The sequence below is a fragment of the Pan paniscus genome, chromosome Y, assembly GCF_029289425.2.
Source record: "Pan paniscus chromosome Y, NHGRI_mPanPan1-v2.0_pri, whole genome shotgun sequence".
NCBI classification, from domain to species: domain Eukaryota; kingdom Metazoa; phylum Chordata; class Mammalia; order Primates; family Hominidae; genus Pan; species Pan paniscus.
The window spans coordinates 9,283,661-9,427,839 of record NC_073273.2 but is presented as its reverse complement, the minus strand read 5'-3'; the positions used below and the strand labels follow the sequence as shown (position 1 = coordinate 9,427,839).

Genomic DNA, 144,179 nt, shown 5'->3' with positions numbered 1-144,179 from the left:
AAGAAAACACCACTCTATTAAATCATTATGTTGAACTATTAGCCCAGTAGAGGAGGGCAAGGAAGCAAAAACTAGAAGCTGAAAAGGCTGAAATGGCTGTACTCTAGATAGGTGGGCAGTCTGGATTCTTTCCTCTATGAATTCCAGTCCTAGTGAAGCCTCATGTGTCAAACTCCTGGAACTGCAGAGATTGGAATCTCCCCACAGCATAGAAAACAAGTTAGACAGTGCATAGGTCAGAATGCCTAAAGTAGATCTTAAATAATTAATGTTACCCAAAGGTTTCAGAAGTCATTTAAAGTTTTCAAAGAATCTCTCCTAATTTGAACTTTTTGAGGTTGAATACGTTGTTTATCAACCACCATTCCTAAATATCAAACAGGAGGGGTCTGTTGAATTTTATTCTGAGTGATGTGCAATCCAGCCTCCGTAACACAATGGCTCAAAATTTGATAACAGTCAATTAATTCTTTATGAAGGGGGGTAGCAACTAAAATATCATCAATATAATGAAGAATATAGGTCTGGGGAATTGGGCTCAAACTGGTGAAAGCACTTGTCTAACATAAAGCTGGCAGATTGTAGGGCTATTCAGCATTCCCTGAGGAAGTGCTTTCATTGATAATGAGCTGCAGGCTCCTGATTATTGATAGATGGTAAAGTACAAGCAAATTTTTCACAATTCAATTCATGTAAAGCAATATAAAAAATGATCTTTAAGATCAAATGAGAGATCAAAACTTAGATATTAAAGCAGAGGCAGGCATGCCAGGTTGGATGACTCCCATAGGTTTAATTACAGTATTAGTGGCCCTTAAATCAGTTACCATCTGCCACTTTCCTGATTTCTTTTTTTACTAGAAACACAGTAGAATTCCAGGGGAAAAGTGAAAGTTCTGCATTACCAAGTTGTAACTGTTCAGAAACTAATTGAGTTAAACCCTCCAGTTTTCTTTAGAAGCCACTGCAGGTGTTTAATCCTCACAGGTGTGTCAGATTAAACTTTAATATATGCAGGCAACATCTCATGATCCAGTAAATTTTGTCATTGGATGGAATGCATGGCCATCTTACACTCATGGTTCACATTTTCAAAAGCTAACATACAAAGGAGAACACCTTGAACATGATAATTAGAGACAGATTTTTCAACAGCATCTTGTAATTTAGCTAAAAAATCAGGGTATAATTCAGTGTGAACTTGTTTAACAGTAGTAAAAGAAGCAGGAGCTTGGCCTAGGGTGCGTAATTTATCCCAAGCTCTCATACGCACCTTTGTTACTTGTTCTGTGGTAAGAGCATCAAAGTTTAATTGGGCATAAGTATCAGAGAAATTATCAGACCCTGTGAGCTGAGCCTGAGTAGTTAGAATGCCATTAGTCAAATTTAGCTGAGCCTGCAAATAGGCCTTCTCTGACCACCAGGTACAAAACTGTAAATGCTGAGATGAGTTAGAACAGCTATTGCCAAAAGGTCCCAGTCTAAAGGAAGGAAAATGACCTCTGTACAAAAGTTTGTAATACCATTTTAACATAAGGAGAAGTAGGGCCATACTGAGTACAAGCATCCTTAAATTCTTTTAAAAAGATAAGATTGAGAGGTACACAATGATGCAGACCGGTTGAGGAACTGAAATGACAGGAGGGTGAGGGGATGCGATGGATGGGGGAGTGCCTGGAGCATTAAAGGTAAATTGTAGTTTGGTTCCAGAGCCATTAGCTGACACCAGAGGTTTGAAGAGAGAAGAATTACCATACATATGGAAATGGGCTGTATGAGTTGGGGCCACGGGAGTTACAAGTACTGGCTTTTCATGAAAAGAAATAAGGTCAGCAGGGGGTAACATTAAGCCAAAGTTACTGGAGTTAGACATTGAATTTTCAGCATCGTTAGGTGGGGGGAGGAGTAGGTGAAGGGAGAGGCTGATCAGATAACAAAGGCGGTATGGGAAAGGAAAGTTGAGGAGGTATTAGGACAGCATGTACCAAGGCCCAATCACCCCACACAGCGATGGGAACATAATTCCCTGTCGAGACCAGTTCCCAGAATATTGAACCAACATGATCCCATAATTTTACATATAAGGTTCCTTTTTCAGGAAACCAAGGACAGTATTTTTCCACTGCCCTGAATACAGTCACCATATTTTCCATGGTTACTTAGACCCTTCCCTGTTTTAACAGGTCTACATCTAAGTTTCCTTTTTCAGGAAACCAAGGACAGTATTTTCCCACTCTCTTGAATAGAGTAATCATATTTTTCCATGGGCACTCAAACCCTTTCCTCTTTTAACTGGAGTTTAATATAGAAGAGATAAGTATAATTTTTAGACTCTGTGTGACCCATAGTTAACCCAGACAAATTCACAGACTACTCACAAATCATCAGGGAGTTGAACAAGTGTTTCTGCGGACCAAACCGATGATGTTTCCCCACACCTACCTACCAAAGGGAATTGGATTCCCACATGCACTTAGGAAAAAGAAAAAACCACATTGGTGCACCAGATATCAGGGGAACCAGCCCCCAATATTTCAATATAGGCTCTTTTCTATTTTCCCTAAGTGCAGGCATGTCTGAGAAATAAAGGGAAAGAGTACAAAAGAGAGAAATTTTAAAGCCGGTTGTCTAGGGAAGACATCACATGTCAGCAGGTTCCATGATGCCCCCTGAGCTGCAAAACCAGAAAGTTTTTAATTAGCAAATTTCAAAGGGGTGGGAGTGTACAAATTGGGTGTGGGTCATAGAGATCACATGCTTCAAAGGCAATAAAACATCACAAGGCAAATGGGTGGGGCAGGGTCACAAGGCCAGGGTGAAACTAGAATTGCTGATGGAGTTTCATGTCCCACGGTGCATGCATTGTCATTGACAAATGTTTTAACAGAAACAGGGTTCAAGAGCAGAGAACCAGTCTGACTAGAATTCACCAGGCTGGAATTTCCTAATCCTAGCAAGCCTGTGGGCACTGCCAGAGATTAGGGCATGTTTCATCCCTATCTACAACTGCATAAGGCAGACACTCCCAGAGTGGCTGTTTTAGAGGCTCCCCTCCCCCCAGGAGTGTATTCTTTTCCCAGGGCTGTTAATTATTAGTATTCCTTACTGAGGAAAGAATTCAGCAATATTTCTCTTACCCATTTTCAGTAATAAGAGAAATATGACTCTGTCCTGCCTGGTTCCCAGGCAGTCAGACCTAATGATTATCTCCATTGTTCCCTGAACATTGGTGTTATCCTGTTCTTTTTTCAAGGTGCCAAGATTTCATATTGTTCAAACACACATGCTTTATGAACAAGTTTTGCAGTTAACACAATCATCACAGGGTCCTGGGGTGACACACATCCTCAGCTTACGAAGATACTGGGATTAAGAGATTAAGGTAAAGACAGGCATAGGAAATTATAAGAGTATTGATTGGGGAAGTGATAAATGTCCATGAAATCTTCACAATTTATGTTCTTCTGCCATGGCTTCAGCCAGCCCCTCTTTTCGGGTTCCCTGACTTCCCACAACAGTGATTTGAATTTTGTGTCTTAACACTATCCTCAGAAGAAATCATAACATATTTCTAGACTTATCGTCTAGCTTATGTGACTCTCCTCTCCTGTCTGAACCCTGCTTCCTGTGAAGAGTGTAGCATTTTTAAGCACTGCATCCAAATGACATAACCCTCTTGCCTAACCTTTTCAATAGTAGGTTTTGTGACATATTTCTGTGCCATCATTTAGGTGGCATGACTCTCCTTTCCTGCCTGGACAATCTCCATAGGAGGCATTATGCCATAGAGCTGGGTTAACACCCCATATTTGTGAGATTTCTGTTCGTGTTTTGCCTACAAAGAGAATATTGGAATATTTCTGGCTTAGGATTTAGGTGACATGGTTTTCCTGCCTGTTTAATAACCACAAAGGGGATGGTAACATATACTTAGGCACAGCTAAAAGGCATAATAATGACTCTCATAGGTGGACCAAGCCAATAGGAGAAATTTTGACTCTTCTAGGTTCATGTACCTGAGTGATTTCCAGGATCTTCTTCTGTAAAATGTCACAGAAGATTACAAAACTCACGCATATCTTATAACACCCTTGGGTTGTATAGAGAGTGTCGTAACAGGGCCTAGCACACAGAAGGGATTCTGGGTCTCCAATGCACACCCAACTGACAGTAAGGACTTTCACTATTACAGATGGATGGAGGCAACTGTCCTACATGAAAACACATGTGTGGTATTTTATTCCATCATAATTGTGATATAAATCTTTGTCAGGTATCTGTGTGATTTTACTCTTCTGGCTCGTTCCAGCCAACATATGGGATTTTGACATCTATCTAAGCCAATTTTAAAGTGCTGTGACTCTTCTGCCTGGATCATGCTCAGTAAGAATGGTGACATCACTGGATCCAGCTCCCAGGTGACTTTACATTAGTGTCTGCACCATGCCCAGAAACATCTTAACGACATCACTGTGTCCATCACTTAGGAGATGTAACTCTCCTCTCTTGAATGAGCCCTGCACACAGGGATGGATGATGACACATTCCTAGGCCAGGCACACCATTGATGATACTATTTTGCCAGGGCCATTCCTCAAAGAGGACATTTTGCCATATCACAGGGCCTATCATGTAGGTTATAGGACCTGCCCACTTGAAGAGTGACATACTGCTAGGCCAGGCACAAAGGTGATGATGCTCTTTTGCCAGAGCCATGCTTTAGGGAAGACTTTTTGACATATCTCTGTGGCTATCACCTAATTAATGTGACTTCCTGCTTGGTCCTGCCCACATAGGGCATTGTGACATAAGGGTGGAATCTGGACCTAGGTGATGTATCTCCCTTGCCTGGGTCCTTTTCTAAGGGTGACATGTGAATACATCAGGACCAAGAATCAGGTGATGTGTTTCCTCAGCCTGGTGTCTGCCCACATATTAAATTATGACATATACCTAAGGAAACAACTGGGTTATATGACTCTCTTTTTCTGCTTGAGCCCAGCTTACTGGTGACACTGAGACACATCTCTGAGCCCATGACCTAAGTCATTTGACTCTTCCTCTGTCTGTGCTTCTCTGATGGGAATATTGTGACATATTAATGAGTCCAGCACTTAGGTAATGTGACTTTTGTTTTCTTGCTGAACAATGCCCACAAACAGGACTTTTCCCATGCTTCAGGGCCCAGCACCCAGATTATGTCACTCTTCTGCCTAGGTCATGCATAAATGGAAACATTATAGCATATTGCTCAGCCCAGCACTCCAATGATGTAACTCTCCTCCTTCTGCCAGAGCTCCAGAAGGTATTTTGACATATTATTGGCCCATTCTTTAGGTGTTTTGACCTCATCACTTTTCTGGGTTTCTTCCACAGGAGGTTGTATCATATTGGTGGCTCCAGCCCCCAGTTCATGTGACCCTCTTTGCTAGGCCCTGCCTAGAGATGACATTGTGACATGTTGTGTGGCACATCACCTAAGTGATTTTAACTTTTTGCCTAATTTTCTTGCCCACAAATGGGATTAGGATATATACCTTGCTTCAGTTCAAAGGTAAGATGATCAAGCTTATATTGGGATTCAGCCAACAGGGGATATCTTGCCTCAAGCAACTATGTTTATGTCAATAGTTAAGGTCCTTCATTGCATACTTGTGCAGAACTCACTGAAATTTACAATACTAAATCATATCAGAGAAACTTCTTGGCTGGTATAGAGAGTTTGATAATAGGGCCCAGCAAAAAGTTAAGATTGTGACTCTTGACTACATATTCTCAATTTACAAAGCCCATTGTTGAGGTCCTCAGTCTAACAAGTAAATACAGCAGAAAGTTGGAATTGTGACATTCATAAGTGAATGTGGCCACATATAGGATGGTGATTCATTTTTGGCTCCAGGTAACAGGCATAATTGTGGTCTCATTCCTGAGTCCAGTGTATAGGAAATCTGTATTCTGTCATGCCTGGGTTTATGGCTATATATAAGATCATGAGTTCATATAAACATGTAAGCCTCAATTATTGCATCATATTTCTATGTCCCCATTATAGGTGATGTATCTCTGCTCTCTGGAATGGGCCATACACAAAGGATGGATAATGACATATTGCAAGGCCAGGCACACAGTTGAGGGTACTATTTTGCCAAAGTCATGTTCAAGGGAGGGCACTGTGATTTATATCCAGGCCTGTCACCTGGGTTATATGGCTCTCCTGCTTGGGCCTTGCCAACCTGGAGTAATATATTTCTAGGCCAGGAACACAGTTGATGGTACTCTTTTGCCAGGACTATACTTCATAGAGGACATTGTGACATATCTTGGGGTCTACCGCCTAGATGAAGTGGCTCCCTCCTTCAGACCTACCCAAATAAAACATTGTGGAATAAGCAGAAAATCTACACCTAGATGATGTAACTCTTTGCTGGGTGCTGTCCTAAGAGAGCCTTGTGACATATCTCAGGACCCAGCACCCAAGTGATGTGGCTCCCTTACCTGGTTTCTGTCTATGTGTTACATTGTGACATATTTCTAGGGAAGCACGCAGATTATATGACTCTCCTCATCTACCTGAGCCTCGCCTACTGGAGATATTGGACATATCTCTGAGCCCATGACCTAAGTGATATGATGTTCTTTGTCTGCCTGGACCTTCACAATAGAAGGATTTTGGCACATTGCTGAGCCCAGCACTCAGGATAGGTGACTCACCTCTTTTTCCTAATCCATGCCCACAAAATAACGAATTTTGACTTATTGCATGGCCCAGCACCCAGATGATGTTACTCTTTAGCGTGGGTTCTGCATAAAGAAAAATTGATGGCATATTGCATATTGCTGGGCCCAGCACCCTTACAATGTGTCTCTCCTGCCTATACTGGAGCCACCGAAGGTTTTTGTTTGTTTGTTTGTTTGTTTGTCTTGACATATCTTGGGCCCACTATGTAGGTGTTTTGGCTCTCATAACTTGGCTGGATTTTTTCCACAAGTGGGACGGTATCATACTGCTGGGTTGAGTACCCAGCTAATGTGACCCAATTTCTCATACCCTGCCTAGAGAAGGCATTGTGACACAGCATCACAAGGCACTGTGACACAGCATCTAAGTGATGTTACCCTCCTGCCTAGTTTTATGCCCACAAATAGGATTATGACATATACCTTGCTTCAATTCACAGGCATGATGATCAAACTTATATTTGGATTCAGCCAATAGGAGATATTTTGCCTCTCATTGCTAAGCTTAGGGCAATAGATAAACTCTGGGGTTGCATATATATTCAAAGCTGACAGAAGCTTACAACACTAACTTATATTGTATAACCTCTTTGTTGGTAGGGAGTTTCACAACAGGACCCCACAAAAAGGTTAGATTGGGACTTTCAGTTATGCACCCAGGTGAAATTACAAGTTTTCACCATCCCACATTTACAAAGCCCACTTTTGAAGTCCTGAGTGTAACAAGGAAATACAGCAGAGGTGGAATTGTGACTTTTATATGTTGATCTGGCCACATGTGGAAAGACGACTCATTTCTGGACCCAGCCCACAGACATAATAATGGGTCTTCTCCCTTAACCCTGACTATAGGAGAGATGTTGACTATCAAACTTAGGCTTAGGACAATATGTAAGATTGTAAGTCCATATGAGCACCTAGGCCTCAGAGAGGTTTACAATCTTCATGGAGGTTTTTTTCCTTTTTTCCTTTTTTTTTTCTTTTTTCTTTTTTTTCTTGAGATGAACTCTCACTCTGTCACCCAGGCTGGAGTGCAGTGATGTGATCTCAGCTTACTGTGACATCTTTCCTATGAGTTCAAGCGATTCTTTTGCCTCAGCTTCCAAAGTAGCTGGGATTAAAGGTGCCTGCCACCACGTCTGGCCAATTTTTTGTATTTTTAGTAGATACGGGGTTTCACCATCTTGGTCAGATGGGTCTTGAACTCCTGACCTCGTGATCTACCCACCTCAGCCTCCCAAAGTGCTGGGATTACAGGCATGAGCCACCATACCTTGCCTCTTCCTGCAGGTTTTATAAAGCCCTGAGATGTTGTACAGAGTTTCATATATTGACCCAGCTCACATGTTTCTAATATACACCCTCACCTAAAAGTTAAAAGTATCAACCTCAAAAATCATGAGATTGTGTCATGTCACTGGGCCTAATATCGAGGTGTTGTGAGATTGTGGCTGAATTTTTTTTTCCATGGGCACATTCTTACATATCACTTGGTCATAATAATAATAATGTTACTCTTTTGCAGGAGCCTTGTCAACAGGGGATATTATCACATATCGCTGGGCCTATCAGCTAGATGATATGCCTCTCCAGCCCGTGCTCAACCCCCTGAGGACATTCAGAAATATCGCTGAAACTAGCATCTAGGAAATGTAATTCTCTTCCCCTGCCTGAGTACTGCTTGTCAAAGGAATTGTGACATATGGTTGATTACAAAACCTAGGTGGTATTTCTCTCTTCTCCATTCAAGGGTTTATTTCCGTGCTGCATTCTGTTTCATTACTTTAGTGTTCTACTTTTATACCAGTACCAAAATTCTTTGGTTACTGTAGGTTTTTGTGTGTGTTTGAAAATTGTTAAATGTAAGGCTTCAAATATTTTTCTTCTTTTTCAAGATTGTCAGGCTTTTTATAGCCCTTTGAGATGTTACAGGTTTTTTTTTCTATTTTTGAAAAATATAATTAAAATTAAAAAGAGGTGTGTTGAGTATTGGGTCACTAAGCAGCATGGACATCTTCACAATATTATGTCTTCCAACCCTTGAAATAAAGCCTACTCAAAGTTGTGTTGTTGACTGACGATGGTGGCTTGTGCCTGTAATCCCAGTACTTTGGGAGTCCGAAGAGGGTGCATGGAGAAGTCAGGAGAGTGAGAAAATTCTTAGCAAAATGGCAAAACCCAATCTCTACTAAAATACAAAAAACTTATCTGGGCCTGGTGGTACATGTCTGTAGTTCCAGCTACTTGAGAGGCTGAAGCAGAAGAATCCTTTGTCCCCAGAAACTGGAGGTTGCAGCGAACCAAGATTGTGCCACTGCACTCCAGCCTAGTGACAGAGTGATACTCCATCAAAAAAGAAATTAAAAAAAGAAGAAAAAAAACTGTGTATTTTAATATTTTTATTTTTTGAATTGTTCAGCTTTTCTTCTTTTACTAATTTCTAGTTTCATTCCATTTGGGCTGTAAATAATTGTAAAATTTCAATTAAAAAATCGTAAAGGCTTCTTTTCTGGTGTTACAGGTTGTCTGTGTAGAAAAATGTTTTATAAGCTATGGAAAAGAATGTGTATTCTGTTGTCTGTATACATTTATTAAGTGTAATGATTGTATAGTGCATTCAATTATTTTGTTTCCTTATTGATATTCTGTCTTGTTTATTTTTTACTGAAAGTGAGATATTGATGTATGCATCCATTATTATATTGCTGTCTATTTTTGCATCAATTCTGTCAATGTTTGCTTCATGTGTTTGGGAAAAGTTTCATATATTTGCAGGTTGTCTGTTAATGAAACCTTTTACTATAATTGAATGTACTACTTTGTTTCTTGTGAAATTTGACTAAAAGTAACTTTTGTTAAATATTACAGTTGTCAACTTAATATATTTTTGCCTCTTCTCTTCTCATTTGGTGAACATTTGCATGGAATGTATTTTTCATCCTGGCATTTTCAGTTTATGTTTATATTGGCTCTGAAGTGAGTCTCTGGAAGCCATGACACAGTTAGATCTTGATATAGATCTTGATGTAGTTAGATTTTTTTTTGTTTGTTTTGAAGGATACAGTATTCTTGCTTAGACTCTTTTTCCTGTGTTTTGACTATGTCATTCTCCTCTCTTCTTGCCTGAAATATTTATGTTCATAAATTTTCTGGTAATCTTGCAGAACCATGCATACAAATAACATATCTCTTTGCTTCGTGCATTTCAGATTCTCTTCAAGTCTTTGACTTACAAAAACTGGTTATGTTTTGTCTTGTTAGAAATCTCTTTTTGTTAAACTTAGTTAAAATTTTCTAAGATTCTTGATTTTCTTATCTTTTTACTAATGTTGAAGTGCATATTACTTTTTGGACTTATATGCCAAAATTTTTATTTCTTTCTGTGCTTTCCATTTTTTGTTGGCTTCATTTTTGTTCTTTTATTTTGTTTTCTTTATTTCCACTTTACTCACTGAGCATCTTTGAGATGATAATTTTGATTGTTAAGGTAATTTATTTTTTCTTTTCAAAAATAGATCTAGAATTTAAATCAAATTTTCTCGGGTAATTTTTCCATCTTCGTTTCATAATAATTGATTCCTGAATGTTTATTTTTAGTTTTGGTTTAATCATATTATCTGACGATTTGTATGTCTTGTAATCTTAGGTTACAATTTGTATAACAAAAAGCTACATGTCAAAATCTTTACTAAGTGTCCTTTGTCTTAAAAACATGTTGCCAATTTTTAGACTAGAGATTCTTGGAGTCTCTCAGTCTGTTCTAGGAATGTTTTCTCTGTGCTTGAGTGTTTTTTAGTTAAAAAAGTTTCCCTATGTTTTTTCTTTTAAAATTTTTTTATATTTATTTATTTATTTATTTTATAATACAACAGCATTTTTCTCTTTTTTTATTATACTTTAAGTTTTAGGGTACATGTGTACAACATGCAGGTTAGTTACATATGTATATGTGTGCCATGCTGGTGTGCTGCATCCATTATCTCGTCATTTAACATTAGGTATATCTATCTCCTAATGCTATCCCTCCCCCCTCGCCCCACCCCACAACAGGCCATGGTGTGTGATGTTCCCCTTCCTGCGTCCATGTGTTCTCATTGTTCAATTCCCACCTATGAGTGAGAACTTGCGGTGTTTGGTTCAGTTCCCATCTATGAGTGAGAACTTGAGATAGTTTGCTGAGAATGATGGTTTCCAGTTTCATCCAAGTGCCTGCAAAGGACATGAACTCATCCTGTTTTATGGCTGCATAGTATTCCATGGTGTATATGTGCCACATTTTCTTAATCCAGTCTATCATTGTTGGACATTTGGGTTGGTTCCAAGTCTTTGCTATTGTGAATAGTGCCTCAATAAGCATATGTGTGCATGTCTTTATAGCAGCATGATTTATACTCCTTTGGGTATATACGCAGTAATGGGATGGCTGGGTCAAATGGTATTTCTAGTTCTAGTTCCCTGAGGAATCACCACACTGACTTCCACAATGGTTGAACTACATTATGTCCCACCAACAGTGTAAAAGTGTTCCTATTTCTCCACAACCTCTCCAGCATCTGTTGTTTCCTGACTTTTTAATGATCGCCGTTCTAACTGGTGTGAGATGGTATCTCATTGTGGTTTTGATTTGCATTTCTCTGATGGCCAGTGATGATGAACATTTTTTCATGTGTTTTTTTGGCTGCATAAATGTCTTCTTTTGAGAAGTGTCTGTTCATATCCTTTGCCCACATTTTGATGGGGTTGTTTGTTTTTTTCTTGTAAATTTGTTTGAGCTCATTGTAGATTCTGGATATTAGTCCTTTGTCAGATGAGTAGATTGCAAAAATTGTCTCCCATTCTGTAGGTTGTCTGTTCTCTCTGACAGTAGTTTCTTTTGCTGTGCAGAAGCTCTTCAGTTTAATTAGATCCCATTTGTCAATTTTGGCTTTTGTTGCCATTGCTTTTGGTGTTTTAGACATGAAGTCCTTGCCCTTGCCTACGTCCTGAATGGTATTGCCTAGGTTTTCTTCTAGGGATTTTATGGTTTTCAGTCTAACATTTAAGTCTTTAATCCATCTTAAATTAATTTTTGTATAAGGTGTAAGGAAGGAATCCAGTTTCAGCTTTCTACATATGGCTAGCCAGTTTTCCCAGCACCATTTATTGAATGCGGAATCCTTTCCCCATTTCTTGTCTTTGTCAGGTTTGTCAAAGATCAGATAGTTGTGGATGTGTGGTATTATTTCTGAGGGCTCCGATCTGTTCCAATGGCCTAGATCTCTGTTTTGGTACCAGTACCATGCTGCTTTGGTTACTGTAGCCTTGTAGTATAGTTTGAAGACAGGTAGCATGACGTCTCCAGCTTTGTTCTTTTGGCTTAGGATTGAATGGGCAATGCAGTCTCTTTTATGGTTCCATATGAACTTTAAAGTAGTTTTTTCCAATTCTGTGCAGAAAGTCATTGGTAGCTTCATGGGGATGGCATTGAATCTACAAATTACCTTGGGCAGTATGGCCATTGTCACGATATTGATTCTTCCTATCCATGAGCATGGAATGTTCTTCCATTTGTTTGTGTCCTCTTTTATTTCACTGAGCAGTGGTTTGTAGTTCTACTTGAAGACGTCCTTCACATCCCTTGTAAGTGGGATTCCTAGGTATTTTATTCTCTTTGAAGCAATTGTGAATGGGAGTTCACTCATGATTTGGCTCTCTGTTTGTCTCTTATTGGTGTATAAGAATGCTTGTGATTTTTGCACATTTCTTTTGTATCCTGAGACTTTGCTGAAGTTGCTGATCAGCATAAGGAGATTTTGGGCTGAGATAATGGGGTTTTCTAGATATACAATCATGTCATCTGCACACAGGGACAATTTGACTTCCTCTTTTCCTAATTGAAAATCCTTTATTTTCTTCTTCTGCCTGATTGCCCTGGCCAGAACTTCCCAAACTATGTTGCATAGAAGTGGTGAGAGAGGGCATCCCTTTCTTGTGCCAGCTTTCAAAGGGAATGCTTCCAGTTTTTGCCCATTGAGTATAATATTGGCTGTGGGTTTTTCATAATTAGCTCTTACTATTTTTAGATACGTCCTGTCAATACCTAATTTATTGAGAGTTTTTAGCATGAAGTGCTGTTGAATTTTGTCAAAGACCTTTTCTGCATCTATTGAGATAATCATGTGGTTTTTGCCTTTGTTTCTTTTCTGTTTATATGCCGGATTACGTGTATTGATTTTCATATGTTGAAACAGCCTTGCATCCCAGGGATGAAACCCACTTGATCATTGTGGATAAGCTTTTTGATGTGCTGTTGGATACGGTTTGCCAGTATTTTATTGAGGATTTTTGCATAGATATTCATCAGGGATATTGTTCTAAAATTCTCTTTTGGTTGTGTCTCTGCCAGGCTTTGGTGTCAGGGTGCGGTTGGCCTCATAAAATGAGTTAGGGAGGATTTCCTCTTTTTCTATTGATTGGAGTAGTTTCAGAAGGAATGGTACCAGCTCCTCCTTGAACCTCTGGTAGAATTCGGCTGTGAATCCATCTGGTCCTGGACTTTTTTTGTTGGTAAGCTGTTAATTATTGCCTCAAATTCAGAGCCTATTATTGGTCTATTCAGAGATTCAACTTCTTCCTGGTTTAGTCTTGGGAGGGTGTATGTGTCAAGGAATTTATCCATTTCTTCTAGATTTTCTAGTTTATTTGCCTAGAGGTGTTTGTAGTATTCTCTGAAGGTAGTTTGTATTTCTGTGGGATCAGTTGTGATATCCCCTTTATCATTTTTTATTGCATCTATTTGATTCTTCTCTCTTTTCTTCTTTATTAGTCTTGCTAGAGGTCTATCAGTTTTGTTGATCTTTTCAGAAAACCAGCTCCTGGAGCCATTGGTTTTTTGAAAGGCTTTTTATGTCTCTATCTCCTTCAATTCTGCTCTGACCTTAGTTATTTCTTGCCTTCTGCTAGCTTTTGAATGTGTTTGCTCTTGCTTCTCTAGTTCTTTTAATTGTGATGTTAGGGTGTCAATTTTGGATCTTTACTGCTTTCTCTTGTGGGCATATAGTGCTATAAATATCCATCTACACACTGCTTTAAATGTGTCTCAGAGATTCTGGTATGTTGTGTGTTTGTTCTCATTAGTCTCAAAGTACATCTTTATTTCTGCCTTCATTTCGTTATGTACCCAGTAGTCATTCAGGAGCAGGTTGTTCAGTTTCCATGTAATTGAGAGGTTTTGAGTGAGTTTCTTAATCCTGAGTTCTAGTTTGATTGCACTGTGGTCTGAGAGACATTTTGTTATAATTTCTGTTTTTTTACATTTGCTGAGGTGTGCTTTACTTCCAACTATACGGTTGATTTTGGAATGGTTGGGGTGTGGTTCTGAGAAGAACGTATATTCTGCTGATTTGGGGTGGAGAGTTCTGTAGACATCTATTAGGTCCGCTTGGTGCAGAGCTGAATTCAATTCCTACAATAATAACAGGAGACTTTAACACCCCACTGTCAACATTAGGCAGATCAATGAGACAGAAAGTTAACAAGGATACCTTCAATTTCTTTAATGATTTTATGGAATTGCTATTTTACATTCTCCTGTCTTTATCTCTGCATGTTCAATTGGAAAATCCTCAGTGAATACTTTTCAGTATGATAGAGAAAATATTGTGCAATTAATTGCTGATAGATACACAGTGAAGTAATTTCTGGTTTTCATTTGGTGCTCTCACACTGAGGATAGAAATGTCTTGGTTGTAATCTTACATGATGAGGAGTTCTACTATGCTGTTTTCTTTTGCTCTGTGGTCTACTCTCACAGTTGTTTGAACTTGCCACTGAAAAAAGTGGAAAATTGTTTCCCTCACGTCTACTCATCTCCCTTTCATAGGTTTTCTGGTGGTGCATTGTCTAGATGGCTTAGTAGCTCATGATCACAGAGGTCATATTGGACAAGAGAAAGCTTTGTTGCTCCAGGACTAAGTGAAGGTGTTTACCACCTAGTGCCTAAGGTTTCTCCAGAGCCGCGATGGAGCTTAAAAACCATTACTGAAACCAGAAAGTGATGGCAGACATTGAGGGCTGCCCAGAGTAGAAAGCAAAATGCTCCCTTTTGCTTTACAAGTGGTCACTGCTTATTTGGTCATTAATGTTGCTTCTGACCATGACGTGTTTCTTGTTCATCTTTCTTGGTATTCCACTGAAGGTGCATCTAAGGAAACGAGCCCTGTGTGATAGTGGTAAAGAGAACAACTGCATCCTTCTGTAGCTGATGCCTTGTTGAGCTTTGAAGCACATTGAGAAGAATCTGAAATCCTTCCTCATTATGGGGTAAGTTGTGTCAAATTTGACTCCCATGTAAATGGCAGCAGGTTCACGATGTCAAAGAAGAAACTCAGAATCAGTAAATGGGATATGGAGTTTTACTGGCGACTTACATAGAGGGGAGAAAGTCCAGTGTCAGTGGGCTTAGCAGGATAACCACGCCCACTTGGAAACAGCATGCAGTGTGCATAGCATATTTATTAAGCACATTTTTTCTGAACAATCTTTTATCTGTTGTCCTTCATTTAACAAAAAATAAGGGCCTCAGTCCCCTGTGTGGCCTGTTCCATACCACAGCATGGGAGAGAGCAAAGGCTCAGACTTTCCTCATAGATAAAGAGTAATCTCCAGGTTGGCCACTACTAGATTTTTTTTTTTTTTTTTTGAAATGAAGTTTCACTCTTGTTGCCCAGGCTGGAGGGTGTTTGCACAATCTCAGCTCACCGAAACCTCCGCCTCACAGGTTCAAGTGATTCCTCTGCCTCAGCCTTCTGAGTAGCTAGGATGACGAGCATTTGCCGTGATACCTGGCTAATTTTGTATTTTTAGTAGAGAGCAGGATTCTTCACGTTGATAAGGTGGTTCTTGAACTCCTGACCTCAGATGATCCATCTGATTTGGCCTCCCAAACTGCTGGGAGTACAGGCCTGACCCACTGCAGCTGGTCAGACCACTAGTAGATTTTTAGCTTGAAACTCTGAACACTCAGAAACATTTTTTATATAAGATCAGTCTTCAGGTATGTGCAAGACAAGTTACCACTGTCAGTTGCATCCATCATACAGGCTAGTCCAGGCAGTGGAGGTTCTTCTTCCTGAGAATCTAGATTCAAACTTTTTTTTTCCTTTTTCTGAAATCCTTGGATTAACAGGAGTTTATCTAAAAAGCCTGATGTGTGTGCACATTGCTGGTATGGTTTTCTAAGTAAATGAGATGGCTTCTTACTTGGTAGGGTTTGTTCCTGTTACAGGTGTGTTCAGGCTGCTGAGGTGCCCATTCTCAAGATTTTCACTGGACATTCTGGGGTCCCAGTTCAAGTATTTTCCAACGTGAGTCAAGGTGAACCAGAGCCTGAAATTTTGGTTCAGTGTGGCCAGGCTGAGGCTGCACTTTCAAAGGGAGAAATGTCAGGTTTGTGTCTTATTTTCCTTGTCATTTTAACATATCTTTTGGAATGGAGACCAGAAAAGAATCTGGATATCTGACAGCCCTCCTCCTAGATCTGGTACTATCTATACATGACTCTTAAGTGTCAAAGTAGTTTGAGAGATCTCTCTTCCTGGAATAGCCTGAGTAGCCTAAAGAACAATGATCCTTGATGCTTGGCTCATGTGGTCTTCAGAGGAATTTCAAAAACCATAGAATTTGGAGGGTAGAGAAAGAGCTGTTACAAGTGATATGTTGCAGATGAAATAATTGGAGGCACGAAGTAAATGGGACCTGCTTGGAATGGTACACACACTGCCTGAGTGCAGTTGAACAGTCAAGCCAGTTCTCTGATTTGGGCCTACACTCACAATGAAGAGGAATATTTTTCCTCAAGGGAAGCCCAGGGGGGTCTGAGGATTATGGGTGCCAGTGAAGAAAAAATGTGATGCCTCAGCCTAGTGATTTTGCTGTTCCTGGCTTGTGACTTTGGGGATTCAATTTTCTCATTAGAGACATGGGCAATGGAAGTCACTCAGTGACTGGCTGCTCATCCAAGTTTTACCAGGCCACTGCCCAGTGTGCACCCTAGAGTTCCAGGTACAGCTTGTGGTTCAAAAGGCTGGGGGATCTCTTGGGTGAGTTGAGGGCTTTGAGGGGGTTCTCCCACTCAGGGACCACTCATACCTACCCTTGTGTGCCCATCTGACAGCTCAGCATGTCTGCTGTATGCCACCCTTACTTTCTGCTCTGGCCAAGCCCATGTCTCCCCGGATTGGCTAGGGGCACTTGCTCACTAAGTCCCAGGTGACCTGTCCATCCTTCCTCCAATGCACATCTTCAGGCAGGTGTCACCCAAATTTCCTCCTAGAATGTGATCTCTGTGGGTTAGAGCAGCACATTCTGCTACAGCTTATTGACGAGTTAATAAATCACTGAATTTGCCAAGAAGAATGTGGTCCTTGACACTCTTGATCTCCTTCTAGGGGGGCTGCACTGGTGGTTGCCATCCTGATTTCTTTGTGGAAATACCTAGTGGGTGAGGAAGGACTCAAGGACCGGGAACATGACAGAGCACCTAGGCTGACCTACCACGTGGCCCTCTGAGGTCACTGCTGGCAGGAGTGTTTCATGGAGCTCCAGGCCCCTATTCTAAGATGCTTGCCCATAGCCCCTTCCGTGACTTCCAAGAAAGGTCTACTCTTTTAGCAAGCTGCACCCACTGGTCTCTAGGAGACAAGTATTCATTTACCTTTATGTAAGTCACCTTCTGCTTCATTTCTATTAAATGTTCTCCTGGAAAAAAATACCTAAGGAATGCTGGGTCTGTGCTGGAGCTTCTCTAAGTGCCAAAATCAGTAAGACGGTCTCAAAGATATAATTAATAGCACTTTCTACACAATATCTCAGGTTTACTTTTGACCAATAACGTGTAAAACTAATACTATCCTTTCATTCTTCATATTACTTTATTTAGGTCATCATACAAACATTTCATTTTCTTGACATTTTTATGCCAATTATTGTATTTTCTCTACTTTGTTCTAATTGTTACCATTTTAGATGCAAAATTTTAGTAATATAATATGCTGCATAAAGGCTAATAGGTGATCACAACTTATTTAAAATGTAATTAGATTTCTTAAGTAAATAATTTCAGAAAACTGAGTTTATATTATTTGTATGAATTATTTTACATCTTATCCTCTATCTTAAGAAAATTTTAGCTACATATGCAATTCGAAATTGGCAGCTTTTTTAAATAGGCAACTTTAAAACATTTCATTGAATATGTTTGGTAATACAATTCTAAAATATTTTATTTTAGAAACCAACACACTTGACAGTTGATATTCATATTACCTATGAAAGTAACGTTATGAACATGCTTTTATAGTTTCCCAAAAGAAGAAAAAAATCTATTCTGGTCTTCAGTGGTAAAACTTAAAGATTATGGAAATGAGATTAAATTTATTGACTAAAATACTTACAAAAACTGAGATTCATTAACTTGTTCTTTATTGTTTACTATATGATAATTAACAGATTATGAGATGTTCAAAATTTGCTTCATTATAGAAATAAAGCCAAACATCTCTTTGAAAGAATCATTACAATTAAACAGAAGAAACCTATCATTTATATTATTTTAAAAATCACCGGAGGAGCCAAGATGGCCGAATAGGAACAGCTCCGGTCTACAGCTCCCAGTGTGAGCGAAGCAGAAGATGGTGATTTCTGCATTTCCATCTGAGGTACCCAGTTCATCTCACTACGGAGTGCCAGACAGTGGGCACAGGTCAGTGGGTGCGCGCACCATGTGCGAGCCGAAGCAGAGCGAGGCATTGCCTCACTTGGGAAGCACAAGGGGTCAGGGAGTTCCCTTTCTGAGTCAAAGAAAGGGGTGATGGATGCACCTGGAAAATCGAGTTACTCCCACCAGAATACTGCTCTTTTCTGACCAGCTTAAAAAACGGCACACCACGAGATTATATCCCACACCTGGCTCAGAGGGTCCTACGCCCACGGAGTCTTGCGGATTGCTAGCACAGCAGTCTGAGATCAAACTGCAAGGTGGCAGCGAGGCTGGGGGAGGGGCGCCCAACATTGCCCAGGCTTGCTTAGGTAAACTGGGTGGAGCCCACCACAGCTCAAGGAGGCCTGCCTGCCTCTGTAGGCTCCACCTCTGGGGGCAGGGCACAGACAAACAAAAAGACAGCAGTAACCTCTGCAGACTTAAATGTCCCTGTCTGACAGCTTTGAAGAGAGCAGTGGTTCTCCCAGCAAGCAGCTGGAGATCTGAGAAGGGGCAGACTGCCTCCTCAAGTGGGTCCCTGACCCCTGACCCCTGAGCAGCCTAACTGGGAGGCACCCCCCAGCAGGGGCACACTGACACCTCACACGGCAGGGTATTCCAACAGAACTGCAGCTGAGGGTCCTGTCTGTTAGAAAGAAAACTAACAAACAGAAAGGACATCCACACCAAAAACCCATCTGTACATCACCATCATCAAAGACCAAAAGTAGATTAAACCACAAAGATGGGGAAAAAACAGAACAGAAAAACTGGAAACTCTAAAAAGCAGAGTGCCTCTCCTCCTCCAAAGGAACGCAGTTCCTCACCAGCAACGGAACAAAGCTGGATGGAGAATGACTTTGACGAGCTGAGAGAAGAAGGCTTCAGACGATCAAATTAATCTGAGCTACAGGAGGACATTCAAACCAAAGGCAAAGAAGTTGAAAACTTGAAAAAAATTTAGAAGAATGTATAACTAGAATAACCAATACAGAGAAGTGCTTAAAGGAGCTGATGGAGCTGAAAACCAAGGCTCGAGAACTACGTGAAGAATGCAGAAGCCTCAGGAGCCAATGCGATCAACTGGAAGAAAGGGTATCAGTGATGGAAGATGAAATGACTGAAATGAAGCGAGAATGGAAGTTTAGAGAAAAAAGAATAAAAAGAAATGAACAAAGCCTCCAAGAAATATGGGACTATGTGAAAAGACCAAATCTATGTCTGATTGGTGTACCTGAAAGTGACAGGGAGAATGGAACCAAGTTGGAAAACACTCTGCAGGATATTATTCAGGAGAACTTCCCCAATCTAGCAAGGCAGGCCAATGATCAGATTCACGAAATACAGAGAACACCACAAAGATACTCCTCAAGAAGAGCAAGACACATAATTTTCAGATTCACCAAAGTTGAAACAAAGGAAAAAATGTTAAGGGCAGACAGAGAGAAAGGTCGGGTTACCCTCAAAGGGAAGCCCATCAGACCAAGAGCGGATCTCTCAGAAGAAAGCCTACAAGCCAGAAGACAGTGAGGGCCAATATTCAACATTCTTAAAGAAAAGAATTTTCAAACCAGAATTTCATATCCAGACAAACTAAGCTTCATAAGCGAAGGAGAAATAAAATACTTTACAGACAAGCAAATGCTGAGAGATTTTGTCACCACCAGGCCTGCCCTAAAAGAGCTCCTGAAGGAAGCGCTAAACATTCAAAGGAACAACCAGAACCAGCCACTGGAAAATCATGTCAAAATGTAAAGACCGTCAAGACTAGGAAGAAACTGTATCGACTAACGAGCAAAATAACCAGCTAACATCATAATGACAGGATCAAATTCACACATAACAATATTAACTTTAAATGTAAATGGACTAAATGCTCCAATTAAAAGACACAGCCTGGCAAATTGGATAAAGAGTCAAGACCCATCAGTGTGCTGTATTCAGGAAACCCATCTCACATGCAGAGACACACATAGGCTCAAAATTAAAGGATGGAGGAAGATCTACCAAGCAAATGGAAAACAAAAAAAGGCAGGGGTTGCAATCCTAGTCTCTGATAAAACAGACTTTAAACCAACAAAGATCAAAAGAGACAAAGAAGGCCATTACATAATGGTAAAGGGATCAATTCAACAAGAAGAGCTAACTATCCTAAATATATATGCACCCAATACAGGAGCACCCAGATTCATAAAGCAAGTCCTGAGTGACCTACAAAGAGACTTAGACTCCCACACAATAATAATGGGAGACTTTTACACCCCACTGTCAACATTAGACAGATCAACGAGACAGAAGGTTAACAAGGATACCCAGGAATTGAACTCGGCTCTGCACCAAGCAGACCTAATAGACATGTGCAGAACTCTCCACCCCAAATCAACAGAATATACATTTTTTTCAGCACCACACCACACCTATTCCAAAATTGACCACATACTTGGAAGTAAAGCTCTCCTCAGCAAATGTAAAAGAACAGAAATTATAACAAACTGTCTCTCAGACCACAGTGCAATCAAACTAGAACTCAGGATTAAGAATCTCACTCAAAACCACTCAACTACATGGAAACTGAACAACCTGCTCCTGAATGACTACTGGGTACATAACGAAATGAAGGCAGAAATAAAGATGTTCTTTGAAACCAACGGGAACAAAGACACAACATACCAGAATCTCTGGGATGCATTCAAAGCAGTGTGTAGAGGGAAATTTGTAGCACTAAATGTCCACAAGAGAAAGCAGGAAAGATCCAAAATTGACACCCTAACATCACAATTAAAAGAACTAGAAAAGCAAGAGCAAACACATTCAAAAGCTAGCAGAAGGCAAGAAGTAACTAAAATCAGAGCAGAACTGAAGGAAATAGAGACACAAAAAACCCTTCAAAAAATTAATGAATCCAGGAGCTGATTTTTTGAAAGGATCAACAAAATGAGAGACCACTAGCAAGACTAATAAAGAAAAAGAGAGAGAAGAATCAAATAGATGCAATAAAAAATGATAAAGGGGATATCACCACCGATCCCACAGAAATACAAACTACCATCAGAGAATACTACAAACACCTCTACGCAAATAAACTAGAAAATCTAGAAGAAATGGATAAATTCCTCAACACATACACTCTCCCAAGACTAAACCAGGAAGAAGTTGAATCTCTGAATAGACCAATAACAGGATCTGAAATTGTGGCAATTATCAGTAGCTTACTGACCAAAAAAAGTCCAGGACCAGATGGATTCACAGCCGAATTCTACCAGAGGTACAAGGATAAGCTAGTACCATTCCATCTTAAACTATTCCAATCAATAGAAAAAGTCGGAATCCCCCCTAACTCATTTTATGAGGCCAGCATCATCCTGATACCAAAGCCTGGTAGAGATACAACAAAAAAGAGAATTTTAGACCAATACCCTAGATGAACACTGATGCAAAAATCCTCAATAAAATAATGGCAAAACGAATCCAGCAGTACATCAAAAAGCTTATCCACCATGATCAAGTGGGCTTCATCCCTGGGATGCAAGCCTGGTTGAACATATGCAAATGAATGAATGTAATCCAGCATATAAACAGAACCAAAGACAAAAACCACATGATTATCTCAATAGATGCAGAAAAGGCCTTTGACAAAATTCAACAACGCTTCATGCTAAAAATTCTCAATACATTAGGTATTGATGGGATGTATCTCAAAATAATGACAGCTATCTATGACAAACCCACAGCCAATATCATACTGAATGGGCAAAAACTGGAAGCACTCCCTTTGAAAACTGGCACAAGAGAGGGATGCCCTCTCTCACCACTCCTATTCAACATAGTGTTGGAAGTTCTGGCCAGGGCAATTAGGCAGGAGAAGGAAATAAAGGGTATTCAATTAGGACAAGATGAAGTCAAATTGTCCCTGTTTGCAGATGACATGATTGTATATTTAGAAAACCCATTGTCTGAGCCCAAAATCTCCTTAAGCTGATAAGCAACTTCAGCAAAGTCTCAGGACACAAAATCAATGTACAAAAATCAAGCATTCTTATACACCAATAACAGACAAACAGAGGTCCAAATCATGAGTGAACTCCCATTCACAATTGCTTCAAAGAGAATAAAATACCTAGGAATCCAACTTACAAGGGATGCGAAGGACCTCTTCAAGTAGAACTACAAATCACTGTTCAATGAAGTAAAAGAGGACACAAACAAATGGAAGAACATTCCATGCTCATGGGTAGGAAGAATCAATATCGTGAAAATGGTCATACTGCCAAAGGTAATTTATAGATTCAATGCTATCCCCATCAAGCTACCAATGACTTTCTTCACAGAATTGGAAAAAAAACTACTTTAAAGTTCATACAGAACCAAAAAGGAGCCCGCATCGCCAAGTCAATCCTAAGCCAAAAGAACAAAGCCAGAGGCATCATGCTACCTGACTTCAAACTATACTACAAAAAAGCATGGTACCGGTACCAAAACAGAGACATAGATCAATGGAACAGAACAGAGCCCTCAGAAATAGTGCAGCATATCTGCAACCATCTGATCTTTGACAAATCTGACAAAAACAAGCAATGGGTAAAGGATTCCCTATTTAATAAATGGTGTTGGGAAAATTGGCTAGCCATATGTAGAAAGCCGAAACTGGATCCCTTCCTTACACTTTATACAAAAATTAATTCAAGATGCATTAAAGACTTAAACGTTAGACCTAGAACCATAAAAATCCTACGGGAAAACCTAGGCAATACCATTCAGAACATAGGCATGGGCAAGGACATCATGTCTAAAACACCAAAAGCAATGACAATAAAAGCCAAAATTGACAAATGGGATCTCATTAAACTTAAGAGCTTCTGCACAGCAAAAGAAACTACTGTCAGAGTGAACAGGCAACCTACAAAATGGAAGCAAATGTTCACAACCTACTCATCTGACAAAGGGCTAATATCCAGAATCTACAATGAACTCTAACAAATTTACAAGAAAAAAACAAACAACCTGAATCAAAAAGTGGGCAAAGGATATGAACAGACACTTCTCAAAAGAAGACATTTATGCAGCCAAAAAACACATGAAAAAATGCTCATCATCACTGGCCATCAGAGAAATGCAAATCAAAACCACAATGAGATACCATCTCACACCGGTTAGAATGGCAATCATTAAAAAGTCAGGAAACAACAGGTGCTGGAGAGGATGTGGAGAAATAGGAACACTTTTACACTGTTGGCGGGACTGTAAACTAGTTCAACCATTGTGGAAGTCAGTGTGGCGATTCCTCAGGGATCTAGAACTAGAAATACCATTTGACCCAGCCATCCCATTACTGGTTATATACCCAAATAATTATGAATCATGCTACTATAAAGACACATGCACACATATGTTTATTCAGGCAGTATTCACAATAGCACAGACTTGGAACCAACCCAAATGTCCAACAATGAGGGACTGTATTAAGAAAATGTGGCACATATACACCATGGAATACTATGCAGCCATAAAAAATGATGAGTTCATGTCCGTTGCAGGGACATGGATGAAACTGGAAACCATCATTCTCAGCAAACTATCACAAGGACAAAAAAACAAACACCACATGTTCTCACTCATAGGTGGGAATTGAACAATGAAAACACATGGACGCAGGAAGGGGAACATCACACTCTGGAGACTGTTGTGGGTTGGGGGGAGGCGGGGGGGAGGGAAAAAAAGAAAAAAAGAGAAAAAAATAAATAATAAAAAAAAGAAAAATTTTGGAAGCATTACACTTAACAATTTCCAAATACAAAATAAACCTAAAGTAATCAAAGCACTTTGGTACCAGTATAAAAGTAGAAAGAGAAATTAATGAAGCTGAATGCAGCACAGAAATAAACTTTTGAATAGAGAGGAGAGACATACCACCTAGATTTTTCTTTCAACTATATGTCATAATTCCTTTGGTAAGCAGGACCCACGCAGGAGAGGAGAGTTACACCATTTAGATGCTAATTTCTGTGATATTTCAAATTTTTTCTGGATGCAGAGAACAATCTGGAGAGACACATAACCTAGCTGATAGGCCAAGAGATATGTGATATTATACCCTCCTGACAGAGCTCAAGCAGAAGAATCACATTATTTTGATTCTAACCCAGTGATAAGTAACAATGCACCCATGGAAAGAAATTTGAGCCAAAAAGTCTCAACACCTGGGTACTAGACCCAGGGATAGGACACAATCTCATCATCTTTGAGGGTGACAACTTTAACTTTTAGCTAAACTTGTATATTAGAGTGACAATCTCACATGTTTGCTGGGACAGTGCATGACCCTCTGCAACATCCAAGTGATTTATAAAACCTGCATAAGAGTTGCAAAGCTCTCTGAGGCCTATGTGGTGGTATGGACTCACAGTCTTACATATTAACCTAAACCCAGGTTTGATAGTCAAGATCTCTCCTTTAGGCAGGGTTAAGGAAGAAGACCCATTATTATTCCTGTGGGCTGGGTCTAGAAATGAGTGACCATCCCACTTGGGGCCAGGACCACATATAAATTCCAACTTTGTGCTGCATTCCCTTATTAGACTCATGATCTCAACAGTGGCATTGTAAATGTGGGATGGTGATAACTTTTAATTTCACCTGGGTATGTAACATAGAGTCCCAATCTGAATGTTTGGCTGGGCCCTGTTATGAAATTTTATATCAACAAAGAGTTTACATACTACAGGTTAGTGTTGGAAGCTTCTGTGAGGTTGTTACATATTTGCAACCGAGGACATTATCTATTGCCCCAAGCCTAACAGTGAAAGGCAAAATATCTTCTATTGGCTGAATCCCAATATAAGTTTGAACATCATGTCTGTGAACTGAAGCAGGGTATATGTTATAATCCCATATGTGGACAAAAAGCTAGGCAGGAGGGTAACATCACTTAGATGTTGTGCCAAGCAATATGTCACAATGTCTTCTCTAGGCAGAGCATAGGAAATTTGGTCATATTAACTGCATGCTGGACCCAGCAATATGACAACATCCCACATGTGGAAAAAACCCAGCCAAGTTATGAGAACCAAAACACCTGCATGAAGAGACCAAGATATGTCAAAATAAATTAGGTGGCTGCAGCACAGGAGGAAAGTCACATAACAATGGTCCTGGGCCGAGCAATATGCAATATTCCATAAGTTCCTCTATAGGCAGAAGCAAGGCAGAAGAGTAACATCATCTAGGTGCCGGGCCCTGCTGTAGGCCAAAATTCCTGTTTTGCAGGAATGGCTTGGGAAAATGAGGAGAGTCACATAACCTGAGTGCTGGGCTCAGTAATGTGCCAAAATCCTCCTATTGTGAAGGACCAGGTTGAAAAAGAGAGTCACATCATTTAGGTCATGGGCTCAGAGATATGTCCCAATGTCCCTAGTAGTCAGGGCTTAGGCAGACAAGGAGAGTCATATCACCTATGTGCTTCCCTAGAAATATGTCACAGGGTAAAATATGGGCAGAACTTATGCAGAAGAGCCACAACCCCAGAGTGCTGGGTTCTGAGATATTTCACAATGTTCTCTTAGGACAGCACCCAGCAAAGATAGTTAGGTGTGGGTTCTCTGTTTATGCCACAATGCTCCGTGTGGCCTCCATGTACACAGGGCCCAAGGAGGGAGTCACTTCACCTAGATGATAGGCCCAGAGATATGTCACAATGACCTCTATGAAGCATAGCCCTGGCAAAAGTGTACCATCACCTGTGTGTATGGCCTAAAATATATCATTGTCAAGGTTGGCAGGGCCCAAGCAGAAAAGCCACATAACCCAAAGATAGACCCAGAGACATGTCACAATATCCTTTTGTGGACATGTCTCAGGCAAAAGAGTACCCTTCCCTGTGTCCATGGCCTTGTAATGTGTCACTATCTTTCCTTTGTTCAGGGCTCATTTTAGAGAAGAGAGTTACATAACTTATGAGATGGACACAGAAATATGTTACAATATGTTATTATTCAAGTGGGCGGATCCCGGGAGAGGAGCCATATCATCTACATAATAGGCCTTGTGGTATGTCAAAATTCCCTCTTTTGGGCATGGCCCTGGAAAAAAACTCATCACTTCTGTGCCTGGCCTAGGAATAAGTCACTATTCTGCCCTGTGTGCAGGGTCCATACAAAAGAGGAGAGTATTGTCTTCTAAGTGATAGGCACAGAGATATGTCACAAGAATATGACATCACCTGGGTGGGGATTCAGTGATGTCACAATCTTACTGAGAGCAGGGTCTCAGTACAATAGTGTGTACAATAGTCACATTACTTCAAGTTTGACTCAGGTAGATATCAAAATTCCATATGTAGGCTGGAAACTGTCTGAAGAGTGAAATCACACAGGTGCTTGGCAAGATTTTATGCCAAAATAACGATGGAATTAAATTCTAGGGATGAGATGTAAAATAACACACGTGTCCTGTTTACCTGTAGGAGAGCTGCTTTCATCCATCTGTTATGATGATAGTCCTTACTGTCAACTGAGGGTGCATACAAGATTCACAATTTTCTCTGTGGGCTAGGACCTGTTATGACACTCTTTATACAAACCAAAGGTGGGATAACATGTGTGGGTGTTGTCATGATCTGTGACCTTTTTACCAGAAGGTAAAGCTGAACAACACTCATGTCCCAAAAATAGTTATTAGAGTCAAAATTTCTCCTATTGTTTCAGTTCACATATGAGAGTCATTATCATGCCTGTTAGCTGTGCCTAGGTACAGGTCACAATCCTCTCTCTGGTTATTAAACAGTCAGGACAAACACCTCACCTAAATCCTGAGCCAGAAACATTTCAATATTTTCTTTAAAGGTAAGACCCTAACAGAAACTTCACAAAACTTGGGTGCTAGGCAAAGCTCTATGGCAAAATGGCCCTTGAGGAAAAAGTCCAGGCAGGAGAGGAGAGTCATATAACATAAATGATTGACCCAATGATATGTCACAATGCCTCCTTTTGAAAGGCCCAGGCCAAAGAGTCATGTCATTTGGATGCAATGTTTAGAAATTCTACAGTCTTCACTGGAAGCAGGGTTCAGGCAGGAGAGGAGAGTCACATAACCTGGATGATGGGTACAGATATATGTTACAATCCCTTCTGAGGTCACTTTTAGACAGGGGAATCAAATCACCAAGGTTCTTGGCCTAGGTTTATGTCAAAATGTAATCCGTGGGCTATAAGTAGGCATGGTTATTAAATCACATAGGAGCCGGACAATGGCATATGTCACAAAAACAACTGTGGAAAGGTTAAGAAATGAAAGTCACCACCCTGCATGTGTCCTGGCTCCAGGTACAATTGTCATTATTAGGGTTTTGGTCTGGTCTCAGGTATATGGCCCACTATCACCTCTGGCAGGGAGAAGAAAGGAAAGTCACATCATCTGTGTGGGTGCTGGTCCAGTGAAATGTCACAATCCTACCTGTGGGCAGGACTGTGGGAGAAGAGTCTCTTCACCTGGATGCTGGTTTCAGTGATATATGCAAATCCCCCTTGTGGTCAAGGCTTAGGAAGAACAGTAGACAAACTTCACCTTGGTAATTGGCATGAAAATGTGTCACAAGGGCCACTATGTGAAGAACCAAGGCAGAAGTGTCACCTAATCTTGGTGCTGCATTCAGCAATATGTCACAATCTCTTTGGTGTTCAGGGCCCAGGCAAGAGAGAAGAAACATTACCCAGGTGCTGAGCCATGGGATATGTTAAAAAGCCCCCACAAAAAAGAGTCACATCACCTGGGTGCAGTGCCCAGTTATGTTTCACAATGCATTGCGAGTTCAGGGCCAAGGTAATAGAAGGAAGTTACATCACTTATGCAATGCACCTAGGCAGGCAGATCACGAGGTCAGGAGATCGAGACCATCCTGGCTAACACAGTGAAACCCCGTCTCCATTAAAATACAAAACAAAACAAAAAAATAGCCAGGTGTGGTTGTGGGCACCTGTAGTCCCAGCTACTTGGGAGGCTGAGGCAGGAGAATGACGTGAACCTGGGAGGCAGAGCTTTCAGTGAGCTGAGATCGCTCCACCATGCTCCAGCCTGGGCAGCAGAGCGAGACTCCATCTCAAAAACAAATAAGCAAAACATAAAAGAAAACAAAAAAGCCACAGTACTCTTCTTAGGCAGGGGTCAGGATAAGATCTCACATCAGCTGTGTGATGGTCGCAGTGACATGTAAAAGTGCCTTTGTCACATGGCCAAAGAAAGTGTTATCCATTGCATAAGTGTGTGCTGCATGTGTGTCACAATTTCAACCGTGCCCTGGATGTAGAAAGTCAGAACACTCAGATATTGACAAAAGTCCACACTTCTTATCAGTTGGGTCTAAGTACAAGAGTCATAATCTCAACAATGAGCAAGATCCATGTATAAGAGCCCCAGTCCCACTTGAAGACTCACAGCACCACAGTTCACTGAATCATGGTTCAAAAGTCACCAAACAACCTGTGGATCAGATTCATGTATGGAAGTAACAATTCCAAGCTTCCATTGATTATATGTGTGAGATTTAGTACCTCATATGTAGATGCTGTTAATGTGTGAGAGTAACAATCATGTCAGCTGGGTGTGAATCCAAGAGTCACAGTAACACCTGGTTTCTGGGGACTGTTATCACACCCTTTGTACCACTCAGGCTTTATGTGATATGCCTAAATAACATACTTTCCTGTGAATTATTACAGGTGGGTGATCTTGGACTTTACCTTTGTTGATAAGACTGGCTATGAGAGTTGAAACACCTCCCATGGCTGTGTCTAGTTATAAGAGTTATTATTGGGCATATGATCTGAATCCAGGTGTATGTCCCAATTTCACCTTTGGACAGAGACAAGACAGAAGAGTCTCATCATCTGGGTTCTGATCCAGGGACTCAGTGGTATGTCACAATTTCTGTAGAGAGCAGGATCCAGACAGGAGAGGAGATTCACATTACCTAATGCAATATCTAGAGCTATGTCCCAGTATTCCCAGTGGACAGGGAACTGGCAGGAGAGACACATGACCTAGCTGATAGAACTAAAGATATGTGACAATATCTGCTGTTTGGCAGGGTCCAAGCAGAAGAGTGACATTATTATAAATCTAACCCAGAGATATTTCACAATGCACCCATGGAAAAGAATTTAAGCCAAAAGTTCTCAACACCTAGAGGTACTAGGCCTAGTGATATGACACAATCTCTTCATGTATTAGGGTGACACCTTTGACTGTTAGCTAGGTGTGTGCATATAAGAGTCACAACGTCACGTGTGTTCCGGGTCATCATATGACACACTCTACCATATCTGAAGGCTTTATGCAACATGCATGAGTCTTGCAATCTACTATGAGAACCACATGCTGATATTAACTTACAATTTTACATATTGCTTTAAATCCAGTTATGATAGTCCACATCTCTCTTATTAGCTGGATTTAGACAGGGGACCCATTATTATGCCCCTGATCTGGGTCCAGAAATAAGTCACCATCTCACCTGTAACAACATCCACATATGAAACTCACGATTCCATCTTTTTACTTTATTTACATTTTAAACTCAGGGCTTCAGCAGTGGGATTTGTAAACATGAGATGGGGACAACATTGCTCCACCTGCATGTGTAATCAAGAATCATGATTTTAAGCATCTCCTGGGCCCTTTTATAAAGCTCTGTGTACCACACAAGGATTTTATACAATATGAGTCAGTGTTTTACACTTCTGTTAGCTTTGTTCAAATTTGCAACTCTTAACTTTACCTATTACTCTAAGTGTAGAAATGAGAGGCAAAATATCTGCTATTGGTGGAATTCCAATTTCAGTTTGATAGTCACACTTCTGAATTGAAGCAATGTAAATTTCATAATCTCATTTGTAGAAAAAAATTAGCAGGAGAGTAGCACAACTTACATTCTGTGCCAAGCAATAAGTCACAATGCCCTCTCTACACAGGGTCTGAAATGCGGGTTACAATATCTGGGTGCTGAACCCAGCAACATGACACAATCCCAAACGTGGATAAATCAAACCCAGACAAATGATGAGAGCAAATCACCGACAGAATTGGCCCAAGATATGTAAAAATACTTTCTGTTGCTCCAGCAGAGGCAGGAGAGTTACATCATCAGAGTGTGTGTCCTAGCAATATGCCATAATTATATCATTATGCAGAACCCAGTCAGAAAAGGAACACCATCTCAGTGCTGGGCCCAGCAATAGGTCAAAATTCCTTTTTATGGTCATGGTTCGGGAAAAAAAAGAAGAGTCATATTACATAATTCTTGGGCTTAGCAATAGGTCACATTAACCAATTGTAAAAAAATAATAATAATAATAAAAAAATAAAACCTGCAGAAGAAAAGAGTCACATTACATAAGACACAGGCTCAGATATATGGTCCAATGTCTCAGGTAGGTAGGACTCAGGCATAAGAGAAGAGTCATATCACGTAGATGCTTCCCTAGGTTTATGAAATAATCTAACGTGTTAGGTGAAACCATGCAGAAGAGTCACATCACTTTGATGCCGGTCTAGAGATATGTCACAAGCCTCCCTTAAGACAGGACCCTAGCTAGAGAATTACAACAAATGAGTTCAGGTTCTACCCTTATGTTCAATGTGGGCAGAACCCAAGCAGGGAGTCACATTATCTAGCTGATAGGTGCAGAACTCTGTCACAATGTCCTCCTTAAGTTATGGTCCTAGTGAAAGGGCACCATCACCTGTGTGACTGGCCTAGCAATATGTCACTATTCGAGTGAGCAGGACCCAAGCAGGAGAGCAAATTCACCTAGGTGATAGGTCCAGAGATTTGTCAAATGTCATCTTAAGGACAGGGCCCTCGCAAAAGAGTGCTGTCACCTCTTTGCCTGACACAGCCATATGTTACTATCCCCCACTGTGTGCAGAGTCCATTCTAGTGGGTAGAGTTACGTCACCTAAGTGGTTGACACAGTGATAAGTGCCAGTGATATCTGTGCACATGACTCAGGCAAAAATGTAACATGACCTGAGTGCTGGATCCAGTGATATGTCACAATTCTTACTGAGAGCAGGGATTGAGCAAAAACATCACATCACCTAGAGGTTGGCCCAGGTAGATTTCACAATAACATATTGATCTGGAACAAGCCTGAAGAGTCAAATCACACAGGTGCTTGGCCGGCAAGCACAAGATTTATATCACAGACACAGTGACAGAAAATTACCAGGATGTGATTTAAAATACCACACATGTCCTATTTTCATGAGTGACATTTGACTTCAGATATGTGAGAGAGTGACAGTCCTTACTGTCAGCTGGGTGTGCATATGAGACTCACACTTTCACCCTCCTACTGGGTTCCATTATATATACACTCTCTGTACAAGCCAAGGGCTGTTAAAGTCTTCTTTGTCCTTTTTTAAAAGAAAGTGATTTATTCACTCCTGTTTCTGAACGAACTTATGAAACTTAAAATTACTCCAATTTCTGGGGTCCACATATGAGGGTTATTATCATGCCTGTGAGTTGTGCCTAGGTATGTGTAACAATTTAATCAGTGGTAATGAAATAGGCACAACAGCCAAGTACAACAAATGCTGGGCCAGAAATATTCCAATATTCTCCTTGTTGGCAAGTTTCTGTCAGCAAAGTTGCATAACTTGGGAGTTACACCCAGATGTATGGCACAATGCCCCTTGTTGGCAGTGTCCAGACACAAAAAGAGACTCATATCACTTAAATGCTAGGCCCAGAGATATGACACAATGTCGCATGTTGAAAGGACCAGGCAAAAGAGTCAGATCACTTGGATGCAGTGCTTAGAAATGGTACAATCCCCATTGGAAGCAGTATCCAGGCAGGAAAGGAGAATCAGATAACTAGATGATGGGTCCAGAGCCATGTTACAATCCTTCTTGAGGATATCGTAAATATAGGAGAGTCAAATCACCAAGGTGCTCAGCCAAGGTATATATTCAAATCTAATTTGTGGGCCACACGTAGGCAGGATTATTTAGTCTCTTGGGAACTGGGAAATGGTTTATGTCACAATGACACAGGTGGAAAGTTTCAGGAATGAGAATCACCCTCTTGTATATGACCTGGCTTAAGGTTTAAGAGTCATGATTAGTACTCTTATTTGGCCTCAGGTATATGGCACAATATCATCTGTGGGCAGACAGCAAGCAAAAATATCACATCACCTGGGTGGGTGCTGATCCAGTGAGATGTCACAATCTTTCTTGTGTCCAGGACTCTGGAAGAAGAGTCACTTCACCTGGATACTGGTTTTAGTGATATATCAAAATTCCTTGTGTGAGCAGGCCTTAAGAAGTTGAGGAGACTTATTTCACCTAGGCAATTGGCTGTATATATGTGTCTCAATGGCTGCTGGTGCAAAACCAAGGTATGAAACAGACCTCACTTTGGTGCTGGGTTTATTAATATATCACAATCTCCCCTGCTGTCAGGGTGAGGCAAGAGAGGAGAAACATGACCTATGTGCTGAGCCAAGTGATACTTTACAAAGCTTCCTGTTGACAGATCCCAAAATGGAGAGTCACATCACCTGGATACAGTACCCAGTTTTGTGTCACAATGCACCCTAAGTGGAGGGCCAAGGAAGTAGAAGTGACATCACTTGCATGATAGACCTAGATATGAGCCACAATGCCTTTTATAGGCAGAGATAAGGCAAATAATTTACCTCACCTGGGTGCTGGTCCCAGTGATAAGTAAATGTACAATTTGTAGGCAGGTCCAGGCACCTTTGCTTAGTTGTATGTTCCACATATGTCACAAGTTCATCCGTCCTCATGGCCAAAAAAGGAGAGTTAAATTATTCAGGAGTGGGGATAACTTTTATGTCCTAATCACACACTAGGAAATATTCAGAAATACATTTGCCATTCCCACACAAGTCTTGGCTTTGCGTGTGTGAGTCAACACATCCAGTGGCTTGGATCAAAACAGAGGAGCCACAATCTCAACAATGCACAAGATCCATGTATAAGATGCCAATTCCACTTGAAGATTGTGTTCTAAGAGGAGAGTCACAGCTTCACAGGTCTGCTGATTCGTGCATCACAAAAGGATCCTTGGGTCAGATTTATTTATGAGAGAAAAAATTTCAAACTTCGACTGCTTTTTTTCACGAGATCTACGTTATTTGTAGGCCCTATTCCTGTGAGAGAATGACAATCAGGTCATCTGGGTGTGCATCCAATAGTGACAATAGCATCTGATTTTTGTTCCCTGCTATGACACTCTTTGTACCACTCACGCTTTACATGATATGCCTGAGTGTTATAATCCTCTGTGAAATGTACACAATTAGGAGACTGATTACTTTACTTATGGCCATAAGACTGGCTATGAGAATCAAAATGTCTCCCTTTCTGGGTCGAGGTATGATAGTTATATTTGTGCATGGTAGCTGAATGCAGCTATATGTCACAATTTCACCTGTGGGCAGAAATATCACAGGAGAGTCTCAATACATGGATGCCAAGCTCAGGAAACATTATAATCTCCTTTGCAAGCAGGGCCAAGTCAGAAAAGTCACATCACCTGGGTACAGCCACAAGTAATATGGTCCCATGTGCACTGTAGACAGGGTTGAAGAAAAAGAGGATAGTAACACCATCTTGGTGCTGGGCTCAGCAATATGTAACAATCCCCTGTTTTGGCCAACTTCAGAATACAGAGAAGAGTTGCACCGCCTAGGTTTTCCACTCATCGGTATGTCACAATTCCTTTAGTGGGTAGGACATAGGCAGGAGAGAAGAGTGACATTTCCTAGATGTTACCCCGATGATGTCACAATGTTCCCTGGGGGCAAAGCAGAGGCAAAATAGAAAAATCACCTATCAGATAGGCTCAGAGATATGTGATATTATCCCTACTTGGCAGGACCCCAGCAGAAGAGTCACATTATTATGATTCTGTCCCAATGATATGTCACAATGCACACATGGAAAACAATTGAAGCCAAAGTTTTAACACCTGGGTACTAGGCCTAATGATATGACAAAATCTCCTCATATTTTAGGGTGACACCTTGAAGAGTGATCTTGGTGTGTATATGAGTCACATTGTCATGTGTGTGCTGCATCATTGTGTGATGCCCTCTACAACATCAGAGGGCCTTACATAGTATGCATGAGAGTTGCAAACTACCCTGAGGCCCACACACTCATATAGACTCTCAAACTTATATAGTGCCTTAAACTCAGGTGTGATAGTCAACATCTCTCATTTAGGCTGAACTCAGGAATGAGGCTTATTTTTATGCTTTGAGCTGGCTCTGAAAATGAGAGACGATCGAACCAGTGGCCAGATCCACAAATAAGAGTCACAATTCCATATTTGAAGTGTTTTTACCTGTTGAACTCAGTTCCTCAACAATGGGCTTTGTAAAAGTGGGATGGTGACAACTTTTACTTTCACCTGGGTGTTTAATTGAGAGTTACAATCTTAACTTTTTGCTAGGCCTTGTTATGAAACTCTCTGTACCACCAAAGGAGTTTGTACAATACTAATTAGTGTTGTAAACTACTCTTGAGTTTGGTACAAATATGCAAACCAGGATTTTACCTATTGCTCTAAGCCTTGTGATTAGAGGCAAAATATCTTCTATTGGTTGAATCCCAATATAAGTTTGACCATCATGCCTGCGAAGTGGAGCGAAGTATATGTCATAATCTCATTTGTGGACAAAAAAATTAGCAAAAATAATAACATCACTTAGGTTCTGTGGTAAGCAATTTGTCACAATGCCTTCCCTAGGAAGAATATAGGGGGAGGGTCATATTGACTGGGAGCTGGGCCCAACAATATTACACAATTTTTCTTGAGAAAATGATTAACCAAGGGATGAGAGCCAAAACACCTAGAGAATAAGCTGAAGACCTGTAAAAATTGTGTCTGTGGCTCTGGAACCAGCAGGACAGTAGCATCATCAGGGTTCTGGGGCCACCATTCTGCAATAATTCTCATTTTATTCAGGACAGTAGCAGAAGAGTAACATCACCTGAGTGCAATAGGTCAAAATTGCTCCTTGTGTGCATGGTTCAGAATAAAGAGTAGAATCATATGACCTAAATGCTGGTCTCAGCAATATGTTCACAACCACCACCACCCCCACCATTTTGAAGGGTGACAGGAGAAGAGAGTCATATCACTTAGGTCATGGGGTCATAGATAGGTCCCAAAGTCCTCAGTAGGCAGAACTAAGAAAGAAAAGGAGAGTAGTATCTCCTATGTGCTTCTTTATGTATAAGTCACAATCTAACACATGGGCAGAAACCAGGCAGAAGAGCCAGATTACCTAGGTGCTGGGTGCTAAGATATGTCACAGGTCCCCCTTAGAAGAGAAACAAAGTGAAAGAGTTACATCACCTTGGTGCAGGTTTCACTTTCATATCACAGTGCTCTCTGTGGGTGAGGCCAAAACATTGAGTCACATCAGCTAGATGATAGGGCCAGAGATATGTCACAATGTCCTTTTTGAAGCATAGCCCTGGGGAAAGAGTACCATCATCTGTGTGCCTGGCCTAGAAATATGTCACTCTCCAGGTTGGCAGGGACCAAGTAGAAGAGTGGCATAACCTAAGTGATACTACCAGAGATATGTCACAATGCCCTCCTTTGGGCATGGCTCTGGCAAAAAAAATATCCCCACCTGTGTGCCTGGCTTTGCAATATGTCACTATCCTTCCTTTGTGCAAGACCTATACCAGAAAGGAGAGTTACATCACCCAATGTGGTTGACCTAAAAGCTAAACCCAAAAATATGTCAAAATTCCTCTTGTTGAGAAGGTTCAGAAGAGAGTGTCATGTCATTTGGATGCAATGTTTAGAAATGCTACAATTACTAAAGTAAGCTGGGTACATGCCAAAAAGGAGGGTCATATACCCCAGATAATGGGTCCAGAAATACGTGGCTAGTCCCCCTGAAAACATTGGTAAGGTAGCACTGTCAAATCACCAATGTCCGTGACCCAAGTTTTGTCAAAATCTCATTTGTGGGACGTACCTAGGTGGAATTGTTAAATTTCACAGGCACTAGACAAAGGTGTACATACAATTACACTTGTGGAAAGGTTTGAAAATAAGGCTCACCATCCTATACATGTCCTGGCTCCAGACATATGAGTTTTTATTAGTCTTTTATTATGGTCTCAGGTATATGACACAATATCTCCTGTAGTCAGAGAGAAGGCGAGAAAGTCACACCACCTATGTGGGTGCAGTTCCAGTGAGATGTGACAATCCACCTGGTGGGCAGGACCCTGGAAGAAGAGTCACATCACCTGGAAGTTCCTTTTAGTGACATATGAAAAACCCGCCTGTGAGGGTTTCAAACTCAGAACCTCAACAGTGGGTTTTCTAAATGTGGGATGGTTGCAACTTCTAATTTCACCTGGAGGTGTAGTAGAGACTTCCAATCTGAACTTTTTGCTGGCTCATGTTATGAAAATTTCTACCACAAAAGAGTTTATACAATGTAATTTAGTGGTGTAAGCTTCCTTGAGCTTGGTATAAACATGCAACCCAGGACCTTACCTATTTCCACAAGCCTAACAATGAAAGGCAAAATATTTTCTATGGGCTGAATCCCAATATAAGTTTGATCATCATGGCTGTGAACTGAAGCAGTTATATATTATAATTACATACATGTGAAAAACACTAGGCAGGAGGGTAATGACATTTTGATGCTGTGCCAGGAAATACTTCACAATGTCTTCTCTAGGCAGGGTATAGGAAATTGAGTCACATTAGCTGAATGCTGGACCCAGCAATATGATACAATCCTGCATATGGGAAAAGACTCAGCCAAGTTATGAGAGCCAAAATACCAGCACAGTATGCCCAAGATACATCAACATATCTTAGTAGCTCCAGCACAAGCAGGAAAGTCACATCATAAGGGTACTGGGACCAGCAATATGTAATATATCATAATTAGCTCTTTATGCAGATTCCAGGTAGATGGTTAACATCATCTGGGTGCTGGGCAATGCAATAAGTCAAACTTTCTTTCCTGTGGGCATGGTTTGGGTAAAAGGAGAGAGTCACATATCCTAAGTACTGGGCTCAGCCATGTGCCAAAATCCTCCTATTGTGAATGATCGGGCAGAAAAGGAGAGTCACATCACTTAGGTCATGGGTTCAGAAATATGTCCTAATGTCCCCAGTAGGCAGGGCTCATGTAGAAGAGGAGAGGCCCATCACCTACGTGCTTCCCTAGGAATATGTCACTTTGTGACTTGTGGGCAAAAACCAGGCAGAATAGCCACATCACTTGGGTGGTGGGTCCCGAGATACATCAAAGGCTGTCTTAATGCAGCACCCAGCCAAGAGAGAAACATCATACTAGGTGCATGTTTTCTGATTATGCCACAATGCTCCATATGTGTAGGGCTGAAGGAGGGGATCATTTCACCTAGGTGATAGGCCCAGAGATATGTCACCATGTCCACTATGAGGCAGAGCCCTGGCAAAAGAATACCATCACCTGTGTGCCTTGCCTAGAAATCTGTAACTCTCAAGTTTGGAAGGGCCCACGCAGTAAAGCCACATAACTTAGATGATAGGCCCAGAGATATGTAACAATGCCCTCCTTTGGGGATCCTCTGCAAAGGAATATCCTTGCCTGTGTGACTGTTCTTGCAGTGTGTCACTATCCTTCTGTTGTACAGTGCCCATTTCAGAGAGAAGACTTACATCAACTATGAAGTGCACACAGAAATATGTCACAATAATTTTAATGAGCCTGGCACAGGAAACTATGTAACATCACCAGGGTGCTAGATCCAGTGATATCTCACAATCTTTACTGAGAGATATGGCCAGTCAGGAGAGTCATATCACCTCGATGTTGGCCTCGGTAGGAATCATAATCCCATATATGGGCTGGAACAAGTCTGGTGAGTCAAATTACACAAGTGCCTGGCAAACATTTATATCACAATCACACTGTCATAAAATTCCAAAGATGAGATTTACAATACCACACATGTCCTGTTTTCATGTGTGACAGTTGCCTTCATCCATGTGAGATGATAACAGTCCTTACCTTCAGCTGGGTGGGTATACAAGACTCAAAATTTCACCTGGGTGCTTAGCTCCAATTTGACTCTGACTGTATAGTCCAAAGACTTTGTAAAATGTATGTGAGTGTTGTAATACTTTGTGACCTTTGTACAAGGAGGAGATCCAGGACATCACACGTGTCCCTAAACTTAGTTATAAGGGTGAAAATATTCTCTATTTTCTGAGTCCACATATGAGAGTCATTATCATGCCTGTGAGCCATGCCTAGGTATATGTTACAATTCCCTCTGGGGTTATGAAGCAGGCAGAACAACCACATCACCTAAATGCTGGGCTAGAATTATTTCAAAAATTTTTTTGTACTCTGTGCCCTATCAGAAATCTCACAAAACTTGTGTGATAGATCCAGCTGTGTGGCACAATGTCCCTTGTGGGCAGTGTCCAGGCAGGAGAGGAGAGTAATATCACCTAAATGATGGGCACAAAAATATGTCAAAATGCCTATTGTTGACAGGGCCCAGGCAAGGGGTCATATCATTTGGATGCAGTGTTTAGACGAGCTACAATTACCAAAGGAAGCAGGGTACAGGCAAAAGAGGAGAGTCATGTAGATGAAGCATCCAAGAATCAGTTACAATCTTCCCTGAGGACATTTCTAAGGTGCCTCAGTCAAACCACCAAAGTGCTTGGCCAATGTGTTTGTCAAAATCCCATTTATGGGCTATACTTTGGCAGAATTATTAAATAACTCAGTAGTTGGGCAAAGGTATATGTCACAATTACACCTGTGGAAAGTCTTAATACTAAGAGCCACCATCCTGCACAAGTCCTAGGCTCCAGGCATATTAATTGTTATTAGGTTTCTGTTATAATCATTGCTTTATGGCACAATACCACTTGTGGCAAGAGAAAAAAAAAAGCAAGCTTCATCACCTACGTGGGTGCAGTTCCAGTGAGATGTCACAATCCACCTTGTGGGAAGGACCTGGTGGAAGGGTCACAACACCTGGATGCTAATTTCACTGACATATCAAAACCCCTTCTCTTGGCAGGACTTTGGTAAGAGAGGAGCCTCACTTCACCAAGGCCATTGGCCTAGATATATGTCACAATGTCTGTTCTGTGCAGTACAGAAGCCAGAGAGTGGCGTCACATTAGTGCTGGGCCCAGCTTTATGTCACAATCTCCCTGTGGTCAAGGTACAGGCAAAAGCCAAGAAACACCACCTAGGTTCTGATCCAAGTGACATGTTACAATGCTTCCTGTTAGCAGAACCCAAAAAGAAGAATTACATCAACTGGGAGCAGTATATGGTTATGTGTCACAATGCACTGTAAGTGAAGGGCCAAAGCAGTAGCAGGGAGCCGTGACACTTATGTGATGGATCTAGATATAAAACACAATTTTTTTGTAGGTAGTTTTATGAGTTTTATGCAGATAATGCACATCACCTGGGTGATGGTCCCAATGATATATAACAGTTCCCATTGTAGGCAGAGCCATGAAACAAGTGATCTATTGCTTAGTCGCTTGTTCCACATATGGCCCGATTTATTCCATGGTCTGGGCCTAGAAAAGAGTCATATTAGTCATGTGTTGGGAAAGTTATCTTGTTCCAGTCACACTATCAGAAAGGTTCAGAAATAAATTTCACATCCCACACAAGTCCTGGTTTTGTTTATGTGAGTCAACTGTTTCTATGCATTGGGTTGAAGTAGAAGAGTCACAGTCTCAGCCTGGAGCCAGATCCATGTATAAGATCCCCAATCCCACTTGAATACTGTGTTCCAGCAGGAGAGTCAGAGCACCACAGTGTGCTGAATCATGGTTCAAATGTTACAAAACCACCAGTGAATCAGATTCCTGAATGAGAGTAATTATTTCAACCTTCAACTGCTTTTTATGTGTGAGATTTAGTACCTCATTCCTAGGCCCTGTTCTGTGTGAGAATGACAATCATGCCAGCTACGTGTGCATACAAGAGTCCCATCTGCCCCTTGTTTCTGTTCTCTGTTTGACACTTTTTGTCATTAAGACTTCATATGATATATCTGAGTGTTATAATCCTTCATGAAGTTTATAAAAGTGAAAAATCCAGGACTTTACCCATGGCTCTGAGACTGGCTCTGAGAGTCAAAATATCTCTACTGTCTGAGTCCAAGTATGAGGGTTATTATTTTGTGCACGTGTGCTTAACTAAGATATATGTTAAAATTTCACCTGAGAGCAGGGAAAAGGCAGGAGAGACATCACCTGGGTGCTGAGCTGCTGATACATTATAATCTCATTAATAGGGTGGGCCTATTTAGAAGAGTCACATCACCTGGGTATAGCCTCAAATAATATGTCCCCAAGCCCACTATAGAAAGGGAAGAAGAAAAAGAGGAGTTACTCCACATAGGTGCTGTGCTCTGCAGTGAGTAATAATCCCCTTTCTTGGCAGGGCCTAGCGTATGAAGAAGAGTCACATCACATAGTTTCTGCAATAAGCAGTACATCAAAACTTTTTTGGTGAGCAGGACACAGGCAGGGGAGGAAATCACATAACCTAGATGTTAAGCCAAACGATATTTCACAATGTGTTCTGATAGCAGTGCACAGGGAGGGGAGAAAAATCACCTAGCTTATAGGCCCAGAGATATGAGATAATTTGCCCTGTTGGCAGGGCCCAGGCAGAACAGTCACATTATTATAATTCTAACCCAGTGATATGTCACAATGCACCCAATAGAAAAAAATGTAATCCAAAAACTCACAACACCTGGTTACTAGGCCTAGTAATATGCCAAATCTTTTTGTCTTTGATGTTGACACTATTGAATGTGAACTGGGTTTGTATATGAGAGTCACAATTTTCCATGTTTCCTGGGCTGTTGTATGACACTCTACAACCTTTTAAGGGTTTATACAGCATGTGTGAGAGTGGCAAACCACTCTGACCCCTACATGGTAGTATAGATTCACGATCTTAACATATTGCCCTAAACCCAAGTTTTATAGTCAACATCTGTTCTGCAGGCTGGGTTAAGGAATGAGATCCATTGTCATGCCTGTGAGCTAGATGTAAAAATGAGTCGCTATCCCATCTGTGGTCAGATCCACATAGGAAGGTCAAAATTCCAACTTTCTACTGTATTTACTTTTTAGACTCAGGACCTTAACAGTGGGCTTTGGCCATGTGGGATGGAAACATTTACTTTCACTTGGGTGCATAATCAAGAATCCCAATCTGAACATTTTGCTGGTTCTTGTCTTGAAACTCTCTGTACCACCCAAGGAGGTTATACATTACGAGTTAGTGCTGTAAAGCTCTGTGAGCTTCATACAAATATGCAACCCAGGGCCTTACCCATTGCCCTAAGCCTAGTGATGAGAGGCAAAATATCTCCTATTGGCTGAATCCAATATAAGTCTGATCACCATGCCTGTGATCTCAACTAAGGTATATGTCAGAGTCCCATTTGTGGGCAAAATCTATGCAGGAGGGTAACATCTCTTTGGTGCTGTGCCAAGCAACTTGTCACTATGTCCTCCCTTGGCAGGGTATAGGAATTAGAGTCACATTAAATTGGTGCTGGACTGAGCAAAACAAAACCATCCTACCTGTGGAAGAAACCCAGGCAAAAGATATCAGAACACCCACATGATGGGCCCAGGATGTGTCAAAATACCTTCTGTGGCTCCAGGACAGTCATGAGTCGTGAGATAATGTCCTGCTCTCAACAGGAAATTATCAGAGTTTTGGCCCCAGCAATATGCCATACTTCTATCTGTATGCAGGACCCAGGCAAAAGAGGAACATCGCCTGGGTGCTGGGCCTTGCAATAGGCCAAAAATTCGGGTGGTGAGAATGGTTCCAGAAAATAAGGAGTGACAAATAACCTGACTTCTGACCTCTACGATATGTCACAATCCCTTCTTGTAAAGACCAGGCAGAAGCTGAAAGTCACTTCACTTCAGTCTTGGGCTCAGAGATACATCCCAGTGTCCTCATTATGAAGGGCCCACAAAGAAAAGTCATATCAACTAGGTGCTTCCCTAGTTATATGTCACAATCTAACATGTGGGCAGAAACCAGGCAGCAGAGCCACACCACCTGGGTACAGCCACAAGTAATATGTCACTATGCCCAATGTAGACAGTTTGCATTAAAAAAAGAAAATCACACCACCTGGGTGCTGGGCTCAGCAATATGTAATAATTTCCTTTCTTGGTAGAGTTCAGGACAAAGAGAACATTAATGTCACCTAGGTTTTGCACCCAGTGCTTTGTCACAATTTCTTCAGTGGGCAGGATCTGGCCAGGAGAGCAGAGACACATTACCTAGATGCTGTATCTAACAATATGACACAGCTGGATATGGGAAGGCCATTGGCAAGAGAGATATATTACCTAGTCAATAGGCCCAGAGATATGTGAAAATATCCACTGTTTACAGTTCCCAGTCAGAAAAGTCACATTATTATGATTCTGAACCATTTCTGAACCATGTAGCATTATGGCTCTGAACCATTTCTGAACCTTGTAACATTATTATGATTCTGAACCATTTCTGAACCATGTAAGAATGCCCTTCTGGAAAAGAATTTATTTTTATTGTTTTTATTTTTATTATTATACTTTAAGTTCTAGGGTACATGTGCACAATGTGCAGGTTAGTTACATATGTCTACATGTGCCATGTTGGTGTGCTGCACCCATTAACTCATCATTTGCATTAGGTATATCTCCTAATGCTATGCCTCCCCTCTCCCCCTACTCTATGACAGGCCCCAGTGTGTGATGTTCCCCACCCTGTGTCCAAGTGTTCTCATTGTTCAATTCCCACCTATGAGTGAAAACATGCTGTGTCTGCTTTTCTGTCCTTGTGATAGTTTGCTGAGAATGATGGTTTCCAGCTTCATCCATGTCCCTACAAAGGACATGAACTCATCCTTTTTAATGTCAGCATAGTATTCCATGGCATATATGTGCCACATTTTCTTAATCCAGCCTGTCATTGATGGACATTTGGTTGGTTCCAAGTCTTTGCTATTATCGCTAGTGCCACACTAAACATATCTGTGCATGTGTCTTTATAGCAGCATGATTTATAATCCTTTGGGTATATGCCCAGTAACGGAATGGCTGAGTCACATGGCATTTCTTGTTCTACAACCTTGAGGTATTGCCAAACTGTCTTCCACAATGGTTGAACTAGTTTATGTCCCACCAACAGTGTAAGAAACTCTGATGACAGTTTCTTTTGCTGTGCAGAAGCTCTTTCATTTAATTAGCTCCTATTTGTCAATTTTGGCTTTTGTTGCCATTACTGTTGGTGTTTTAGTCATGAATCCTTGCCCATGCCTATGGCTTGAATGGTATTGCCTAAGTTTTCTTCTAGGGTTTTTATGGTTTTAGGTCTAACATTTAAGTCTTTAATCCATCTTGAATTAATTTTTGTATAAGGTGTAAAGAAGAGATCCAGTTTCAGCTTTCTACATATGGTTAGCCAGTTTTCCCAGCACCATTTATTAAATAGGTAATCCTTTCCCCATATCCTGTTTTTGTTAGGTTTGTCAGAGATCTGATGGTTGCTGATGTGTGGCATTATTTTTGAGGGCCCTATTCTGTTCCATTGGTCTATATCTCTGTTTTTGTACCAGTACCAAGCTGTTTTGGTTGCTGTAGCCTTATAGTATAATTTGAAGTCAGGTAGCATGATGCTTCCAGCTTTGTTCTTTTGGCTTAGGATTGACTTGGAAATGCGGGATCTTTTTTGGTTCCATATGAACTTTAAAGTAGGTTTTTCCAGTTCTGTGAAGAAAGTCATTGGTAGCTTGATGGAGATGGCATTGAATCTATAAGTCACCTTGGGCAGTATGGCCATTTTTCACAATATTGATTCTTCCTATCCATGAGCATGGAATATTCTTCCATTTGTTCATGTCTTCTTTCATTTCGTTTAGCAGTGGTTTGTAGTTCTCCTTGAAGAGGTCCTTCACATCCCGTGTAAGTTGGATTCCTGGGCATTTTATTCTCTTTGAAGCAATTGTGAATGGGAGTTCACTCGTGATTTGGCTCTCTGTTTGTCTGTTATTGGTGTATAGGTCTGCTTGTGATTTTTGCACATTGCTTCTGTATCTTGAGACTTTACTGAAGTTGCTTATCAGCTTAAGGAGATTTTGGGCTGAGACGATGGGGTTTTCTAAATATACAATCATGCCATCTGCAAACAGGGACAATTTGAGTTCCTCTTTTACTAATTGAATACCTTTATTTATTTCTCTTGCCTGATTGCCCTGGCCAGAACTTCCAACATTATGTTGAATGGGGGTGGTGAGAGAGGCCATCCCTGTCTTGTGCCAGTTTTCAAAGGGAATGCATCCATTTTTTGCCCATTCAGTATGATATTAGCTGTGGGTTTGTCATAAATAGCTCTTACTATTTTGAGATATGTCCCATCAATACCTAATTTATTGAGAGTTTTTAGCATGAAGTGCTGTTCTGTTTATATGATGGATAATGTTTATTTATTTGTATATATTGAACCAGCCTTGCTTCCAAAGGATGAAGCCGATTTGATCATGATGGATAAACTTTTTGATGTGCTGCAGTATTTTATTGAGGATTTTTGCATCGATGTTTATCAGGGATATTGGTCTAAAATTCTTTTTTGTTTTTCTGTCTTTGCCAGGCTTTGATATCAGTATGTTGTTGGCCTCATAAAATGAATTAGGGAGGATTCCCTCTTTTTCTGTTGATTGGAATAGTTTCAGAAGGAATTGTATCAGCTTTTCTTTGTACCTATGGTAGAATTTGGCTGTGAATCCATCTGGTCCTGGACTTTTTTTGGTTGATAGGCTATTGATTATTGCCTCAATTTCAGAGTCTGTTATTGTTCTATTCAGAGATTCAACTCCTCCCTGGTTTAGTCTTGGGAGGGAGTGTATGTCAAGGAATTTATCCATTTTTTCTAGATTTTCTAGTTTATTTGCCTAGAGGTGTTTCTAGTAGTCTCTGATGGTAGTTTCTATTTCTGTGGGATCAGTCATGATCTCCCCTTTGTCATTTTTATTGTGTCTCTTTGATTCTTCTCTCTTTTCTTCGTTATTAGTCTTGCTGGCAGTCTATCAATTTTGTTGATCTTTCCAAAGAACCAGCTCCTGGATTCATTGATTTTTTGAAGGGTTTTTTTGTGTCTCTAACTCCTTCAATTCTGCTCTGATCTTAGTTATTTCTTACCTACTGCTAACTTTTGAATGTGTTTGCTTTTGCTTCTCTAGTTCTTTTAACTGTGATGTTAGGCTGTCGATTTTTTATCTTTTCTGCTTTCTCTTGTGGGCATTTAGTGCTATAAATTTCCCTCTACACACTGCCTTAAATATATCCCCAAGATTCTGGTATGTTGTGTCTTTGTTCTCACTGGTTTCAAAGAACATTTCATTTCTGCCTTCATTTCGTTATGTACCCAGTAGTCATTCAGGTTGTTCAGTTTCCATGTAGTTGAGCGGTTTTGAGTGAGTTTCTTAATCTTGAGTTCTTGCTTGATTGCACAGTGGTCTGAGAGACAGTTGGTTATAATTTGTGTTCTTTTACATTTACTGAGGAGTGCTTTACTTAAAACTGTGTGGTCAATTTTGGATTAAGTTTGATGTGGTGCTGAGAAGAATATATATCTGTTGATTTGGAGTGGAGAGTTCTGTCGATGTCATTAGGTCCACTTGGTGCAGAGCTAAGTTCTATTCCTAGATATCCTTTTAACTTTCTGTCTTGATCTGTTTAATGTTGATAGTGGGGTGTTAAGGTCTCCCATTACTACTGTGTGGGAGTCTAAGTCTGTTTGTAGGTCTCTAAGGACTTGCTTTATGAATCTGACTGCTCCTGTATTTGATGCATATATATTTAGTAAAGTTAGCTATTCTTATTGAATTGATCCCTTTACCATTATGTATTGGTCGTCTTTGTCTCTTTTGATCTTTGTTGGTTTAAAGTCTGTTTTATCAGAAACTAGGATTGCAACCCCTGTTTTTGTTTTTGTTTTCTTTTTCTTTTTTTTCATTTGCTTGGTACATCTTTCTCCATCCCTTTATTTTGAGCCTATGTGTGTCACTGCAGGTCAGATGGGTCTCCTGAATACAGCACATTGATGGGTCTTGACTCTTTATCCAATTTGCCAGTCTGTGTCTTTTAATTGGAACATTTACCCCATTTACACTTAAGGTTAATATTGTTATGTGTGAATTTGATCCTGTCATTATGATGTTAGCTTCTTATTTTGCTCATTAGTCGATGCAGTTTCTTTGTAGCATTGATGGTCTTTACAATTTGACATGTTTTTGCAGTGGCTTGTACCAGTTGTTCCTTTCCATGCTTAGTGCTTCCTTCAGGAACTCTTGTAAGGCAGACCTGATGGTGACAAAATTTCTCAGCATTTGTTTGTCTGTAAAGGATTTCATTTCTCCTTCACTTATGAAGCTTTATTTGGCTGGATATGAAATTCTGGGTTGAATATTATTTTCCTTAAGGATGTTGAATATTGGCCCCCACTATCTTCTGGCTTGTAGAGTTTCTGCCAATAGATCCACTGTTAGTCGGATGGGCTTGCCTTTCTGGGTAACCTGACATTTCCTTTGGCTCCCTTAACATTTTTTCCTTCATTTCAACTCTGGTGAATCTGACAATTATTTGTCTTGTTGTTGCTCTCCTCGAGGAGTATCTTTTAGGCATTCTCTGTATTTTTTTGAATTTGAATGTTGGTCTGCCTCACTACGTTGGGGAAATTCTCCTGGATAATATCCTGCAGAGTGTTTTCCAACTTGGCTCCATTCTCCCCATCTCTTTCAGGTACACCAATCAGATGTATATTTGGTCTTTTCATGTAGTGCCATATTTCTTGGAGGCTTTGTTCATTTCTTTTTACTCTTTTTTCTCTAAACACCTCTTCTTGCTTTATTTCATTCATTTGATCTTCAATCACTGATATCCTTTCTTCCACTTGACAGAATCAGCTACTGAAGCTTGTGCATGCGTCACATAGTTTTCATGTCATGGTTTTCAGCTCCATCAGGTCATTTAGGGACGTCTCTGCACTGTTTATTTTAGTAGACACACATCTAATCTTTTTTTCAAAGTTTTTAGCTTCTTTGTGATGGGTTTGAACATCCTCCTTTAGCTCAGAGAAATTTGTTATTACCAATCATCTGAAGCCTTCTTCTCTTAACTCGTCAAAGTCATTCTCCATCCAGCTTTGTTCCATTGCTGGTGAGGAACTGCATTCCTTTGGAGGAGAACAGGCACTCTGATTTCTAGAATTTTCAGCTATTCTGCTCTGGTGTCTCCCCATCTTTGTGGTTTTATCTACTTTTGTTCTTCGATGCTGATGTATAGATGGGGTTTTTTTGTGGATGTCCTTTCTGTTTGTTAGTTTTCCTTCTAACAATTAGGACCTTCAGCTGCAGGACTGTTGGAGTTTGCTGGAGGTCCACTCCACACCCTGTTTGCCTTGGTATCACCAGCAGAAGCTGCAGAACAGCAAATATTGCTGAACAGCAAGTATTGCTGCCTGATCATTCCTCTGGAAGCCTCATCTCAGAGGGGCACCCAGTTGTGTGAGGTGTTAGGTGGCCCCTACTGGGAGGTGTCTTCCAGTTAGGCTACTCGGGGTTCAGGTACCAGTCTGTTCATTCTCAAATCTCAAACTCTGTGCTGGGAGAACCACTACTCTCTTCAAAGCTGTCAGACAGCAATGTTTAAGTCTGCAGAAGTTTCTGCTACCTTTTGTTCATCTATGCCCTGCCCCCAGAGGTGAAGTCTACATAGGCAGGCAGGCCTCCTTGAGATGCGGTGGGATCCACCCAGTCCAAGCTTCCTGGCCACTTTGTTTACCTAGTGAATCCTCAGTAATGGCAGATCACCCTCCCCCAGCATTGCTACCACCTTGCAGCTCAATCTCAGACTGCTATGCTAGCAGTGAGTGAGGGTCCATGGGCAGGGGACCCTCTGAGCCAGGCACGGGATATAATCCCCTGGTGTGCCATTTGCTAAGGCCAGTGGAAAAACGTAGTTTTAGGGTGGGCATGACCCAATTTTCTGGGTACCATCAGTCACGGCTTCCCTTTGCTGGGAAAGGGAATTCCCCAATCCCTTGCACTTCCCAGGTGAGGCAATGCCCCTCCCTGCTCTGTGAGCTGCACCCACTGTCTGACAAGCCCCAGTGAGATGAACCTAGTACCTCAGTTGGAAATGCAGAAGTCACCCACCTTCTGCATTCCTCACACTGGTAGCTGCAGACTGGAGCTGTTCCTATTCTGCCATCTTGGAAGCTCCTCCCTGGAAAAGAATTTAAACCAAAAAGTCTCAACACTGGGGTGCCAGGTGAAGGATATGACAGAATCTCCTCAACTATAAGGGTGACACCATTAACTATTACCTAGTTGTGTATATGTCAGTCACAAACTCACATGGGTGCTGGCCATAGTATGACACTCTATACAACATCTGAGAACTTTATATAACATGCATGAGAGTTGAAACCTCACTGAGGCCTACATGCTTATATGGACTCACGATCTTACATATTGCACTAAATTCAGATATGACAGTCAACATCTCTCTTATATGCTGGCTTCAAGGATGACAGCATTATTGGGTTTGTGAGCTGGGTCCAGAACTGAGTGACCATCCCACCTGTGGCCAGATTCTTTGATAAAAATTACAACATCAATTTTGTGCTGTGTTTGCTTATTAGATTGAGGACCTCAACAATGAATGTTGTAAATGCAGGATGGTAATAACTTTTACTTTCACATGAATGTGTTGTGTAAAATCAAGATACTAACATTTTTCTGGACCCTGTTATAAAATTCTCTACCACCTAAAAAGTTTTTGTGAGATGAGTTATTGTTGTAAAATTCTGTGAGCTTGTTCACATATGCAATTAAAGGCTTTACCTACTGACTTAAACCTAGTCATGAAAGGCAAAACCTCTCGTACTGGCTGAATCCCAATAGAAGCATGATCATCATACTTTTGAACAGAAGAAAGGTATATGTTATAATCAAATTTGTGGGCAAAAAAAAATAGGCAGGAGGTTGATATCACTTAGGTGTTGTGGCAAGAAGTATGACACAATGCCTTGTCTATGCAGGTCTTAGGAAAGAGGGTCACAATAATTGGGCTCTGGAGCCAGCAATATAACACAACTTCACATAGAAGAAACCCAGCAAAATAAGGAGACTCAAAACACCTATGGAAATGGGCCAAAGGTATATCAAAATACCTGCTCTGGCTCTGGCACAGGCTGGAGAGTCACATCATTAGCGTGCTAGGCCCAGAAATATGCTGAAATTCCCTCTTTATGCATGACCTAGGAATAAGTGTAACAGAATCCAGGTGAGGGGCCCTGAACTACAGCAAAAGTCCTGTTTGTAGGCATTTTTTGGCAACATGATGAGCGTCACATTACCTAATTGCTGGGCTCATCAACACATCACAATCTTCTCATTGTAAAGGCTTAGACAGAATAAGAGACTCACATCACTTAGGTCATGGGCTCAAAGATATAGCCCAATGCCACAAGTAGGCAATACTCAGGCAGAAATAAAGAGTCATAACACCTAGATGCTTTTTCAGGTATATGTCACAATTTCACCTGTGTCCAGTCCTTCCATCCAGTCCTTTCTGTCAGCTGGGTGTGCATACAAGACTCACAATTTCAGCTGTGTCCTGAGCCCTGCTTTGACTCTGTCTGTATAACCCAAAGACTTTGGAAAATACATGTGAATGTTGTAATCTTTTGTGACCTTTGTAGAAGAAGGTGATACAGGACATCATGCATGTCCCTAAATCTAGTTATAAGTGTCAAAATATTCTCTATAGGCTGAGTACACATATGAGAGTCATTATCATTCCTGTGAGTCATGCCTAGGTATCTGTTACAATATTCTCTGTGGTTATAAAGCAGGAAGAATAGTCATATCACCTAAATGCTGGACTGTACATATTCCAATATTCTCTTTGTAGGCAGGGTCCTGTCAGAAATCTCACATAATTTCTGTGCTAAATCCAGCTCTGTGGCACAATGTCCATTGTGGGTAGTGTCCAGACAGAAGAGGAGAGTCATATCACCTAAATGTTGGCCCCAAAAATATGTCACAATGCCTAATGTTGACAGGGCCCAGAAAAAAGAGTCATATCATTTGGATATAGTGTCTAGAAATGTTACAATTACCAAAGTGAGCTGGGTACAGGCAGGAGAGGGGAGTCATGTAACCTAGGTGATGTGTCCAGAAATATGTTACAATATCCCCTGAGGACATTGTTAAGACAGCAAGAGTCAAATCACCAAGGTGCTTGGCCCAGGCATTTGTCAAAACCTCATTTGTGGGTGATACCTAGGCAGAATTATTAAATCACTCAGGAGCAGTGCAAAGGTGTATGTCATGATTACACTTGTGGAAACGTTTAAGAATAAGAATAACTCTCCTGAACATATCCTGGCTTCAGGTATATAAGCTGTTACTAGGCTTTTGTTATGGTTTCAGGTATATGGCACAATATCACCTCTGGTCAGAGAGAATGCAAGAAAGTCACATCACATAAGTGGCTGTGGCTCCAGTGAGATATCACAATCCACCTTGTGGACAGGACCTTTGCAGAAGAGTCACATCACCTGGATGCTGGTTTCAGTGACAAAAACCTCCGTGTAAACATGACTTTGGAAATAGAGGAGACTCAGTTAACCTAGGCAATTGGCCTAGACATATGTCACAATGGCCCTTATGTACAGTGCCAAGGCTGGAGAGTTACCTTACATTGGTCAGTGGGTTTGGCAATATGTCACAATCTCCCTGTGACTGGGGCACAGGCAAAAGTGAAGAAACATCACCTTAGGTTCTGAGCCAAGTGATACGTTACAATGTTTCCTGTTGACAGAATGCAAAAAGGAGAATCCCATCCCCTGGATGAAGTTCCCAGTTATGTGACACAATGCACTGTAACTGCAGGGCCAAGGCAGTACAAGGGAGTCACATCACTTACCTGATGGACCTAGATATAGAACACAATTGTCTTTGTAAGCAGGCTTCAGGCAGATAATTCACATGACCTGGGTGATGGTCTCAGTAATATATTAAAGTGAGCTTTGTAGGCAGAGTCAAGGAAGATATCATATATTGCTTTCATGTTTGTTCCACATATGGCACAATTTCATCTGTGGTCTGAGCCTAGAAAAGAGAGTCCCACTATTTATGTGCTGGGCAAAGTTACCTGTCCCAATCACATGCTAAGAAAGGTTTGGAAATAATTTCACATCACACACAAGTCCTGGTTTCACATATGTGAATCAATCCTATCTATGTTAGGCTATACTAGAGGACTCGCAATCTCAACAGTGGACAGGATCCGTGTATAAGAGCTCAAATAACATATTATGCCAATGAGATTGTGTCATATCACTGGACCTACTAGCCAGGTGTTAAAACTTTTCCTTAAATTGTTTCCCATGTGTGCATTGTGAGACTCTTCTGCCAGGGCACTGCCTAAAAGAGATATTGTCACATATCTATGAGCCTATCCACTAGGTGATTTGTCAATTTTACCTGTGCTTTGCTCCCAAGGAACATTATGACATCTTTTAATGTATCATTTAGGAAACGTGACTTCTCTCTCCTGCCTAGGTCCTGTGCTCTAAAGAAATAGGTACATAGTGCTGAATGCAAAATTTAAATAATGCAACTCTGCTCTTTATTCTGGAGTCTGCCAACAGAGGACATTTTTAAATATTGGTGAGTCTAACACCTTGAAGCTGCACCCAGATGATATGACTCTTCTGACTTGGCACTACCTGCAGAAGAGATTATAATGTATTCTCAGCTCAGAATCCTGGTGATGAGAGTCTCCTACCTTGGTTCTGCCCACAGGAGAAATAGTGACATATACCTGGGTTCAGCTCACATGCACAAATACAGCTGTTATATCTAGACCCAGAAAGAAGAGATATTTTGACATTCTTAACCAGTCTTATGGTCATAAGTAAAGCAATGGGTCTACTAATTGTATAAAGTTCACAGAGGACTATGACACTCAGGCATATGATATACAGCCTGAATGGTACAAAGGATGTCCTAACGGGGACAGTAACCCAGTGCTATTGTGACTCATGTATATACGATCAGCTGATCCTACTGTCATTCTCTCACAAGAATAGCCCCTACAAATAAGGTACTAAATCTCACACAAAACAGCTGTCCCTGGTTGAAACTGTTCCTCTCATACATGTGTCTGCTCCACAGGTCTTTTGGTGACGTATGATTCAGCACACCTGTGAAGCTGTGACTCCCCTCCTGGAACACAATCTTAAAGTGGAATTGGGCATCTTATGCATGGATCGTGCTCACTGTTGAGACTGTGACTCCTCTACTTTGGCCCAAGTCATAGGGGGTGTCTACTCACATACACAAAGCTGGGATTTGTGTGGGACTGTGAAACTTATATCTGAATATATCCTAGTGTGTGATTAGGACACAAAAGTTAGCCCAGCTTCTGAATAACTTGACTCTCATTTTTAGGCCATAACCACAGATAAAATTGTGACATACCTGGACCATGCCCCTAAGCATAGGTGCCTGGGCCTGCCTACAAATTGCACTTTTACATATCACTGGGACCAGCACCAAGGTGATTTGAATTATCTGCCTGAGTGCTGCCCAAGAAGAGCATTGTGGCTGATATCTAGGTCCATCAGGTAAGTGATGTAACTCCCTTCTCCTGCCTTGGCCCTGCACTTATGGAGCATTGCAACACACAACTGAGTTCTGCACCCAAGTGATGTGACTCTCCCTTTAGGGTTCTGCCAATGAGAAGCTTTGTAACATATCACTTTGCTCATCACCTAGGTCATGTTTCTCCTCTCTTCTCTCAACCTGATCACAGGGGAGATTGTGACATATTGATAAACTCAGCACCAAGGTGTAGTCACTTTCTTACCTTGGTTTTGCACACAGCAGCCATTGTGACATATACCTATGCCAACTGCCTTGGTTAAGTGAGCCTCCTCTCTTTCTTAAGCCCTGCCCACAGGTGGAATTTTGATATATCACCAAAAACAGTATCCAGTTGATGTGATTCTTCTTTCAGAGTGCTGCCCACAAGATGGATTGTGACATCTCACAGGACCAGCACCCACCCAGGTGATGTGACCTTCCCACTTGCTCTCCACTCACAACCGATGTTGTGACATATACCTGAGATGAGATAAGAGGACTGACTAATCATGAGTCTTAAATATGGAGCCAGGTCATATGCTATATGGTGACTCCCATTCCTGAAGCATTTCACTAATGTTATTGTGACATACACAATTGTCCAGCTCCTGAGTGATTTAATAATCCTGCCAAGGTGTAGTCCACAAGTGAGATTCACCTATATATTTCAGCTGCTCACCTTGGTGATTTCACTCTCCTGTCTTAACAATATCCTCAGGAAGAATTGTAGCATGTCTCTGAATCCATCTTCTAGGTTACGTGTCTCCCTGCCTTGCCTCCTCTGCCTGGACTCTGCTTCCACAGGGATTGTAGCATTTTTTTCTTTTCTTTTCTTTTCTTTTCTTTTCTTTCTTTTTTTGTTACCTAGGCTGGAGTGCAATGGTGTGATCTTAGCTCACTGCAACCTCTGCCTTGGGGATTGTAGCATTTCTAAGCACTGCTTGCAAATGACATGACTGTCCTGGCTGGTTCCTTCAACAGAAGGCATTGTTGCACATGTCTCGGCCAATAATTTAAGTTATATGACTCTCCTCTTCTGCCTAGACACTGCTTAAAAGGGGCATTGTGTCATACATCTGGGTGACACCCCCAAGTTATGCAACTTTTCTTCCAGGAACTTTTCTACAAGTAGAATATTTGAAAATTTCTTGTTCAATAGTTAGGTGACTTGGCAGTCACACCTGTTTCATTACCACAGAGTAAATTATGATATATAACTAGGCACAAGTCACAGGCATAATAATGACTCTCATACCCCACAAATAGGAATAATTTTGACTCTCACTACTTGCTTTAGAAACATGAGTGATTGAATCTCTCTGCGTTAATAAAAGGCCACAGAAGATTATAATAGCCTCAGAAATTTTATAAAGCCCTTGGCTTGTACAGAGAGTGCAATAACAGAATACAACAGAGAGTGTAATAACAGAATACAGAGAGTGCATGGTGAGTCTCATACACACACTCAGCTGGCAGTAAAGACTGTCACCATCTCATATATATGAAGCCAGATGTCACTCCTGAAAACAGGATATGTGTGGCATTGTAAATCTCATCCTGGGAATTTTCTGCAAGTGTGAGATAAATATTTGCCGAGTACCTTGTGATTGGACTCTCCAAACTTGTTTCATCCCACATATGTAATTGTGATATGTACCTTGAATAACCTCCAGGTGATGTGACTGTCCTGCCTGAGCCTTGCTGTCAGTAAGAATCATGACATACCACTAGATCCAGCACCCTGGTCATGTTACATTTTTGCCTGAGCCCTGCCTACAGAAATCACTGTGACATATCACTGTGTCATCAACTTAGGTCACATAAATCTCCTCATTAGAATGGTCCCTGTGCACTGTCAGGGGCAGTAACATACAGTTGGGCCAGGCACAAAGCTGATGGAACTCTTTTGCTAGGGCCGTGCCCTAAAAAGGGCATTATGACAAATTTCTGGGTCTTCACAAAGGGGATTTTGCTCTACCGCTTGGGTCATGCTTACCTGTATAGTGACATGTTTCTAGGCTAGGCACAAATGTATTGTTAGTCTTTCACCAGGGCCAAGTCTCAGGGGGATATTGTGAAATATCTCTGGCCCTATCACTTAGGTGATGTGACTCCCTGCCTGGGTCCTGCCAACATAGAGCATTGAAACATAAGGGCAAAAACTGCACCTATTTGCTCTAACTCTCTTGCCTGGGTCCTGTCCTAAGGGGACCTTGTGAGATAGCTCGGAATCCAGCATCAACGTGATGTAGCTCTTTTGCCTGCTTTCACCCCACATGTAAGACTGTGTCACATACCTAGGGAAGCACCTATATGATATGTGTTATGACTCTTCTCTTCTGCTTGAGCCCTGCCTACTTGGAATATTTGGCCATATATCTGAGCTCCTGTCCTAGGTGATGTGACCCTGCTTTTCTGCCAGAGACTTTACGATGAGGTAATGTGAAATATTGCTTAGCTTGATACTTAGGAGATATGACTCTTCCTTTTTTCCCAAACTGTGCCCGTGAAAAGGAATTCTGACATATTGCTGGGCCCAGCACCCAGATGATGTTCCTCTGTTGCCTTGGTCCTTCATAGAGAATTATGGCATACAGTTGGGCCCCCAACCCCGATGATGTAAGTTCCTGCCTGTGCCACAGCAACAGAAAGTATTTTAGCATATCTTGGTCCCATGTTGTAGGTGTGTTTGCTCTCATGATTTATCTGTTTTTCTTCCATATTCGGGATTGTGTTATATTGCTGGGTCTAGCACCCAGTTAATGTAACCCTCATTTCTACACCCTGCCTAGAGAGGGCATTGTGACACATTGCTTGGCACAAAACCTAAATTGTGCTACCTTCTTGTCAAGTTTTTTCCTACAAATTGGATTATTTAATTTACATTGCTTCTATTCAGAGGGATGATGGTCAAATTTTAATTGGGATTACACCAATAATAGATATGTTGCCTCTCATCACTATGCTTATGGCAATAGGTAAGTTTATGAGTTGCATATTTGTACAAAACTCACAGAATGTTACAACACTAACTCATATTCTATAAACTTATTAGGTGGTAGACAGTTTTATAACAGGGCCCAGCAAAAGGTTAAGATCATGATTCTTGGTTTCACATGCAGGTGGGAGCAAAAGTTATCACCATCCCACATTTGCAGAGGCCACTGTCAAAGTACTGAGTCTAACAAGTAAATAAAGAACAAAGATGGAATTTTGACTTTCATATATGGATCTTGCTACAGATGAGATGGTGGCTCATTTCTGGACCCAGATCACAGGCATAATAATCAGTCTCCCAACTGAACCCAGTCTATAAGAGAGATGCTGACTATCATAACTGGGTTTAAAGCAGTATATAGGATTATGAGTCAATACGAGCATGTATGCCTTAGAGTAGGTTCCTACTCTTATGCATGTTGCATAAAGCCTTCGGATGCTGCAGAATGTGTCATACGATGATCTAGAAAACACATGAGATTGTGACTGTCACATACACACCAAGCTAGCCCTTAAAGGTGTCACCCTAAAAGATGAACAGATTGTGTCATATCTCTAGGCCCAGTACTCCTAGGTGTTGAGAATTTTCGGCTTAAATTCTTTACCATGGGTGCATTGTGACACATCACTGGGTTAAAATGATGAAAAGGTGACTCTTCCGCTTGGACCCTGGCACCAGGGGATATTACCACATATCTCTGGGTCTATCAGGTAGGTGATGTGTCTCTCCTCCCAGTGCCCTGCCCACAGGGGACACTGTGACATATTGCTAGATACAACATCTAGATAAAGTGAATCTCCTCTGCTGCCTGGATCCTGCCTACTGAAGAAATTGTGACATACCACTGAGTATAAAACCTAGATGATGTGACAGTACCCTTTGTTATGTACTCTGTCAAGAGAGGGAATTTTAATATGTTGTTGAACATGGCACCTTGGGGTGTGACTATCCACTATTTTTTCAACCATGTATACAGTGGGCATGATGACATATTATTTGAGATTGTACCCAGATGATATAAGCCTCCGGACTGGGTTGTGCCTACAAAGGAGTTTATAAGGTATGCCTGGCTAAGGACCCAGATGATGTGATTCTACTGTCTTGTCTCTGCCCAAACATAAAATTGGGACTTACTCATGAAATCAGTTCATATGTGTAACAAAAACTTTCAAACGTTGACGCAGCCAAGGGAGATATTTTGGTTCTCATTGCCAGTCTTATGGCCATGGATAAATTCTGAGACCTCCCACCTGTAACAATTCACAGAAAACTGTGCTACTCAGGTATATCACATAAATCATGAGTGGTACAAAGAGTTTCATAACAGGCACCAACAACCAGGTGCTATTTTGAGTCTTGGATGCACACCCAGCTGACACGATTTTCATTCTCATACATAAACAGAGCCGACAAATGAGGTACTAAATTTCACACACATAAGCCGTTGAAATCTTAAAATTGTAACTCTCATACATGAATCTGATCCGCAGTTGGTTTGGTGACATTTGAACGATGATTCAGCAAACCTGTGGTGCTTTGAATCTACTAGTGGAGCACAATCTTCAAGTGGGATTGGGGCTCTTATACATGCATCTTGCCCATTGTTGAGACTCTGATGTCTCCACTTCGACCCAACTCACAGGAGATGTTGACTCTTACACCCGAAGCCAGGACTTGTGTGGGACTATGAAATGTATTTCTGAACATTTTCGAGTGTGTGCTTTAGAAGTATGACTTTGCCCAGTATCTGACTGTTTTGAATCTCCTTTCTAGGCCCACAGCACAGTTCGGATTGTGACATATGTGTGCTAAGCACCTAAGCAATATATGATACCTTCTTTGGCAGTGGGACCAAGGACATTTTTACATGTCCCTGAAAGAAGCACCCAGCTGATGCAAAATCTTGGCCGGAAGCTTGCCTACAAAGAGCACTGTGGCTTTTATCAAGGTCCATCATATAAGTGATGTGACTTCCTTCTACTGCCTTGGCCTTGCACTTCTAGTGCATTGTTACACATAACTGGGTACTGCACCCATGTGATGGGACCCTTTGTTTGGAGGGAGTAGATTCTACCAATATAAAAACTGTGTAATATATCACTTGGCTCAGCACCTAGGTGATGTTTCTTCTCTCTTGACTGAGCCCTGACCACCAGAGAGATGGTGACATATAGGTGAAACCAGCACAAGCTGAGTTCACTCTCCTGCCTTGGTCATAAACATAGGGGCCATTGTGACATATATCCAAGCCAATTGCCTAGGTGAGGTTTGTGTCCTCTCCTGCCTAAGCCCTGCCCACAGGGGGTTTTAGATATATCACTGAAACCAACATCCTGGTTAAGTGACTCTTCTTCTAGAGGCCTGTACACAGCAAGGATTGTGACATTCAACTAGACAAGCATCCACTCAGGTGATGAGAATTTCCTTTTTTCTCCAGGTTCACAGGTTATATTGTGTCATATATGTGAGAGCAGATCAAAGGCCTAATAACGACCATTGCACCTGGAGCCTGAAACTTTTTATAGGTGTTATTGTGACACTTTCCTTTGCCAATCTCCTGAGTGATTTAATAATCCTACTTAGTTATAGCTAACAGATGACATTTTGACATATACCTCGACAAAAGAGTGATGATTTGACTCTCATGTTTTAACAGTGTCCTCAGAAGGGATCATAACATATTGCTGGACTCATCCTCTAGGTTGTGTGTCTCTCCTCTCCTGCCTGAATCCTGATTCTAGTGAAGATTTTAGCATTTCTATGCACTGGATCCAAATGACACGATTCTATTGCATGGGCTCTTTTCAACAGGAGGCATTGTGACATATCTCTGGGGCCATGATTTAGGTGACATGACTCTACTCTCCTTCCTGGGCATTCTCCACAAGGGGTATTATGCCATAGGGCTTTGCTTAAAACCCAAGTTTTGTGAATTTTCTGTTAGTGTCTTGCCTTCAAAGAGAATATTGGAATAATTCTGACTTAAAATTTAGGTGATGTGACTGTCCTGTCTGTTTAATAACCACAGAGGTAATGATGACATTTACCTAGGTACAGCTAACAGGCATGATAATGACTCTAATATGGGAACCCAGGCAATAAGGTAAATTTTGACTTTTGTCACAAGATTTTGAGACATGGGTGATGTTAAGGACCTTCATCTGGTAAAAAGCTCACAGAAAATCATAACAAACACACATAATTTATAAAAACCTTGGGTTATATAGAGTGTCATAATAATGCCTAGCAGACAGAGAAAACTATGAGTCTCATATGCACACCCAAATAACAGTAAGGGCTTTCAACATCAAAGACGAATGAAAGCAACTATCCTACATAAAAAGGGGACATGTGTGGCATTGTATATCTAATTCCTAGAATTTAATTCCATTGTGAATGTGATATAAATCTTTCCCAAGCACCTGTGTAATTTCACTCTTCAGATTGGGTCCAGCCTATATATGGAATTTTGATATCTACCTGGGCCAATTTTCAAGTGATGTGACACTTCTGCCTGGGCTGTGCTCTCAATAAGAATTGTGACATCACTGGATCCAGCACCCAGGTGATGTTACATTCTTGCTGCACTATGCCCACCCCTGATAATTCAATGTTATTTCACGTAGGTTCTTTTCTATTTCCCTAAGTGTTGGCTGGCCTGAGAAATAAAGGGAAAGAGTACAAAAGAGACAAATTTTAAAGCTGGGTATCCGGGGGAGACATCAGACGCCGGCAGGTTCCCTGATGCCCCCTGAGCCATAAAACCAGCAAGTTTTTATTAGCAATTTTCAAAGGGGAGGGAGTGGATGAATAGGGTGTGGGTCACAGAGATCACATGCTTCAAGGTCAACAAAAGATCACAAGGCAGAAGGTCGGGGTGAGATCATGAGGTCAGGGCAAGATTAGAATCACTAATGAACGTCCATGTCCAGCTGTGCACGCATTGTCATCTTAACAGGGTTCAAGGGCAGAGAACCGGTCTGACTAGATTTTGCCAGGCTGGCATGTCCTAATCCTAGCACGCCTGGGGATGCTGCTGGAGACTAGGGTGTATTTCATCCCTATCTATATCTGCATAAGGCAGACACTCCTAGGGTGTCCATTTTAGATGTTCCCCCCTGGGAATGCATTCTTTTCCCAGGGCTGTTAATTATTAATATTCCTTACTGGGGAAAGAATTCAGCGGTATTTATCTTACCCATTTTCAGTAATAAGAGAAATATGGCTCTGTCCTGCCCAGCCCACAGGCCGCCAGACTTTAAGGTTATCTCCCTTGTTCCCTGAAAATCGCTGTTACCCTGTTCTTAAGGTGCCCAGATTTCATATTGTTCAAACACACCTGCCCTACAAGCATTTTGTGCAGGTAATGCAATCATCACAGGGTCCTAAGGTGACATACATCCTCAGCTTATGAAGATGATGGGATTAAGAGATTAAAGTAAAGGCAGGCATAGGAAATTGTAAAAGTATTGATTGGGGAAGTAATAAATGTCCATGAAATCTTCACAATTTTTGTTCTTCTGCCATGGCTTCAGCCAGTCCCTCTGTTCGGGGTCCCTGATTTCCCTCAGCATCATTGTGACATTTCACTGTGTCCATCACTTAGAAGAGGATGCCAGGGTCATGTAACAAGAGGGCATTTTGACATATCATAGGCCTATCATGTAGGTGATATGGCTCTTCTGCTTGGGACCTGCCCACTTGAATAGTGACACATTGCCAGGCCAGGCACAAAAGTGATTGTACTCTTTTGCCAGGGCCATGCTTTAAAGAAGGCTTTATGATATATCTCTGAGCCTATCACCTAGATGATATGACTTCTTGCTTTGCCTTCTCCACATGGATCTTTGTGATATAAGGGTGGAATCTGCACCTAGGTGATATAACTCTCCTGTCTGGGTCCTGTTCTAAGGGGGACTTATGAACATGTCAGGGCCCAGGACCAGATGATGTGGCTCTTTAGCCTGATTTCTGCCCACATATTAATTTGTGATATATGCAAAAAGAAGCACCTATGTAATATGACTCTCTCTTTCTGCCTGAGCCTTGGCTACTTGTGACATTGGGCCATATCTGAGCCCATCATGGAAGTGATGTGAATCCCTTCTACGGCCTTGGTCCTTCATTTACAGTGCACTGTGACACAGAAGTGGGTACTGCACACAGGTGATGTGATTCTCCTTTTTGGGTTCTGCCAACAGGAAGTGATGTAACACATCACTTGGCTCAGCATGTAGGTGATGTTTCTTCACTTTTGCTTGGGCCCTGACCACACGGAGATTGTGGCCTGTTGCTGGACCCAGAAACAATGTGAGGGCACTCTCTAACATTGGTACTGCACATCAAAGACATTGTGAGACATATCTAGATAAATTCCTTAGGTCAAATGAGTGTCCTCTCTTGCTACAGTCCTGCCCACAGACGGGGTTTGGATATGTCACTGCAGTCAGCATAAAGATGATGTGGCTTTTCTGACAGGGTCCTGCCCAGAAGGTGGATTGTGACATCTCACTGGTGCCACCTCCACATAGGTGATGTGACTTTCTTGCCTTCTCTATGGCCACAGTTGATATTATGCAATATACCAGAGATAATTACAAAAGTCTAATAACAACTCATATGCCTGGTAATTGTGACAAGCACTTTTGCCCAGCTGCTGAGTGACTTAGTATTTCTGCCTCTGTATAGCCCATAAATGAGATTTTGACAAATAACTGTGCCGCACATATTAATGATTGCTTGTGCTATCTTAACAGTGTCCTCAGGGGGGAATTGTTAACATATTTCTGGACACATATTATAGCTTACATGCCTCTCCTTTCCTGCCTGGACCCTGCCTCCTTTGGTAATTGTGGCTTTTCTAAACACTGTATCCAAATGATATGAATTTCTTGCTTGGGCCCTGCCAAAATGAGGCACTGTGACATATATTTGGGCCCATGATTTAGGTTATATAACTCTCCCCTCCTGCCTCGATACTGCTACAAATGACATTGTACCACATAGCTGAACCTAGAACACAAGTTATGTAAAATTTCTGACAGTACCCTGCCTATTAAGAGAATATTGAAATATTTCTAGCCCAGTATTTAGGTGATGTGGCTGTTCTGCCTGCTTCATAACCACAGAGGGAATTGTAGCATATACTAGGCATGGCTCACAGGAATTATGACTCTCATATGTGGGCTCAGCCAATAGAAAATATTTTGACTCATAACTAACTTTAGGGACATGCGTGATGTCTTGGATCTCCTTCTTCTGCAAAGATCACAAGAGATTACAACACTCCACATATTTTACAAAGTCTTTAGTTTATACAGACAGCATCAAAGCAGGGCTTGGCACACAGGTGAAATTGTGAGTCCTGTATACACACCGAGCCGTGTGTAAGGACTGTCATTATTTCACAAGGATTAAGCCGGTTGTCACACATAAAAGCAAGATGTGTGGTATTGTAAATCTCACCTTTGGAATTTTCTGAAAATGTGATTTTGATATAAATTTTTGCCAAGCTCCTGTGTAATTTGAGTCTCCAGTGTGGTCCTAGTCCATATATGGGATTCTGATATCTACTTAGGCCAAACTCTAAGTGATATGACTCTCCTTCATAGGCCCCTCTCTCAGTAAGGATTGTGATATATCACTGGATCTAGCACCCAAGTAATGTTACATTCTTGCCTGTGCCATGCCCACCCAAATTATAGTGACATATTTCTGTGTCCACCTCATAGGTGATGTAACTCCTTTCTCTGGAATGGGCCGTGCACAAAGGAAGGATAGTGACATATTGCAAGGCCAGGCCCACAGGCAAGGATACTCTTTCGGCAGAGCCTTGCCCAAAGGAGGGCATTTTGACATAACTCTGGACCTATCACCTAGGAGATGTGGCTCTCCTGCTTGGGACCTGCCAACCTCGAGGTGAAATATTTCTTGGCCATGCACATAAGTAGTAGTACTCTTTTGCCAGGGCTATGCTTCATAGAGGACATTGTGATATATCTCTGGACCTATCTCCTAGGTGAAGTGACTCCTTTTTTGGGCCCTACCCACATGGAACATTGTGGCATAAGGAGAGAAACTGCACCTAGGTGATGTAGCTCTCTCTGCTGGGGGCTGTTTTAAGAGAGCCTTGTGCTGTATCTCAGGACCCAGCACCCAAGTGATGTGGCTATTCTGCCTGCTTTCTGACCACATATTACCTGTTACATATTCCATGGAAAGAACATAAGTGATATGGCTCTCGTCATCTGCCTGAGTCCTGCATCCTGGGGACATTGTGACATATCTCTGAGCCCATGACCTAAGTGATGTGACTCTCTTTTTCTGCCTGGTCCTTCACAGTAGGAGGATTTGGGCACATTACTAAGCCCAGCACTCACAATATGTGACTCTCCCTTTTTTCCTGAATTATGCCACAATAAATGAAATTTTGACCTATTCCAGGGTGCATAGCCCAGATGATGTCACTCTACAACCTTGGTTCTGCATAGAGAGAAAATTATGACATATGGCATATTGCTGGGCCAAGCACCCTTATGATGTGACTCTCCTGCCCGTTCTTGAGCCAATGAAGGTATTTTGACATATCTTAAGTCCATTATCTAGGTGTTTTGGCTCTCATAACTTGACTGGGTTTTTTCTGCATGTGGGAAGGTGTCATAATGATGGGTCCAGCACCCAGTTAATTTGACCCAATTTCTTATACCAGACATGGAAAAAGCATTGTTACATATTGCCTGGCAAAGCATCTAAGTGATGTTACCCTTCTGCCTAGTTTTTGCTCATCTATGGGATTATGACATACGCCTTTCTTCAGTTCACAGGCATAATGATTAAATTTATCTTTGGATTCAGCCAATTAAAAAATCTTTTGCCTCTCAGTGTTAGGCTTAGGGCAATAAGTAAGGTCCTGGGTTGCATATTTTTCCAAGCTCACAGAAGTCTACAACACTAACTTATATTGTATAAACTCTGCCGGTAGAGAGTTTTATAACAGGGCCTGGCAAAAAGTTCAGAATGGGACTCTCATTTACACACCCAGATGAAATTAAAAGTTGTCACCATCCCACATTTATAACGCCCACTGTAGAAGTTCTGAGTCTAATGAGGGAATACATCACAAATTTGAAATTGGAACTTTTTTTTTTTTTATGTGGATCTGGACACAGATGGGATGGTGACTTATTTCTGAACCGAGCCCACAGGCATAATAATGGATGTTCCTGGCTGGGTGCGGTGACTCACGACTGTAACCCCAGCACTTTGGGAGGCCGAGGCAGGTGGATCATGAGGTGAGGAGATCGAAACCATCCTGTCTAATACGGTGAAACCCCATTTCTACTAAAAATACAAAAAATTAGCTGGGCATCGTGGCACACACCCCTAGTCCCAGCCATCTGGGAGGCTGAGGCAGGAGAATCCCTTGATCCCAGAAGGCAGAGATTGCAGTGAACTGAGATGGCACCACTGCACTCCAGCCTTGGTGACAGAGTGAGAATTCATCTCAGAAAAAAATAAATAAATAATAAAAAATAAATTAAAATAAATAAAATAAAATGGGTCTTCTCTTTTAACACTGCCTATAGGAGAGATGTTGAGTGTCATAACTCAGTTTAGGATGATAGGTAAGACCGTGAGTCCATATGAGCAAATAGGCCTCAAAGAGGTTTGAAACTCTCATATGGGTTTTATAAAGCCCTTAGATGTTTTTGAGAGTGTAATACATTGGTCCAGCACACACATGAGATTGTGACTCTAATATACATGCTCAGCTAAAGGTTAAAGTCATCCTCAAAGATGAAGGGATGGTGTCATATCACTGGCCTAGTATCGTGGTATTGAGACTTTTTGCCTCAAATTACTTTCCATGGGTGCATTGTTACATATCGCTAGGTCAGAATCATAATAATGTGCCTCTTCTGCCGGGGCCCTGTTAACAGGGGATATAATCACAACAATCTGGGTCTATCAGATGCGTGGTTTGTCTCTCCTCCCTGTGCTCTGCCCCCAGAGAACATTTTGAAATACCACTGAAACTAATGTCCAAGTAATGTAACCCTCCTCTCTTGCCTGCATCCTCAGCCCAAAAGAATTGTGACATACGGCTGAATGTAAAAACTAGGTGATATATCTCTCCTCTCTATGCAAGAGTATATGTTTGTGCTGCATTCTATTTCATTACTTCGTATTCTACCTTTATTCTACCAGTTCCAAAGTGCTTTGATTACTCTAGATTTTTGTATGTGTGTGTTTGGAAATTATTATGTGTAATGCTTCTAATATTGTTCTTCTTTTTAAAGTTTGTCAGGCTTTCCGTGGTCCCTTAAGATCTTACATAATTTTGTGAATTTTTTTCTATTTTTGGAAAACTCAAATTTAAAACTGAAAAGGGTCATGTTTTATATGTGGGTTACATTAAGCCACGAAGAAGCATGGACACATCACAATATTACGTCTTCCAACTCTTAAGAAGAGCATGCTCAAAATGTGTTGTTGGCTAGGTGTGGTGACTCATGCCTGTGCTCTCAGCACTTTGGGATGCTGAGGAGGGTGTATGGAGACTTCAGGATATTGAGACCATCCTGGACAACATGGTGAAACCCTGTCTCTACTAAACTATAAAAAATATTTGTACTTTATGGTTGTGTGACTGTATTCTCAGCTACTCAGGAAACACGGTGGTTTGCATGCCTTTAATCCCAGCTACTCAAAAGGGTGAGGCTGGGGAACTGACTGAACCCAGGAGTTAGAGGTTGCAGTTAGCTGAGATTGTGTCAATGCACTCCAGCCTAGGGACAGAGTGATACTCCATCTCAAAAACAAAAACAAAAACAAAAACAAAACTTTTCTCCGTTACGAGTTTCTAGTTTTATTGCATTTGCACTATAAATACTTGTAAAATTTTAATTTAAAAAATTATGAAGTCTTTTGTGGTGTCACACGTGGTCCACCTCACAAAATGATTTATTAGCTATTGAAAAGAATGTGTGTTCGGTTTTGTATATATATTTGTTAGGTGTAATTATTGCATAGTGCATTCAACTTGTTCCTTCCCTTATTGATATTCTGTCTTGTTTTATTTATTCCTAAAAGTGGGATATTGATGTACCCTTCCATTATTATATTGCTGTCAATTTTGGCTTCAATTTATCAATGTTTACTTAATGTGTTTGAGAAAACTTTCATATATTTATAGATTCTCAGTGAATGATCTCTCTTACTAGAATTGAATGTCCTACTTGGTCTCTTGTAAATTTTGTCTTAAAGAAAATTTGGGGCGGTTCCAAGTGGCCGAATAGGAGCAGCTCCAGTCTACAGCTCTCACATGAGTGATGACAAAGATGGCTGATTTCTGCATTTCCAACTGAGGTACCAGGTTCATCTCACTGGGGCTTGTCCGACAGTGGGTGCAGGACAGTGGGCACAGGTCACTGAGCATGAGCCAAAGCAGGGCGAGGCATTACCTCACCCAGGAAGTGCAAGGGATCAGGGAATTCCCTTTCCTAGCCAAGGGAAGCTATGACAGACATCACCTGGAAAATCGGGTCACTCCCAGCCTAATACTGCACTTTTCCAATGGTCTTAGCAAATGGCACACCAGGAGATTATATCCCATGCATGGCTTGGAGGGTTCCACACCCATGAAGCCTCACTCGTTGCTAGCACAGCAGTCTAAGATCAAACTGCAAGGTGGCAGCAAGGCTGGGGGAGGGGGATCCGCCATTGCTGAGGCTTGAGTAGGTAAACAAAGTGGCACAGAAGGTTGAACTGGGTGAAGCCCACCACAGCTCGAGGAGGCCTGCCTGCCTGTGTAGACTCCACCTCTGGGTGCAGGGCATAGCTGAACAACAGGCAGCAGAAACCTCTGCAGACTTAAAAGTTCCCATCTGACAGCTTTGAAGAGAGTAGTGGCTCTCCCAACAAAGAGTTTGAGATCTGAGAAAGGACAGACTGCCTCCTCAAGTGAGGCCCTGACCCCCAACTAGCCCAACAGGGAGGTACCCCCCAGCAGGGACAGACTGACACCTCACATGGCCGGGTATCCCTTTGAAATGAAACTTCCAGAGGAACGATCAGGCAACAATATTTGCTGTTCTGTCACTTCCACTGCTGATGCCCAGGAAAACAGGGTCTGGAATGGACCTCCAGCAAACACCAACAGACTTGAGGATCCTGACTGTTAGAAGGAAAACTAACAAACAGAAAGAACATCCACACAAAAACCCCATCTGTACATCACCATGATCAAAGACCAAAGGTAGATAAAACCACAAAGATGAGGAAAAAACAGAGCAGAAAAGCTGAAAATTCTAAAAATCAGAGCACCTCTCCCCCTACAAAGGAATGCAGCTCCTCACCAGCAATGGAACAAAGCTGGATGGAGAATGACTTTGGTGAGTTGAGAGAAGAAGGCTTCAGACTTCTCCAAGCTAAAGGAGGATGTTTGAACCCTCCAAAAAGAAACTAAAAACCTTGAAAAAAGATAAGACAAATGGCTAGCTAGAATAACCAGTGTAGAGAAGTCCTCAAATGACCTGATGGAGCTGAAAGCCATGGCACAAGAACTACACAATGAATGCACAAGCTTCAGTAACTGATTCAATCAACTGGAAGACAGGGTATCAGTGATTGAAGATCAGATGAATGAAATGAAGTGCAAAGAAAAGTTTAGAGAAAAAAGAGTAAGAAGAAATGAACAAAGCCTCCAAGAAATATGGGACTATGGGAAAAGACCAAATCTATGTCTGATTGGGGAGAAGGGAACCAAGTTGGAAAACACTCTTGGATATTATCCAGGAGAATTTCCCCAACCTAGCAAGGCAGGCCAACATTCAAATTCAGGAAATACAGAGAACGCCACAAAGATACACCTTGAGAAGAACAACTCCAAGACACGTAATTTTCAGATTTGCCAAAGTTGAAATGAAGGAAAAAATATTAAGGGCAGCCAGAGACAAATGTCGGTCGGGTCACCCACAAAGGGAAGCCCATCAAACTAACAGCTGATCTCTCAGCAGAAACTCTGAGACATAAGCCATAAGACAGTGGGAGCCAATATTCAACATTCTTAAAGAAAAGAATTTTCAATCCAGAATTTCATATCCAGTCAAATTAAGCTTCATAAGTGAAAGAGAAATAAAATCCTTTAGAGACAAGCAAATGCTGAGAGATTTTGTCACCACCAGGCCTGCCTTACAAGAGCTCTTGAAGGAAGCACTAAACATGGAAAGGAACAACTCGTACCACCACTGCAAAAACATGCCAAATTTTAAAGACCTTCGATGCTAGCAAGAAACTGCATCAACTAATGAGCAAAATAACCAGCTAACATCATAATTACAGGATCAAATTCGAGCATAACAATATCAACCTTAAGTACAAATGGGTTAAATGCTAGAATTAAAGACAGAGACTGGCAAATTGGATAAAGAGTCAAGACCCATCAGTGTGCTGTATTTAGGAGACTCATCTCACGTGCAGAGACACATGTAGACTCAACATAGATGGATGGAAGAAGATCTACCAAGCAAATAGAAAAAAAGGGGGGTGGCAGGGTTGCAATCCTGATTTCTGATAAAACAGACCTTAAAACAACAAAGATCAAAAGAGACAAAGAAGGCTGTTGCATAATGGCAAAGGGATGAATTCAATGAGAAGAGTTAACTATCCTAAATATATATGCACCCAATACAGGAGCACCCAGATTTATAAAGCAAGGCCTTAGAGACCTACACAGAGGCTTAAACTAGTACACAATAATAATGGGAGACTTTTTAACACCCCACCATCAACATTAGACAGATCAATGAGACAGAAAGTTAAAAAGGATATCCAGTAATAGAACTCAGCTCTGCACCAAGCGGACCTAATAGACATCTACAGAACTCTCCACCCCAAATCAACAGATATATGTTCTTTTCAGCACCACATCACACTTATTCCATAATTGACCACATAGTTGGAAGTAAAGCACACCTCAGCAAATGTAGAAGAACAGAAATTATAACAAACTGTCTCTCAGACCATAGGGCAATCAAACTAAAATTCCGGATTAAGAAACTCACTCAAAACCGCTCAACTACATGGCAACTGAACAACCTGCGTCTGAATGACTACTGTGTACATACGAAAATGAAGGCAGAAATAAAGATGTTCTTTGAAACCAATGAGAACAAAGACACAACATACCAGAATCTCTGGGATACATTTAAAGCAGTGTGTAGAGGGAAATTTATAGCACTAAATGCCCATAAGAAATCATGAAAGATCTAAAATTGACACCCTAACATCACTATTAACAGAACTAGAGAAACAAGAGCAAACACATTTAAAAGCTAGCAGAAGGCAAGAAATACCTGAGATCAGAGCAGAACTGAAGAAGACAGAGACACAAAAAACACTTCAAAAAATCAGTGAATCTGGGAGCTGGTTCTTTGAAAATATCACCAAAATTGATAGACTGCTAAGCAAGACTACTAAAGAAGAAAAGAGAGAAGAATCAAAGAGACACAATAAAAAGTTATATAGGGGATATCACAACCGATCCCACAGAAATGGTAACTACCCTCAGAGAATACTAGAAACACCTCTATGCAAATAAATTAGGAAATCTAGAAGAAATGGATAAATTCCTTGACAAATACACCCTCCCAAGTCTAAACCAAGAAAAAGTTGAATCCCTGAATAGACCAATAACAGACTCTGAATTTGAGACAATAATTAATCCCTATGAACAAAAAAAAGTCAAGGACCAGACAGATTCACAGCCGAATTCTGCCAGAGGTACAAGGAGGAGCTGGTACCATTCCTTCTGAAACTACTCCAATCATTAGAAAAAGAGGGAATCCCCCCTAATTCATTTTATGAAGCCAACAACATCCTGATACCAAAGCCAGCCAGAGACAGAAAAAAAAGAGAATTTTAGACCAATATCCCTGATGAACATCAATGGAAAAATCCTCAATAAAATACTGGTGAACCAAATTTAGCAGCACATCAGAAAGCTTATCCACCACGATCAAGTTGGCTTCATCCAGGGGATGCAAGGCTTGTTCAACATATGAAAACCAATAAACGAAATACAGTATATAAACAGAACCAAAGACAAAAACCACATGATTATCTCAATAGGTGCAGAAAAGGCCTTTGACAAAATTCAGCAGCCCTTCATGCTAAAAACTCTCAATAAATTAGGTATTGATGGGATGTATCTCAAAATAATAAGAGCTATTTATGACAGACCCACAGCCAACATCATACAGAATGTGCAAAAACTAGAAGCATTCCCTTTGAAAACTGGCACAAGTCAGGGATGGTCTCTCTCACCACTCCTGTTCAACATAGTGTTGGAAGTTCTGGCCAGGGCAATCAGGCAGGAGAAAGAAATTAATGGAATTCAATTAGTAAAAGAGGAAGTCAAATTGTCCCTGTTTGCAGATGACATGATTCTATATTCAGAAAACTCCATTGTCTCAGCCCAAAATCTCCTTAAGCTGATAAGCAACTTCTGCAAAGTCTCAGGATGCAAAATCAATGTACAAAAATCACAAGTATTCTTATACACCAATAACAGACAAACAGAGAGCCAAATCATGAGTGAACTCCCATTCGCAATTGCTTGAAAGAGAAGGAAATACCTAGGAATCCAACTTACAAGAGATGTGAAGGACCTCTTCAAGGAGCTCAAATCACTGCTCATTAAAATAAAAGAGGACACAAACAAATGGAAGAACATTCCATGCTCATGGATAGGAAGAATCAATATCGTGAAAATGACCATACTGCCCAAGGTAATTTATAGATTCAATGCCATTGCCATCAAGCTACCAATGGCTTTCTTCACAGAATTGGAAAAAATTACTTTAAAGATCATATGGAACCAAAAAAGAGACTGCATTGCCAAATGATCCTAAGCCAAAAGAACAGAGCTGGGGGCATCACACTACCTGACTTCAAACTGTACTACAAGGCTACAGTCACCAAAACAGCATGGTACTGGTACCTAAATAGAGATATAGACCAATGGAATGGAACAGAGCCTTCAGAAATGATACCACACAACTACAGCCAATTGGTCTTTGACAAACCTGACAAAAACAAGAAATGGGGAAAGCATTCTCTATTTAATAAATGGTGCTGGGAAAACTGGCTAGCCATATGTAGAAAGCTGAAACTGGATCCCTTCATTACAGCTTATACAAAAATCAATTCAAGGTGGATTAAAGACTTAAATGTACGACCTAACACCATAAAAACCCTAGAAGAAAACCTAGGCAGTACCATTCAGGACACAGGCATGGGTAAGGACTTCATGTCTAAAACACCAAAAGCAATGGCAACAAAAGCCAAAATTGACACATAGGATCTAATCAAACTAAAGAGCCTCTACACAGCAAAAGAAACTACCATCACAGTGAACGGGCAACCTACAGAAGGGGAGAAATTTTTTGCAATCTACTCATCTGACAAAGGGCTAATATCCAGAATCTACAAAGAACTCAAACAAAGGTACAAGCAAAACACAAATGACCCCATCAAAAAGTGGGCGAAGTATATGAACAGACACTTCTCAAAAGAAGACATTTATGCAGCCAACAGACACATGAAAAAATGCTCATCATCACTGGCCAAAAAAGAAATGCAAATCAAAACCACAATGAGATACCATGTCACACCAGTTAGAATGGTGATCATTAAAAAGTCAGGAAACTGCATGTGTTGGAGAGGATGTGGAGAAATAGGAAAACTTTTACACTCTTGATGGGACTGTAAACTCATTCAACCATTGTGGAAGACAGTGTGGTGATTCTTCAAGGATCTAGAACTAGAAATATCATTTGACCCAGCCATGCCATTACCGGGTATATACCCAAAGAAGTATAAATCATGCTGCTATAAAGACACATGCACACGTATGTTTATTGTGGAACTATTCACAATAGCAAAGGCTTGGAACCAACCCAAATGTCCAACAATGATAGACTGGATTAAGAAAACATGGCACATATACACCATGGAATATTATGCAGCCATAAAAAGGATGCATTCGTGTCCTTTGTAGGGACATGGATGAAGCTGGAAACCATTATTCTCAGCAAACTATTGCAAGGACAAAAAAACCAAACACCACATGTTCTCACTCATAGGTGGGAATTGAACAATGAGAACACTTGGACACAGGAAGGGGAACATCACACACCAGGGCCTGTCGTGGGATTGGAGATTGGGGGAGGGATAGAATTGGGAGATATTCCTAATGTAAATGATGAGTTAATGGGTGCAGCACACCAACATGGCACATGTATACATACCTACCAAACTTGCACGTTGTGCACATGTACCCTAGAACTTCAGGTATTAAAAAAAGTAAATTTTATGAAATATCAGAGTTTTCAACTTAATAACTTGTTTCCTCTTTTCCACTCATTGGGTTAACACTTACATGGAATGTATTTCTCATCCTGTCATTTTCTGTCTTTTTTTAAATTAGATCTGAAGTGATTCTCTTGAAGACATGACATAGTTGATCTTAATATACATCATGATATAGTGAGAATTTTTTTTTTTTTTTCGTTTCGAAGGTTACTTTGGCTGGGTGTGGTATTCTTGCTTAGACTCTTTTTTTTTTTCAGTGTTTTAACTACGTCATCCTGCTCCCATCTTGCCCAAAAAATTTATGTTCATAAATTTACTTGTAATCTTGCAGAAGCATGCATACAAATAACACATCTCTTTTATCTTCTTGCATTCCAGATTCTCTTCTTGTCTGTGAATTTCAAAATATTGTTTATGTTGTGTCTTATTAGAAATATTTTTGTGTTAATCTTCGTTGTTATTTGCTGAGCTTCTTGATTTCTTATATTTTTTACTAATGTTGAAGTCCATATTAGTTTTTTTTTCGTACTTCAACTCTACAATTTTTATTTCTTTTTGTGATCTTTATCTTTGGTGAATTCCTTTTTGTTATTTCATTGTTTTATCTTTATTCCCATTTTCTCTTTCAGATGGTAATATTGATTTTTAGGGTAATTTTTTTCTTTTAAATATAGATCTAGACTTCAATTCAAATTATCACAGCTAATTTTTAAAACTCCATTTTTAAATAATTGTTTTCTGTACATTCATTTTTATGTTTGATTGATCCATATTATCTTGATGTATTTCAATGTTTGCCTCACTGTCTAGGTAGGGAAGTTATCATGGATGATATTCCAAAATATGTATTTCAAGTTGTTTTCTTTCCCCCCATCACTTTCAGGCACTCTCTTTAATCATATATTTGGTTACTTTACATAATTAAATATTTCTCAGAGGTTTTGTTCATTGCTATTTATTCTTTTTTTACTATTCTTGTCTCTATTATTTCAGAAAGCCAGTCTTGAAACTCTGAAATTCTTTCTTCTGCTTAGCCAATTCTGCAGTAATATGTGTGAATAAATTATAAAGTTTTGTATTCTGTTTTTCAGCTTTATCACACTGGCCACATTTTCCTCCAGATTGTTTGTTTTATCTGTCCGTTTCTGCATTTTTCGCTTCCTTGCATTGGTTTGCAACTTACTTTTGTAGCTCAATGAAGCTTATTTCTATTCACATTCTGAATCCTATTTCTGTCTTCTTAGGTCTTGCTGGAAATGTAGGTTGGTTATTTGGATTAAATAAGTCACTCTAGCTTTTTTTTTTTTTTCCCAGCAGTTTTGCATTGATTTTGTCTCATCTTTGTAGGCGTATATTTGAGGTTGCTGAACTTTGAATGAAGTTTTTTTAATCGTATTTTGATGTTCTTGAGTATCTGATTGTGGCATAAGGTGCTTTCATCCAACAGGCTTTGTTCTTGGGAGAAGTTTTTATTTTTTTATTTTTATTTTTTATGTTTTTTGTGGAGGGGTGGGGGGAAGTGCTCAGCTCACAACTCAGAGGCTTCATACTCAGCGGGAATTATACTGAGCCCCAACTCTCTTCCCTGTCTCTTTGATATTTGGAGTCTGCCACCCTGTTGGACTAAGTTTCCGCAGCTTCAGCAGAGTGCTAGTGGATATGGAGTTTCTGCCTGTCTTCACTTATTCATCTCAGTGGCAGGAGCAATGTAGCTGGGATGGGAGTAGGTGCACCTGCTGGAGACTGTGTGCTCTTGCAATAAATGTGGTGTTAGCATGTGGTAGGATGCTAACCAATGAAGTTTTGAAGCCTTCTTTTTGCCCCCTAAAGAAGAAGTGATTGTTCAGAATGTGGGAGGATACACTGTTCTCTGCACAGTGTTAGCATAAAGGTAGCAGTGAGTCTTTTTGGCTCTCTGCCCACCAAAGCTTTATCTACAATGGCAGCTGCTGGGTTGGCAGGAGCATACTGCATTCCCGTTTGCTAGTGGGCCAAGCAAAGCCAAATCTGCCTTTGAAGACATGTGCCAGTAAAGTAATACGAGGAGTTGCCATGTTTTCGAGGGAAAGTGCAGTGTGGGAAAGAAACGTGTGGGCTGCTGCAGTCATAGGGGCTGCCTAGCTGTTGCTCTTCAGGAGTTATATGTGACCTACCAGTGCAGATGGTATGGTATTGGCTCTCAGTGTGCCTGAGACTGGCCTGTAAGGATCTGGGTGCCTGGGAGAGGCAGTAAACCACGGAGTGCTCAGTTAGACAAGCTTCTGATTTTCAAGGCTATAGTGCAGTAATTAGGTCCAACACTTCCCTAGGGTAAAACTCTCTTATGTGAAAAAGTGGCTCATAGAGAAATGGCCATCACTGGCCACACTTTACTACAGATGCCCTTGCACCAAATCCTCTGGTCACCACATAAGCTGGCTTGCTGCCCTACCTCTTTGCTGGTTTTCTGAAGGCTGCATCTAAGAGAGATGTAGTTCAGCAATCCCTCAGTACAGTCAGCCCATGATGAAAGATCTGTGATTTTGGTCAAGTTAGGGGTCAACTGTCTGGTGAGGAGCAGTGGGTAGTTTATGGGACCCATGGTGAATGAACTGGCCTCCTCTCCTTGGGTAAACTGCAGCTTGTTTGATGTTTGAATAAGACACTCAGGGTTTTGGATTTTTCACTAGTCTAAGGGTAGCAAGGAAAGTTCTACTATAGAGGCAGTGGCAGAAATATTTTCAGTCGTTACTGGGGTCCCTGTCCAGGGAGTCGCTAAGTTGCTACTATCTCAATACCTCTGGCAGTGATTGGCTAGTGGCCCAGGCCTGGAGAACCTGTCCAGTGAGAATATGTGAGAACAGGCACTCACATAACAGTATGGCCACTTTTCTGAAGGGCTGCCTCAGTATTCTAGGTGTCCATTGCCGTTCCTAGTCACCTAAGATTTTCCAGTACTTGAAGTTACCACCACTGAATGTTGCTAAACTAAATAATTGCAGCGTGCCTTTTTTTTTTCTGGGTGCTCAATCCCAGGGAGGTATAGACCTCTTTCCAACCCAATAGCACCTGTAAGAAGTAGCTGGAATCCCTTGTTGAAATTTCTTACTCAGTAAAGAGAACGTAATTGGGGAGCCACTTAAGAAAGCAGTCTAGCAACATTTTCATAGTACGTGTCTGCTGTGCAGAGGTACCACTTCCATCCACAGTTTATTTGGATTCTCCAAAGCCAGAAGGCTGGAACAGCTAAGTCACACACATAGGAAAAATTGCTGCTCACTCTTCCCTCTAGCAATTATATCACAAAGAGGTTTCAAAATTCCATCGACCAAACATCGTGGTCTTTGATCACAGCTACTACCAGTGGTGGTAGCTGCTCACTCTGGTTAGGAAGTCCTTTCCAGTTGCAAGAAATGAGATTGGGTACCTGATTTAACAGGCATTCTGGCCATGTCTTTTTAGAGCACCTATACTGTGCTAGGAGATTCTTTATTCCCCACGTTAGCTTGGGCTTTTTAAAGCCTGAAGGCTGGAATGCCTAAGTTGCCCAAGCAGCCAAGGTGGTGTCCCACTCGACTTTCTGATAGCTCCATGCCAGGGAGGTCCAGTGCTGCTACCAATGGGTTGACCAGAATGCTAAGCCAATAAGTCTTACCCTGTGGGGCACTGTGGGCATGGGTCCTAAGACCTAAGACCATGACTGGTCAGCCTCATGGATTCTGCCTCTTTTCTATGAATACTTACAGAAGTACAGATTCCTGCTTTACTGGAGTTGCAACTACTTTTTCTGGGAAGCCTGGAAAAACTGAGTACCTAAAGTTCTTGAATCTCTGCACAGGCCTCAGCAGCTGATCTCTGAGACTCCACATAGCTCTGTGTGTTCAACTGAAGGCCTTGAGGAAGCAGGTTCATAAATAGATCTCCTCACCTGAGGGTTGCAAAGATCTGTGGGAGAATCATGGGTTCCCAGGGTCACACATATACCCACTGCTTTATTGAGTGGGAATGTTTTCTTGGTTCCATGTTGTTCCCAGGTGGCCGACTGTCCTGCCTTGCTTTATTCCATTCTCCATAACTTAAGTTGTTTGATTTTTCCCAATGCAAGTACCTGGGTGTTTCAGTTGAAGGTGATGTATTTATGCACAACTTGCATTCCTCTTTATGAGAACTACACAGACTATCTGCTTCTCATCAGCAGTCTTGATCACTTTCCTATAACAGGGACCTAGTTTTTAATATTAAAATAATTTAATATTTTTCAAAAGCAAATATTGATGTAATTTAACTCTTAGATTTGTTGCTATGTCTTCATATCTAAAATGTATGGGAAAGAACATGGACAATTGTTGCTCCACCAGAGTTATGAGAGGTTCTTCCATATTAGATGGACAGATTTATCTATTTCGCAATGGAAGATTAAGAAAACTGAAATCTAATATACATGAAAAATTTCTAAGTGAAAAGGGCAAGTACTGGTTGGTTTATAACAGTATCATAGTGACAGGATGATAGGAGTGTGGTAAGTGCTCAGGATAATATTATGCATAGTAATAGGAACAATTTGAATTTTAAACAAAAATTGCTTTACCATTTGCAAATTAAGGTAATTAAAATACGTGAATTTAAGAATACCTTTTTAATGACAATGTGTGGACTTAATTTTTTTCAAATTAACCAGAATTGTTGTTATTGTGTTAAGGCTATTTTATATTGAATGTGTGTCTTGCCACTGATGTTATCTTATCTTACTCAAAGCTGTAAGTAACAGATGGTGACAATTTGCTATAGGGTCACAGTGAAATAACATCTGTAGTCATTCTTTTGTCAGTGGTCTTTAACTTAAAATAATTTGGAAAATATGGTTTTTACAACTTACCTTTATGTTTTTCTTGTAACTAAAGGTGATTATGATGGCTCTAATGGAGATTATATGAGTATAATGGAGCTACAGTCTTCTGAATTCTGAACAAGTGTTTACAAAATTTTATCCTACTTTTTTCTATTAAACATATGACTTCTCTGGTCTGCTAAACACATAAAGACCTTTGGCTTTAATTTACATGAATTTAAATATAAGAGATATATTACTGTAAAATAAACTTTTGGTGTGTAACAGATCTATAGCAAGTAATGAGAGTTATTTATGGCTGTGTATCTACTTTGAGAAGGAAAGAAAAATGTTAGAATGCAACAGATAATTTTACAAGTGTTGATAACTTATCACCAAATAAAAAACTTCAATGATTTTGAAAGCAAATCTATTTTCTCAGCTTTGTGTTAAACTCATTTATTTAAAATATTATTGCTCCTGGCTTAGAATAATCTTGGGCAAATTCTGCTTTTTTTGTTTGTCCCTTTGCCTGTTGCTAACTGTAGACATAATGTATAATTCTCTTTTCAGAAAATTCCACAAAACATTCTTTGGTGTGGGTGCAGTGGCTGACATCTGAAATCTCAGCACTTTGTGAGGCTGAGACAGGTGGATCACCAGAGACCAGGGGTTCAACACCAGCCAGGCCAACATACTGAAAGCCCATCTCTACTAAAAATACAAAAATTATCTGGGTGGGTGCGTGTAATCCCAGCTACACAGGAGGCTTAGGCAGAAGAATCACTTGAAACTGGGAAAGAGAGGTGGCAATGCACCTTCTGGAGCTGCAGGGTGGGCACTGCGCAGTGGCTTGGTAAAAGGAGGGTGAGCAGCCTCTCACTGAGGGGATTTCATTGCCCATTATTCTGATGGGCAAACTGAGCCCCCAAAGCCACAAGCCAAGAGGGGCAAAAGCACTCGTCTGAGGCAAGAACTTTTTTCTTTACAGGCTCCCTTAAGTTTCAGACTTCCCTGGGCTTGCCTGAATCCTCTCTGGGCTTGCCTTTAGAAAAAAAGAATCTTCTTCCTTGTGATCGTAGGCAGAGAAGCAACCAGTCAGTTGTGGTAAGCCCACCCACAGCTTCTTTTGTGGGCCAACCTGGGCCTCTACACTCTACTGGACTGTAAAACAGAAATTCTAGAGTCCAGAATTCACATTTTGTTCTAGAACAAGAGTTAAGCACCCAGGCCAGAGCAAAAGTGGGCCTGTTAATTCCGTGGCACAAATCCCAAATCAGAGAACTGGCTTGACTGTCCAGCTACACCCAGGCAGGGTTTGTACTGTTTCAAGTGGGTCCCATTCTCTTCCTGCCTCCTCAGCTACACCCAGGCAGGGTTTGTACTGTTTCAAACAGGTCCCATTCTCTTCCAGCCTCCCATAACTTGCCATCTGTATCAGCTGTTTCTCTACCCTCCATACCCTATAATTTTTGAAATTCCTCTGAAGACTGCCTGAGCCAAACATCAAGGGTCACAGAGCTCTAGCCTACTCAGGCTGTGCCAGGAAGGGAGAGCTCACAACCTACCTTGACACTTAAGAGTCATGTACAAATAGTAGCAACTCTAGGAGGAGGACTGTCACATACTCAGGTCCTTTTCTGGTCTCCATAACAAAAGATATGTCAGAATGGCATGGATAATAATACACAACCCTGGCAGTTCTCCCTTTTAAAGGGCAGCCTCAGCCTGGTCATTCTGAACCACAATTTTAGGGTTTATTTCAGCATGTCCCACCTTGTAAAATAGTACTGGAGTCCCAGAATGATATGATTGAGTGAAATTCTGGAGAAGGAGCACCTCAGCAGCCTGAATGAACCTATAATAGGAACACACCCTACCAGCTAAGAAGCCATCTCATTAGCTTAGATATCCATACCAGCAACGTGCACACATATCAGCCCCTTAAATAAAATCCTGTCAATGGAGTGATTCAGGTAAAAGCAAAAATTTGTTTATCTAGAGTCTCAGGAAGAAGAACTTCTGTTGTCTGAATCAGAATATATGATGGATGCAACTGACAGTGTTAACTTTACTTGGGGATAGCTGGACATTAACCTTATATTAAAAGTGCTTCTGAGTGTTAAAACTTCCAAGTGACAAAAATCGAATTGTGGCCTGGCTGGGAGCAGTGGCTAATGCCTGTAATCCCAGAACTTAGTTAGTCCAAGCCAGGTGGATCATCAGAGGTCAGGAGTTCAAGATCAGCCTGACCAACATGGAGAAACCTCTTCTCTACTAAAAATACAAAGAGTTCAAGATAAGCCTGACCAACATGGAGAAACCTCATCTCTACTAAATATACATCAGCCAGAGATTGTGGAACTTGCCTGTAATCCCAGCTACATGGGAGGCTGAGACAGGAGAAGATCATGCCATTGCACCCCAGCCTGGTCAACAGAGTGAGATTTTGTCTCAAAGAAAAAAAAAATCTAGTAGTGGCCAACCTAGAAGTTATTCTTTACCTATGAGGAACGTCTGAGACCCTGATCTGTCCTATCCTGTGGCATGGAACACAGGCCACACAGAGGATTGAAGCCCTTTCATTTTTTGTTAAATAAAGGCTGACAGCTGAAAGGTTGTTCAGACAAATGTGCTAAATAAAAATACTATACTAACTATAGGCTTTTTGCAAGTGGGTGTTGTTATCCTACTAAGCCCACTGACACTGGACTTTCTCCACTTTATGTAAGTCCAAAGTAAAACTCCATACCTCATTCACTGGTTCTGAGTCTATTCTTTGACATCTTGAACCTGGTGCCATATACGTGGGAGTTGGATTTGACACAACTTACTCCATAGTGAAGAAGGATTTCAGTCTCTGCTCAATGGACTTCAAAACTCACCAAAGCATCAGCTATAGAAGGATGCAATTGTTCTCTTTACTACTCTCATTCAAGCCTCTTTTTTCAGATGAACTTTCAGTGGAATACCAAGAAAGATGAACATGAAACACATCGTGGTCAGATGTAAGATTGATGCCAGAATAGGCAGTGACCACTTTCAAAGCAAAAGGGGGCATTTTTCTTTCCCCATGTGCAGCTCTCAACTTCTGTCATCATTTTCTGGTTTCAGTAATGGTTTCATCCTGGCTCTGGAGGAACCATTGGCCCTGGGTAATAAACATCTTCACTTAATCCTGGTGCAACAAAGCTTTCTTTTGACAAATATGTCCTCTGTGATCACGAGCTTCTAAGCAATCTCGACAATGCCCAAACCAAAAAAAAAAAAAAAAAAAAAAAAACTATGAAAGAGAGATGAGTAGGTGTTAGGGAAACAACTTTCCACTTTTTTCTTTTGGCAAGTTCAAACAATTTTGATGGTAGACAGATGTGCAGAAGAGGACAGCATAGTATAATTCCTCATCACATGAGTTTACAACCAAGAGTTTTCAATCCTAACTATGAGAGCTCCAGATGAAAACCAGATGTTACTTCACCGTACATCTATTAATGTCTGATTGCACAACTTTTTTTTTATCATACTGAGGAGCCTTCACTGAGTATTTTTCCATTGAACATGTAGAGATAAACAGGAAAAGGTAAAATAACAACTCCATAAATTTATTAAACAAGGTGTAGAAATGTTTATCTTCTCATATTATTACCATTTTCACACACACATAATTGCATGTATATCTACCCATAAAGCTGAAATTTTCATGATAAATCTGTTATATGTCAAGTTTAAATTAAAAAAATATTTTTCAGTCAGTCATGGTGGCTCACACCTGTAACCCTAGTACTTCAGGATCCTGAGGTGGATGGATCACTTGAGGTCAGGGGTTTCAAACCAGCCTGGTGAAACTATGTCTCCACTAAAAATCCAAAAAAAAAATTTTCTAGGGATGGTGGTACATGCCTGTAATGCTACTTGGGAGGCTGAAGCCAGACAAGTTCTTGAATCTGAGATGTGGAGGCTGCAGTGATCCCAGATTGTGTCACCACATTGCAGGTGGAGTGACACTGCAAGATTCTGTCTCAAAAACAGACAAACAGAAAAATATTTTTTCTTTCTTACAACAAAAAGACACACATGTGTTCTAGATATGCCCTGGTGGAGTGGAGCGGGTGTGGAGCCTGTCTTTGTAAAGAAGGAAGAAGGGTCAGTACTCAGGATTACGTGTGAAGGATGAATTGGCACACAAATAAAGGGGCAGCCAGGCCCTTGGCCTAGCAACACTGAAGCTTACAGGTGGCTTCAGAAAGCAGGATAAATAGCCCGTGGACTTAATGCTAGATGGCTCTGTAACAATGAAACATCTGCCCAGGGATCTTAGCAATCCTGCTAGAAGGCCCTGACTATAGCCTGGATTGGAGATACCTGTGGTAGAGTGGCTACCAGAGAGCCTGAGCAAACACCAGTTTTGACCACTATGGCTGGGTCAATCTAAAATAGCTTATCTCTTCTGATTTACAATACAAAATATAGAAAAATAAAGTGAAAAAAGTAAAATCAAGAGAAAAAAATTAAAAAATAAGTTTAAAGTAATTAAAAATATTAAGGACAAATAAACTGAAACAAAATAGAGAAAAATAAAGAGAAATGTAATTAAGATCAGGGAAAGTAAATAAAATGAAGATGAACAAAATAAATACAATAAAATTAAGAGAAATAAACAGAAATGAAACAATTTGCAATAGAATAAAATAAAACTTTATGAATCAGGAGAAAAAATAAAAGTAAAAATAAAGATAAATATGGAGAAATAAAATAAAATAATATAAAGGGATAAGAATGGGAGTAAATAAGATAAAAAATAAATTAAATAAAATATTTCAAACACACAAATTGGAGAACATTTGAAATGAAGAGACAATAATATAAAAAATAAAAGATAGAAACAAATTTAAATACATAGAAAAAATGAAAGTAAATAAAAAATAAAAACAAAATAAAGAAAAAGAAAAATGTATAGAAAAATAAAAGTTAAAAAGCAAAATAAGACCTGGGGATAATCTACAAAATGTTTCACCCAACAATTGCATAGTACATATTTCTATATACATTTGGCATGTTTTCTTAGATAGGCAAACTTTTAAGCTGGAATGCAAGTTTTAGCATATTTAAACAGACGGTAATCACAAAAAATATTATTTCTGACTACAGTAAAATATAACTGGAAGTAAAAGCCAAAAGAAAACTTGTATATCTGCATATATATGAAACCTAGACAAATTCTTGAGCATACTATTTTTCAAGAGTTAGAATAGGCAAGTTTCTTTAGATGTTAATTGTTTGGATTCACTCAGGCCGCTGGCAGAAATATTACAGGGAAGTATTAGGAAAAGTTATAAGGAATAGTAACAAACCTTTTTGGAAGGCTAAAAGGCTAAAATTATTATATAGCTTGTAATAATTGAACAGGCTGTAGGCAACCTCTTCTTACCTTAAAGCATTAGGTCATAGGGTAAATACTAGGCACAACTGAGGTTTCTCCAGTTAAGCCTGTTTACTCTACCTCCACTAACTAAGATGGCTCTCTCCAGGGAATTCGACCAGAGAAATTGCCCCCAATGGTATTTACTTTAGACTGCTGTAACTGAGGTTTAATCATTCACAGAACTATTCTCTTAACAATGTTAATTATCCACAAGTGTGTTTACTCAAAGCTTCTGTGATTAATTCTATACTAAATAAATGCCTGGAGTGTGAGTTGCCCAGAGTGGGCTTCCATTCTTTACAGGACTCTCCGTGGAGTCTGGGAGTGGCCTCGGACCCTCTGCTGCTGGCAAAGCAGGATATCTGTGTGTCAGGTAGTTTATTCACCCATCGCCAGGTCTGCAGTTGGAGCCCATTGTGTGAGGCAATCTGTGAAGGAAGCGTGAGAACTGCCCTCATGAGGAAAGCTGTAGAGGAAGAGTGAGGAATGCGACAGACTCCCTGAAAGCAAAGGTGGAAAAAGAATCCACGTGGTGAAGTCAGTGACTAATCAGTAAGTCATTGGTGCCCACTCGAGGTTACCAAGTTCTGGGAGAATTTGGGTCAAGCTGAGGTATTCTCATGGGACAATATTTATCAGCTCAACAGAAACAGTATATAAAAGTGTTGAAACAGTTGCTTAAGGCTAGTGGAGCATCAGTTTTGCAGGCTCAATTAAGGGACATAATGCAAACTGTTGTAATCCTGAGAGGTAAAACTGGCTGGGCTTTGGGTGGGGTGGGGACTTGGAGAACTTTTCTATCTAGCTAAATGATTGTAAATGCACCACTCAGTGCTCTGTGTAGAGCTAATCAGGTAAGGGACTTGGAGAACTTTTCTGTCTAGCTAAAGGATTGTAAATGCACCAATTGGTGCTCTGTGTCTAGCTAAACGTTTATAAATGCACCAATCTGCACTTGCTAAAAACAGACCAATCAGCACTCTGTAAAATGGAACAATCAGCAGGATGAGGGTGGGGACAAATAAGGGAATGAAAGCAGGCCACCTCAGCCAGCAGTGGCAACCTGCTCAGGTCCCCTTCCACACTGTGGAAGACCTATTCTTTTGCTCTTTGCAATAAATCTTGCTGCTACTCAGTCTTTGGGTCCACACTACCTTTATGAGCTGTAACACTCACCATGAAGGCCTGCAGCTTCACTCCTGAAACCAGCAAGACCACAAACCCACCGGGAGGAACACACAACTCTGGATGCACCACCTTTGAGAGCTGTAACACTCACTGTGAAGCTCTGCAGCTTCACTCCTGAAGTCAGCAAGACCATGAACCCACTGAGAGGAACAAACAACTCCAGAAACACCAACTTTAAGAGCTGTAACACTCACTGTGAAGGTCTGCAACTTCACTCCTGAAGTCAGCAAGACCATGAACACCTGAAGGAACAAACTCTGGACACACTGTCTTTAAGAACTGTAACAATCACCGTGAGAGTCCATGGCTTCATTCTTGATGTCAGTGAGACCAAGAACCCATGGGAAGGAATCAATTCCAGACACACTTTGGTGACCACAAAGGGACTATTGCCTATTGCCAAGCAGTGAGTACCATCGACCCCTTGTGCTTGCTATTCTGTCCTATTTTTCCTTAGAATTCTAGGGCTAAATAGCAGGCACCTGTCGGCCAGTTAAAAGCAACTAGCTTGGTCACTGAACTAAGGACATGGGTGCCAGGCTTTCTGGGAAAGGGCTCTCTAACAACCCCAAATCTTCGGAGTTGGGAGTGTTGGTTTGCATGGAACTAGCTTCCACTTTCCCTGTACTTCTGGGCTGAGCTGAGGGTTGATAGGAAAACCATTCAGCTCCATGGTCCCAACAACAAATTGGTTGACGCTGCAGCCATGGCGGAACTCTTAGTCATGTCGCCCAAGCAAGACTCTCCCAGCTATCCTATCTATCCTGAGCCTTGCCTCCTGGGTCCTAAAGCCTGTCAGACAATCTTCCTCTTGCTTCTGTTCTCTGAGGCTAGTCCTGCTTCTAAAAACCACTCGCTGTCTCTGGTGCTTTTCTAGTTTCTCCTGTAAGAATGATTTCTAGTATAAACTCCAGGACTCTATTCCCTTCTTCTGGCACTCAGGCTCAGCAATCAGAAAGAGAGAATTTTTGCCCAAAGCCCCATTTTAAGGGGGACTATCTGGAATTTTAGGATCCCTCCTCAGACAAACAGGCCTAACAAAACCTATTCCTGAAGCTAGGATATGGGACGCCTCAGAAATTGTATCTTTCTTATTCATATAAGTGAGGACAAAAGGCATCACTCTTCCGACTCTGGAGATCTCTTCCCTCCCTCAGGGTATGGCCCTCCACTTCATTTTTGGGGCATAACATCTTTATAGGACAAGGATAAATTCCCAATATTAACAGGATAATGCTTAGGACTCTAACAGGTTTTTGAGAATATGTCAGTAAGGGCCACTAAATCCGATTTTTCTCAGTCCTCTTTGTGGTCTAGGTGGACAGGCAAGGCTGCAGGTTTTGTTGTGGTCCAGGAGGAAAACCAGTGTTTCTGCTGCTGCATCAGTGAGCACAACTATTCTGATCAGCAGGGTCCAGGATCCATTGTGGGTTCTTGGGCAGGTGGAGAAACAAACAAACAAAAAGAGTGGGCCGTTTTCTCTTTCGGATGGGAAACACTCAGGCATTAACAGACCCACTCTTGAAATGCATCCTAAGCCATTGGGACCAATTTTACCCACCAACCCTGAAAAAGTGGTGGCTTATTTTTTTCTGCACTATGGCCAGGACCCAATATTCTCTCTCTGATGTGGAAAAATGGCCACCTGAGAGAAATATAAATTACAATACTATCCTGTAGCTTGACCTTTTCTGTAAGAGGTAAGGCAAAAGGAGTGCAATACCTTAAGTCCAAGTTTTCTTTTCATTGAAGGAGAATACAAAACTATGCAAAGCTTGCAATTTACATCCCACAGGAGGAACACTCAGCTTACCTGCATATCCTAGCCTCCCTATAGCTCCCCTTCCTGTTAATGATAAGCCTCCTCTAATCTCCCCTGCCCAGAAGGAAACAAGCAAAGAAATCTCCAAAGGACCACAAAAACCCCCGGGCTATCGATTACATCCCCTTCAAGCTCTAGGGAGAGGGGAATTTGGCCCAACCTTGGTACATGTCCCCTTCTCCCTCTCTGATTTAAAGCAGATCAAGGTAGACCTGGGAAAGCTTTCAGATGATCCTGATAGGTACATAGATGTCCTACAGGATCTAGGGCAAAGCCTCTATCTCACTTGGAGAGATGTCATGCTATTGGTAGATCAAACCCTGACCTTTAATGAAAAGAATGTGGCTTTAGCTTTAGCCTGAGAGTTTGGAGATACCTTGTATCTTAGTCAAGTAAATGATAGAATGACAGCTGAAGAAAGGGAAAAGTTCCCTACAGGTTGGCAAGCCATTCTCAGTATGGATCCCTATTGGGACCTTGATTCAGATCATGGGGACAGGAGTCATAAACATCTGTTCACCTGTGTTCTAGAAGGACTAAGGAGAATTAGGAAAAAGCACATGAATTATTCAATGATGTCCACCATAACTCAGGGAAAGGAAGAAAATCCTTCTGCCTTCCTTGAGTGGCTAAGGGAGGCCTTAAGACAATATACTCCCCTGTCACCCAAATCACTCAAGGGTCAATTGATTCTAAAAGATAAGTTTATTACCCAATCAGCCACAGATATCAGGAGAAACTCCAAAAGCAAGCCCTGGGCCCTGAACAAAATCTGGAGGCATTACTAAACCTGGCAACCTTGGTGTTCTATAATAGGGACCAAGAGGAACAGGCCCAAAAGGAAAAGTGAGATCAGAGAAAGGCTGCTGCCTTAGTCATGGCCCTCAGACAAACCTTGGTGTTTCAGAGAGGACAGAAAAGGGAGCAGGGCAATCACCCGGTAGGGCTTGTTATCAATGTGGTTTACGAGGACACTTAAAAAAAGATCATCCAGTGAGAAACAAGCTGCCCCCTTGTCCACGTCCACTATGCCAAGGCAATCACTGGAAGGTGCACTGCCCCAGAGTGCAATGGTTCTCTGGGCCAGAAAACCCCAACCAGAGGATCCAACAACAGGACTGAGGGTGCCTGGAGCAAGTGCTAGCTCTTGTCATCACCCTCACTGAGCCCTGGGTATGCTTATCCATTAATGGCCAGGAAATTGGCTTCTTCCTGGACACTGATGCGGTCTTCTCGGTGTTAATCTCCTGTCCTGGGCGACTGTCCTCAAGATCCGTTACCATCTGAAGAATGCTGGGACAGCCTGTAACCAGGTATTTCTCCCAACTCCTCATTTGTAATTGGGAGACTTTGCTCTTTTCACATGCCTTTCTTAATATGCCTGAAAGTCCCACACCCTTATTAGGGAGGGATATATTAGTCAAAGCTGGAGCTATTATCTACATGAATATGGGGAGCAAGTTACCCATTTGTTGTCTGTGGCTTGAGGAGGGAATTAACCCTGAAGTTTGGGCATTGGAAGGACAATTTGGAGGGGCAAAATGCCTGCCCAGTCCAAATCAGGCTAAAAGATCCCACCACTTTTCCTTATCAAAGGCAATTTCCCTTAAGGCCTGAAGCTCATAAAGGATTACAGGATACTGTTAAACATTTAAAATCTTGAGCCTCAGTAAGGAAATGCAGCAGTCCCTGCAGCACTCCAATTCTAGGAGACCAAAACCCAGTCAGTGGAGACTAGTGCAAGATCTTAGACTCATCAGTGAGGCAGTAATTCCTCTATATCCAGTTGTACTCAACCCCTATACCCTGCTCTCTCAAATACCAGAGGAAGCAGAATGGTTCACAGCTCCAGACCTCAAGGATGCCTTCTTCTGTATTCCTCTGCCTCTGACTCCCACTTTCTCTTTGCCTTTGAGGATTCCACAGATCACACGTCCCAACTTACATGGAACGTCTTGCCTCAAGTGTTTAGGGATAGCCCTCATCTGTTTGGTCAGGCACTGGCCCAAGATCTAGGCCACTTGTCATGTCCAGGGACTCTGGTCCTTCAGCATGTGGATGATTTACTTTTGGCTACTGGTTTGGAAGCCCCATGCCAGCAGGCTAGTCTAAATCTCTTGAACTTTCTAACTAATCAAGGGTACAAGGTGTCTAGGTCAAAGGCCAAACTTTGCCTACAGCAGGTCAAATATTTAGGCCTAATCTTAGCCAGAGGGGCCAGGGCCCTCAGCAAGGAATGAAAATAGCCTATACTGGCTTATCCTCACCCCAAGACATTAAAACAGTTGCGGGGTTTCCTTAGAATCACCCACTTTTGCCGACTATGGATCCCCAGATACAGCAAGATGGCCAGACCACTCTGTACGCTAATCAAGGAGACCCAAAGGGTAAATACTCATCTAGTAGAATGGGAACCAGGGGCAAAAGTACCCTTTAAAACCTTAAAGCAGGCCCTAGTACAGGCTCCAGGTTTAAGCCTTCCCACAGGACAAAACTTCTCTTTATATGTCACCAAGAGAGCAGGGATAGCTCTTGGAGTTCTTACTTAGATTTGTGGAACAATCCCCCAACCAGTGGCATACCTAAGTAAGGAAATGGATGTAGTAGCAAAAGGCTGGCCTCACTGTTTATGGGTAGCTGTAGCAGTGGCTGTCTTAGTGTCAGAGGCTATCAAAATAATACAAGGAAAGGATCTCACTGTCTGGACTACTCATGATGTAAATGGCATACTAGCTGCCAAAGGAAGTTTATGGCTATCAGACAACCACTTTCTTAGATACCAGGTGCTACTCCTTGAGGCACTGGTGCTTCAAATATGTACATGCATGGCCCTCAACCCTGCTGCTTTTCTCCCAGAGGATGGGGATCCAATCAAGCATGACTGCCAACAAATTATAGTCCTAACTTATGCCACGCAAGATAATCTCTTAGAAGTCCCCTTAGGTAATCCTGACCTTAGCCTATATACTGATGGAAGTTCATTTGTGAAGAATGGGATACAAAGGGCAGGTTATGCCATAGTTAGTGATGTAACCATACTTAAAAGTAAGTGTTTTCCCCTAGAGACCAGAGCCCAGTAAGCAGAAATACTGGCACTTACCCAAGCCTTAGAACTGGGAAAGGGAAAAAGAATAAATGTGTATACAGATAGCAAGTATGCTCATCTGATCCTACATGCCCATGCTGCAATATGGAAAGAAAGGGAGTTCCTAACCTCTGGGGAAACCCCCATTAAATGCCACAAGGAAATCATGGAGTTATTGCACACAGTGCAAAAACCCACGGAGGTGACACTCTTACACTGCCAAAGCCATCAAAAGGGGAAGGAGAGGGGAGAACAGCAGCATAAGCAGCTGGCAGAGGCAGGGAAAGACCAGCAGAAAGGAAAAAGAGGAAGAGACAGAAAGTCAGAGGGAGAGAGAGAGAGGAAGAGACAGACAGACAAAGAGGGAGTCAGAAAGACAGAAAGAGAGAGATGAAGGAGAAGTCAAAGAGAATGAAAGAGATATGGAAATAGTAAAGAAAAAACAGTATACCCTATTCCTTTAAAAGCCAGGGTAAATTTCTAAATATCTACCCAGCCAAGGCATATTCTTCTCCTGTGGAATGTCAAACTATATCTGCCTCCCCACTAACTGGACAGGCATCTGCACTTTAGTCTTTCTAAGTCCCAACATTAACATTGCCCCAGGAAATCAGGCCCTATCAGTGCCCCTCAAAGCTCAAGTCCATCATTGCAGGGCCATACAACTAATACCCCTACTTATAGGGTTAGAAATGGCCACTGCTACAAGAACCAGAATAGCAGGTTTATCTACTTCATTTTCTTACCATCACACACTCTCAAAGGATTTCTCAGATAGTTTGTGAGAAATAACAAAATCTATCCTTACTCTACAATCCCAGCTAGATTCTTTACCAGCAGTGACACTCCAAAACTGCAGAGGACTAGACCACCTCACTGCTGAGAAAGGAGGACTCTGCACCTTCTTAGGGGAAGAGAGTTGTTTTTACACTAACCAGTGAGGCATAGTACGAGATGCTGCCTGGTGTTTACAGGAAAAGACTTCTGAAATCAGACATCTTTCAAACCCTTATACCAACCTCTGGAGTTGGGCAACATGGCTTCTCCCCTTTCTAGCTCCCATGGCAGCCATCTTGCCATTACTTGCCTTCGGGCCCTGTATTGTTAACCTTCTTGTCAAATTTCTTTCTTCTAGAATTGAGGCTATCAAGCTAGAGATGGTCTTACAAATGGAACCCCAAATGAGCTCAACTAACAGCTTCTACTGAGGACCCCTGGACCAACCTCCTGGCCCTTTCAGTGGCCTAAAGAGTTCCCCTCTGGAGGACACTACAACTGCAGCATAATTCTTTGCCCCTATCTAGCAGGAAGTAGCTAGAGAGGTCATTGGCCAATTCCCAACAGCAGTTGAGATGTCCTGTTTAGAGAAGGGATTGAGAGGTGAAGCTGGCTGGGCTTCTCGGTCAGATGGGGACTTGGAGTACTACTTTGTTTAGATAAAGGATTGTAAATGCACCAATCAGCACTCTGTGTCTAGCTAAAGGTTTGTAAATGCACCAATTAGTGCTCTGTGTCTAGCTAATTGGGTAGGAGACTTGGCGAACTTTTCTGTCTAGCTAAAGGATTGTAAATGCACCAATCGCGCTCTGTGTCTAGCTAAAGGTTTGTAAACACACCAATCAGCACTGGATAAAAATGGATCAATCAGCACTCCATAAAACAGACCAATCAGCACTCTGTGAAATGGACCACTCAGAAGGATGTGGGTGGCACCAAATAAGAGAATAAAAGCAGGCCACCCGAGCCAGCAGCAGCAATCTGCTTTGGTTCCCTTCCATGCTGTGGAAGCTCTGCTCTTTCACTCTTTGCAATAAATCTTGCTGCTTCTCGCTCTTTGGGTCTACACTACCTTTAGGAGCTATAACACTCACTGTGAAGGTCTGCATCTTCTTCTTGAAGACAGCAAGACCAATAACCCACTGGAAGGAATCAATTCTGGACACAATCCCAAGATCATGGTTCCCAGAAAAAGGAACACTGGATGTAGTACTCTGAGAACAAGTGGGGATAAATCTTCAACATCAGACACAAAGGCAACAGGTCCCAGCTGTTATGGGCTTTCATTAGAGCAGCCCTGTCTCCATTATACACAGAACAGACTATAAAGGGGAACGAGGAGGAAATGTCACCTGCCTTATCACCTCCTCTTCCGTCAGCCCTAATATTACTGAGCCAAAATAACAAAGAAGAAACAGATATTTTACCTGAGCCTTTTTCTTCAATACGTAAGAAAAAGGACCAGGAATACCCTCCCGTTATTAGTCCCTGTCTTCAGCAGGCAGCAATAAAAGGAGAGTTATTAGCCTGCCCGGTAATGCAAAATCAGCCAAGTAATCAGGTACATAAAGGATTAAGAATAATCACTAAAAGCCAGAGCCACAGGGCCAGGACAAGGAAGAAGTAAGTAGAAAGAAAAACTCCACCCACGCTGTGACAGAAGCAACAAAGAGCCAAGCTGCAGCCAGAGCTAGCCTGCTGCGAGTGGTCCAGAAGCACACGTGACAAATTCCACCCAGGCCACATGTGTCCCACAGCTGGGGAAGGGAGCCAGCACAGGCAAAAAAAGGCACAGGCAAAAATGGCGACTTTACAAATGTAAAGCAGTCACAGCGCCGGGACCTGCCTGCTCCTTTCTCTAACTCCACAGGCTATCCAAGACAAAATCTCATGTGCTGCTTGTTTACAAGCAACATCACAGATTATAGTTCTCAGCTAAAATTTAAGTAAAATGTAAGAATTAGAAAACCTCTTTCTAATAACCTCCACTGTTGTCATCTCTCTTCCACCCTGATGAAGCTCACCAAATTCAAGTAAAACAGTAACGTTTAAAGGTTGAGACATTACAAACAACCTATGAGTTAGTTTAGAAGTAGTTAAAAGCAAACTTTGTTTTTTAACTAGTAGAAAAAAAATTCCTGACTACATGATTATTCATTTTATGAATGATATTTTACTGGCAGCCCCAACGGAGCCAATACCTTTAAATTTGTTTACCTCTGTCATAAGGAATACACAACTGAAAAGTTTAGTCACTGCACCTGAAAAAGTACCCATGTTCCCTCCTTGAAAATATCTTGGATATCTGTTAATCTCCTGTTCAGTAAGACCTCAAAAGTTTAAACTAAGTACTAACAACTTACACACATTAAATGATTATCAGAAATTATTGGACAATATTACCTGGATTTCTCCCATTGTTGGAACTCCTACCAATAAACTACAAAACCTGTTCTCTATCTTAAAGGGCAACCCAGCCCTCAATTCTCCCAGATATTTAACCCTTGCAGCAAAAAGGGCAATCAAGGAAATTGAGCAAGCCATCTTTCAAAGGAAGCTAGATCGCATTGATCCACCGTATTCCAATCAGCTATTTATTTTTTCCACCTAACACTCACCTACAGGGTTACTAGGACAAATGACTCCCAGGCTATGTTTCCTAGAATGGGTTTTTTGCCCCCATACCGGGACTAAAACACTGTCTCCTTATACTCAGTTAATTACTAAAGTCATCTATTCAGGTCACAAACGTTAAAAATCAGTTGCGACATCACCGATATCATCATGATTCCTTTAAGTAAAGAGCAATTCAAAGCTTCATTATCTTTGTCAATACACCCACAAATAGTTTTATCTCATTACACAGAGCAAATAAAGCACATCCTCCCTGCTGATAAACTCTTTCATTTCTTATCTCATACTCCGGTAATAATGCCTACAAAAAGAGTTTACTCCCCTGTAACTAATGCTTTAACACGGTTTACTGATGGGTCCGCAAACATGGACAAGCAGCAGTCTGGTAGAGACCATATAATTCAATCATGCAATCTGAGTTTACTAGCAAACAGAAAGCTAAGGTTACTCTGTTTATTTATTAAACAAGTTTTGCAGCCTTAACTCTACTCTGGAGCCAGGACGGTTTACTCTTTCTCCAACTTCAGCAATTGGCTAGATCAACATACAAGTCCCATTTTTATTACACATATTTGAGCCCACAGCTTACTTCCTGGCCCATTGGCTTATGAGCAGTGATCAAGCAAACCTACAGGTTAAGACATCACTGTTAGACCAAGCCACCCAATCGCATGAATTTTTCCATCAAAATTGAAGAAACTTATCAACTTACTCAGAGACTGGCTAAATAAATTATCCTACAATGCCCAGATTGCCAGCTCACAGGTAAGTCCCCTCCTTCAACAGGTGTTAACCCTAGGGAAACAGAACTTAACCTGCTATAGCAAACAGATGTTACACCCATACTTGAATTTGGAAAACTTAGATATGTACAAGTATCTATTGATACCAACACTCATTTAATTGCTGTCCAAGATCAGAGAGAAACAGAAAGGTTAAAGAGAGAAATAGAGGGGGAAAAAAAAAGAAAGACTAGAAAAACCAGAGGTCAAAGTCACAAAAAGTAAGACAAAGAAAAGACATAAAGAGAAAGAAATGTTAAGAAAGTTATAACCATTAGACTGCACCTTTATTAAGGAAGGTGATGAAAGAAATAAAGTTAAGGCATGTTGAAAATTGTCTGTGGAAGTCATAAAAACATTATAAAAAGAAAACTACTCAGGACATGTTGTATAATTTTGTTTTGAAAGTCTAAGCAAGTTTTAAAATGTTAATTGTTAAAAAAATTCTCTGAGTAAACATATTGACTAAAGTTAAAGATGTGCCATCCAACAATCATAGACTGGATTAAGAAAACATGGCACATACACACCATGGAATACTATGCAGCCATAAAAAATGATGAGTTCATGTCCTTTGTAGGGACATGGATGAAATTGGAAATCATCATTCTCAGTAAACTATCACAAGAACAAAAAACCAAACACCGCATATTCTCACTCATAGGTGGGAATTGAACAATGAGAACACATGGACACAGGAAGGGGAACATCACACTCTGGGGCCTGTTGAGGGGTGGGGGGAGGGGGGAGGGGTAGCATTGGGAGATATGCCTAATGCTAGATGATGAGTTAGTGGGTGCAGCACACCAGCATGGCACATGTATACATATGTAACTAACCGGCACATTGTGCACATGTACCCTAAAACTTAAAGTACAATAATAAAAATAAATAAATTTAAAAAAAGATGTGTCATCCAGTTTTTCTGTAAACCAGACATTAAAAGCACAAGTTTTTCTTAAAGCACTAACCTGCTCTTTAACAAAGATTATGAGAGATATCTTAGCACAGACACAATCTCTACAGTTTCCAATACACCAGCACCAGCCAAGACACTGCATCCTCATCAAAGGATTAAAAGAAGAAAAAACTTGAGCCAGCCTAGGAGAGACCCTGCAAGATGATGCAGCTTTATCAGAGGAAGATGACTCAGAAGGCTATGCAAATCCTGCTTCTTTTTTATTCTCTCACTTTGTCTACTACCTGTATCTGCCAAGCTCTATTAAGCCCATCTTCTAACCTCCTTTGTTCTACCCTAGTACTTAGACTAACACCCCCTTTCCAGCTTCGAACAACTTCACTGCTTAAATAAAAGGAAATCAACATTCCCCCAGTGAGGTTCCTCATTAATAGCACAGAGTGAACTCAGATGGCAAGTAACTCTGCAAGTCACTCTGACTGGAAGAAGTGTTGTTGATTATACTCATGATTGTTTTGTGTTATTTGCTATTTATATGATGCAAAGCTGGAATAAGATCAGTGACCACCTCGCCTGACAAACCTATGACTGCACATATCTGTGCTCTGCAATCAAAAACCTGATGCAGAAAAGAACAGAGAGGAGGATTTTGAGATTCACTCAGGAGGATGACAGAAATATTAAAAGAAAGTAATTAGGGAAAGTTATAGGGAATAGTCACAGACTTTTGGAATGCTGAAAGGTTGCATAGCTTGTAATAATTCAAGGGGCTGAAGGTAGTCGGTTTTAACCTTAAGGCATTTGGTCATAGCCTAAATGCTAAGGACAATAGAGGCTTCCCCAATTAAGTTTTTTTACCCCACCTCCATTAACTAAACTTTAAGCCAGATGGTCCTTTCTGGGGAATGTCGACCAGGGAAATTGCCCCCACTGGCATTTACTTTAGACCGTGGTGCCTGAGGTTTAGTTATTCAGAGAACTATTCTCTTAACCAGGTTAATTATCCACAAGTGTGTTTACTCAAAGCTTCTGTTATTAATTCTATACTAAATAAATGCCTGGAGTGCAAGTTGCTCAGGGCACAGCTGCCACTCTTTACAGGACTCCCTTTGGAGACTGTTAGTGGCCCCAGACCCTCAGCTGGACTTGCAAAGCAGAATATCTGTGTGACAGGGTACTTTATTCATCTGTCGCTCAGTCAGGGGTCTGCAAGGGACAGACTCCCTGCAGCTAATGCCCTCATGAAAAGAGTGGTGCCTCAGTTAATGGTATTAGAAATGATCTACAGGTCAATGAGAACTCTTTCAAAGAGCCAATAGTTTTTTGTTTTTGTTTTTGCTTTTGTTTTGCAGAAGTAGTAAAATATTCTAAAATGTTTGAGTCAATATTTAGCTGTGTCACCCAGGCTGGAGTGCAATGCTATAATCATGGCTCACCATAGCCTTGACACATCAAGCTCAATTGATCCTCCCACCTCAGCTCCAGAAGTAGCTGAGACTGCAGGTGCATGCCACCATGCTCAGCAAGTTCTTGTATTTTTTGTAGATACAGGGTTTCACCATATTGCCCAGGCTGGTGTCAAACTACTGGGGTCCTGCAATCCACCTTCCTTGGCTTCCCAATGTATTGGGATCACAGGAGTAAGCCCTCAAATATTGCACTATAATTTATGTAAACACTCAAAAACAAAACAAAAAAAGTAGCAAAACAACTTTGGAAAAAAAGAATATACTTAGATAAATTTTTTTATTTCAAAACATATTGCCAAGTTACAGTAATCAAAATAGTGTGGTGCTGGCATAAAGACAGTTAAATCAATGTTAAAGCAAATAACAGAGGCCAGAATGAAACCCACATGCATAAAATTCAGCTTATCTTAAACAAACGTTCTAATTCCTCATGTTACAGAATGTTCTCCTTCAGCAAAATTGGGTTCTTGTCACATGACTAGGAAAGATTAGGCTCAGGGACACTCCTGAAGGATAAAGAGTAGAGCTGATTGGGTAAAAGAAAAAAAGAAAAACTCTCAACGAAGTGAGTGGGAGTCTTGTTTACCAGGCCCCCACTTCACAGATTGCTGAACACCAGACCAGCACACAGGAACTGATGAAGCCAGGCTCCTCCTCCCTGCACAAGGGATAAAGTTTCCATGGCCTTCCAAGCCTCCACTCCCTTCCCCCAGTTTTCAGATGGAAATTATTCAAAGAGAATCTGTTGGAAAAAGGCAGGCTTCATCTAGCACAAGCACTCGATTTTTCAGCCTTCAGGCTGTTTTAGGCTTGAAGATGGGGTTTTGTCCAAGACCCTTGGCTGTTTTCTAACTCTGTTATTTTCCCCTGTCAATAAGTATATCTAACTGCTGTTAGAATAAGGATAAAGATGAGGACAAAAACCACTTTTAAGTGCTTCCTGATGACAGGGGGCACTGTTGTGAAATAAATGGCAGTCAGTTCTTCCTTAGAGGCCTAAGTGTCTCCAGTGAAAGGGGCCATTGTCTCAGCCTATGGTAGTGTGACTGTTTGAAGTTTGATAGCCTGAAGTTGAGGAGAATCAAACTGTGTTACTAAAAAACACATATTAAAATGAACCAAGGGAAATGTGGAAGAGACAGCTAAAAAAAATCCAGGGTTTTCACCAGTTTGCATAGGTAGAGGGAGGCCAAAAGCCCAACAGGAAAAAATAAAAGAAAGAAAGAAAGAAAGAAAACTTTTACCCTTTTGACAGCATATGAGACTTCTGGGTTCTTTTCTCCTGGGTCCAATCCTAAGCTGTCCAGTTGAATGTTTGGGAAATTAACTCTTCCAAACTTGGAGGATGCATTGAAGGGGAATGTCCCAAAACATGGAGATGTGATTACCTATCTCTAAACACCAAACGGAGGAGAAAAAATGAAAAGTTAGCATTTTTTCAAAGGAGTTCCAAGGGTTCAGGATGCATTCAAAATGGGTATAGACTAAAAATGAATGGTTACTTATCTTGAAAGAGATAGAGGAGCAGGAGTCCCTGGCTCCTTTCTCTTCCTAGCAATTACCCAGGGTGTGTTGAGCTATAGGAGAAAGAATATTCTTTTTCCCACTTCAATCCTTGTATCCCCAAGTCCCACTGATTGTAACAGGGTGCCTCCCATGGGTGTCGAGGCAGCTTTCACCAATGTTAACAGGGAGGCCTAAGGGGGTGGATATATCTGCTCTTACACATGTGTACCCTTTCTTCCCTGCTGTCAGTAGCTCTGGAGTTCACTGGACCTCATTTATGGCATGGATAGTAGCATAATCTTTATCCATGAAATCGGGGGCTTGGCTTAATCCCTGGGAATTAGTTATGCTCACCAGCATTGTGCTTTTTTACCTCCATTATCACCTGCCTCTGGATTTCTCAAATTTTTTACTTTTTTCTATGGTGTCAAACAGAAGCTTAGAATTGAGGCTGGGGCAAAAACGTGTCTCAGGGCATTGCATGGACTCTTTATCATGAGCTGAATGCTAAGATGAAGCTGTGGAATTGAGCTCTTCTTCTACAAGGGTGAGAAAAGAATGACTGTGACATACTGAGGAAACTAGTGGCTATAGTTGTGCTTCATAAAATTTAGGTGGGCACCCTATATATTCCCATCACTCTGCAGAATTTGCAGGATAATTGTCCAGAATTAGAATGTTAATCCAGATTTTCATGTGTACCAATTCATTTTTGTTTATTGTGGGCTGCAGTTGAAGATCATTAGTTGGGTCACAGAAATAAGCAAGGTTGTTCTAAAAAGTAGGCAACAATGCAAAACTAGTGAGTTTAGAATTTAATGACAAATATATAACAAGTTGTGAAACATAAACTTTATCCAGTCCTCTTCTATTAAAAAATAAATCATGATAGGACTGAGTTGTTTGTAAAATAAACTTTATTCTGATACTTGGCCTGATTATTTGCATAAAATGCAGCAAGAATAATTATTTCTAGATAGGTCTTTTACATTGGCTTTGATGGAACTCTGTTCCACAAGAAATTTCAGATAGGACTTTCTAAAGTCAAGCCCAGCCACGGGTTTGTACAATCAGATAATTTTTAGTTGGGTGATTCTCTGCTCTTATAGTCCCAAGATAAACTTGGAGCTCCTGGGCCTGTCAGAAAGTGTCATTATTTAGTTACCACAGATCAGGAACTCTGCTAAAGGACTGTTTAGATGAGGTATAAAGCCAATTTTTCCACTGGGATTTTCTTGGTTCTGCAAGTTGATCTTGACTCCTTAAAGGGAAGCTTATTTTTTAGTCAAGGCCTTGTTCAAACAACCAGTTTCTCCAGTTGTGTTCTGTTGGAAGAGAAATTGGACTCTTATTGCACTGATACAAACACCTATATTGCCACAAGTTAAGAACACTCACAACTAGTTTTCGAATTCAGGAGAAGTCTTGCCGAGACAGGCAAACATGATCCAAATTGTGCACACATGAGTACACCTTACTCACATATTAAAGGCTGTAAGTATCTCAAGATGTTTCCTTTACTCTGGTAAATAATACAAGAATGAGTAATGTCTCAAACAAAAGTCAGAAGGGTTACTTCAATTTTCTATTAGTCCGGTCCATTCAGTCAACTCTTCTTTTGTTTGATATTCATACATATTTTAGCTCTTTGAGAGTCCTGTAAGTTTTTCCTGTATTTCAATGTCACAAGCTCCAAAGTTATCAGAAGCCTGCAATTGAGAGCACCTATTAAAGATCTATAGCTGATTAAAAAACACTTCATAAAAAATCAAAAAAGGAATAATTATCTGTGTATTACAAAGTGTGCAAGGTAGTTACAGTCAGAAATATGACAAAAATTTTCGTTATCGCTATGGTTTGCAATAAATTAACCTAACAACCTTAATTGTGGATGATAGCATATACTTCAGACATTAGAATTTTAGAAATCCCATACAATTTTAGAATATGTATTAGTATTAGTCACCAAAATATCACCTAAAAATATTGAACACCATTTGGCAATTCCATGTAACTAATCATGCCATATAATCCTGTTTATCTCTCTTGTTGATACTCTATGGGCCCTCTGTAGCATCCAAAAGGTAGAAATAAAGAAAGATAATTTTGTAGCTAAAGTGTGGTTTTGAGAAGGATGTTACAACTTAGAGGTTTAAAAATCCTGAAATAAAATTCCAGATTTTCCTAAATTACTTATTTAACAAAAATGATGACTTAGAAATGGAAAAGATATAATTTTTATAAATTATTTTATAATTCTTTACAAATGTTGGTAAGGAACAGATTAGTGCCTTAAGAGTACCTTGTTGGGCTTTTATTTCAATGCTCAATTTACAAGCATCTCACAGACATGATAGTGACTGTCATATGTGGACCTCACACATAGAAGTATTTTCGACTTCCATAAATTGCTTTTGAAACATGAATGATTAAATCTCTTTCTGGTAATAAAAAAGTTCAAAGAAGACTATAGCAGCCTCGAGTATTTTATAATGTCCTCAGCTTGTACAGAAATTGTTATGATGGAATGCAGCAGAAAGGCATAATTCTGAGTCTCATATGCACACTGATCTGACGGTAAGGAATGTCACCATCTTAAATATATGAAGCCAAATGTCACTCATAAAAACAACTAATGTGTGGTATTGTAAATCTTACCCTGGGAGTTTTCTGCCAGTGTGCTTGTGATTTAATATTTTGTGAATCACCCATATGATTTGACTCTCTGGAAGGGTTTCAGCCCACATATATTATTGTGGTATCTACTTGGGCCAACCTTGAGGGGATGTGACTCTTCCGTCTGGGACCTACTCCCAGTAAAAATCACGAAAAATCACTACCTCCAGCACACAGGTCATGTTATATTTTTGCCTAAGCTATGCCCGCAGAAATTATTGTGACATATCACTGTGTCAGCCCTGTAGGTGATGCAACTCTCCTTATTAGATTGGGCTGTGCACAGAGTATGGTATACTCACATATGGCTGCACTAGGGTCACAGATGATGGAACTCCTTTGCTGGGACCTTATCCTAAAAAGGGTATTGTGACAAATCTCTTGGCCTATCCTCTAGGTGACATAACTCGCTGCTTGAGTCCTGCCACATGGAGCATTGTGACATAAGTGTGAAAACTGTAACTATTTGTTGTAACTCTCTCACCCATGTCCTGTCCTAAGGGAGCATTGCGACATATCTCAGGAACCAGCATAAAGGTGAAGTGACTCTTTTGCCTGACTTCTCCTGATATGTTAGATTGTGTTATAAACCTAGGGAAGCACCTAAGTGATATGACTCTTCTCTTCTGCCTCAGCCCTGCCTACTTGGGACATTGGGTCACATATCTGAGCCTGTGTTCTAAGTGATGTGTCTGTTTTCTTCTGCCTGAGCCCTTGCCATGGGATGATGTGACATATTGCTAAGCCCAATACTTAGATTAAATGACTGTTCTTTTTCCAAACCATGCCGATAAAATAGATTTTGCTGTATTGCAGGGTACAGCACCCAGATGATGTACCTTTTCTTTTCTGCCTGTGTCCTGCAGAAAGAGATAATTATGGCATATTGCTGGGCCCATCACCCTGAAGATATAACTCTCCTGCTTGTACCAGAGCAACTGAAAGTATTTTTATATATCTTGGGCCCATCCTGTAGGTGTTTTTGCTGTCCTTATTTGTTTGGGCTTGTTTTTCCACATTTGAGATTGTGTCATATTGCTGGGTCCAGCACTCCAGCACCCAGTTAATGTAACCCTCATTTCTAGACACTGCCTAGAGAGGGTATTGTGACATATTGCTTGCCACAGCATGTAAGTCGTGCTACTTTTCCACTAAGTTTTTTTTTCTACAAATGAGATTATGATACTTACATTGCTTCAACTCAGTGGCATCATGATCAAACATAATTGGCATTCCACCAATAGTAGACTTTTCCCTCTCATAGCTGTGCTTAGGGCAATAGTTACAGTTATGATATGCATATTTGCACAAAGCTCACAGAAATTTACAACACTAACTCATAGTCTATAAACTTGGGTGGTACACAGAGTTTTATAATAGAGCTCAGCAAACGATTAAAATTGTGACCCTTGATTACAAATGCAGGTGAGAGAAAAAGTTTTTAGCATCTCATATTTATAAAGCCCACTGTTGAAGTTCTGACCCTAAGAAGTAAATAAAGTACAACGATGGAATTGTGATTTTCATATGTGGATCTTGCTACAGATGAGATGGTGACTCATTTCTGGACCCAGATTATAGGCACCATTATGGGTTTTCTGTCTGAACCCAGCCTATAAGAGAACTGTTGATTATCATAACAGGGTTTACATCAATATGTATGTTTTGGGTCAAATGAGCATGTAGGCTTCGGAGTGGTTTGTAACACTAAGGTATTTTGCATAAAGCCTTCAGATGTTGTAGAGTGTCTCATAAGATGACTGAGAACACACTTGAGATTGTGACTCTTACATACATAACAAACTAACAGTTAAATGTGTCACCTAAAGGATAAATTGATAGTGTCATATGACAAAGCCCAGCACCCCAGTGTTGAGAGTCTTGGCTTAGATTCTTTCCCATGGGTGTATTGTGAAATATTGCTGGGTTAGAATCATAAAAAGGTGACTCTTCTTCACGGATCCAGCCAACAGGGGACATTGTAACATATCTCTGGGCCTATCAGCTAGGTGATATGTCTCTCCTCTCGCAGTGTTCTCTCACAGGGGACACTGACATTTTGCTGGATATAGTATCTAGGTAATGTGCTCTCCTCTCCTGCCTGGATCTCACCTACCTAGGAAATTGTGACATACCACTGAGTGCAAAACCTAGGTGGTGTGACTCTCCTCTTTGTGCTGGAATCTGCTATAAGAGGGAATTATAACATATTGCAGAGCCCAGCACCTAGGGAATGTGACTATCCTCTATTTTTTCAACCCTGTATACAGTGGTCAAGATGATACATTATTTGAGACTGTACCCAGGAGATATGACCCTTCTGACTGGATCCTGCCTAAAAGGAAGATATAATGTATTTCTAGCTAAGGACACAGATGATGTGACTTTTCTATCTTGTCTATGTCCAAAGATGAAATTCTAACATATACCTGGATTCAGCTGATATGCACAATAATAACTCATGCATGACCCATCCAAGGGAGATATTGTGAATCTCATAGCCAGTTTATGGCCATGATTAAAGTCTTAGATCTCTGTAAAATTAGATGTCTGTAAAAATTCAGACAAATATATCCTACTCAGGTGTATCATTTAAGGTCTGTGTGGTACAAAGTGTGTCATAACAGGCACCAGCAACCAGGCGTTACACACATCGAGCTGTCACAGTTGTCCTTTTCACACATGAACAGAGCCTATGAATGAGTTAAAAAATCTCACACACATAAGCAGTTGAAGCTGGAATTTGTTACCGTCATATATGAATCTGATCCACAGATGGTGTGGTGAAATTTAACCACGATTCTCCAGACCTGTGGTGCTTTGACTGTCCTACTGGAACACAACCTTCAATGTGATTGGGGCTGTTACACATGTATCTTGCCCATTGTTGAGATTATGACTTCTTTACTTCGACCCAACTCATAGGAGGTGTTGACTCTCATACCCGAAGCCAGAAGTTGTGTGGGCCTGTAAAATTTATTTCTGAACATTTTCAAGTGTGTGATTGTGAAGTTTGACTTTGTCCAGCATCTGAGTATTTTGACTCTCCTTTCTAGGCCAAGCCTGGAAATTGTGACATACATGCACCAGCACCTAAGCAATGTATAACAACTTTTTGTGGATGCAACTAGGGGCCCTTTTACATGTTACTGGTACCAGCAACCAGCTGGTGTGAAATGTTGGCCTAAACCCTGCCTACAAAGAGCATTATGGATTTTATCCAGATCCATCATGTAAATAATGTGAGTTCCTTCTACTGCCTTGGCCCTGCAATTATGCTGTATTGTGACATACTGCATTCAGGTGATGTGAGAGTTTTTGAGGGGAGTTCTGCCAATAGAAAGCTATGTAACAAATCACTTGGCTCAGCCCCTAGGTGCTGTTTCTCCTCTCTTGCCTTGACCCTGACCACCAGAGAGACTTTGACATATTGCTTAGCCCAGCACAAAGGTGAGTTCACTCTCCTGTCTTGATCCTGCACACAATGGCCATTGTGACATATATCAAGGCCAATTGCCCATGTGCAGTTTGTCTCCTCTCTTGCCTAAGCCTTGCCAACAGAGAGGATTTAGATATGTCACTGAAGCCAGCATCCAGGTGATTGACTCTTCTCCAAGAGTCCCACCCACAAGGAGAATTGTGAAATTTCACTGGATGTGCACACACTTAAATGATGTGACTTTCCTTACTTTCTTCTTCCCCACAAGTGGTAATGTGCCATATACTTGAGAACAAATAAAAGGTCTAATAATGACTCTTGTACCAGGAACCAGGTCACGTGCAGGATTGTGACTCTCAACACTGAACCTTTTCGCAGGTGTTATTCTGACGTTTATTTTTACCCAGCTCTTGAGTCACTTAATAATCCTGCCTATTTAGAGTCCAGATGTGACATTTTTACATACAACTGGGCCAAAACCTTGGGGATTTGACTTTTGTCTTAACAGTGTTCTCCGAAGGGATCATAACATATCTCTGGACCTATGATCTAGGTTATGCGACTTTCCTCTCCTGACTGCACGCTGATTAAAGCAAAGAGTGTGGCATTTCTAAGCACACATCCAAATGATATGACCCTTTTTCCTGGGCCATTACAACAGAAGGCATTATGATATATCTCTGCACCCATCATTTAGGTGATATGACTCTCCTCTCCTGCCCGGACACTCTTCACAAGTAACGTTACACCATAGAGCTGGGCATAACACCTAAGTTCTCTTACTTCTCCGTTAGGGCCTCGCATACAGAGACAATATTGGAATATTTCTGGCTTAGGATTTAGGTGATGTAGTGTCCTGCCTATTTAGTAACCACAGAGGGCATGGTGACATATACCTAGGCACAGCTAACAGGCATGATAATGACTCTCATATGCGGACACAGCCAATAGGAGAAATTTTCACTCTTACAACTAGGTTTAGATACATGAGTGACATGAAGCATCTCCTACTGTTAACAATGTCACAGAAGATTACAACACTCACACCTTCTTATAACACCTGTAAGTAGTATAGAGAGTGTCATAGCACGGCCTAGCATAAAGAGGAAATCGTGAGTCTCGTTTGGACACCCAGCTGACTGGAAGGATTTTCACAATCACAGATGTATAAAAGCTACTGTTCTACATGAAAACAAGACACATGTGGCATTATAAGTCTAATCCCTAGAAATTTATTTTATCATGACTGTGATCTAAAAGTCTTCCACGCGCTTTTTTGATTTCACTCTTTGGACTGGTTCCAGCCTACACATGGAATTTTGACATCTACCTGGGCCAACATTGAAGTCTTGTGATTCTTCTGCCTGGCCTGCTCTCAGTAGAATTGTGACATCATTGGATCCGGTATTTAGGTGACGTTACATTCATGCTTGCCCCATGCCCACACACATCCTTGTGACATATTATGTTGTCCATCACTGAGGTGATATAACTTTCCTCTCTGAAATGGGCCCTGCACACAGGGCAGGAGAGTGACATATTCATAAGCCAGGCACACAGGTAATGATACTTTTCTTTGCCAGGGCCATGCAATAAAGATAAGATTATGACATGTTACAGGGCCTATTATATAGGTGATATGGCTCTCCTGCTTGAAAACTGCCCACTGGAATAGTGGCATATTGCTAGACCAGGTGACAAAAGTGATTGTACTCTTTTGCCAAGACCATGGTTTCAGGAAGGTTATGTGACATGTATCTGGGCCTATCACCTAGGTGATGTGAATTCCTTCATAGGCTGCCCACATGGAGCATTGTAACATAAGGGTGGAACCTGTTCCTAGGTGATGTAACTCTCTTGCCTAGGTCCTTTTCTAAGGGGGATTTGTGAATATCTCAGGACCCAGGACCAGGTGATGTGATTCTTCATCCTGGCTTCTTCCCACATACTAAATTGTGACCTATACCTAAAGAAGCACCTAGGTGATACGACTCACTTTTTTTGCCTGAGCCCTGCCTACAGATGACTTTGGGTCATATCATTGAGCCCATGACCTAAGTAATTTGACTCACTTCTTCTGTCTGTAATTTTACAGTGGGAGAATTGTGATGTATTCAGAAGCCCCGTACTTAGGTTGTGTGACTCTCATGTTCTTGCTAAAGAGTGCCCATGAACAGGGCTTTTGCTGTATATCAGGACCCAACACCCAGATAATATTACTCTTCTGCCTAGCTCATGGATAAAGAGGGAATTGTGGCATATTGCTAGGCCCAGGACCCTAAGAATATGACTCTTCTGTCCATGCCAGGGCCACAGAAGGTATTTTGACATATCTTTTGCTCATTCTGTAGGTACTTTGGCACTAATCAGTTTGCAGGGTTTCTTCCACGTATTTTTGTGTCACATTGTGGGTTCCAGCCCCCGGTTAATGTGACCCCATTTCTTAGGCTCTGCCTAGGGAGGGCACTATGATATATTGCTTGGGACAACACCTAAATGGTGTTAACCTTCTGCCTAGTTTTTTGCCTACAAATGGGATTATGACATACACTTTGCTTCAGCTCGAAGGCATGATGATCAAGCTTATTGTGGGATTAAGCCAATAGGGGACATTTTACCTTTTACCCCTAGGTTTAGGTCAATAGTTAAGGACCTTCATTTCATATTTGTTCAAAGATCACAGAATTTTACAACATTAACTCATATCCTACATTCACAAAGCTTATTGCTGAAGTCCTGAATTGATCAAGTCAATAGAACCGAAAGTTTGAATTGTGACTCTCATAAGTGAATCTGACTACAGGTGAAATGGTGGATCATTTCTACACCCATCTCACAGGTCTAACAATGGTCTCAATCCTGATGCCAGCCTGTAGAAGACATGTTGCCTGACATACCTCAGTTTAGGGCAATATGTAAGATTATGAATCTATATAAACATGTAGCCCACAGAAAGTTTTGCAACACTCATGCCTGTTGCGTAAAGTTTTCAGATGTTGTACAGAGTATCATACAATGGCAAGCACACTTGGGAGATTGTGACTGTCATATACACAACTAGATAACAGTTTATGATGTCATGCTTAAAGATGAGGAGATTATGCCACATCCCTTGGCTTAGTATACCGGTATTGAGACTTTTTGGTTTAAATTCTTTTCCATGTGGTCATTGTTACATATCACTGGATCAGAACCATGACAATGTAACTCTTCTATCTTGGCCCTGCAAAGAGCAGATATTTTCGCATATCTCTGCACCTATTGGCTAAGTGACATTTCCCTCCTGCCAGTGCCCTGCCCACAGGGGACACTGTGACATATTGCTAGATATAGCATCTAGGTAATGTGACCCTCCTCTCCTGCATGGATCCTGTTGACTGACGAAATTGTGACGTACCACTGAGCACAAAGTCTAGGTGACATGGCTCTCTTCTTTGTTGTGTACTCTGCCAAAAGAGGGAATTATTACATATTATTGAGCCCAGCATGCTCGTGGTCTAATTCTTTTTTTTTTCTTTGAAGATGTCTACATTGGGCATGGTGACATATTACTTGAGGCTATACCCAGGGGATGTGGCTCTTCTTCCTGGTTTCTGCCCACATGTTAGATTGTGACATATAACTAGAGAAGGATATAAGTGATATAACTCTTGTTTTCTACCTGAGCCCTGCATAAAGGGGCACTGGGATGTTTCTCTGAGCCCATGAACTAAGTGAAGTGACTCTCTTCTCCTGCCTGGTCTTTACAATGAGAGGATGGTGACATTGGTGACATATTGCTGAGCCCAGTACTCGGGTTATTAGACAAACAAAGATTTTGACCTATTGCAGGGCCAAGCATGCAGATAACATTACTCTTTTGCCTGGGTCCTGCATATATAAGGGATTATGGCATATTTCTAGGCCCAGCACCCTAATAATGTGACTCTCATGGCTGACCCAAAGCCACAGAAGGTATTGTGATATATCCTGGGCCCATTCTGTTGGAATTTTGGCTCTCATTTCTAGGTTGTTTTTTTCCACATATGGGATTTTGTCATATTGCAGTTCCAACACCCAGTTAATGTTACTCTAATCCCTATACCCTTCTTAGAGAGGACATTGTGACGTGATGCTTGTCACAGCACCCAAGTGATGTTACCTTCCTAACTCACTTTTTGACCACAAATGGGACTATGTCCTACACCTTACTTCAGTTCACAGGCATGATGGTCAAACTTATCCTGGGATTCAGCCAGTAGGATATATTTTGCCATTCATTACTAGGCTTAGGGAAATAGATGAGATCCTGGGTTTCATATTTGCATCAAACTCAAAAACTTTACACTAACTCATAATGTATACATTTCTTGGGTTGTAAAGAGAGTTTTATGAAAGAGATCATCAAAAGTTTAGATTAGGACTCTCTGTTAGACACCCAGGTGAAAGCAAATGTCGTCACCATCCCACATGTACAAAGCCCACTATTAAGTTCCTAAGTCCAAAGGTGAATAGAGAACAAAATTGGAGTTGTGATCTTCATATGTTGATCTGGCCTCAAATGGGAGGGTGACTCATTTCTGGATCCAGCCTGCAGGCAAAATAAGTGGTCTCATCCCTGAACCTAGCCTACAGAAGATATGTTGACTATCGTATCTGGGTTTATGGCAGTATATAAGATAATGAATCCATACAAGCATGTTGGCCTCAGAGTGGTTTTCAACTCTCATGAATGCTGTATAAAGCCTTTGAAAGTTGTAGAGTGTCATACAATGATCCAGGAAACACGTGAGATTGTGTTTCTCATATTCACACCCAGCTCACAGTGAATCACGTCACTCTGAAAGACAAGGAGTTCTGGCATATTACGAAGCCTGTTACCAAGATGTTGAGACTTTTTGGCTTAAATTCCTTCCCATGGATTCACTGTGACATATCACTGGGTTAGAATCATAATAATGTGACTCTTCTGCCTTGACGCTGCCAAGAGGGATTATTATCACATATCTCTGGGTCTATAAGCTAGGTAATTTGTCTCTTCTTTTTGTGCCCTGTCCCCAGGGGACATTGTGAAATACCGGTTTACATAATATTTAGAAAATGTGACTATCCTCTCCTGCCTGGGCCCTGCTCACCATAGAAATTGTGACATACCGCTGATTGCAAAATCTAGGAGATGTAGCTCTCCTTCATATTCTAGACTCTTCCAAAAGAAGGATTATTACATATTGCAGAGCTCAGCATCTAGGTGGTGGAACACTCCTCTTTTTCTTCTTTCCTGTCTTTAGTGGGCTTGGTGACATACTGTTTGAGGCTGTACCCAGGTGATGTGACTCTTCTGACTAGGCCCAGCCAAAAAATGAGTATATACTGTATCACTGGCTCAGCACTCAGGTGATGTGATGTGACCCTTCTGATTAGCCCCAGACTACAAACAAGATTATACTATATAACTGGCTCAGCACCCAAGTGATGTGACTCTCCTGGCATTTTTTCTGCTCACAGATCCAGCTGTGACATGTACCTGGTTTTAGCACACATGCACAATAATAATTCTCATACCTGGACCCATCCAGTAGAGATAACTGACTCTCACAGCCAGTCTCACAGCCATTGGTAAAGTCCTGGGCTTTTCACTTGTATAAATTTCACGAAGGATTATAACACTCAGGTATATCACATAAAGCCTTAATGATACAAAGAGTGTAATAACAGAAAGCAGCAATGAGGTGAGAACACTTGTATGTACACCTAGCTGACACGATTGACATTCCCCCACATGAACAGGGCCTAGGAATGAGGTAATAAATCATGCACATAAAAAGCAGTCAAAGATTGAAATAATTACTCTCATACATGGATCTGATTCACAGGTGGTTTGGTAACATACGAACCATGATTCAACACACCTGTAGTGCTGACTCCCCTACTGGAAAATCATCTTCAAGTGAGATTGGGGCTCTTATACATGAATCTTGCTCATTGCTGAGATTGAGACTCCTCTGCTTCAACCCAACTCACCGAAAAATTGAATCACTTACACAAAAGAAATACTTGTGTGGGATGTGGAACTTATTTCCAAATCTTTCTGATAATGAAAAAGGGAGAGGTAACTTTGCCTAGCACATGAATCATCTGACTCTCTTTTCTAATCCCAGACTAGATTTTGCCATATGTGAAACAAGCATCTAAGAAACATATAATAGTTTCCAGAGCTCCCACTGCAAAGGTCACTTTTATATATCACTGGGACAATCACCTAAGTGATGTAAATTATCTGCTGAAAACTGCCTACAAGAATTGTGTCTTAAATCTAGGTACATCACATAAGTGCAGTGAGTCCCTTCTACTGTCTTGGCCCTGCACTTACACTGAAATGTGACACATAACTGGGTGCTGCACCCATGTGACATGATTCTCCTTTTTGAGCTCTGCTAACAGGAAGCATTGGAACATATCACTTGGCTCAGCACCTAGGTGATGTTTCTTCATATTTTCTCTGGGCCCTGACCATGGGGAAATTGTGACATATTGCTGCACCCAGCACTAAGTTGTGGTCACTCTACAGCCTTGGTCTTGCACATGAGGGTCATTGTGACATATATCTGCACCAGTTGCCTAGGCTAAGTGGTTCTCCTCTCTTGCCAAAGTTCTGCCCACATAGTGAGTTTTGATATGTCACTGCAAGCAGCATGCAGGTGATGTGGCTTTTCTGCCAGGGTCCTGCCCACAAAGTGTATTGTGACATTTTACTGGACCCGCACACACATAGCTGATGTGACTTTCTTGGCTACTCTCTGGCCACAGGTTACATTCTTGTCTGCAGCATGCCCACAAAAATTATTGTGACATATTTCTGTGTCCACCTCATAGGTGATGCAACTTCCCTCTCTGGAATGGGCCCTGCTCAAAGAAAAGGTAGTGACATGATTCAAGACTGAGAACACAGGTGAGACTACTCTTTTGCCAAAGCCATGCCCAAAGGAGAGGATTCTGATGTATCTCTGGTTATGTGGCTCTCCTGCTTGGGTATTGCCAACCTGGAGCGTGACATGTTTCTATGCCAGGCACACAGGTGATGGTACTCTTTTGCCAGGGCCATGCCTCATAGAGGACTTTGTGACATATCTCTGCCCTATCACCTAAGTGTAGTCCGTTCCTCCTTAGGCACTACCCACATGGAGCATTGTGGCATAGGCAGAGAACCTGCATGTAGGTGACGTAACTCCATTGTCTGGCAGCTGTTCTAAGAGAGCCTTGTGAAATATCTCAGCATGCAGAACCCAAGCTATGTGGCTCTCCTGTCTGTTTTCTGCCCACATGTAACATTGTGATATATTCCTCAGGAAGCACCTAGGTGATATGAATCTCCTTGACTGCCTGAGCCCTGCCTACTGGGGTCATTGGGATATATCTCTGAGCCCATGACCAAAGTAATATGGCTCTCTTGTACCAGGGCCTTTAAAATGGTGGGATTGTGACATGTTTCTGAGCCCAATATTTACATCACGTGACTCTGCTCTTTTTTCTGAACCGTGACCGCAAAGAAATTTTGACCTATTGCACTCAGATGATGTTATTTTTCTGCCAGAGTCCTGAATAAAGATAAAATTATTGCAGATGGTCAGCTGAGCACCCTGATGATGGTACTGTCCTATCTGTGCCAGAGCCACAGAGAGTATTTTTGACATGTCTTCGGCTTATTCTGTAGGAGTTTTGGCTCTTATCCCTTGGCTAATATTTTTCACATGTGGAATTCTGTAATATTGCTGGGCGCAGCACCCAGTTAATGTAACACTCCTTCCTAGGTTCTGCCTAGAGAGGGAATTGTGACATGTCGATTGCCATATCGCCTATGTGATGTTACTCTTTTTCCTAATTTTTTGCCCACAAATGGTATTATGACATATACCTTGCTACAGCTTACAGGTATGATGGTCTCTTATATTAGGATTCAGGCAATAGAAGATATTTTGCCTCTCATCGCTAGGCTTAGGGCAACATGTAAAATTCTGGGTTGGAAATTTCTTCAAAGCTCACAGAAGTTTACAACACAAATTTGTCTTGTATAAACTACTTGGGTGATACAGGGTTTCATAACAAGGCCCAGCAAAGAGTTAAGATTGTGACTGTCAATTACACACCCAGGTGAAAGTAAAAGTTGTCACTATCCCACATTTACAAAGCCCACCGTTGATGTACTGAGTCTAACAAGTGAAAAGAATATAAAGATAAAATTGTGGCTCTCATATATGGATCTGGCCACATGTGCGATTGTGACTCATTTTCGACCAAGCTCACAGACATTCCTGACATCAGCCTAAATAAGAGATGTTGGCTATCATACCTGTGCTTAAGGCAATATATAAGATTGTGATTTCATATAAGCATGAGGGCCTCAGAGTAGTTTGCAACTCTCACGCATGCTATATAAAGCCCTCAGACATTACAGAGGGTGTCATACCATGGCCCAGCACACACGTGACATTGTGACTCATATACACACAAAGCTAACAGTTAAAGGTGTCACTCTCAAAGATGAGGAGATTGTGTCTTATCGCTGGTCCTAGTACCCAGGTGTTAAAACCTTTGCATAAATTGTTTCCCTTGTTTGCATTGTGATATATCCTGGGTTCAGAATCATAATAATGTGACTGCTCTACCTGGGCCCTGCCAAAAATGTATATTATCACAGATCTCTGAGCCTATCAGCTAGGTAATTTGTCTATTTTGCCCATGCTTTACCCTCAATGAACATTATGACACCTCTTGAAGTAGCATCTGGAAGTGTGACGCTCGTCTCCTACCTGGGTCCTGACCGCAGAATGAATTGTGACATACGACTGAGTACAAAACCTAGGTAATGCAACTCTCCTCCTTGTTCCAGAGTCAGCCAGAAGAGGTAATTACTACATATTGCTGAGCTCAGCACCTAGGTGGTGTGACTCTCCTTTTTTTCTTCAAACCTGTCTACAGTGGACATGATGCCGTAGTACATGATACGGTACCCAGGTGATGTGACTCTTCTGACTTGGCCCTGCCTTTGAAGGAGTTTATAATGTATCCTGAGCTCAGAATCCAGGTGATGAGACTCTCCCACCTTGCTTCTGCTCACAGGTTAAATTATGACATATAACTGGGTTCAGCTCACATGCACAAATAAAATTGTCATACCTAGAACCAGAAAGGAGAGATTTTTTGACTCCTATAGCCAGTCTTATGGCCACAAGTAAAGTACTGGGTCTCCTAATGGTATAAACTTCACAGAGGATTATGACACTCTGGCATATTATACAAAGCCTGAGTGGTAAAAACAATGTTATAACAGGGAACAGGAAGGAAGTATCATTGTGACTCTTGAATGCACAGCCAGCTGACCCAGTAGTCATTCTCTCACAAGAACAGGGCCTGCAAATAAGGCATTAAACCTCACAAAGAGAGCAGTCAAAAGTTAAAATTGCTCCTCTTCTATATGGGTAGTTTGGTGATGCATGATTGAGCACATCTGTGAGGCTGTGACTCCTCTGCTGGAACACATTCTTCAAGTGGAATTGGGCATCTTATACATGAATCTTGCCCACTGTTGAGACTGTGACTCCTCTGCTTTGACCCAACTCACAGGAAGTGTTGACTCACATACACAAATCCAGAACTTGTGTGGGACTGTGAAACTTATTTCTAAATATTTACTATCATGTGGTCAGGACATAAAAGTTAGCTGAGCGCCTGAATAATTTGACGACCAAACACCTAAGTATAGATGCCTGGGTGTGCATACAAAGGGCAATTTTACATATTACGGGGATCAGCACCCATGTGATGTGAAATATTTGCCTTATCCCTGACTATAAAAGACTTTGTGGCTTATATCTAAGTTCATCATGTAAGTGATGTGACTGCTTTCTACTGCCTTGGCCCTGCACTTATAGTGCATTGTGACACATAACTGGATACTGCACCCAGGTGATGTGACTCTGCATTTTGGGTTCTGCCAACAGAAAGCTTTGTAACATATCACTTAATTCAGCACCTAGGTGATGTTTCTCCTTTCTTGTATCACCCTGAACAAAGGGGAGATTGTAACATTGCTAAACCCAGCACCAGGTGAGATCACTTTTATACCTTGGTTTTGCACATAGCGGCCAGTGTGACATATGTCTAAGCCAATTGCCTAGGTAAAGAGGGTCTCCTCACTTACCTAAGCCCTGCCCACATGGGGGATTTTGATATATCACTGCAACCAGCATCCAAATGATGTGACACTCTTTCCAAGGCCCTGCTTACAAGAAAGATGACTACATCTCACTGGACCAGCACCCACCCAGGTGATGTGACCTTCCTCCTTGCTCTCTGTTTACAGGTGATATTGTGCCACATACCTGAGACCAGACAAAAGGACTAATTATGACTCTTAAATCTGGACCCAGGTCATATGCAAGATGGTTATTCCCATTCCTGGAACTTTCAACCAGTGTTATTGTTATATATACCTTTGCCTAGCTCCTGAGTGATTTAATAATCCTGCGTAGGTGTAGCCCACAAATGAGATTTGGAAATATACCTCGGGTGATTGCCTTGGTGATTTGACTCTCCTGTCTTAACAATACCCTAAGGAAAGATTGTAACATGTCTCTGGGCCCACCATCTAGTTACCTGACTCTCCTCTCCTGCCTGGACCCTGCTTCCACTGGGGATTATAGCTTTTCTAAGCACTGCATCTAAATGATATGACTCTCTTGCCTGGTCCTTTCAATGGGACACATTGTGAAATATCTCTGGGCCTATTATTTAGGTGGTATGAGACTCCTCTTCTGTCTAGACACTGCCCACAAGGGGCATTATGCCATACATCTGGGTGTAACACCCAAGTTACAAAACTTTCCTGCAAGGAACTTGTCTACAAGAAAAATAATGGAAAATTTCTGGTTCAGCATTTAGATGACTTAGCTGTCATGCCTATTTCATTACCACAGAGTAAATTGTGACCTATACATAGGTACAACTTACAGGTATAATGACTCTTTTATGTAGACCCCACAAATAAAAATAACTTTGACATTTCTAACTTACTTTAGAAACACGAGTAAATTATCTGGTCGTGGTGGCTCAGGCCTGTAATCCCAGCACTTTGGGAGGGTGATTCAGGTGGATCACAAGGTCAAAAGATTGAGACCATGCTGACCAACATGGTGAAACACCATCTCTGCTAAAACTACAAACAGTAGCTGGGTGTGGTGGTGTGCGACCGGAGTCCAAATTAGTCAGGAGGCTGAGGCAGATGAATTGCTTGAACCCAGGAGGTGGAGGTTGCAGTGAGCAGAGATTGCAGCACTGCACTCCAGCCTGGGTGACAGAGCCAGACTCTGTCTCAACAACAACAAAAACAACAACAAAAACAAGAGTGAATAAATCTCATAAATCTCTTTCTGGTAAAAAAGAAAAAAAAAACAGGTCAAAGAAGACTATAACACCCTCAGATATTTTATAATGCCCTTGGCTTGTACAGAGAGTGTAAAAACACTATTCAGCAGAAAGGTGAAATTGTGAGTCTCATATACACACCCAGCTGACAGTAAATACTGTCACTGTCTGAAATATATGAAGCCAGCTCTCACTCATGAAAACAAGACATGTGTGGTAGTGTAAATCTCATTTCAGGAATTTTCTCCCAGTGTCATTTTGAAAAAAAATCCTTGCTGACCATCTGTGTGACTTGACTCTCCAGACTGTTTCCAGCCTGAGGTTGTTATTGTGATTTCTACCTGGTCCAACATCTAGGTGATGTGACTCTCCTGCCTGGGTCCTGCTCTCGGTAAGGGACATGACATATCACTAGGTCCACTACCCAAGTCATGTTAAATTTTTGCCTGTGCCATTCCCACAGAAATCATTGTGACATATCACTGTGTTGTATGTCATACAACCACTTAAGTGATGTAACTCTCCTCATGACAATGGGCCCTGCACACAGTAGGGGATAGTATCATATGGCTGGGTCAGGCACGTAGATGACAGTAATCTTTTATTAGAGCCGTGTCCTAATGAGGGCATTGTGACAAATCTCTGGTACTATCACTTAGGTGATTTTGCTCTCCTGCCTGGGCCCTGCTTACCTTGATAGTGACACATTACTAGGCTAGGCAAACAGGTGATGGTACACTTTTGCTCGAGCCATGCCTTAAGAAGGATATTGTAACATATCTCTGGCCTATTACCTAGGTGATCTGACTATCTTTTTGAGCCCTGCCCACGTGGAGCATTGTGACATAATGGTACAACCCGCACCTATTTGTTATAACACTCTTGCATGGGTGCTGTCTTAAGGGAGGCTTGTGTGATATATCTCAAGAGCCCACATCAAGGCGATGTGGCTCTTTTGCCAGCTTTCACCTCATATGTTAGATTGTGTTATATACCTAGGGAAGCCCCTATGTGATATGACTCTACCCTTCTGCCTGAGCCCTCCTTACTTGAGACATTGGGTCATATATCTGAGCCTGTGTCTTAAGTGATGTGAATCTTTTCTTCTGCCTCAGTCTTTGCAATGGCGTGATTTGACATACTGCTAAGCCCAGTACTTAGGTACTATGACTCTTTTTTCCCCAACCATGCCCAAGAAAAAGATTTTTGAGGTATTGCAGGGCCCAGCACCCAGATAATCTTTCAATTCTACCTGGGTTCTGCATAAAGAGATAATTATGGCATATTGCTGGGCCCCTCACCCTGATGATGTAACGCTCCTTCCTGTGCCAGAGCAACATAAAGTATTTTTACATATTATAGACACATTCAGTAGGCGTTTTTGGTGTCATCATTTGTCTGGGTTCTTTTTTTTTTCCACATTTGGGATTGTGTCATATTGCTGGGTCCAGCCCCCATTTAATGGATCCCTCACTTCTATATCATGCCTAGAGAGGGCATTGTGACATATTGCTTGACACAGCACCTAAATTGTATTACCCTCCTGCCAAGTTTTTTTTTCTACAAATGGGATTTTGAAATTTACCTTGCTTCATTTCAAAGGCATAATAATCAAACTTATATTGGGATTGCACCGATAGTAGACACTTTGCCTCTCATTGCTACACTTAGGGCAATAGGTAAGGTTATAAGTTGCATATTTGCATAAAGCTCACATATGACAACACTAATTCAAATTCTGTAAACTTTTTGGCTGGTACACAGAGTTTTATAACAGGGCCTAGCAAAAGGTTAAGATCGTGACTCTTGATTACACATGTCATGCAGGAGAGAGATGAAGATTTCATTATCCCACATTTACAAAGACCACTGTTGAAGTCCTCAGTCTAACAAGTAAATAAAGTACAAAGATGGAATTGGGACTTTCATATGTGTGTGTTGCTACAGTTGAGATGGTGATTCAGTTCTGGACTCAGATCACAGACATAATAATGGGTCTCCTGTCTGAACCCAGCCTATAAGAGAGATGTTGTCTATCATAACTGAGTTTAAAGCAATACATAAGATTGTGAGTCAACAGGAGCATGTAGGCCTCAGAATGGATTGCAAATCTCATGCATGTTACATAAAGCCTTTGAATATTGTAGAATGTGTCACACAATGACCCAGAACACATGTTACATTGTGACACTTACATACATACCAGTAAAAAGTGTCACCCAAAAAGATAAGGAGATTGTGTCATATCACTATGCCTGGTAACCCTAGGTGTTGAGATTAGTGGCTTAAATTCTTGACCATAGGTGGACTGTGAAATATCACCGGGTTAGGATCATAATAATGTGTACTCTTGTTCTTGGACCTAGCAAACAGGAAGTATTATCACATATCTCTAGTCCTGTTTGCTAGGTGATGTGTCTGTCCTGCCAGTGTCTTGCCCACAGGGAACACTATGACATACCACTAGATATAGCATCAAGGTAATGTGACTCACCTCTTCTGCCTGGATCCTGCCCACTGATGAAATTGTGACATACACCTGAGTGCAAAACACAGGTAATGTGACTCTCCCCTTTGTCCTGGACCCTGTTAAGAGCAGCGATTATATCATATTGCTGAGCCCAGCACGTAGAGGATGTAACTATCCACTATGTTTTCAACCCTGTATACAGTTGTCAAGATGACATATTATTTGAGATTGTACCCAGTCATATGACCCATGTCACTGGCTCCTGACCACAGAGGAGATTATAGTGTATCCATGGCTCAGTATGCAAATGATGTGACTCTTATGCCTTGTTTCTGTCCAAAGGGAAAATTGTGATACATACCAGAAATCAGCACACTTGCACAATAATAACTCTCATACATGAACCCAGCCAGGGGAGTATTTTAACTCTCATAGCCTGTCTTACAGCCATGGGTAAATTCCAAATCTCCCACCTATAAGAAATCACAGAAAAGCAGCCTAGTCAGGCATATCATATAAAGCCTGAGTGGTACAAAGGGTGTCATAGCAGGCACCAGTGACCACGTGCTATTGTGACTCTTGGATGCACACCCAGCTGGCATGTTTGTTATAAACAGGGCCTATGAATGATTTACTAAATCTCCCTCCCATAAGCAGCTGAAGCTAGAAATTGTTACCTTATATATGAATCAGATCCATAGGTGGTTTGGCGATGCCTGAACCACGACTCAGCAGACCTTTAGTGATTTGACTCTTATCCTGACACACAATCTTCAAGTGGGATTGGGGCGCTTATACATGCATCTTGCCCATTGTTGATATTGTGACTCCTGTACTTTGACCCAGTCATAGGAGATGTTGAGTCTCATGCATGAAGCTCAGACTTGTGTGGGACTGTGAAACTGATTTCTGAAAACTTTTTAGTGTGTGAATGAGAAGTGTGACTTTGCCCAGCATCTGAGTGTTTTGACTCTGCTTTCTAGGCCCAGAGCAGAGTTGAAATTGTGACATACATGCAACAAGCAACATATAACCCCTTTAGCAACGTGACAGGGGGCACTTTTACATGACACTGAAACCAGCATTCAGCTGATGTAAAATCTTGGCCTGAGCCCTGCCTGCAGACAGCACTGTGGCTTTTTTCTAGGTCCATCACATAAGTGATATGACTTCTTTCTACTGCCTTGGCACTGCACTTATGGTGCATTGTGACACATAACTGGGTACTGCACTCAGGTAATGTGACTCATTTTCCTGTGGCGCTCTGCCAATAGGAAGCTTTGTAACATAACACTTGGTTCAGCACCTCAGTGATGTTTCTTCTCTCTTGCCTGAGCTCTAACCACTAGAGAGATTATGAAATGTTGCTGAACCCAGCACCAAAGTGAGGACACGCTCCTGCCTTGGTCCTGCACATAGGGGCTATTGTGACATATCTCCAGGCCAATTGCTTAGGTGAATTTTGTCTCCTTCCCAGCCTAAGCTCTGTCCTTAGGGTGGATTTTCATATATCACTTAAACCAGCATCCAGGTGATGTGACTTTTTTCCAGGAGTCTTGCCCACAAGGAGGATTGTGACATTTCACTGGACCAGCACCCACTCAGGTGATGTGACTTTCCTTTCTTCTCCTTGCCCACAGGTGAAATTATGCCATACACCTGAGACAGATCAAAGGAATAATAACAGCTTTATACCTGGAGCCAGGATGTGCAGAATGGTGACTCTCATTCCTGAACATTTCCACCAGTGTTATTGTGACATACACCTTGGTCCAGCTCCTTAGTGATTTAATAATCCTGCCTAATTATAGCCTGCATATGACATTTTGACATGTACCTGGACCTAGAACCTTGGTGATTTGACTCTCCTGTTGTAGAGGGTCCTCAGAAAAAATTATATCTATGGGTCCATCATCTAGGTAATGTGATGTTCCCCATTTGTCTGAACCTCCTTTCAGTGAAGAGTGTGGCATTTCTAAACACTGCATCCAAATGACATGACTCTCTTGCCTGGGCCATTTCAACAGGAGGCCTTGTGACATATCTCTGAGCCCATCATTTTGGTGATATGACTCTCCTCACCTGCCTGGACATTGTCCACAAGAGGCATTATGCGATAGAGCTGGGACTGGCACCAAAGTTTTCTGACTTTTCGGTTAGTGCCCTGCTGACAAAGAGAACGTTGTAATACTTCTGGCTTAGAATGTAGGTGATGTGTTTGTTCTATCTCTTTTATAACCCAAGACGGGATGGTGACATATAACTAGGCACAGCTAGTAGGCATGATAATGACTCTCTTATGTGGACCCAGCCAATAGAAGAAATGTTGCCTCTTATAACTAGGTTTAGGGACATGAGTGATGTAGAATCTCCTTCTGGTAAAAAGGTCACAGAAGATTGCAACACTCACACATATTTTTTAACACCCTTGTGTTGAATAGAGAGTGTCACAAAGCACCTAGCACACAGAATAAATTGTGAGTATTGTATGCAAACCCAGCTGACAGCAAGGAATTTCATCATCACAGGTGGATGAAGGCATCTGTCCTACATGAAAACAGGACATGTGTGGTATTCTAAATCTAATCCCCAGAATTTTATTCCTTCAACACTGTGATATAAATCTTTGCCAGTTACCAGTGTGATTTCACTCTTCAGACTGGTTCAAGCCAACATATGGGATTTTGATATTTACCTGGGCCAACCTTGACATGATGTTACACTTCTGCCTGGGCCCTGCTCTCAGTAAGAATTGTAACATCACTGGATCCAGCACCCAGGTGATGTTACATTCTTGCCTGTACCATGACACACACGTTATTGTGACATATTACTGTGTCCATCACTTAAAAGAAGTAACTCTCCTCTCTAGAATGGGCCCTGCACACACGGCAGGATAGTGACGTACTCCTAGGAGTGGCACAGAGGTGATGATACTATTTTGACAGGGCCATGCCCCAAAGAGGGCATTTTGAGATACCGCAGGGCCTATCATAGAGATAATATGTCTCTTCTGCTTGGGACCTGCACACTTGAATAGTGACATATCGCTAGGCCACACACAAAGATGATGGTACTCTTTTGCCAGGGACATGCTTTAAGGAAAGCTTTGTGACATATTTATATGCCTATCACCTAGGTGATGTGACTTCCTGCTTGGCCCTGCCCACATGGAACATTGTGACATATATGTGGGACCTGCACCTAGGTGATGTAACTCTCTTGACTGGGTCCTTTTCTAAGGAGGGCTTGCGAATGTCTCAGGACCCAGGACCATGTGATGTGGCACTTCAGCCTGGATTCTACCCACTTAATAAGTTGCCTAGGTATGTGAAATATACCTAAACAATTGACATATTGTGACATATTGAGCCCACCCCTTAGGTAGTGTGACTCTCGACTGGTTGCCGAACAATGCCCATGAACAGGCCTTTTGCCATATTTTAGGGCTCAGCACCCAGATGATGTTACTCTTCTGGCTAGGTCGTGCATAAAGAGGGAATTATGGCATACTGTTTGGCCCGGCACCGTAATGATGTGACTCTCCTCCCTGTGCCAGAGCCACAGAAAGTATATTAACATATCTTTGGCCCAATCTGTAGGTATTTTGGCTCTCATCACTTTGCTTGCTTTCTTTCATGTGTGGTTTTATCATATTACAAAGCTCCATCCCCTAGTTAATGTGACCCTCTTTACTAGCCCCTGCCTAATGAGGGCGTCGTGATATATTACTTCACACAGAACCTAGGTGATGTTAAACTTCTGCCTTGGTTTTGCCCCCCCAAAAATTGGATTATGACATATACCTTGCTTCAGTTCAAAGGCATGATGATCAAGCTTATATTGAGCCAATAGGACATATTTTTCCTCTCATCACTAGGTTTAGGTCAATAGGCAAGTTCTTTCATTGGATATTTGTACAAAGCTCACAGAAGTTTACAGTATTATCTCGTATCATAAATACTTCTTGTGTGGTACAGGGAGTTTCATAACAGGGCTCATCAAAATATTAAGATTGTGACTCTCAACTACACATTGAGGTGAAAGTAAAAGTTGTGACCATCCTATATTTACAAAACTCATTGTTGAGGTCCTCAGTCTAACAAGTGAATACAGTACAAAGTTGGAATTGTAATTTTCGTAAGTGAATCTGGCCACAGGTGGGATGGTGACTCATTTCTGGAGCCGGCTTACAGGCATAATAATGGTCTCATTCCTGAAGCCAGCCTATAAGACAGATGTGGACTGTCATACCTTGGTTTAGGAAAATATCTAATATTGTGAGTCCATAGAAGCATGTAGGCCTCAGAGTGGTTTGCAATGCTCATGCATGCTGTTTAAAGCCTTCAAATGTTGTAGAGGGTCATACAGTGGCCCAGGAAACATGTGAGATTGTGACTGTCAGATACACAGCCAGCTCACAGTTAATGGTGTCACCCTCAAAGACAAAGAGATTTGGCATATTGCTAGGCAGAGTACCAAGGTGTTGAGACATTTTGGCTTAAATTTCTTCCCATGGGTTCATTGTGACATATCGCTGGGTTAGAATTCATAAAAATGTGACTCTTCTGCTTGGACCCTGCCAAAAGAGGATAGTATCACATATCTCTGGACCTATAATCTTGGTGATTTGTCTCTTCTGCCTGTGCCCTGCCCCCAGAGGACATTGTAAAATATCATTTGGCTTAACATCTAGGTCATACTACCTACCTCTCCTGTCTGGGTTCTGCTCACCAAGTCAATTGTAACATACTGCTGATTACAAAACCTAGGGAATATGACTCTCCTTCATATTCCTTGTTAAGAGAGGGGATTATCACATATTGCAGAGCGCAGCACCTAGGTTGAGTGACTCTTGTCTTTTTCTGTCAATCTCCGGATTAATGACATACTATTTCAGTCTGTATCCAGCTGATGTGACTTCAGACTATGCCCAGCCTACAAATGTGATTATACTGTGTAATTGGCTAAGCATCCAAGTGATGTGACTCTTCTGGCTTCTTCCTGCTCATAGGTGGAATTGTGACAAATGCCTGGGTTAAGCACTCCTGCACAATAATAACTCTCATACCTGGACAGAGCCAGTATGTTGTGATTCACTCAGGTTTGTGGCAGGAATATTAAAAGGAAATACCAGGGAACGTAATAAGGAAGAGTCACAAAGCTTTGGAAGGCTGAAAAGTTACATAGCTTGTAATAATTGGACAGGCTTAAGGTGGCCAGTTCTTACTTGAGAATATTAGGTCATAGGGTAAAATGAGGGACAATATAGGCTTCCCCAGTTAAGTCTGTTTATTTTACCTCCATTAACCAGTCTTTGAACCAGTTAGCTCTCTCAGTGGGGAGCTCAACCAGGAAAGTTGCCCCCTAATAGTATTTATTTTAGACCATGGTACCTGACCTTAATCATTTGTAGAACTACTTTCTTAACCATGTTAATTATCCACAATTGTGTTTACTCAAAGCTTCTGTTGTTAATTCTATATTGAAGGAATGCCTGGATTGCAAGCTGCTTAGTGCCAAGTTTGTCATTCTTCACAGGACTCTCCTCAGAGTCTGAGTGGCCTGGGACCCTCAGCTGGACTGGCAAAGCAAAATATCTGTGTCATTCTCACACATGCACAACTGTCATTCTCACACATGCACAGGGCCTACTAATGTAGCCCTTGAATCTCACACATAAAGAAGCAGTCAAAAGCTGAAATAATTACTCTCATAAAGGAATCTGATTCACAGGTGGTTTGGTAACATATGAACTATGATTCAGCACACTGTGGTGATGTGACTTACCAACTGAAACACAATCTGCAAGTGAGAATGGGCTGTCATATATGAATCTGGCTGATTGTTGAGATTGTGACTCCTCTGCTTTGACCCGGCACATAGAAAGTGTTTACTCACATACAGGAAACCAGGACTTTGGTGAGACGTGAAACTTATTTTCGAACCTTTTTGAGAGTGTGATTGGGACAGGTAACTTTGCACAGCACATGAATAATTTGGATCTCTTTTATACACCCAGATCACAGAAGAAATTGTGCCATATGTGGAACAAGCATCTGAGCAATATGTAACACATCCCTTGGCTCTTTCTATGAAGGGCACTATTACATATCACTGGGACCATTACCCAGGTGATGCGAATTATCTGCCTGCAAACTGCCTACCAAGAGAATTGTGTCTTATATGTAGGTCCATTATGTAATTGATGTGACTCCCTTCTATTCCTTTGTCCCTGCATTTACAGTGCATTGTGACACATAACTGGGTACTGCACGCAGGTGAAGTGATTCTTCTATTACGGTTCTGTCAACAGGATTTATGTGACATATTACTTGTTTTACCAGCTAGGTAATGTTTCTTTGCTTTTGCCTGGGCCCTGACCAAAGGGAGATTGTGACATATTGCTGGGCCCAGCACCAATGTGAGGTCACTCTCCAGCTTGGGTACTGCACGTGAGGGCCATTGTGACAAACATCCAGGACAATTGCCCAGGTGAAATGAGCATCCTCTTCTGCCAAAGTCCTGCCCACATAGGGAGTTTTCTAATGTCACTGATGTGAGCATCCAGGTGATGTAACACTTCTGCCAGGATCCTGCCTGCAAGGGGGGTCTGTGACATCTCACTGGACCCCCACCCACATAAGTGATGTAACTTTCTTTCCTTCTCTCTGGCCACAGGTGATATTGTGCTCTATAACTGAGGTCATAACAAAAGCCTAATATCAACTCATATATCTGGAGCCAGAATATGTGCAGTATGATAAGTCTTATTCTTAAACCTTTCCACAAGTTTAACTGTGACATATACTTTTGCCCAGCTCCTGAGTGATTTAATAATTTTGCCTAGGTATAGCCCCAAAATGAGATTTTGACAAATATCTGTGCCAGCCACCTTGGTGATTTGACTGTGCTATCTTAACAATCTCCTCAGGGGGAATGTCACATATTTCTGGACTCATCATCTAGGTTACATGACTCTCTTCTTTGGCCTGTACCCAGCTTCCTTTAGTAATTGTAGCATTTGTAAACACTGCATCTAAATGAGATGACGGTCTTTTCCGGATCCTGTCAACAGGAGGCATTGTGACATATTTCTGGGCACAGGTTTTAGGTAGTATATCTCCCCTCTACTGCCTGGTCACTGCCCACAAATACATTGTGCCACAGAGATAAATCTAGCACACAAGTTTTGAGACATTTTTGAAAAGACCTTGCCTACAAAGAGAATATTGGAATGTTTTTTGCCCAGCCTTTAGGTGACATTGCTCTTCTGCCTGCTTCATAACCAGAGAGGGAATTTTAAGATATACCTAGGCATGCCTATCAGGAATGACAATGACTCTTATATGTGGATTCAGCCAATAGAGGATATTTTGACTCTTATGACTAGGTTTAGGGAAATACATGATGTCCTGAATCACCTTCTTGCACAAAGATCACAAAAGATTACAACATTCACACTTACTTTACAAAGTCCTTGGGTTATACAGAAGGAGTCAAAGCAGGTCTTGGAATGCAGGTAAAATTGTGAGTCTTGTGTGCACATCCAGCTGACAGTAGGACTGTTATCATCTCACGTGGATGAAGCCAACTGTCACACTCAAAAAAGGATGTGTGGGGTATTGTAAATCTCATATTTGGAATAGTTGGACAGTGTGATTGTGATATCAATCTTTGCCATGCACCTGTGTAGTTTGCCTCTCCAGGCTTGTTCCAGCATGTATATGGGATTCTGATATCTACCTAGGCCAATCTCAAGGTGATGTGACTCTTCTGCCTGGGCCATTCTCTAAGTAAGGATTGTAGTATATCACTGGATCTTGCCTCCGGGTGATGTTACATTGTTGCCTGCACCATGGCCACCAAAATTATTGTGACATATGCCTGTGTCCACCTGATAGATGATGTAAGTCTCTTCTCTGGAATGTTCTCTGCACAGAGAAAGAATAGCGACATATTGCAAGGCCAGGCACAAAGGCATAGGTGCCTTTTGCCAGAGCCATGCCCAAAAAGGGCATTGTGACATATCTCTGAGCCTGTCATCTAGGTTATGCTGCTCTCCCACTTGGGCCCTGCCAATCTGGAGACTGATATATTTCTAGGCCAAGCACACAGGTGATGTTACTCTTTTGCCTGGGCCATACATTATAGAGGACATTGTCACATATCTCTAGGCCTATTACCTAGGTGAAGCGACTTGCTCCTTGGGCCCTACCCCTATGAAGCATTGTGGCATAAGCAGAGAACCTACTCTGAGGTGATGTAAGCCTCTTGCCTAGCTGACGTCCTAAGAGAGCCTCATGACATATCTCAGGACATATCTCAGGACGCAGCACCCAAATTATGTGGTTCTTCTGCCTGGTGTGCATCCTTATGTTACGCTGTGACATATTCCTAGGGAAGCACCTAGGTGATATGACTCTCCTAATCTGCCTGTGCCATGCCTAGAGGGGCTATGGGGACACATGTCTGAGACCAAGACTGAAGTGATGTGACTCTTTTTTTCTGCCTGGGCCTTCAAAATAAGGATATTGACTCATTGTTGGGCAGAGCACTCAGGATATGTGACTCTCCTCTTTTTCCCGAATGATGCCCACAGAAAGGAATTTTGACCTATTGCAGGGTCCAGCACCCAGGTGATATTACTCTTCTACCTGGGTTCTGCATAAAAAGAAAATTATGGCATATTGCACATTGTTGAACCCAGTATTTTTAAAATTTGACTCCCTGCCTGTGCTGGAGTCAAATATTTTGATGTCTCTTGTGCCCATTAGGTAGGTGCTTTGGCTCTCATGTATGACATATACTTAGGTCCACTTCACAGGCATTATGATGAACTTTATATTGGGATTCACCCAATAAAAGATATTTTGCCTTTCATCATTAGGCTTACTGCAATAGGTTAAATCCTGGGTTGCATATTTGTACCAAGCTCATAGAATCTTTCAACAATAACTTGCATTGTATAAACTCTTTGTTGGTAGAGAGTTGCATAACAGGGCCCAGCACAAAGTTCAGATTATGACTCTAGCTTACACAATCAGTTGAAAATAAAAGTTGTCACCATTCCACATTTACAGTGCCCACTGTTGAGATCTTGAGTCTAGCAAGGGAATACAGCACAAAGTGTGAATTGTGACTTTTATATGTGGATCTGGCCACAGGGAAAACGGTGATTCATTTCTGGACCCAGCTCACAGGCTTAATCATAGGTCTTCCCCCTTAACCCTGTCTGCAGGAGAGATGTTGACTACCAAACCTAGGTTTAGGATAATATGTATGACTGTGAGTCCCTATAAGCATGTGGGCCTCAGAGAGGTTTGCAATTCTCACGCAGGTTTCATAAACCCCACGGGTATTTTAGAGAGTGTAATATATTGGCCCAGCATACACATGAGATTGTGACACTAATATACATGGTCAGCCAAAATTTACAGGTGTTACCCTCAAAGATGAAGATATTGTGTCGTATCACTAGGCCTAGTGCCCAGGTTTTGATACTTTTTGCGTCAAATTCCTTTTCATGAATGCATTGTTACATATCACTGGGACAGAATCATCATAATGTAATTCTTCTCCTGAGCCCTGCAAACAGTGGATGTTATCAAACATCTCTGTGTCTTTCAGCTAAGGAATATGTCTCTCCTGCCAATGTCTTGTCCACAGGTAACATTTTGACATATTGCTAGATATAGCATCTATGTAATATGACTCTACCCTCCTGACTGGATCCTTCCCATTGAAGAAGCTGTTGCAGAACACTGAGTGCAAAACCTAGGTGATATGACTCTCCTCTTTGTTATGGACTCTGCCAAAAGAGGGAAATATAACATGCTATTGAGCTCAGCACCTAGGGGATGTGACTGTCCACTATTTATTCAATCCTGTATATGGTGGGCATATTGACATATTATTTGAGACTGTACCCACCTGATATGACTCTTATGATTGGGTCCTGCCTAAAAGGAGATTATACTGTTTCCCTGATTCAGGACCCAGGTGATGTGACTCTTCTCTTGCCTCTGTCCAAAGGTGAAACTGTGACATAGACCTGGATTCAGCTCATATGCACAATAATAACTCTCATGCCTGGACCCAGCCAGGGGATTTATTTTGATTCCCTTAGACAGTCTTACTACCATGGTTAAATTCCTCAATCTCACGTATGTAAGAATTCATAGAAAAGTACGCTACTCTGTCATATCACATAAAGTCTGAGTGGTACAAAGGATGTCATAACAGGCACCAGTGACCAGGTGCTATTGGGAGTCTTGGACACCCACCCAGCTGACACAATTGTCATTCTCACACATGAACAAAGCCTACAAATCAGATATTAAATCTCACACACATAAGCAGTAGAAATTTTTCTTACTCTCATACATGAATCTGATCCACAGGTGGTTTGGTGACATTTGAAGCATGACTCAGCAGACCTGTGGTGCTTTGACTCTCCTACTGGAACACAATCTTCAAGTGTGAGTGGGGTTTTTGTTATTGTTGTTGTTGTTGTTTTGAGACAGAGTTTTTCTCTTATTGCCCAGACTGGTGTGCAGTGGTGCCATCTCAGCTCACGGCATCCTCCACTTCCTGGGTTCAAGTGATACTTCTGCCTCAGCCTCCTGAGTACCTGGGACTACAGGCACCTGCCACCATGCCCAGCTAATTTTTTCTGTGTTTAGTAGAGGCGGGGTTTCACCATGTTGGCCACTCCTGACCTCAGGTGATCCACCCACCTCGGCCTCCCAAAGTGCTGGGATTACAGGCATGAACCACAGTGCCTGGCCAGAGTTGGGGCTCTTATACATGGATCTTGCCCATTGTTGAGACTGTGACTCCTGTACTTCGACCAAACTGATAGGAGATGTTAACTCTCATACCTGAAGGCAGGACTAGTATGGGACTGTGAAACTTACTTCTGACCATTTTTGAGTGTGTGATTGAGAAACATGGCTTTGCCCAGCCTATGAGTGTTTTGCATCTCTTATCTAGGCCCAGAGGACAGTTGAAATTGCGACATACATTCGCCAAGCACCTAAGCAACGTGTAACACCTTTTTGGGAATGCGACAGAGGGCACTTTTACATATCTCTGGGACCAGCGCCCAGCCGATGTAAAATCTTGGCCTGAAACACAGCTACAAAGAGCATTATGGCTTTTATCTGGCTCTATCATGTAAGTGATGTCATTTCTTTCTACTGCCTTGGTCCTGCACTTATGTTGCCTAGTGACACATAACAGGATACTGCACCCAGGTGATGTGACTCATTTTTGGGTGGAGTTCTGCCAATAGAAAGATTTGTAACATATCACTTCGCTGAGCACCTAGGTGATTTTTTTTCTCTCTTGCCTGAGCCCTGATCACCAGAGAGATTGTAACATATTGCTGAACTCAGCACAAAGGTGGGGTCATTCTCCTGCATTTTCCTGCCCATAGGGACAGTTGTGACATATATCCAGGCAAATTGCCTAGGAGCAGTTTTTCTCCTCTCCTTCCTACGCCTGCCTTGTCCACAGAAGGAATTTAGATATATCACTGAAATCAGCATCCAGGCGATGTGAATCTTCTTCCAGAGTCCTGCCCACAAGAAGGATTGTGACATTTCACTGGACCAGCACCGACTCTGATGATGTGACTTTCCTTTCTTCTCCCTGCCCACAGGTGATAATGTGCCATATACTTGAGAGAAGATAAAAATTATAATAACAACTCCTGTACCTAGAGCCAGAACATTTGCAGGATGGTGACTCTCATCCCTGAACCTTTCCACAGGTGGTGTTGTGACATACACCTTTGCCAAGCTCCTGAGTGATTTAATAATCCTGCCTATTTATAGCCCAGAGATAACAGTTTGATATATACATTGGCCAAAAACCTTGGTGATTTGACTTCCCTGTCTTAACAGTGTCCTCAGAAGGGATCGTAACAAATCTCTGGACCCATCATCTAGGGTATTTGACTTTTCTCTCCTGCATGAACCCTGCTTCCAGTGAAGAGTGTAGCATTTCTAAGCACTGCATTTAAATGACATGACCCTCTTGCCTGGGCCCTTTCAATAGGAGGCATTGTGACATTTCTCTGGGCCCATCATTTAGGTTATATGACTCTCCTCTCCTGTGTGGACACTCTCCAGCAAGGACATTATGCCAACGACCTGGGCCTATTACCAAATTTTGTGGCTTTTCTGTTATGGCCCTTCCTGCAAATAAAATATTGGAACATTTTTGGCTCATGGTTTAGGTGATGTGGTTTTTCTGCCCATTTAATAACCACAGAGAGCATGGGAGCATATACCTAGGCACAACTAACAGCCATGATAGTGACTGTCATATGTGAACCCAGCCAATAGGAGAAATTTTGACTTTTATAACTAGGTTTAGGAACATAAGTGATGTCAATAATCTCTTCCTGGTAAAAATGTCACAGAAGACTACAACACTCACACATGTTTTGTTACACCCTTGTGTTGTATAAAGAATGCCATAACAGGGCCTAGCACACCGAGAAAATTGTCAGTCTCATATGCAAACCCAGCTGACAGCAAGAACTTTCACCATCATAGACGGATGAAGGCAACTCTTCTACATGAAAATAGGGCATGTGCGGTATTGTAAATCTAATTTCTAGAATTTTATTCCATCATGACTGTGATACAAATCTTTGTCATGCACCATTGTGATTTCATTCTTAAGACTGGTTGAAGCCTACATATAAAATTTTGAGATCTCCCAGGGCCAGCCTTGAAGTGGTTTGACTCTTCTCCCTGGGCCCTGCTCTCAGTAAGAATTTTGACATCACTGGATGCAGTAACCAGGTAATGTTATATTCTTGACTGCACCATGACACAGACATCGTTGTGACATATTACTGTGTCCGTCACTTAAAAGATGTAACTCTCCTCTCTGGAATGGGCAGTGCACATAGGATAGGATAGTCACATATTCATAGGCCAGGCACACAGGTGATGATACTTTTTTTTTTTTTTTGCAAGGGCCATGCCCAACAGAAGGCATTTTGACATATCAAAGGGCCTATCATGCAGGTAATATGACTCTTCTGCTTGGGATCTGCCCATCTGAAGAGTGACACATTGCTAGGCCAGACACAAAGGTGATGGTACTGTTCAGCCAGGGACAGGCTTTAAGAAAAGCTTTATGACTGGGCATGGTGACTCACACCTGTAATCCCAGCACTTTGGGAGGCCGAGGCGGGTGGATCACGAGGTGAGGAGATCGAGACCATCCTGGCTAACACGGTGAAACCCCATCTCTACTAACAATACAAAAAATAAGCCAGGTGCCATGGCAGGTGCCTGAAGTCCCAGCTACTTGGGAGGCTGAGGTGGGAGAATGGCGTGAACCCAGGAGTCGGAGCTTGCAGTGAGCCGAGATCGTGCCACTGCACTCCACTCTGGGCAACAGAGCGAGGCTCCATCTCAAAAAAAAAGAAAAAAGGAAGAAAGAAAAGAAAAGCTTTGTGACATATCTCTATGCCTATCACCTAGGTGATGTGACTTCCTGCTTGACCCTGCCCACATGGAGCATTGTGACATATGTGTGGAACCTGCAGTTAGGTGATGTAACTCTCTTGACGGGGTCCTTTTCTAAGGGGGGCTTGTGCATATCTCAGGACCCAGGACCATGTGATATGGTATTCAGCCTTGTTTTTTCCCACATATTAAAGTGTGACATATACCTAAAGAAGCACCTAGGTGCTTTTTCTGCCTGATCCCTGCCTACTGGTGACATTTGGCCATATCTCTGAGCACATAACCTATCTGATGTGACTCTCTTATTCTGTCTGCGCTTTGACAATAAGAAGACTGTGAAATGTTAATGAGCCCAGCACTTAGGTAACGTAATTCTTGTCTGGTTGCTGAACAACCCCCACAAACAAGACTTTTGCTGTATTTCAGGGCCCAACACCTGGATGATGTTACTCTTCTGCCTAGGTCATGCGTAAAGAGGGAATTAGGGCATATTGCTTGGCCCAGTCCCCTAATGATATGACTCTCCTGCTTGTGCCAGAGCCACAGAAGGTATTTTGATATATCTTGTTCCCTTTCTGTACGTGTTTTGGCTCTCATAACTTTGCTGGTATTCTTCCACGTGTTGTTGTAGCATATTGCTGGTTCCAGCCCCCAGTTAATGTGACACTCTTTCCTAGGCCCTGCCTAGGTAGAGTATTGTGACATATTGCTTGGAACAGCACCTAAGTGATGTTAACCTTCTGCCTAGATTTTGCCCACAAATGGGGTTATGACAGATACCTTGATTCAGTTCAAAAACATGATGATCAAGCTTATATCAGGATTCAGCCAACAGGAGATATTTTGCCTTGCATTGCTAGGTTTACATCAATAAGTTAGTCCCTTCATTGCATATTTATACAGAGCTCAGAGAAATTTACAACACTGATTCATATCATAAAACCTTCCTGGGTGGTACAGAGATATTTATGACAGATCCCAACAAAAAATTGAGATTGTGAATCTCCACTACACATTCAAATGAAAGTAAAAGTTGTTATCTTCTCACATTTACAAATCTCATTGTTAAGGTCCTGAGTCTAACAAGTGAATACAGGACCAAGTTGGAGTTGTGATTTTCAAAAGCTAATCTTGTCACGGGTGGGATGGTGACTCATATCTGGTCCCAGGTCACAGGCTTAAAAACGGTCTCGTCTCTGAAGCCAGCCTAGAGAAGAGATGTTGAGAGTCATACCTTGGTTTAGGGCAATATGTAAGATCATGAGTTCATATAAGCATGTGGGCCTCAGAGAGGTTTTCAACTCTCAGGCATGTTGTATAGTGTTCTCAGATATTGCAGAGAATATCATACAAGGGTCAGCACACACATGAGATTGTGACTGTCATATAAACAACTAGCTAACCATTAATTGTGTCACCCCTAAAGGTGAAGAGATTGTGTCATATCACTTGGCGTCATACCCCAGTGTTGAGACATTTTTGTTTAAATTCATTTCCAAAAGGGCATTGTCACATATCACTGAGTCAGAATAATGATAATGGCCTTGAAAACAGGGGATATTTTCACACACCTCCAAGCCTATTGGCCAGGTGATATGTGTCTCCTGCCAGTGCATTGCCCACAGGGGACATTGTGATATATCACTAGATACAGCATCTAGGTAATACTCCTGCCTGGAACCTGTCCACCAAATAAATTGTGACCTACAACTGAGTGCAAAACCTAGGTGACATGACTCTCCTATTTGTCCTGGACTCTGCCAAGACAGGGAGTTACTACATATTGCTGAGCCCAGCACCCAGGTGTTGTGATTCTTTTTTTACTTTTATTTTTCATCAAATCTGTCTACATTGGGCATGGTGACATATTACGTGAGGCTCTACCCAGGTGATGTGGCTCCTCAGCCTGATTTCTGCTCACATGTTAGATTGTGACATACAACTAGGAAAGCACCTAGGTATATGACTCTCGTTTTCAGCCCATGCTCTGCCCTACTGGGACAGTGTGATCTATCTCTGAGCCAAAGACCTAAGTGAAGTGACTCTCTTCTTCAGTCTGGTCTTTGCAGTGAGGGCATTGTGACATATTGCTGAGCCCAGCACTCAGATTTATTGACAGCTATTTCTCTTGAACCATGCAAACAAACAGAAATTTTGACCTATTGCAGGGCTCAGCACACATATAATGTTACTCTTTTGCCTGGATTTTGCGTACACGGAGAATTATGGCATATACTAATATATAATAATAGCACGCTAAAAATGTGACTATCATGCTTTCCTGCAGCTACAGAAGGCATTTTGACATATACTGAGCTTATTCTGTAGATGTCTTGGCTCTGATTTTTTGCCTGTTCTTTTTCTACATATGGGATTGTGTCATATTGCTGTGTCCAGTACCCAGTTAATATGACTTAATTCCTATACGCTGCCTAGAGATGGCATTGTGGCATGATGCTTGGCACAGCACAGTGATGTTACACCCCTGCCTAGTTTTGGCCCACAAATAGGATTATGACATATACCTTACTTCAGTTCACAGGCATGATGGTCTAAACTACACTGGGAATCAGCCAAAGAAGATATTTTGCCTTTTATCACTAGAACAAGGGAAATAGGTGAGGTTGTGGGTTGCACATTTGTACCAAACTCAAAGACCTTTACAACACTAACTCATAAGGTATAAATATGTGGAGTACAGAGAGTTTCATGACAGGGAATAGCAAAAATTCAGACTGGGACTCTCGATTACACAACCAAGTAAAAGCAAACGTTGTCACTATTCCATATGTCCAAACCTCACTGTTAAGGTCTTGAGTCTAACAAGTGAATACAGTACAAAATCAGAATTGTGACCTTCATATGTGGATCTGGCCACAGGTGGGATGGTGACTCATTTCTGGATCCAGCTTACAGGCATAATAAAGTGTCTCATCCCTGAACCCAAACTGCAGAAGAGATGTTGACTAGTATACCTGAGTTTAGGGTAATATGTAAGATCATGAATCCATACAAACATGTAGGCCTCAGATTGGTTTGCAACTCTCACACATGCTGTATAAAGCCTTCAAATGTCACAGAGTGTCAATCAACAGCCCAGGAAACACATGAAATTGTTATGTTCATATAGACAGCCAGTTCACAGTTAATGGTGTCAGCCTCAAAGGCAACAAAATTTGGTATATTACTAGGCAATGTACCCACCTGTTGAGACATTTTGGCATAAATTCTTTCCCACAGGTGCACTGTGACGTATCACTGGGTTCATATCATTATAATGTGACTCTTCTGTCTGGACCCTGCCAACAGGGTATATTATCACATATCTCTGGACCTATAAGTAGGGGAATTTTTCTCTCCTGCATGTTCCCTGCCCCCAGAAGACATTGGAAAATATTAACTTAACATCTAGGTCACATGATTCTACTCTCCTGCCTGGGTCCAGCTCACCAAAGAAGTTGTGACATACCACTGATTGCAAAATCTATGTGATGTGGCTTTCCTTCATATTCTAGACTCTTCCAAGCCAGCAGATTATTACAGTTTGCAAAGCCCAGCACTTAGGTAGAGTAGAGTGACACTCCTCTTTTTCTTTTTTTCCTGGCAATAGTGTGCTTGGTGACATAATCTTTGAGGCTGTCACATCACCAAGATTATATTGTATCACTGGACCAGCATAAACCTGACACTTCTGACTATGCCCAGCCTTCAAATAATACTACACTGTATAATTGGCTCAACACCCAGGTAATGTCACTTTCCTTTCTTGTCCCTGCTCACAGGCCAAGTTTTGACATATATCTGGGTTAAGCACACATGCAGAATAATAACTCTCATACCTGGACCCAGCCAGTAGAGATAATTGACTCTCATAGCCAGTCTCACGACAATGGGTTATGTCCTGAGTTTTTCAATTGTATGAAGTTCACGAAGGATTATAACACTCAGGTATATCATATACAGCCTTAATTGTACAACGAGTGTCATAAGAGAGGCCAGAAATGAAGTGAGAATGGGACTTTTAAATGCACACCCAGCTGACATGATTGTCATTCTCACACGTGAACAGGGCGTAGGAATGGGATACTAATCTCACACATAAAAAACAGTCAAATGTTTAAATAATTACTCTTACACATAGATCTGATTCACAGGTGGTTTGGTAAAGTTTGAACCATGATTCAGCACACCTGTGGTGTTGTGTCTTCCCTACTGGAACACAGTCTTCAAGGGGGATTGGGGCTCCTATACATGAATCTTGACCATTGTTGAGATTGTGACTCCTCTACTAAGATCTACCTCATAGAAAGAGTTGGCTCAGGTACAGGAAACTAGGTGTTGTGTGGCATGTGAAACTTATTTCCAAACATATCTGAGAGTGTGATTTGGACAGGTAACCATGTCCAGCACATGAATAATCTGACTCTCTTTTCTAGGCCCAGAACTCGGATGAAATAGTGCCATATGTTGGACAAGCACCTAAGAAATATGTAATACCTTCTTTGGCCTTGTCTGCAAAGGGCACTTTCATATATCACTGGGACCATCACCCAGGTGATGTGAATTATCTGCCTAAAACCTGCCTACAAGAAGAATTGTGTTTTATATCTACATCCACCATGAATTGATGTGACTCCCTTCTACTGCCTTGGCCCTGCCCTTACAGTGCATTTTGACACATAAGCAGAAACTGTGTCCAGGAGATCATTGTCCTTTTTGGGTTCTGCCAACTGGAACATGGTAACATATCACTTAGCTCAGAATGTAGGTGATGTTTCCTCGCATTTTCCTAGCCCTGACCACAGGGAGATTGTGACATATTTCTGGGTCCAGCACCTTTGTGAGGTCACTCTCCAGCCTTGGTAATGCACATAAGAAGCATTGTGACAAATAGTTAGGCCAATTGCCCAAGTGAAGTGAGTGTCCTCTCTAGCAAAAATCCTGCCCAGAGAAGAGGTTTTGATATTTCACTGACACCAGCATCCAGGTGATTTGACTCTTCTGCCAGGGTCCTGTCCACAAGGTAGACTGTGACTTCTCACTGAATCCACACCCATGTAGCTGATGAGATTTTCTTCTCTTCTCTCTGGCCACTGCCGATATTGTGCCTTATACAAGAGACCATAAATAAAAGCCTAATAACAACACATATATCTGGAGCCAGGACATGTGCAGCATGGTGACTCTTAGTCTTAAAGCTATATACAAGTGTAACTGTGACATATACCTTTACCCAGCTCCTTAGTGATGTAATAATTCTGCATAGGTATAACATCAAAATGAGATTTTGACAAATCCTTGGTATAAGCATCTTCATGATTTGACTGTGTTATCTTAATAATATCCACAGGCGTGATTGTAACATATTTCTGGCCCATCACATAGGTTACATGACTGTTCTCTCCCACCTGTACATGATTTTCTTTGGTAACTGTATTATTTCTAAACACTGTATCCAAATGATATGACTCTCTTGCCTGGGCCCTGTCAAGAGGAGGCATAGTGACATATTCTGGGTTCCATCATTTACCTGATATAGCAGCTCTCCTCTTCTGCTTGGACACTGCCAATAAGGGACACTGTGCCACCAAGCTGGATCTAGCACACAATTTATGTGGCATTTCTACAGGATCCTGCCTACAAAGAAAATATTGGAATATTTCTGGCCAAGAATTTAGGTGATGTGATTGTTCTGCCTGCTTCATAACCACAGAGAGTAATATTTGTACACAGAGAGTTGCATATTTGTACAAAGTCCAAAGATTACAACACTAACTTATATTGTATAAACTCATTGGTGGTAAAAACTTTCATAACAGGGCCCAGTAGAAAGTTCAGATTTGGAGTACTGATTATACACCCTGGTAAAATTAAAAGTTGTCACCAACCTACATATACAATGCACACTGTGGAATACGGCACAAAGTTGCAATTGTGAATTTATATGTGGATCTGTCTGGAGGTGGGATAATAATGGGTCTTCTCCTTTAACCCTACATATAAAAGAGATGCTGACTATCAAACCTGAATTGAGGGCAATATGTAAAATTGTGAACCCATATGAGCATGCAGGTCGCTGAGAGGTTTACAACTCTCATGCAGGTTTTATAAAGCCCTCGGATGTAAAGAGTGTCATACATTGGCCCAGCATACATATGAGATTGTGACTCTAATATTCAAGCTTAGCTGAAAGTTAAAGGTGTCACCCTAAAAGATGAGGAGAGTGTGTGTTATCACTAGGCCTGGTAACCAAGTGTTGAGAATTAGGGCTTAAATTTTGCCCATAGGTGCATTGTGAATTATCACTGGGTCAGAATCCTAATAATGTGAAACTTCTTCTTGGACCCAGGCAACAGGAGATATTATCACGTATCTCTGGGCCTATCAGCTAGGTGATGTGGTGTCTCTCATGCCAGTGCCCTGCCACAGTGGACACTGGGACATATCACTATAGTATCTAGGTAATGTGACTCTCCACTCCTGCCTGGATTCTGGCCACTGAAGAAATTGTGACATACCACTGAGTGCAAAACCTAGGTGATGTGACTCTCTTCTTTGTCTTGGACTCTGCCAGTGAGCTTTGTCTTGGACTCTGCTAATGAGGAAATAATAAAATATTGCTGAGCCCATCACCTAGGGGCGTGACAATCCTCTATTTTTCAATCCAGGGTTTAGTGGTCATGATAATATTATCTGAGACTGTATCCAGGTGATATGACTGTTCTGACTGGGTCCTGACTAAAAAGGAAATTATAACGTATCCCTTGCTCAGCACCCAGATAATGTAACTCTTCTCTCTTGTCTCTGTCCAAAGGTGAAATTGTGATGTATACCTGGATTCAGCTCATATAATAACTGGATTCAGCACAATAATAACTCTCATACCTAGACCTAGCCAGTGGGAGATATTTGACTTTCACAGGCAGTCTTAAGGCCATGGGTAAAGTCCTAGATCTCCCACCTGTAATAATTTACAGGAAATTATACTTCTCAGGCGTATCATATAAAGCCTGAATGTTACGAAGAGTTTCATAACAGGTATCTGCAACCAGGTTCCATTGTGACTCTTGGATGCATAGACAACTGACATGATTTTCATCTTCACACATGTACAGAGCCTACAAATGAGGTAGTAAATCTCACACACATAAGCAGTTGAAGCTTGAAATTGTTACTCTCATACATGAATCTGATCCATAGGTGATTTGGTGATGTTTGAACTATGATTTAGTCAAACTGTGGTACTTTGACTTTGCTACTGGAACACAATCTTCAAGTGGGATTGAGACTCTTCTATGTGGATCTTTCCTATTTTTGAGATTGTGACACCTGTACTTCAACCCAACTTATAGGAGGTGTTGACTCTCATACCCAAATCCAGGACTTGTGTGGGACTGTGAAACTTATTTCTGAACATTTTTGAGTGTGTAACTGAGAAGTATAACTTTGCACAGAATCTGAGTGTTTTGACTCTCCTTTCTAGGCCCAGAGCACAGTTGAAATTGTGACTTACATGCACCAAGCACCTAAGCAATAAGTAACATCTTTTTTGGTAATGAAACGTAGGGCACTTTTACATATCACTGAGATCAGCACTTGGCTGATGTGAAATCTTGGCCTGAAGCCTGCCTACAGAGAGCACTGTGGTTTTTATATAAGTTGGTTACTTAAGTGACATGACTTCCTTCTACTGTCTTGGCCCTGCACTTCTGGTGGATTGTGACACGTAACTAGGTACTGCACCCAGGTGATGTGACTTTTTTGGAGAATGAAGTTTCTGCCAATAGGAAGCTTTGTAACGTATTACTTGGCTCAGCAACTAGGTGATATTTCTTTTCTCTTGCCTGTGCCCTGACCGCCAGAGAGACTGTGACATGTTGCTGAACCTAGCACCAAAGCGAGGTTACTCCCCTGCCTTGATCCTACACCTAGGGGCCATTGTGATGTATATTCAGGCCAATTGCCTAAGTGAAGTTTGTCTTCTCTCCTGCCTAAGTTCTGCTCACACGGGGGATCTTATATGTCACTGAAACCAGCATCCGGATGATGTGACTCTTCTATCAGAGTCCTAGCCACAAGGACAATTGAGACATTTCACTGGACCAGCATCCACTAAGGTGATGGAACTTTCCTTTTTCTCTCTGCCCACAGGTGATATTTTTCCATTTACCCGAGACCAGATAAAAAGCCTAATGATGACGCTTGTCCCCAGAGCCAGGACACGTGCAGGACAGGATCATTACTCTCATCCCTGCCCCAGATTTTCACAGGTACTATTGTGATATACACCTTTGCCCAGCTCCTGAGTGATTTAATAATCCTGCCTTGTTATAGCCCGCAGATGACATTTGGACCTATACCTTTGCCAAGAACCTTTGTGATTTTACTCTTGTGTCCTAACAGGTTCTCAGAAGTGATCATAACATATCTCTGGAGCCATTGTCTAGGTTACATGACTCTCCTCTTCTGCATGAACCCTGCTTCCCGTGAAGAGTAGCATTTCTAAGCACTGCACCCAAGTGACATGAGTCTCTTGTCTGGGCTTTTTAAAGGGGGGGCTTTGTGATATCTCTCTGGGCCCTTCATTTAGGTGATATGACTCTCCTCTACTGCCTGGGCACACTCCACAAAGGGCATTATGCCACAGAGCTGAGTCTAGCACCTAAGTTTTGTCATATTTCTGTTAGGGCCCTCTCTACAAAATAAAGTTGGGGTATTTCTGGCTTAGGATTTAGGTGATGTCGTTTTCTGCCTGTTTAATTACCACAGATGAGATGGCGCCATATCTGTAGACACATCTAAAATACATGATAAGGACTCTCATATGTGAACCCAGCCAATAGGAAACATTTTGACTCTTATAACTAGGCTTAGGGAGATAAGTGATATCCAGGATCTCCTTCTGGTAAAAAGGTCACAGAAGATTACAACATTCACACATATTTTATAACATCCTTGTGTCGTATAGAGAGAGTCATAACAGGGCCTAGCACATGGAGAAAATTGGGATTCTCATATGCACATTCAGCTGACAGTAACAGCTTTCACCATTACAGATGATGAAGGCAATTGTCCCACATAAAAATAGAACACACCTGATATTGTAAATCTAATCCCTAGAATTTTATTCCATCATGACTGATATAAATCTTTGCCAAGTGCCTGTGTGAGTTCACCCTTCAGATTGGTTCCAGCCTACCTATGGGATTTTGATATCTACCTAAGCCAACCTTGAAGTGACGTGACTCTTTTGCCTGGGCCCTCCACTCAGAATTATAACATCATTGGATCCAGCACACAGGTGACGTTACATTCTTGCTTGCGCCATGCTCGCAGACATCATTGTGACATATTGCAGTGTCCATGAGTTAGAAGATGTCACTCTCCTCTCTCGAAAGGGCCTTGAACACTGGGCAAAATAGTGACCTGTTTCTAGGCCAGGCACACAGGTAATAATGCTCTTTTCCCAGGGCTATGCCCAAAAAAGGGCACTTGACATATCACAGGACCTATCATGTAGGTGATATGGCTCTTCTGCTTGAAACTTGCCCAATTGAATAGTGACATACTGCTAGGCCAGGCACAATGGTGATGGAACTCTTTTGCCAGGGCCATGCTTACAAAAATGCTTTGTCATGTATATCTGGGCCTATCACCAAGGTGATGTGACTTCCTGCTTGGTCCTGCCCACATGAAGTATTGAGACATAAGCATGGAATCTGCACCTAGGTGACTTAACTCTCTTGCCTGGGTCCTTTGCTAAGAGGGACTCGTGAATATCTCAGTACACAGGACCACATGATGTGGCTCTTCAACCTGATTTTCACCCACATATTAAATTGTGACATATAGCTAAAGAAGCATCTAGGTAATATGACTCTTCTTCTGTCTGAACCCAGCCTACTGGTGATATTGGGCCATATTTCTAAGCCCGTGACCTAAGTGATGTGACTCTATTTTTGTCTAGGGCTTTACAATGGTGAGATTATGAGATATTGATGAGCTCAACATTTAGGTAATGTGACTCTCATCTTGTAACTGAACAATGCCCAGGAACAGATCTTTTGCCCTATTTCAGGGCCCAGTACCCAGATGAAGCTGCTCTTCTGCCTAGGTTGTGCATAAAGAGGAAACTGTGGCATATTTCTTGGCCTAGAACCCTAATGATGTGACTCTCCTGCTTGTGCCAGGACCGCAGAAGGTATTTCGACATATCTTTGGCCCATTTTCTAGGTGTTTTCACTCTTACCACTTTGCTGAATTTCTTCCACGTGTGGTTGTATTACATTGCTGACTCCAGCCTGCAGTTAATGTGGCCCTCTTTCCTAGGCGTTGCTTACAGAGGGCATCATGACATATTGCTTGACAAAGAACCTAAGTGATGTTAATATTCTGAATAGGTTGCTAAAAAATGGGAATGTGAGAAATACCTTGCTTCAGTCCAAAGGTATGATGATCAAGCTTATGTTGAGATTCAGCCAATAGGAGAGATTTTTCCTCTCACCACCAGGTTTAGGTCAAAGAGTCAGGTTACTCATTGCACATTTCTACAAAGCTCACAGTAGTTTACAACACTAACTCATGTAATAAAAATTTCCTGGGTGATACAAACAGTTTCTTAACAGTGCCCAGCAAACAGTTAAGATTATGATTCTTGACTGCACACTCAGATGAAAGTAAATTTTTACCATCCTACATCTACAAAGCCCATTGTTGAGATCCTGAGTCTAAGCGAATACACCACAAAGATGGAATTGTGACTTTCATAAATGAATATGGCCGCAGGTGGGATGGTGACTCATTTTTGGAGCCAACTCTCAGTCATAATAATGATCTCATCCCTAACACCAGTCTATAGGAGAGATGCTGACTGTCATACCTGGGTTTAGGGCAATATGCATAATCATAATTCTGTAAATGCCTGAAGGCCTCAGAGAGGATTGCAACTCTCATGCATATTGCATAACATTCTCAGATATTATAGAGAGTGTCATACAATGGCAAGCACACACATAAGATTGTGACTCTCTTATACACAGATAGCTAACATTTAATGGTGTCACCCTTAAAGATGAGGAGATTTTGTCATATATCTTGCCCTAGTAGCTGGTGTTGATAACTTTTAGTTTAAATTTCATTCCATTAGGGCATTGTTACATATTACTGGGTCAGAATCAAAATAATGTGACTCTTCTTCCAGGGCCCTGCAAACAGAGGATATTTTCCCATATCTCCAGGTCTATTGGCTATGTAATATGTCTCTCCTGCCAGTACCTTGCCCAGAGGAGACACTGACATATTGCTGGATTTAGAATATAGGAAATTTGACCCATCTTTACTGCCTGGATCCTCCTCACTGAAAAAATTGTCATATACCATTGAGTGCAGAGCCTAGGTGACAGAAGTCCCCTTTTTTTCCTGGACTCTGTCAAGAGAGGGAATTGTTACATATCGGTGAGCAGAGCACCCACGTGGTGTCATTATCTATTTTTATAAGAAATCTATCTATGCTGGGGATGGTGACATATTACTTGCAGTTGTACCCAGGTGATGTGGCTCTTCTGCCTGGTTTCTGCCCGTGGGTAAGGTTTTTGGCATATAACTAGGGAAACATTTAGGTGATATGAGTCTCCCTTTCTGCCTGGGCCCTGTTTATTGGGGACACTGGACTATATCTCTGAGCCCATGAACTAAGGGAAGTGACTCTCTTTTTCTGCTGGGTCTTTACAATGGAGAGATTGTGATATATTGCTCAACCTAGCAATCAGGTTATTTGATTCACCTTTTTTTTTAATCTCAAATCATGCCCACTAACAGAAATTTTGGACTATTGCAGGGCCCAGCACCCAGATAATGTTACGCCTTTATGTGGGTCCTGTATGTAGAGAATATTATAACATACTGCTGGGCCCAGCATCCTGAAAATATAAAACTCATGACTTTGCTGGAGCCAGAGAAGGTATTTTCACAGATCCTGGGCCCATTATGTAGGTGTTTTGGCTCTTATCTTTTTGCTGTTTTTTTTTTTCACTTTTGTTTTTGTCTGTTTCCACATAATGGATTGTTTCATATTGCTGAGTCCAGAACTCAGTTAACATGACTCTAATTCCTATATGTTACCTAGAGAGGGCACTGTGGCATGTTGCTTGGCACAACACCTAAGTGATGTTACCCTCGGGCCTACATTTTTTGCTCACAAATGGGACTATGACTTCAGTTCACAGGCATGATGGTCAAATTTATACTGAGATTCAGCCAATAGGAGATATTTTGCCTTTCATTGCTAGGCTTTGGGCAATACATAAAGTCTGGGTTGCATATTTGTACCAAGCTCACAGAGCTTTACAACACTAACTCATAATGTATGAACTTCTTTGTTGGTATAGAGAGTTTGGTGATAGGGACCAGTGAAGAGTTCAGTTTGAGATTCTTGATTACACACCCAGGTAAAAGCAAGTGTTGTCATCGTTCTACATGTCCAAAGGCCATTGTTAAGAACCTGAGTTTTACAAATGAATGCAGTGCAAAGTTGGAATTGTGACTTTCGTATGTGGATCTGGCCACAGGTGGGATTGTGACTTATTTCTAGATCCAGCTCACAGGCATAAAAATGAGTCTCATTTCTAACCCAGCCTATAGAGGAGATGCTGACTATTATACCTGGGTTTAGGGGAATATGTAAGATCATGAATCCATGTGAATATGTAGGCCTTAGAGTGGTTTGAAACTCTCATGCGTGATGTATAAAGCTTTTGAAAATTGTTGAGAGTCATGCAACGGCCCAGGATACTAGTGAAATTGTTACTCTCATATACACACCCAGCTCAGAGTTTATAGTGTCACTCTCAAAGACAAGGGGATTTGGCCTATTAATAGGCATAGTGCTTAGGTGTTGAGACTATTTGGCTTAAATTCCTTTCCTTGGGTGGATTGTAACATATCACTGTGTTAGAATCATAGTGTGACTCTTCTGTCTGGACCCTGCCAAAAGGGGATATTATCACGTATCTATGGGTCTATAAGCTAGAGGATTTGTGTCTTCTGACAGTGTCCTGCACCCAGAAGACATTGTGAAATATTGTTTGGCTTAACAGCTAGGTAATGTGACTCTCACCTCCTGCCTGAAGCTTGCTCAGCAAACAAATTGTGACATACCGCTGATTGAAAAACCTACATGATGTGACTCACCTTCATATTCTAGACTCTACCAAGAGAGAGGGTTGTTACATATTGCAGAGTCCAGCACATACGTGGACTGACTGTCCTCTCTTTTTTCTTCCCTGTCCATAGTGGGCTTGCTGACATATTATGTGAAACTGTACCCGGGTGAAGTGACTCTTCTGACTAGGCCCAGCATACAAATGAGATTATGCTGTATCACTGGTTCAGTGTCGAGGTGAGTTGACTCCCTTTCCTTGTCCCTGCTTACAGGTGAAATTTTGACACATACCTGGGTTAAGCACGCATGGACAACAATAACTCTCATACCTGGACCCAGCCTGTAGGAATATTTTGACTCTCATAGCCAGTCTCATGGCCATGGGTAAAGCCCTGTGTTTTTCACTTGTATAAAAGTCACGAAGGATTATAATACTCAGGTATATCATATAAAGCATTAATGGTGCAAAGAGTGTCATAACAGAGAC

General features: G+C 41.4%; 1 protein-coding gene across 1 annotated transcript in view; it reads left to right on the top strand.

The window, feature by feature from the left end:
- Positions 1 to 138,725: 138,725 nt before the first annotated feature.
- The window catches only part of LOC129395745 (testis-specific basic protein Y 2), a 5,915-nt gene continuing 461 nt past the window's right edge, over positions 138,726 to 144,179 (top strand). The window contains exons 1-3 of the mRNA XM_055107174.2: positions 138,726 to 138,803; positions 140,863 to 140,980; positions 143,824 to 143,929. Coding sequence (XP_054963149.1) covers positions 138,726 to 138,803; positions 140,863 to 140,980; positions 143,824 to 143,929 — 302 coding nt within the window. The remainder of the gene's footprint in view (positions 138,804 to 140,862; positions 140,981 to 143,823; positions 143,930 to 144,179) is intronic.